The sequence below is a fragment of the Homo sapiens genome, chromosome 16 (assembly GCF_000001405.40).
Source record: "Homo sapiens chromosome 16, GRCh38.p14 Primary Assembly".
Taxonomy (NCBI): Eukaryota; Metazoa; Chordata; class Mammalia; order Primates; family Hominidae; genus Homo; species Homo sapiens.
Window position 1 is genome coordinate 86676205 of NC_000016.10, and position 141886 is coordinate 86818090.

A 141886-nucleotide genomic window follows, 5' to 3' on the forward strand; every position below is an offset into this window, starting at 1 on the left:
GCTTAGAAATAATTGATGAGTGAATAAATTGTGAGAGACCTATTTTCATCAGCTCCCTCTCTCTCAGAGGCCTGCCATGGCTAGAGAGGAGCTTGTGTTTCCAGGCTGCTGAGGGCTCTTCCTCCTGTGTCATGCACTGACATGTCTGTGTGAATCAGAGCCTGTTGGACAAGGAGAGAGAGAGGTGGTCAAAGGGCATGAATCAGCCCATTTCTTGGCTTTTCCCAGACAAGGTGGCTCAAAATGTGTTCTGTGCAGGTCGGGTCTGGTTTTTATAGACTTCTGTGGACTAAAGTGAGGTCTGCAAATTGAGGGCTTGTTGGTCACTGTCTTATAGGCATGAGTCACTGGCCAGCAGCCTTCTGCAAGAAGGAAACGCCATCCTCTCCTGGTGACATGTGCCCAAGGCCTGTATGCGGCCCCTCTCCTAGGACTGTGTGGGGCTGGGCTGCTCGTTGGAGGGGTGCACGGTGGTTTTCTGGGTGGGCCGTGCAATTCCTGCTGGCAAACACAGTCATGGTGGAAGCTCTGCCAGAAAAGCACAGAGTGGTAGGGCAGAGTGTTCCTGCATGGCCTCCTGGTCAGAAGCTCACCTCTTCCTGCCATAACCTGGCCAAGGAGAGGAGAGCTCAGTCTTTGGTAACTTCCCCAGAGGGGCCTGGACCAGCCATATTCTCAGGATATGGCTTCTTACTGGGAGCCTTTGCTCTTGTGGCCATGGGGTGAGTTGCTGGCTGGACTTTCTCTGCCAGCACACACCCTTATATCACTGAACCCAGAAGGTTTCCTCCAAACAGGACCTTTGGCCACTGCTTGGAGGGAACTGGGGTGAGGGCATGGGGCTCTTTCATTTTGGAGACAACTAATCCAACCTGACATATCACCTAAGGTTCCCAGATTTAGAGAGAAAAATCAGAAACAAACAAAACAAAACAAAAACCAGGATGCCCAGTTAAATTTAAATTTTAGGTAAACTACAAATATTTTTATTTGTATATGTAGGCCCCATGTAATATTTGGGCAGAAGCAATTGGATACCACACCCTTGTGCCCAAATAGCTAAAAGACTCTCTTTCCCAAAGGCAAAAGGAACCCTATTAGTTTGTTTTCACACTGCTGATGAAGACATACCCAAGGTTGGGAAATTTACAAAAAAAAAAAAAAAAAAAAAGAGGTTTATTGGACTTACAGTTCCACATGGCTGGGGAGGCCCCACAATCATGGCGGAAGGCAAGGAGGAGCAAGTCACATCTTAGGTGGGTGGCAGCAGGCAAAGAGAGAGGGTTGTGTAGGGAAACTCCCCTTTATAATCAGTCATCAGGTCTCATTAGACTTAATTGTTATCACGAGAACAGCAGGGGAAAGACCTGCCTCCATCATTCAGTTGCCTCCCACCGGGTCCCCCCCACGACACATGGGAATTCAAGATGGGATTTGACCATCTTGATATGGTCAGCCAAACCATATCAGGAATGGAGTGAGTACAGGGACAACTGTGATCACTGGCGCTCACCCCCTGCCCCCCTCCCCTCTCCCCGCCATCCCCACACCATGAGGAGGCCCTCTGCACAAAGCATGTCTGCCCAGACTGTGCTCAACAAGACTTTCCTCCTGTTCTGCCTCCTGTCTGGTCTCTTTTGTCTCTGCCTTTTGCCAAGTTTTGTTCCACAGCCTTCCCAGCAAGGTGGGAGCTCCCCAGTTTCCTCCTCCTTCAGCAGAGAGTCCCTGTCTGCTGAAATGCACCCAGCCTATTTCTGTCACTGCCAGCACTGTCTCCTGTTCTGCTGGCGAACTCTGCTTACCTGCCTATCAAGGCCAGATGCCCCTCTCTGGAGCCCTCTGGATTCCTTTCCCTGAGCTGCTCTAACAAAGAACCCCAGACGGGGTGGCTTAAACAGCAGAAATGGATCCTCTCACAGTTCTGGGTGCCAGAAGTTTGAGAGCAAGGTGTTGGCAGGGTGGGTTCCTTTGGAGGCTGTCAGGAATGCTCTGCTCCTGGCCCCTCCCTCACCTTCCGGTGGCTGTGGAGAGCCTTTGGCCCTGTCTCTGCCTGCATCAAGTCACTTTCCCTCTAGGCATGCCTATCTCGTGCCCACATTCCCTCTTTCTTTTTTTTTTTTTTTTTTGTTGTTGTTGTTTGGTTTTTTTTTTAATTATACTTTAAGTTTTAGGGTACATGTGCACATTGTGCAGGTTAGTTACATATGTATACATGTGCCATGCTGGTGCACTGCACCCACTAACTCGTCATCTAGCATTAGGTATATCTCCCAATGCTATCCCTCCCCCCTACCCCCACCCCACCACAGTCCCCAGAGTGTGATATTCCCCTTCCTGTGTCCATGTGATCTCATTGTTCAATTCCCACCTATGAGTGAGAATATGCGGTGTTTGGTTTTTTGTTCTTGCGATAGTTTACTGAGAATGATGATTTCCAATCTCATCCATGTCCCTACAAAGGACATGAACTCATCATTTTTTATGGCTGCATAGTATTCCATGGTGTATATGTGCCACATTTTCTTAATCCAGTCTATCATTGTTGGACATTTGGGTTGGTTCCAAGTCTTTGCTATTGTGAATAATGCCGCAATAAACATACGTGTGCATGTGTCTTTGTAGCAGCATGATTTATAGTTCTTTGGGTAATGGGATGGCTGGGTCAAATGGTATTTCTAGTTCTAGATCCCTGAGGAATCGCCACACTGACTTCCACAATGGTTGAACTAGTTTACAGTCCCACCAACAGTGTAAAAGTGTTCCTATTTCTCCACATCCTCTCCAGCACTTGTTGTTTCCTGACTTTTTAATGATTGCCATTCTAACTGGTGTGAGATGGTATCTCATAGTGGTTTTGATTTGCATTTCTCTGATGGCCAGTGATGATGAGCATTTTTTCATGTGTTTTTTGGCTGCATAAATGTCTTCTTTTGAGAAGTGTCTGTTCATGTCCTTCGCCCACTTTTTGATGGGGTTGTTTGTTTTTTTCTTGTAAATTTGTTTGAGTTCATTGTAGATTCTGGATATTAGCCCTTTCAGGACATAGGCATGGGCAAGGACTTCATGTCTAAAACACCAAAAGCAATGGCAACAAAAGACAAAATTGACAAATGGGATCTAATTAAACTAAAGAGCTTCTGCACAGCAAAAGAAACTACCATCAGAGTGAACAGGTAACCTACTCATCTCACATTCCCTCTTTCTGAGGACACCAGTCAGAATGGATTAGGGCTCTAAGGACTTCATCTTCACTCATAACACCCGCAGCGACCTTATTTCCAAATGTAGTCACATTCTGCTGCTCTGGGGGTAGGACTTGAACACATGAGTTCTCAGGGGTGCAGTTCAGCCTGTAGCACCCTCTCTCCCATCATGGCCACTTCCCCTGAGTTTTCTGAGCGTTTTGTGCATTTCTCTTTGCTATGGTTGGGGTGTGTCTTCTCCTAACCTCAGGTTGAAATTTGATTCCCAGTGTTAGAGGTGGGGCCCAATAGGAGGTGTTTGGGTTATGGGGAGGGGCCCTCATGGACAGATGAATGGCCTCCCTCAGGGGTGAGTGAGTTCTCACTCTATTAGTTCCCATGAGAGCTGGTTGTTAAAAAGGCCTGGCACCTTCCCCCCATTCACTCGCCTCATCTCTCCCATGAGGTTGCTGCACACACAGCTCCCCTTCACCTTCTGCTATGACTGGAAGCAGCCTGAGGTCCTCACCAGAAGCAGATGCCCAATCTTGAACTTTCCAGCCACCAGAATTGTGAGCCAAATAAACCTTTTTTTCTTTATAAGTTACCCAGCCTCAGATATGACTTTATAGCAACAGAAAATAGACTAAGACACTCTTTCTGCACATTTGCCATAGATGTAAGCTGCAGGAAGATGAGGAGTTTTGTCTCTATTGTAGACTGCTTTATTCCTAGCACCCCAAAATAGTGCCTGCCACAGAGTAGGAGCTCAATTTACGTTTGTTGAATGACTGAGAGAACTGACTCTCAGGGCATCTACTAGACTGAGTGTCCCCGCCAGGGCAGGAACAGGGCAGCTTTATCAGTCCGGAGCCAGGCTTGGGGAAAACACTCAGTAAATGCTTGGGAAATTGAATCACTTTTTGGTCCAGCAGTGAAATTTCCTGTGACTCAGTAAATCACTTTAACTAATGAAGGAATAACAATCCCAGAGGAGCAGAAGTTTCAACTATGCAGATTATTTCTGAGATTTAAAAAGTGACTCTTCAAAGAAATAAGTCCCTGGAGGCTGTTGGCTCTCTATAAAGGCTGACTTTCCACTCTCTTAAGTAGCTCATTTTGGCCCCGAGACAAGATTCAGTTGGTGGTTTTTAATAAATAACGTTTTTGTATTACAAAAGTAAAATTTAGAAAATTTACAGAAGAAGGAATTACGAAAAAACAACTCATTAGCCACAGACAACCAGATAATTCGTAATATGCCATTGTATTAATATTTCTTTCTGGTCATTTTTGATATGTCTGTTTTTATGTGATGCTAAACAAATTCAAATGCAATTGCATTGCTGCTTCAGTGAAACAAACATCCATTTCTAAAACGTTCTCCAGTTTCCATGTAGCTTAAATGCTCCAGAGGCGGCTAGTTGGTGGGGGCTGGGGAGTCTAGATGCGTCTAGAGGGAGAGGGGACAGGACGGGCTCAGAGTGGGGGCCTGGGGTGGGAGGGACACATCCACTGAGAGGGACAAGGGGACAGCTCGTTCCGGGCAAGGTCGTTCTTGACTCCCAGGACCCAAATGCCCATGTGGACAGTGCTTTAGAGACCGAGTGCAAAAGGAGGACAAAGCTGGCCACCATAAACCCATTTCCTGGCCTCGGCTCCCAGTTCATCTGCAACTTGCACTTTTCCAATTACAAGCCCCTCTGCAGCCTGGGTGGGAAAGCGCACCGCTCCCACTGAGGGAGCAGGCTCCGAGCCGGCGGGGCTGGGGACGATGCCGCAGTGGGTATTTTGAAGGGGAAATGATACATCCCGATGGCCTGAATGCAGTGAGGCCGATTCGGCTTTGTGGTGGCCGCTGATGTCATTTCAGAGAAAGAGCTAAAGGGTTGTTTTGTTTTTCAGGCTGTCTCTGAAATTGTCTCTCTCTCTCTCCTTTTTTTTTTTAATAAAAAAACTTCTGATTTTATCTGAAAACGGATGTTCCAAACCCCAAACCACCAACCCGGGCTTGCTCGAAGGCCCCTTCCCTGGTCGGTGCTGGCGCCGGGTGCTGGGTGCAGACTGGGAAAGGCCGGGTCGCTTGGTTCAGTCCACCACAGAGCTCCCAAACCTCGTTCGTGCCGGCCTGTTGTGGGGCCCAGGAGCTGGGCAGAGGGCGGGAAGACCGGCGAGGGGCTGGCAGGGAGACGTCTGTGGAGGGGGTTCAGCTCGTAGAAGGCAGCCATCGTTATCCAAGAATGCCACTGCGTGTGCTCCAAAATTCTGTCTTCCGAGGGCGCGTGGGAGGCTCACCCTTGGCTGACACGCTGGGAACTCAGCGGATGATGTCGTCTGGGCTGGCACCCACAGTCCCGATAAACAGGAGAGAGGGAGGGAGAGATGGGAGAAGGGCCCGCCTCCTGCCCGATGGGGCACGAGGGGTTAACCGCAGGCCATCTCCAGCCTGGAAGTCCCCTGGACTCTCCTCTGATCCACCCAGTCCTCCAACTGGGGGGTGCGTATTCAGAAAGGACCCTCATTGCCCCTTTAGCACATTTCCGTTGCCCTCCAAGTCCTCACGCGTTGCTGTCTGCTGGTTGGGTAGACTGTGGTCGGCCACTAATTGGTAGGGAAACGTAATTCTGCATTGCCGGTTATCGAGGCCTTACTACGTGGCCAAGTTCAACACTGCTGGCTTTCTATGTGCCATCTCCGTTAATTCACACATCCACGGTGTGGCATGATCCATTTTCCAGATGAAGAAACTAAGACTCAGAGCTTCAGGTCACCCAGCCGGGAAGCAAGTGAGCTGGGATTCCAGCTGCCTCTGCTGGGCTTCTTTTTTCCCATTGCCTTCAGGGAAGGGTGACTGTCGTGGGTTAAATGTTTCCCCCCAAAAAGACTTGCTCACATCTGAACCCCCGGTACCCACGAATGTAACCCTATTTGGAAAAAGGGCCTTTGCAGATGTCATGAAGTTAAGATGAGGTCATCCTGGATTGACAGTGGGCCCTAAGTTCAGTGCCAAGTATCCTTATGACAGTCAGAGAAGATGACGCAGACACGGGACAGAGCAGGCCGTGGGGAGACAGAGGCAGAGGCTGGAGTGACACAGCTACCAGCCAAAGAGCACCAAGGTTGGCTGGAGCCCCCAGCAGCGGGACAGAGGCGCAGAACATATGACCACAGGAGCACCTGGAAAGGACCAAACCCAGCAACAGTTGAATTTGGACTTTTAGCCTCCAGAACCATGAGAAAGTAAGACTCTGCTGGACTGTGGCACGCACCCGGAACACCCATCCAGCCGCCCTGAAGGATGCAGGCCTCTCCGCCTTTGGTTCTCCTGTGCCTCTTCAGGTATGAGGGGTTCCAGCACCAGGCTGGCCCTGGCAGCCGGGAGCCAGGTCAGTGCCTTCCAAACATCCCTGCCCTCCACCACATGCAGGGGCCTTCCCAAAGGGAGAGGCTGCATTGCTCAAGTCTCCAGCAGGTCCTGGGCACGTGTATGTCCCTTCCTCCTACCCATGCTCATCCCAGGAGAGCCATGGCTCAACTATTTGACAAAAACGTATAGCACATCCGTGGGGTGCCAGGCCCCACTGCAGGGCAGAGGACAGTGAACACGACCAAGTTCCTTTCCTTGAGTGTGTTATGTGGGAGGGTGAGAGAGAGGGAACAATCAATGAATGAAGCAAAGAGAGGGAGGAGGAGGGAAGGAAGAAAAGAAGGAAGGAGGGGAGAAGGAAAAGAAGGAAGGAGGGAAACAAGGGAGGGAGAGAAGAAAGGAAGGAAGGGAGGGAGGGAGGGAAGGGAGGAAGGAAGGAAGGAGAGAGGGAGGAAAGAGGGAAGGAAGGAGGGAGGGAGAGAGGAAGGAGGGAGGGAGGGAGGAAGACCGTTCCATGCAGTGATAAGCAAAAGGAAGTGAAACCAAGTCTGTGGAAAGGTGGAGTGTGCTGGGAGGCTGTGGAGGAAGACTGTCGGGTGGGGCCGTGCACTGTGCCCACGTGGAGGCGGGCACCCCAGGGGACCCTGCGCTTGCTATTTGACTGGATTCTCACGGCAGCTCTCAGAAATCTGCACCATGACTCCGATTTGACTGATGGAGACCCAGATACCCAGAGAGATTAAGCAGCTCCGGCCAGGCCATGGCTTACATTCCAGCTCCCTCTCACTGGGTGACAACTGGCTCCCTCTGTCCCCCACGTGGTAAGAAAATCCACAGCCTTCTTTGATTTTGTTCATAAGTCTTGGGGTTGACTGGACTCAGCCAGCACTTCTCCCTCAGGGTCCTCAGGCCAGGGCAGTGAGACGTGCCAGGCTGGGGCATCTCTCGGGTTCTTCCCTCACAAGGCTGGAGCCCAGCTGGGAAGACCCAAAATGGCCGGTGTTGCAGCTGCTGGAGGTTCTCTCTCCATCTTCCTCTCCCCACCTGTCTCCACCTCTCCCTCTTCCTCCCTCTCTCCACCTCTCCATCTGCCTCTCCCTACCTGTCTCTTCCTCCCTCCACATCTCTCTTTGCCTCTCTCTTCGTCTTTCTGTGTCTCCCTCCATTTCTCTCTTGTCCCTCTCTCTATGTCTCTCTCTCCATCTCTCTGTCTCTCTCTTCATCTCTCCCTGCCTCGTTCTCTCTCTGTGTGTTTCTGTCTCTCCCTCCACATCTCTCTGTTTCTCTCTCCATCTTTCTGTGTCTCCCTCCATTTCTCTCTTGTCCCTCTCTCTATCTTTCTTTGTCTCTCTCTCCATCTCTGTCTGCCTCTTTCTCTCTCTGTGTTTGTCTCTCTCTCTACATCTCTCTGTGTGTCTCTCTCCATTTCTCTTTCTCTCTCTCCATCTTTTTTTCTCTCTCCGTCCATCTTTCTTGTCCCTTTCTCTATCTCTTTTTGTCTCTCTCTCCATTTCTGTTTCTCTCTCTGTGTCTCTGTTTCTCTCTCTCTCTTTCTCTCTCTCTCTCTATATGTATATATATGTGTGTATATATATATGTGTGTATATATATGTGTATATATATGTGTGTGTGTATGTGTGTGTGTGTGTGTATATATGTGTGTGTGTGTGTGTGTGTGTGTGTGTGTGTATATATATATATATGCCATAGGGTGATTGGATGTCTATTGTGGCAGTGGGAGGCTCCCAGAGTGAGTGTCCCAAGAAACTTGGGCAGAGGTGGCCTGGCCTCTCCTAGCCCACCTGGGAGGTCACACAGCAGCATGTCTGTCATGCCCCACTCAGGATGCAGCTGCAGAGCCTCGCCCTGTACAGTGGGGTAGGGGTGGGGCTGCCCCTCTCCATGGCAGGAAGGTCACAGAAGGTGCTATGGGTTTTACATTCTCCCCAGCTCGGCCCCACCCCATATCATGCTCATCAGCCCTCCCCTTCCCACAGCTTCTCACACCCCCCACTCTCCCCGTCTCCAGCAGGGCTTCACGTCCACCTGCTTCCCTGAGAGGCAGTGAGATGCTCTTTCATGGAGCGGGCCAGCTGGCATGGCCTCAGAGGCCTCCTCACCACAACTGGGCCTGCTGGACCCCCGCCCCCTGGGCCGGTCCTCCCCAGCTATGAGAATACAACTGCACACCCAGGAAGGCCAGTTTGGGCAAATTCCCGGGATCCATATTCTTCCTGAGACATGGCTGCAGAGTTGTCAAACTTCCTGAAGAAATATTTGTTATAACTAAAGTGTATTTTGGGTGTTGGAAATATAAACTTTGGTGCTTGACCAGGTGTGACCATAGACTAGTCCATAATGGGATGAAATGCACAGTCCGTGGATTTCCACCACAGGTTTATATTTTTAACATTTACAACCAATAAATGTTGGCTCCAACATCAACAGAAGAAAAGGAAGACCATAAATCCTTCCTTTCCAGTAGTAAAGGGAGTGGAATCCCAGACCATAACCCTTGCTATCATATTTTAATAGCCACTGCTAATGGAATGCTTACCACATCCAGATTCTGCACTGAGGTTTTGCATTCATCATCAAAGTGGGTCTTTCAACAACCCCATTATTATTCCCATTTTGGAGAGAAGAAAACTGAGGCTTAGAGATTGTTAGTCACTTGCTCCAGGTCACATGTTAGCAAAAACCAGAGCCGGCTCAAGAATATCCCTGTCACTAAATGGACATCCCATATTATCACATCTCTGTCACTGAAGCTTTTCTGTAAGGGGCAGAATATTTCAAAAGCTACACATCCGTTTTCTCTGCAGAATGTGATCAGAATGCTGCACCTTCGAAAAAATTATTTGTGACATGAAACTGTGGTACTTGGCTGAGAGTTTTGAGAAAAACAAGAGTTGGTAGGTGGATTTATTTTGAAGGTTAGCCTTCGACAAGGTTCAAGTGAGCTAGTTCTCTTAGAGAATTCCTTAGACAAGAGGAAAGGAGGAAGAGCGAGTGTCCTTTGTTTCCAGGGAGATTCTGACCAAGAACACACTAGACAAAACCAATGGGCCAGGTGTAGTGGCTCACTCCTGTAATCCCAGCACTTTGGGAGGCTGAGGCAGGCGGATCGCTTGAGGTCAGGAGTTTGAGACCAGCCTGGCCAACGTGGTGAAAGCCTGTCTCTACTAAAAATACAAAAACAAACAAACAAACAAAATAGCCGGGCGTGGTGGCAGGCACCTGTAATTCCAGCTACTTGGGAGGCTGGGGAAGGAGAATCGCTTGAACCGGGGAAGCAGAGATTGCAGTGAGCTAAGGTCGCACCATTGCACTCCAGCCTAGGCAACAGAGTGAGACTCCCTCTCAAAAAACAAAACAAAAACAAACAAACAAACAAAAAAACAATGAACCCAAAAGTTGCTTCTTTGAGAAGATCAATACAATGGATAAACATCTAACCAGGTTGATCAGGAAAGGGGAGAAAAGGCACAAATTACCAATTATTAGGGAAGAGTTTTTTTTTCTTTTCTTTTCTTTTTTTTTTTAACGGAGTCTCGCTCCATCGCCAGGGTGGAGTGCAGTGGCGTGATCTCGACTCACTGCAACCTCCGCCTCCCAGGTTCAAGCGATTCTCTGACCTCAGCCTCCCAAGTAGCTGGGACTAAAGGCACATGCCACCATGCCCAGCTAATTTTTTGTATTTTTAGTAGACACAGGGTTTCACCATGTTGGCCAGGATGGTCTCGATCTCCTGACCTTGTGATCCGCCCGCCTCGGCCTCCCTAAGTGCTGGGATTACAGGCATGAGCCACCAAGCCTGGCCAGGGATGAGATTCTTTTTTTTTTTTTTTTTTTTTTTTTGAGACGGAGTCTCGCTCTGTCGCCCAGGCTGGAGTGCAGTGGCGGGATCTCGGCTCACTGCAAGCTCCGCCTCCCGGGTTCATGCCATTCTCCTGCCTCAGCCTCCCAAGTAGCTGGGACTACAGGCGCCCGCCACTACGCCCGGCTAATTTTTTGTATTTTTAGTAGAGACGGGGTTTCACCGTTTTAGCCGGGATGGTCTCGATCTCCTGACCTCGTGATCCGCCCGCCTCGGCCTCCCAAAGTGCTGGGATTACAGGCGTGAGCCACCGCGCCCGGCCCGAGATTCTTGACATCACTGCAGATCTTACAGACAACTTGGGGAAAGTGGACAAATTGCTTGAAAGGCACAAACTACTAAGTTAACTCATGAAAAAATGGATAACCTGAACAGTCCTATCTATGAAAGTAACTATATTTGTAGTTAGAAACCTTCTCACCAAGAACACTCCAGGTCCATATGGCTTCACTGATGAATTCTACCCAGGCTTTAAGGAGACTAACGATTCCAAGTTTACATAAACTTTTCCAGAAAACCAAAAAGGGGAGAGCACTTTCTCATTCATTTAATGAGGTCAGCATTATCCTAATACCAAAGTCAGACAAAGCAATTACAAGACAAGAAAACCACAGGGCCATATTCCTCATGAACAAAGAAGCAACAATTCTAAATAAAATTTTAGGAAATCAAACCCAACAAAGGATAATGCATCACATGTAAGTGAGTCCCAAGAATGCAAGATTAGTTTATTTGAAAATCAATCAATGTAATTCATCATCGTGACAAACTAAACAAGAAAATCATGGCTGGGTGCGGTGGCTCATGCCTGAATCCCAGCACTTTGGGAGGCCGAGGCAGGCGGATCACTTGAGGTCAGGAGTTTGAGACCAGCCTGGCCAACATGGTGAAACCCTGTCTCTACTAAAAATACAAAAATTAGCTGGGCGTGGTGGCACATGCCTGTAATCCCAGCTACTTGGGAGGCTGAGCAGAAGAATCACTTGAACTAGGGAGGCGGAGGTTGCAGTGAACCGAGATTGTTCCACTGCACTCCAGCCTGGGCGACAGAGTGACACTCCATGAAAGAAAAAAGAAAGAAAGAAAAGAAAAGAAAAGAAAAGAAAAAAGAAAAGAGAGAAAAAAGAAAATCATGATAATCTAATAGTGGCAGGAAAAGCATCTGACAAAACCCAACATTCATTCCTAATTTAAAAAAGTCTGAGAAAACAAGGAATAGAAGGACATCCCCCTCATTTTGAAAAACACAGTCACAACTCACCCAGTATGAAATAGATAATTTCAATAGTCCTATAAGTACTTTAAAAATTAAATTAATAATTTTTAAATTACCACAAAAGAAATCTTGTTCATATGGCTTTACTGGAGAATTCTACCAAATGTTTAAACAAGAATTAACACCAATTTTATACAGTCTCTTCTGAGAAATACATGAGATGGGGATACTTTGCAGTTCATTCTGTGAAGCTAGTATTACACTAATACAGAAACCAGACAAAGGCAATAAAATTTTAGTCTAATATTCCCCGTGAATGTAGAGGCAAACATTCTTGAGTATATATCGGCAAACAGAATTCAGTAATATATAAGAAGAATTATACACCATAACCAAGTAGGATTAATTCCAAGGATGCAGGCATGTTTCAATACTCAAAAATTATGAGTATTGAACATAATCCACCCTACTGACAAGTTAAAGAAGAAAAATCACATATTCACATTAATCAATGCAAAAAACAGCATTGATAAAATTCAACATCCGTTTGTGATTTTAAAAAAAGCTCAGAAAAATAGAAATAGGGGAGAAACTTCCTGACTTGACAAAATGCAACTACAAAAAGCTACAGATAACATTATACTTAGTTGTGGAAGACTAAATGTTTTCCCCCTAAGATTGAGAACACAGCAAGAATGTCCACTCTCCCTACTCTTATTCAGTGTAGTGCTATAGGTTCTAGCCAGAATAATAAACACCAAAATTAAAAATACAATTCCACTTATAATTGCTCAAACGATGTAGTAAACGTAACAAAACACATACCTTGTATGCTGAAAAATATACAATGTTGATGAAGGAAATCAAAGAAGGTCTTAATAAATGGAGTGATATACTGCATTCAGGGATTGAAAGACTCAACATAGTAAAGAGGTCAATTCTCTTCAAATTGATATACAAGTTTAATGCAATTAATATCAAAATAACGGCAGAATTTTTTAACAGATGGACAGGGTTATTCTAAAATTTATTTGAAAATGGAAAGAAACTAGGTAAGTTCAAATAATTTTGAAAAAAAGAAGAATAAAGTGAGAAGAATCAGTCTCCCCAATGTCAAGGGTGACTACATAGCTACAGTAATCAAGAAGGCAGTGATAATGGTGGAAGGATAGACATATGTCAGTGGAACAGAATAGAGACTCAGAAATAGAACCACACCAATATGCCCAACTGATTTTTAACAAAGATGCAATTCAATGGAGAAAAAAAGAGACTTTTCAACAAACAGTGCCAGAGAATAGCACATAGGCAATAAAATCAACATCTATGTAAGGTTCACATCTTATACAAAAATCAATTCAAAATGTATAATGAACTTAAATGTAAAATACAAAACTATGAAACTTTCGGGAAAAATGTCTTAGGAATATAGGCCTAGGCAAAAAGGTCTTAAGACTTAACACCAATAGCACAATCCACAAAAGAAAAAGATTGATAAATTCAACTGCATCAGAATTAAAAACTTTTGCTCTTGAAAGATACTTTTCTAAGGATAAAAAGAAGATCCACAGAGTGAGAGAAAATATTTGCAAACAACATATCTGAAAAAGGACTAGTATCCAGAATATATAAAGAACTGTCAAGACTCAGTTAAACCAAACGATCCAATTAGGCAAAAGACATGACGAAACATTTCACTGAAGAGATTACACCGATGGTAAATAAGCACATGAAAAAACACTGAACGTCACCAGCCTTCACAGAATTGAAGAGAGTTAGGGCCTTGCTCCAGATTAGGCTTTGGCTCAAGGCAATGTTGTAGTTAGTTTGATCTTTTATTCAGACCGTAAACCTTTCACCATATCAGCAGTAAGGCTATTTCACTTTTTTATCATTCATGTGTTCACTGGAGTAGCACTTTTAATTTCCTTCAAAAGCTTTTACTTTGCATGCACAACTTGACCAACTGTTTGGTGCAAGAGGCCTAGTTTCAGCGTACCTTGGCTTCTGACATGGCTTCCTCACTAAGCTTAATCGTTTCAGCTCTCGGTGTAAAGTGAGACCTGTGACTCTTCCTTTCACTCAAACACTTACAGGCCACTGTAGGATGATTCCTTGACCTAATTTCAATATTATTATGTTGCAGTGAATAGAGAGGCCCAAGGATAGGGAGAGAGATGGGGGAAGAGCCAGTGATACAGTTAGAACACACAAGCCATTTATTGATTAAGTTCACTGTCTTATAGGGGCATGGTTCATGGTGCCCCAGAACAATTACAATAGTGACGAAGCTCACCGATCGCAGATCACCATAACAGAAGTAATCATAATGAAACGGTTTGAAATACTGTGAGAATTACTCAAATGTGACAGAGCCATGACATAAGCACGTACTGTTGGGAAAATGGCGCTGATAGACTTGCTCCATGCAAGGTCTCCACAAACCCTCAGTTTGTAAGAAACACAGACAGTAAAGCACTTAAATGCATAATAAAACAAGGGAGGCCTGCACACTCCAGTAAAGCTCTTTATTTTTATTTATTTATTTATTTAATTAATTTATTTATTTATTATTTATTTATTTATTTATTTATTTTAAGATGGAGTCTCGCTCTCTTGCCCAGGCTGGAGTGCAGTGACGCGATCTCGACTCACTGCAAGCTCCACCTCCTGGATTCATGCCATTCTCCTGCCTCAGCCTCCCTAGTAGCTGGGACTACAGGCGCCCGCCACTGCGCCAGGCTAATTTTTTGTATTTTTAGTAGACACAGGGTTTCACTGTGTTAGCCAGGATGGTCTCAATCTCCTGACCTCGTGATCCGCCCACCTCGGCCTCCCAAAGGAGTAAAGCTCTTTAAAAAAGAAAGAGTCTGGACAAGTAAATGTTGCCCTTTTAGAGTTTTTTGCTTTTCTAACAGAAAGAGACGTTAGAGACCGTCTAACCTCGTTGTTTTCCAACTGTGTTTCTTGGAACCTGAGGTGGACTATGATTTGCAAAGATGTCCGCAATCATACCCTGATGCCTGTAGGCTCTCCCACAACATGGTCTTGCCTCACCTGTTACTGAGAGGGAGATCTGTGTTCCCTGTGGTTGAATTTGGTGGCCCTTTGACCATCGATAGAATGTGGTGAAAGTAAGGCTGTGTGACTCCTGTGACTAGGTCACATGGGCCACATGTCTTCCACCTGGTTCTCTGGAAACTCTTGCTCTGGAGGAAGCCAGCCACCAAGTAAGAAATCTGACAACCCTGAGACCGCCATGCTGGAGAGGCCACATGTGGATGCATTGGCTGACAGCCCCTGCATCAACACCAGCCACGTGAGCAAGACACCTTGGACACACATGCGGCCTGTCAAGCCTCCAGCTGCCTGCAGTCCAAGCCAACACCTGGCTGCACTCTCTTGAGAGACTCCAAGTGATGATTGCCCAGTCAATCCCTCTCTAAATCCCAGCCCACCAAATCGTAAACAAAGTAAAAGGGCAATCGTTTGATAGCACTGATTTCTGGGGTAATTGGTTACGTAGCAATAGTAACCAAACTAGACCATGCCAGGGATCCCTGGAAGGCAGGGAGAGGGCAGGGTGAGAATCTTCATGGTGGGGGTTCTGGTAGCCTCCCTCCCTCCCTCCCTACTTGCTCAGGTGAGAGGAATTCGATTTGTTGGAGGAAAGTTCCCCTGGTCTCACCTAGCCCCTTCATTTTGGAGATCAGGATACAGAGGCAAAGCAGGGAAGTAATGAGCTGAGGTTTACAAGGCTAGGACGTGAACATGCCATTTCTCACCCTAGAATCTGGCAACTCCAAGTCCAGGGCTCCAATCTGAACATATCAGCTGGCCATTGGGAAGTTCCCAAGTCAATTCTGGGCTTTCTTAGTGCTCCCACTGTAATCTCAATAACACAGATGTTTTTTCCAATTCAAGTTGTGAATCTTAAAGCAAATCTGTCAATTAGAAGAGAGTCATCAGGTTCTGTAGTTAAGGTCTTCCAGTGCTAATTCAAGCAATCTGCTTTCCATCTAGCAGAAGCTACACCCCACATGTGTGTCCTGTGTGATTGTAACTTTGTTTTTAAAGCACTACCTGGGGAAGCATTTCTTATAAAAATTGTCGAAACAACGTAACACTCTCACCCACATGTATTTCCTTTCAGTTTCAACCCATCCAGTCCTGGCAACTCCTATAAGCATCTGCTGTGTTACTTTTTTCCTTCTTCTCCTTTAATGCCAGGGACCTCGTGCTGGGGACCTCGGTAGACCAGGAAGCCACAGTTGGGAATGCATTCAGAGACCATTAGTTCAGGAAGCACAGTGAAATCCAAAGAAACCATGAACCAGTGAGTTGGGAAACACTCTATGAAAGGCCTTTTCAGGCAGTTTCTTTCAGGAGGAGTTTGTTTTTGGATTAAAGGAGTTTATTCAGGTATTCACAAATACCCAGGCTCTCGGCAGCAGCTGGAACGTGGAAAGCCCTCAGTCATAATCAATGGCTGTAGAGCAGACTGGCATGTTCTGCTTGAGCAACACAAGGATGAAAGGGGCATAATTAGGGGACACGCCTTCAGAGGAGATGAAAGGCCCAAGACATCCTCAAAAACGGAGGCAAAATATACCCTGAAGTCACTAGTTTCTTTATTTTGGAAGTAGCAGTTCCAATAAAAGCCTAGGTGTCAAAGGCATTGGGATGCAGCCAAGCCTTGGACGCGGTTGCTTTCTTTCTTTCTCGCCCCTGCCGCTCTTTTCTCGCTTGGGGAAGAAAACTGATGGAAATGTCACTCCTGTATTTCCTGCACTCCTAGCAAATGGTGTAAATGCCTCGCTCCTTAACCGGGGACTCCAGGCTGAGCTGACACTTTGATGGGCTTCCAGGCGGGGTGCATGAGAGGACCACAGGGGTTAATGGAGTAGGTCGGATTTGAAATCTTCCCCCACATCAGATTCTTCAGGGTTTTCTCAGTGGCTCATTTGTATTTTGGAGTCAGCTGGTTACAAAACAGCGCCCTTCCTCTGCTTAGAGACCTGAGAAAGCTTAGGACACTTCACAGTCCTCTTGCAAGCTCCCTTGCCTTGGAAAATTCTTATTTCCTCATTCAATTCAATACAGAAGATGAGCTGGTTTTCATGAACAAGGGGTTTTGTGCTGAGGGCATTGAACAATCTATCCCACCCACCGTTCATTTTCAGATGGGAAGGGGAAGCCCGGCTGAGACTGGGTGACTTGCTCTGAGTGGTAGAACTAGAGCCAAAGAGAAATTTGGGAGAAGTTTTGACCCCCAGAAGAGTGCTTTTTCTCCTGTTTGAGCTGTTCCTTTTCCACTTCCCTTTATTTTTAATCCTTTAATGGACATACTCTGACTGTGTTCTGAGCACTCATTAACACATATTTAAATAATTATGGAAAAATCCGCATTTTATGCATCCTTAAGCACTTTGACCTCTGGGTTTCTGCAGCTGGGGTTTACGGAGCTTCACATATTTGGCACCTTTTAATCCCCGCTCTCACTGCTTCTTTTGCTTCTGTGGTCTTGAAGGAACCAACACAACACACCTGCCTTGTTGAGCTCAGTCTCCAAAACACTCGGCTTTTTCTTTTTCTTCTCCCCGCTTCCCCCCACCCTTTCCTGGCTGAAGTGGAGAGTGGAGAATGAATGTGCTATTGAAAAGCCACGTTGACAACACCACTAAATAAGGATTCCTCTTGGTTGGCAGAATTTTTCCAGTTTAGACCAGGGCTGCATGGAAGGAGATGGGAGGGTGTTCCTCGGCCGGCACAGTGATTGTAGCTTGAGGCAGAAGTTTCCACAAAAATGAAATCACGTTGTCCTACAGAATGCTTTTGGGGCCATCTATGTCATGCTCCTTTTTCCTTGGTTAGAGCTAATGGCATCATATTTCATGGTACAGATGGACGGTTGACTTCAAAACCAAGTGTCTACTGATGGGACAAATGGACATCTGGGTTGTCATCTATTTGTTTAATTTACTTAATTTTGCTATTATTGACAGCATCTGATAAACATCTTTGCATACAGGACTTTTCGGTCTAGTCTGAATATATTTACTCGCGACATATTCCTACAGGTGCTGTTCTAGAAAGGGTCTGTTCTCCTTACATTTGGACCTGTATTTCCAAGCTGGTCTTGAGAAAGGCGGGGGTGATTTTTTTTTTTTTTTTTTTGAGATGGAGTCTCGCACCCTGGCCCAGGCTGGAGTGCAGTGGCACAATCTCGGCTCACTGTCAGCTCCGTCTCCTGGGTTCACGCCATTCTCCTGCCTCAGCCTCCCAAGTTGCTGGGATTACAGGCACCCGCCACCAAGCCTGGCTAATTTTTTTTGTATTTTCAGTAGAGAGGAGGTTTCACTGTGTTAGCCAGGATGCTCGTGATCTCCTGAACTCGTGATCCACCCTCCTTGGCGTCTCAAAGTGCTGGGATTACAGGCGTGAGCCACCACTCCCGGCCGCGATTTTGAATTCTGCCATCAGCTTTAGAGAATGCTCGCCATGCCCTCTGCCTTCACCAGCACTGTGGTTCCTCAGGAAAAACAGCCTTCATCCATACAGGGTTGCAACGCCCCATCTGCTGGGGATGTGTTGCTTGACGTGAGACTCAAAGGCTGAAGAGGAGCGGTCCAGGCTGGGGAAGAGGGTTTCAGGTGGGGAAAAGAGTTGGACCTTGGCAGGGGAGCAGCAGGCAGGAGGAGTATTTACCCTTGTATTTACCTCCCCATGGTGCTCCCTTGGGCTGGCAGCATCCGTTGACTGAAGGGACACGTTGGCTGGCCCTCTCCCGCAGGTGCAGCTCACGCTCTGTGCCCCATGACAGTCACTCCCACTGCTGCTAGCCTGGGCTGCTTCTCCCTTGTTACGGATTCCTTTAGTCCCGGCCAAGCCTGTGTAAGTAGCTTGTTTATTAAACTCTCTCGATGGCCCTGTTTGAGAGCATCAGCTGTTTCTTCCTGCAACCCTGCCTGGCACAAAGGGATGATCACCATGATCCTTAATCATTTTACAAGATGAACAAATGTACAGTTCAACACAGCAAGACGACAAACAGGCAAACAAGAAAGATAACAAACATCACCATGCTTGAGAGGAAAAGAAGAGAGTGGAACTAACTGTGGGGGAGGACCTCATACACCCAAACAAGGCCTGTCAATAACTTCTGCTCCTCGGATCCCAGATCTGCCCCTCTCTGTATTCTTTATTGCTCATGATTGTTGAAGACATGACCAGCCAAACAACTGGCCAGGCAGGAAGCATGGTGGTCATCGAATGGACTCTGTTCACAGTTGGCGTTTGCATGACGAAATAGCGCTGTACTGGCCGAGCACAGTGGCTCACCCCTGTAATCCCAGCACTTTGGGAGGCCAAGGCAGATGGATCACGAGGTCAGGAGATCGAGACCATCCTGGCTAACACGGTGAAACCCCGTCTCTACTAAAAATACAAAAAAATTAGCCGGGCGTGGTGGTGGGCGCCTGTAGTCCCAGCTACTCTGGAGGCTGAGGCAGGAGAATGGCGTGAACCTGGGAGGCGGAGCTTGCAGTGAGCCGAGATCGAGTCACTGAACTCCAGCCTGGGTGACAGAGCAAGACTCCTTCTCAAAAAAAAAAAAAAAAAAAAAAAAAAGACACAGTGCTGTCTTCTACGGGCTCTGCATGGCATGTCTCTGGTGCTTCTGCTGTGGGAAATCTGTCCTGCTATCATATGTGCCCAAACCCACCAAGGATTATAAATGCTGAAGCGTAAGGGGTGAGCACAAGTTACTAGAGTTTTGTTGAAATATGCAATTACATGTTGTTATTTACTTAGTACTTGTCTTCAAATCCGCTCACTTTTTATAAGAATGCAGTTATCTTCAAGCCAAGAAATACTACTGCAAAATTAAGAGTTTTATGCCCTTAATGTGTATCTTAAAATCTTAACTTAACTTTAAATATGCAACTATCTTAAAAAGTCGGTGTATGACCTAAAACATCTTGTGTGTCAGCAGTTGGAACACTTACTGCATTGTAAAAAAACATCGCCTTGACCCAAGACAGGGGGAGGAGCCATTCGTATACCTGCGTATGACCTCAGGCAAGGCTCTTGATGTTTCTGGGACTCTTGTAAAATGATGGCAATAGTATCCACCTTGCAGCATTGTTATAATCATTAACAATTCATTGGACCATCTCTCCATGCATCCATCCATGCATCTACCCATCCATCCATCCAAACTCAATCTTGTTCCAAAGGGAACTGAAGTCTACTCACCGGCCCTGTATGCAGTAAGTCCGCCATGCATTGAAGCTACTAACCAGTGTCATCAATCTTATTCCAGCCTTCTTCAGCTTGCTGCCTTTGCTGGGGAAGTGCCCACTCAGGACAGCTGAGGAGACGGAGCCACGGAGGTTGACATAGGAGGTGATGGAACAGCCAGTTTTCCTGCTGAGCCCATCCGTATAGACAGCCGGCATGCATTGATGTGTCTCTCTCCCAGCTTCAACCCCTGTCTGCAGAGCTGGAGTCTCCGACTGTTCCCGCATGTCCCTTCTCTGTTGTTACCTGCAGTCCAGACAAAAATGGCATAGTAAAATAAAAGTTGAGAGAATGCACAAACTGATCTTTATTTTCTCCAACATCAAAGCGTGATTGATTTATTTATATTTATTTATTTATTTATTTTATTTTTGAGACAGAATTTCACTCTGTTGACCAGGCTGGACTGCAATGGCTCACTGCAACCTCTGCCTCCCTGGTTCAAGCAATTCTCCTGCCTCAGCCTCCTACATAGCTGGGATTACAGACGCCCACCACCACACCTGGCTAATTTTTTGTATTTAGTAGAGTCAGAGTTTCACCATGTTAGTCAGGCTGGTCTCGAACTGCTGACCTCAGGTGATCCACCCACCTTGGCCTCCCAAAGTGCTGAGATTACAGGTGTGCACCACCGCACCCAGCCGCATGATTTTTTTTCTTTCTGTTCTAGACAATTTGAAAACACGAATGAGAAGAAGAAACAGAATCCCCCTAATCCTAACTGCATCAAACACAGCAAGCACTTCAACATTCATCTCTGTGGACCCTTTCTTGCTAGGAAAGCTGGAGATTTTCCCTACATAATTATGCTTAAAAAAAAAAACCTTTCAAGTTTAGAATAGTTTTATATTTGCAGAGAAATTGTGACAATAGTACAGAGAAATACACCCCACACCCAGTTCCCCCTATTATTAACATCTTATATTAGTATGGTGGAACATTTGTTACAATTAATGCAGAATGAGACATTTTTATTAACTGAAGTCCATACTTGATGTTCTTTTTCTGTCCCAGAATCCCACATTGCATTTAGTCATTGTGTGTCCCCAGGCTCCTCTTGGCTGTGACACTTTCTGACTCTCCTTGTCTTTGATGATCCTGAGAGTTTTAACGAGGACTGGTCAGGCGTTTTGTAGAACGTCCCTCAATTTGATCGCCTGATTTTTTTTTTCTTTTTTTTTTTTTTTTGAGATGGAGTCTTGCTCTGTCATCAAGGCTGGAGTGCTGTGGCTCGATCTCGGCTCCCTGCAACCTCGCCTCCCAGGTTCAAGCAATTCTGCTGCCTCAACCTCCCATATAGCTGGGACTACAGGCACGTGTCACCACGCCTGGCTAATTTTTGTATTTTTAGCAGAGACATGGTTTCACTGTGTTGGCCAGGCTGATCTCAAACTCCTGACCTCAAGTGATCTGCCCGTCTCAGCCTCCCAAAGTGCTGGGATTACAGGCATGAGCCACCACTCCCACCCTGGTGTTTTTCATGATTAAACTAATCCGGTTTTTGGGAGTGACACTTTTTAAACCCCTTGTTTAAGTTTCTATTATGAAGGATAGGAGAGAAGAGCTGATAACTTTTGGGGATAGCTAAGAAGAAAGCATGTTGCTACATTTTTGCCTCCACTCAATTAGTGAGTGTAGTTTGAGGCCACCTGACTACAGGGCTGCCTTCTCTCCCCTTTCCCATCTCTAGGCTCCAGTCTCCACTGCCTGAAGGAAAGAAGCTTTTGAAACTTGAATCCCATCTCATCACTTCCTGGCTGAAAGCGCCGGCGCTGCTGTGGCTGTGGTCCTTGGGCAGGATTCCAAATCCTTCTTCTGAGCTTTCAAAGCCCTCATCTGGCTCCAGAAGTTCCTTACCCCTGGTCTTAGTTAGAGACAAAAATTTGGATGCAAGTAGTTGATTTGGGGTGGGATTGGTGATCCAGGAAGCAGGGGAGAAGGGGTGGGGTGGAAGGAAACTGTGAAAGGGCATGGGCAATGTCAGCAAGGGGGTCTCGTTTCTGCTGGAGACCCCCAAGGAGTGTGCAGAACCTCCTCTGAGTCTGCCAGCTCCTGTTCTTTGTGATTTGGGGATGCTCCTGGGTCATTACTGTCTGGATGTCCAGCCTGCTTCCTGTTAAGCAGGGTGGTGTTGGGGACCTGCCCCCTCCAGCTGTGGGGGCATCCAGGTGGGCCATGGGAGGCGGTGGGCCCCACAGCCTCCTTCTCTGATGGGCTTTCCTGGACACATTGGACACTGTCTTCCCACCACCCCACCTCCCGGTTAGCCTGGCCACCTTCTCACTCAAAATGCGTGGTCTCCAAAGTGGGTGCTTGTGGGTCAGACCACCTCAGAAGTGACCTCCAGGAGAGGGAGGTAAATAACAGAACTTCTACTTACATCTTTTTTTCATCTCAAAGTAAAAGAGACCAAGTCTTAGGAAGGCATTGACACCATGGCATGTATTCTGTGAGGTTTTCCTCCATTTGGAGGTGCTCTATTAAAAATGTAAGAGATTTTTTCCCTTTCTGAGGAGCACTCAAGAGGGATAGTGAAATAAACTAAACTCAGAACCAGATTCTTACATCTCTGTGTTAAAAAGTGTGAAAGATTTTCAAAACAACATTGTATCTGTAATCACAGTGCTTCTGAAAAAAAATGAGAGCAAAAGTTTTTTTACTGTTTATAACATAAAATGATACTTAATTATTGCTTTTTTGTATTTAGCATATTCTTTTAATTTTTTCTATTTTTGTTTTACAAAGTAGATGATGCACATGGAGGGCCTGTATAGAATTTATAATAAATGAGCATGGGTTGTGTGGCGTCAACATTTTTTACCTGATGGGAAGCAGATCAGGAGGGTTTGGACCAGGTTTAGGTGTAGCTGACACGCTGCTTCTTCCAGCTGTGCCCTGATTGTCCAAGTACTGGTTTGATAACTCGATGACGAGGTCCTACACTCCCTCCACCTCCCTCCTCTCCCATTCATGTTCCTAATCTCGACTGTGTTCCCGATGCCTTTGTTCTGTGTGATGTCATGGTCCCATAGCTTAGTGCTGATGAACAAATATCTTTTTATTTGGAGGCCCCTGAAAATGTGTTTTTTGTTTTGTTTTGTTTTGTTTCTCTTTTGAGACGGAGTCTTGCTCTGTCGCCCAGGCTGGAGTGCAGTGGCGTGATCTTGGCTCACTGCAAGCTCTGCCTCCCGGGTTCACGCCATTCTCCTGCCTCAGCCTCCCCAGTAGCTGGGACGACAGGCACCTGCCACCACGCCCGGCTAACTTTTGTATTTTTAGTAGAGATGGGGTTTTACCGTGTTAGCCTGGATGGTCTCTATCTCCTGACCTTGTGATCCATCTGCCTTGGCCTCCCAAAGTGCTGGGATTACAGGCGTGAGCCACCGTGCCCAGCCGAAAATGTCTTACTCCTTGGCCAGCTTGTAATCTCCACAACAAAAAGATGTAACTGTAGGAGATGACAGAAACTCCAGGACTCAGAGCAGGGTGCAAAGGTTACCAGGGGATATTCAGGGGATGATCGTAACCCACGGGGCCCGCCAACACCCTGACAGGTGGCCTCTGTGGGTTTGCGCATTGTAGGCAGACCTGTGGACAGGTGAAGAGGGCCAGGTTACTTCTCCTGCTCAGCGAGACTTCTCAGGGGTGCTCTTCGAGGGCCTCCGCTGTTTCTGGCTATAATGTTCTAGAGTTTGCACGTGTGCGGTATCACACGCACACATACACACACCATGCTCACATGCAGCACACCCCAACACACACCCTCTTTGTACAGTGAGCTCATTGTGAGTTGGTTGCCTTTCTGAATACTGAGCTCAACAGGGTTTTTACGAGGTCAGGTTTAGGGGATTTTATGTAACAAAATAAACTGAACATTGATAGAGTGAAATATCTTTCTTTAAAAGGCTGGGCTTAAAATGGCAAACGAAAACAAGACCGCACATCCTCAAAGTGGCAGAAGGAGACAGAAAATCAGCTTCCTGCATTTCTTGATGAATTCAGCTGCAGGACCTCAAACAGAGAGGATGAGCTTTTCTTTTCTTCTACATTTTTGTCTTCTCTTTTTAAAAATAAGAATGAATCATGCTGAGAGAGATTTCTCTACCAAGAGCTCTTCTACTGGATGGATTCCAAAGGAATGTCAACTCGAAATCTGGGCTCACTGGTGAGAAGGGGGCTGGTTGGGTGACAGCCTCCCATCCCATCCTTTTTCTTCCATTCCACCCGCCTGGGCAATTGCATGTGGTTCCAGCCCTTGGTCCTGGAGAAGAGCCCAGGGCGGTGTCAGGGGAGCTGCCATCAAACCTGCAGCCTCGTTCGCCGGTCTTCACCAGCCGTGCTGCCCGCCCCACCTGTGAAAGCAGGGGAGTGAGGCTGCCGGGAGGATGAAATGCGACGGCTCACAGAGGTCGCAGCCCACGCCCAGCTGCGGGAGGGCCTGTCGAGTCCCCGATCAGGAAGGCCCACGTCCAGATGCCTTGGAGATGCCCCGGGTTTTCATCTTGGAGGCATCTCAGATGTAAAATGGCCAAACGGGCCCTCTGGGCTCTGCCCAGGCCTGCTCTTCCTCTCCTCCTCCATGGCTCTGAAAAGGGCACCCCACCCTCCACCTCCCAGAGTTGTCTTTGTTGAACTCCCCCGTCCAGCCCTCCTTGAGTGTGGACCGTGCAGCCTTCCATGGGCACCCAAGAAGCTCCACAGCCTCCACACCTGAGCTAAGCTCCATCCTCTCCTTCCGGAGGACAGAGCCAGCTGCTTCCCTCGTCCCCCGCCACCTGCAGTCCCCGTCCCACCGTGGCCTGGGTCATGGCTTTCCATCACCCTTGGAATCGAATCCAGAGGGCTTCTCTGGGCTCCCACAGACGTGCACGATCCAGGACCTGCTCCCTTGCTCCGCTTTTCCCCTTCCCCTTCCCGCCCCCCATGGCCACCCTGGCCCTCTCTGTCCTCCTGACCTTCCGCAGGGGTTCCTGCACCCATGGTGTTCCCCCCTGTCTGGCAAGCTCTTCCCTGGTAGCTTCTTCTGTCCTCAGAGGGGTCTTTCCTGAGCAGCCAATCGAAGCCTCACCCCATAGTCTCCCTGAGTTGATTTCCCGTGGTTCTCAGCGCCCTCCGAGGCCATCGCACTAATTTCCTCATTACCCACCCCCACCCTCACAAGCTGGGAGGGCACGGACCCGCCCCATTCTGTTCCCTGATGTACCCTCTGTGCACGCACCCTGCGGGCATGCAGCAGGTGCTCGGAAACGCCGATGGAATGAACCAGCGCGCATCACAGAAAGAGCTAAGGGACCTCCACACCTGCTCCTGTCGGAAGACGGTTGGGCGGCAGACACAAAAGGAGGCAGAGACCCCACCGCAGCCTCGGGTCCTGTTCCTCAGGCCAGGACGCCCCACTCCGGGAGACCATATGGAAGACCGGTGGCCAGCACTTTGGATGCGGTTGAAGACAGATGTGCTTTTCGCGTAAGTGCTTTGAGCGCAGAGTTTCCCTTCAAGCCCTGACTCCCTCTTTGGTACAATGGGGAATCGTGACCGCCTTCTGGGGTGAGGCTCAGGTGATCCTCAAGTCTTGGATACCTACAGATTCAGGGATCTGCAGGCCGGCCACAGCCAGCAGGCCGGGGTTGTTCCCAGCACGGCCGCCCGCATTCTGCCTCCTCCAGAGTGAGTATCCGGGCAGTTTCCTGGGGAGACCTGGGTTCCCATTTGTATCACAATGACAACAGCTAGTTTCTGGCACCTAAAGCAGGACCACAGCTTCATAAAACTACCTCTTCGATAATAGAGAGGAGAGAGGGATAAATACTTCAAAATGGTGTTCCAGGACAAGATGACCAACAGGTTTTGAGAACGGAGGTTTCAGAAACTATCTGAGCCAGGCACGGTGGCTTACACTTACAATCTCAGCACTTCGGGGAGCTGAGGTGGGAGGATCACTCGAGCCCAGGTGTTCAAGATCACCCGGGGCAATAACAAGACCTCAGCTTTACTAAAAATTGTAAAAATATTACCCAGGCATGGTGGCACATGCCTGTCATCCCAGCTTCTCAGGAGGCTGAGGTGGCAGGATCACTTGAACCCAGAAGGTTGAGGTTGTAGTGAGCTGAGATTGCACCACTGCATTCCAGCCTGGGCAACAGAGTGAGACCTTGTCTCGAAAAAAAATAAAAAAAAAAAAACAAGCAAAGATTCCATGTCACACCGATTAGGACGGCTGTTCTGAAAGAGGCAGGGAATAACACATGTTGGCAAGGACGCAGAGAGGACAGAATCCTTGTGCACAGTTGGCGGGAAAGGAAAATAGTGCAGCCACAGTGAAAAACACTCTGAGGTTCCTCAAAAAATTAGACAGTTGCCATATGACCCAGCAATTCCACTCTTAGGTATATACCTACAGGAGCTAAAAGCAGAGTCTTGGGATTTTTTTTTTCTTTTTCTTTTTCTTTTTTTTTTTTTTTTGCAATGGAGTCTCACTCTGTTGACCAGGCTGGAGTGCAGCAGCATGATCTCAGCTCACTGCAACCTCTGCCACCTGAGTTCAACTGATCCTCCTGCCTCAGCCTCCTGAGTAGCTGGGACTGCAGGTGTGTACCACCAGGCCTGGCTGATTTTTTGTATTTTTAGTAGAGACGGGGTTTCACCATGTTGGCCAGGATGGTCTCGAACGCCTGACCTCAAATGATCCACCTGCCTCACCCTCCCAAAGTGCTGGGATTACAAGTGTGAACCACTGCACCTGGACTTGGAGAGATTTTTGCATACCCACATTCAGAGCAGCACAATTCACAATAGCTAAAAGGTGGAAGCAATCCAAGTATCCGTTGACAGATAAATGAGTCAACAAAATGTGGTCCATCCATAGAGTGGAATATTACGCGGCCTTAAAAAAGACGGAAATCCTGACCCATGCTCCAACATAGATGAGCCCTGAGGGCATTATGCTCAGTGAAATAAGCCAGGCACACACACCCACACACACACACTCCCACACCCCCACACCCACACACACACACCCCCACACACACCCCCACACCCACACACCCACACACCACACACACACACCCCCACACCCACCCCACACACCCACACACCCACACACCACACACACACCCACACACACCCATACCCACACCCACACACACCCACACACCCACACCCACACCCCACACACACTCACACCCCCCACACACCCACACACCCACACACACACCCACACACCCCCACACACATAACCACACACCCAGACACACCTCCCCACACACACACACCCACACACACACACCCACACACACACACACAATACTGTACAACTGCACATATACGAGGTGCCTAGAGTAGTCAGATTCATGGAGACAGAAAGAATGGTGGGTGCCAGGGCTGGGAGAGGATGCATGGGAAGTGTTGACTTAGCGTTTAATGGGACAGAATTTCAGTTTGGGAAGATAGAAAAATTCTGGAGATGGATGGTAGTGATGGATACAAAACAATATGAATAAAAATGGTTTAAACGGTGATAACAAGTATATTTTGCTGCAATTATATAAAAGTCTGGCAGCCACTAGCACCTGTGTAGGGTGTCACCCTTGCCACCTTCCACGCGTGTGGAGCCCGCCTTGCAGAGGAGGAGTTATGAAAGGAGACAGGTAGATGGGGCAGGTGCTGGGTGCAGGGCCAGGCTGGGCCGGGCCCTGCCTCTGTTCCATCTGTCTGCAGCCCAGGTGCCATCTTCAGAAAGCCCAAGGTCACCCCGGGGACAGGCTCCTCCACACAGAGTCTTGCAGCTGCCAAGGCCTCACCCCCAGAGACACTGGGAAGATAAGAAGAGGTGTAACTTCACCTGAAAGCTGCCAGGGCTCAGACGCACTTCAAAGGCAAGACTCTGGGAGGAGGCCCCGGAGCAGGAAGAGGCGTGAAGGGGATGATCGTGTTCCACCAGAGTGAAAAGGGCATTGCAGGGAGAAGCTGATGGGTTCATGGGGATGGTAACTGTCTCCCTGGAAGCCCCAAGAGGGTGAGGTGAGCTCTCAGAGCTCAGGGGAGGTGAGTGAGAAGGGCCCCTCAAACCCCAAAATCCAACAGCGGAAGCAGCAGGGCGGCAATGCAAGGGCCCCAGGTGGAAAGTGTGCAGCCTGCCTCCTGGAAAGGGCATGCAGTGCCCCGGGAATTCCACGCACATTCCAGGAAAAAAGAATGAGGATGAGAATCAAAATCCCCCAGCGGTAACTCTTCCTGCAAAGAAGTAAACCCCCAAATTTCCTGAAGGTGCCCCTCGCCGCCAAACTCAATGCCTTCTCACTAAATGGCAAAGGAAAGTAGGATTTCTTCTCTTGGATTGGATCTTAGTTTTTTAAAAATGCACCTTTGGAAACAAACTCTAAAAGCATCTCAGGAGGGCCCACTCCTCCCGGGAAGCAATCCTGATTTTACCAGGGATGCTCGCAAGACTGCAGGGCCCTATTGCTCCTGCTGCCCCGACCCCTGACCAGCGGGGACAGGAGCTGGTGGGCACCTTCAGGAAGTCCAGGTGGGGGAGCCCAAGGTGCTGGGATGTGAGGGACAGACAATCACTGCCCTCATGGAGCTGTTCACACAGCGGATGAGGTTGACACAATCCAGAGGGAGCACCCAGTAATGGGGGTCCCGAGTTCAGAGAGCAGAGGGCTTCCTGGTGGAGGTGACACTGAAGCCTAGAGCGGAAGGGTGGTAATGACCAGATGAGGAGCTCACTCTCTGTTTCGGGGGTGAGTGTTGAGAGAGGGAGAACAGCAGAGGTAGAGGTGAGATGGGGTTGGGGTGTAGTAGGGCCCACTGATGGCTTCAAACTGCATGGGTCTTGAGGACCCAGGGAAGACTTGAATGGTTTAAACAAAGAAGAGAATTGGTGTTGGATCATTCAAAGCCATGCTTAACTCTGTGAAACACTAAGTGGTTTAACCTTTCTTTAAACCCTGCTGTGGCCAGGCGCGGTGGCTCACACCTGTAATCCCAGCACTGTGGGAGGCCGATGCGAGTGGATCACCTGAGGTCACAAGTTTGATTCCAGCCTGACCAACGTGGTGAAACCCAGTCTCTACTACAAATACAAAAATTAGTCAGGCATGGTGGTATGCGCCTGTAATCCCAGCTACTTGGGAGGCTGAGACATGAGAATCACTTGAACCTGGGAGGCTGAGGTTGCAGTGAGCTGAGATTGTGCCACTGCACTCCAGCCTGGGCGATAGAGCGAGACTCCATCTCAAAATAAATAAATAAATCAACCTTTGCTGAGCTGCAGGACGTGGACTGGGTGGGGGTGGGAGTCAGGGAGCCCCGTCCAAACTGTGGGATGGTCCTGGACAAGGCGATGCAGCATGGCCCAGGGTCCTGGCAGTGAGATACAGAGGTGGACCAGACTGAGAGAGGCTTGGGGGAGGGGCTTCATGAGTCTTCCCTAAAGTGCCTGATAGGGTTTGGCTGTGTCCCCACCCAAATCTCATCTTACATTGTAGCTCCCGTAATCCTCATGTGTCATGGGAGGGACCCAGTGGGAGGTAATTAAATCATGGGGGTGGGTTTTTCCCTTGCTGTTCTCATGACAGTGAATAAGTCTCACGAGATCTGATGGTTTTATAAAGCACAGCTCCTCTGCACATGCTCTCTTGCCTGCCGCCATGTAAGACATGCTTTTGCTCCTCCTTTGCCTTTTGCCATGATTGTGAGGCCTCCCCAGCCATGTGGAACTGTGAGTCCGTTAAACCTCTTTTTCTTTATAAATTACCCAGTCTTGGGTATTTCTTCATAGCAGTATGAAAATGGACTAATATATGCCTTATCGGAATTTTAAATTTTTTTTGGCCAATGTCTGCATTCTTTCTTAGAAAATGGGCCAATTTTCTAAAATATCATGTCTTAAAAAATGAGTCATGAATTCTGGAAGAAAAGGGAGGCGATGTGGGCAAAAAGAACACGCTAAGACCTAGGTTCGAGTCCCATCTCTTCTGCCAGAGCTTTTGTAAGGATGGTGCTTGGGAATGTCGAATTAATCACATCACCTCTCCTCTAGGATAGAAAACCACAGAGCACAGATTCGAGGAACCACGAGGATCAACGTCCAGAACCCTCTTTGTTGCTGGGGAACCTAGATCTTGATCTGTAATGGCCCTGACCTCACCAGCCAGCGGCAGGCACACACGCCCCTGCATCCTCCGACCGTGGATGCCCCTGGCTGTGTGTTAAGGTGGAACTCCTGGCCCAGGGAGCACCAGGCTGACCTGCCAGATAAGCCACCCCTCCTTCCCCATGGGAAGAAGCCTGTGAAGCCTGAGGGTGGCTGGAGGCCAGTGCTGCAATTCCTAGCGTGTGTGCTCAAGAGAGGAAAGTGGACATCCCTGCATGGGAGAACAGACGGAGTGGTAGGGTCCCCAAATAGTTGTGCCTTACCTCGGCGATTCTGATTTGGCATCTGTGTGTAGCAGGCTCCAGGGGGCATTTTGGGGGTACAGCCATGTAGGTATGAATGGGGTGGTTCAGAGAGCCGTGGCTGCAGCAGGAGCTTGGCCCTGTGACCGGGGAAGCTCCTCACCTTTCTCATCCTGTGTCCTTAGGAAGACAAGGTGAGTGAAGTTTGACCTTCCCATTGTGAAGGCCAAGGTCAGTTTGTAACCCACTGAGTCTGAGGCAGCACTGGGGGCTGAACAGACCTGTGGGAGGCAGTGGGAGAAGTAGGGGCTGCGCTCCAGAGCCAAGTGGCAGCTCGGGAGGACTCTGGCTCATCGGTGTCAGCTGATGGCTCCCCAGATGGAGAGACAGTCTGGGCCTGGAGTTGGGCAGCCTGGATTCACATCCCACCTCCGCCCCATACAGGAACCACTGTAGGAGCTGGGGGCGGGTGATTTCACCCTGCTGGCCTCAGTTTCCCCAACTGTAAGTGAGGAATAAGAGCAACATCCACTTCCTGGAGTTGTGAGGAGCACATGAGCTGCACGCGGAGTGGGCCTCGACAGCTATCAACCCCGTAGTTCCCCTTATTGATCAGCACTGTGCGGAATATTCTGGAATCGAGAGATATTAGAGTGTAGGAGGAAGTGTGCAGCCCGGCGTGGCCTCGTCAATTTTGAGTGGGTGCCACAAGCACCTCTGATTTAACTCTGCGAAACACTAAGGGGTACAACCTTTCTTTAAATAAACTCCCTACTCCACTGCGGCATGCTCCTGAATCCGTCCTGGCTTCGAGCAGAACCAAGTGAGCGCCGTCCATTCATGCCCTTCGTGGAGTGCGTGACTGCAGTGATACCTCGAAGTGTCAGATGTGAGCGTAGGGCTTCGAGAGACAGCTGCTGACATCCTGGCTCGATAAAGACGCTGCCTTTTGGGTTACTCAGTTACTGGAATTTTCCACCTTCTGCCAAAGCCTGTCAAGTCAGGACACATCTCATTTGAAGAAAGCAAGGGTTTTACAGGAAAACGCCAACGCAGCCTTTCATGGGCATAAACAAGGGCCACTGTGCTCTGGCATACCTGTGGACCGGCGACGTGGCCTGAGAGCCATGCGTGTTCACAGTGCTCCCTCTTTTCACGCACAGAAACTTACTGGAAATCCAGATATGAAACAGTGCAATCCCAAGGAGAGGCTCGTGGATTGCAGGCCGTCTACACCAAATGCGCTCTGCACGGCCCCGTGACGGAAACCCAGGCTGCTGAGTCAGACGTGACCGGAGAAGACAGCCAGCGTTCAGGGACCCGATATTCAGGGAGTTGTGGGCTCTAAGACTCGTTCTCCTGGGTCGGAGGATTCTGGCAAATGACTTCCACCAACGCCATTTGAATTTCCCATGTCTTTTATCACATCTCATACTCTACTTTCTGTCATTAGATTCTTATTCCACGGCTGAATGAGACACTTCTACACTGAAGTGTATGGACTCTGATTTCGGAAGGCCAAGTACAAAGCAGACAGGCTTTATGTGAGCAACATAAACACTGATGTTCCTTAGGGTCCCATTTTCACTGAAGCTCACCCTTCTCCTCCCAGCCATCCCTGCTTTCTGGACATTTTGAAGGCCATGATTGAAAGCTGCAGCCACTACCAAAGAGAAATGTTTCACTTAACGATGTCCCAGCGAAAAGTGGTGGGAAATCTAGGTACAGTGTTAACACGACTTTTAACGCTCTCTCGTGAGAGGCACAGACACAGTGAGCCCAGGTGAGTTCAGGGCCCTAATGATGTCACCAAGGCCCAGGTGTGTCCAGACTCGGTGTGACGGCACTTCGTCCTCAGGCTATAGGAAGGGGCCGCAGACTCGAGCATCTCAACCTCTCAAGACAACATCCAAAGCCAGCGTGGGGCAGGGGGCCTGTCTTTGCATTTTCCGGAAGGAGACTTCCCCTTATGTCGACTTGGGCCAAAAGACCCTTCCTCAGTGGACCCCTGGACCCCACCATAGGTGCCGTGGTAGCTCCCCTGCCGTGCCTCTGGACCCCTGTGACTGGATGCGTTACCTGGCCTCCTGCCATGGGTGCTGTGGTAGCTCCTGGAAGAGGAGCATGTTGCATTTGCAGCCTGTGTCACGGGAGGCCGACTGTCTGTGTGCAAGAACGGAAGGGCTGGCTCTGGGGAGACGACTCATGCCATCTGCTGTGGGAAGCCCCTGGTGGGGATTCTGATTGGAAAGCTGTGGCTAGACCCCAGGGCCATCTGAGGACAGGGACAATAGAGCTGGGCTGAGATAGGCTGTCTGTATTTCTCACAGTGTTCTAACAAGTCAGGACCAGACCTGGAATCCGGGTCTCCCATTTGCTGACTTCTTGTCAGCAATTCCCATATTTTCCCCAATTCGGTTGACTGCAATTCCCATAAAACCTACAATATAATCATAGTGGAGCATTGTGAAAAGCAATTCAGGGAATTGCTTCCTCTCTTCCTTCCTTCCTTCCTTTCTTCCTTCCTTCTTTCCTTCCTCCTTTCTTCCCTCCTCTCCTCTATCCATTCTTCTCACCTCTCTCCCTCCATCTAATTCTTTCAATGTTTAGAGTAGCCATTTGACCCAGTTCTGCCCAATGAGACATAAAAAGTCTGTTTCTGGGGAATATTTTTCCTCCTTATGTAAGGGAGAGACATTCAAAGAGAAGAAGTCTCAGAAGAGGACGTGATGCTTGGAGCTGCAGCAGCCATGTTGCAACAATGAGGCAAGATCCCTGGGGATGAAACGTTCTGAGCCTTGTGCTGGGGACACACAATGAAAAACAGGCACTTTCTGTTCTCCTAGACTCCAAATTCAGTGCAAGAGACAGAGATAAACAGCAATTACAATCTTGTGTGAGTCACTGTAGGGGAAGTACTGGGAGGGAAATCAGGGGCAGTTTTGGGGGCGGTGAGGTCCATGCAGAAGCTCGGGGAGGAGGAGATGGTAGCAAGAGAAGAGCGGGCAGAGGGCACAGCCTGAACAGAAGTGGCATCAAGCAAGCTGACTTCATGTTGGGGGAGTGGCAATGCCTTCAGGGTGGACGCAAGGGAGACCCTTCGGGGAGAAGCAGTGAGCAGTGAAGCTGGAGAGAAGCAGGGACTGGATGCGGAGGACGGTGGTTCCCCACTCCTTCAGGATCAAGCCCCACTCTGCTCTTTTCTTCCACCCATGCACTGGATATGTGCATCCCAGCCCCAGGCCCAAATCTTTAAGGTGCAACAACATAAACTTGTCTGAATGTTAAGGTCTGTTTTCATTTAACCGATCCTTCTGAAAAGTGTAAAGTTAGAGATCTGATGCAATGATATTCCGTTTGAAAAATCCCGAAAGGCTAATGATAGGGTTTGGCTCCGAGTCCCCACCCAAATCTCGCCTTGAATTGTAATAATCCCCACGTGTCAAGGGCAGAGCCAGGTGGGGATCACTGAATCATGGGGGTGGTTTCAGCCATGCGGTTCTCGTGATAGTGAGTGAGTTCTCACGAGATCTGATGGTTTTAAAAGCATTGTCTGGCATTTTCTCTGCTGGCGCTTCTTCTCTTGCCTGCTGCCGTGCAAGACACGCCTTTCACCTTCCGCCGTGATCATGAGGCCTCCCTAGCTACGTGGAACTGTGAGTCCATTAAACCTCTTTTTCTTTATAAATTACCCAATCTCGGGTATGTGTTTATCCGCAGCGTGAAAACGGACTAATACAGCTTCTTACAAATGCACTCACAGAGCAGAGTGCCTGCCCCCCGAGACGGCCTGGTAGCGGCTCCTACGGAGTCCGAGGTGGCCTTTCTGCCTGTGCCTCCCCACCAGGGCCCTCCGTAAGCACTGACTGGGGTTGGGCAGAGGGCGCTGCAGCCTCGCTCGTCACCCAAGGCGGGCAGAGCCTCCTGGCCTCTGATAGCGGCTCTGCACTCCTGCGTCCTGTTCTCCATGGTCTGGGGATGACCAGAGGAGGACGACCAGCTCCTCCCTGGCCACCCCTCCTGGCCTCTCCCTTGCTAAGGAAGGTCAGGCCGTCCAAGGCGGGTAGGGAGATGCATCAGAACTCATGGGCCCCTTGCTGGAGCTGACAGAGCCATCGCTCTTGGAGGCAGCTGATGATCCAGGCAGCCCTGTGCCACCACCACGCCACGCTCAGCACTCCTGCAGCCACCAGCAAGCAGGGCTCATGGCAGAAAAACTCCCAGAACACACCGTTGACAATTGGAGAAGAAAACGCCTGAAAGAGCACCGGTCATGGACAGGGCCAGGGACCAGTCTCCAAACACTTTTCCTGTGCCAAGGTGGGGCAGAGGAGGCTGGAGGGGTGCTCAGAGCTGTCCAAAGGAACAAAGGGATGGGGACAGGTTGGCAGAGCCCCCTCCCGCATGGCGTCATCTGCTGCCCCTTCCTTCAGATGGAGCAGGAAGGGGGCAGTGAAGGAAGTGGAAACTGCACACCGCACACCAACTCAGCTTTTTGCTGCTTGGAGCTCAATTCTTTGCTAACTTTGGATATCCCAGAAGAGAGGGGTTTTTTGTCAAGACATTAAAGACATTATTTTTGAAGGGAAACAAGACAGGCTATTCATGAACAGCAGGGAAGCAGCCTGTTTCGGGGCCCGGCACTCCTGCTGTGCCCGTTAATTTGATTTAATGAGATGATGAGGCTGACTTGGGGCATCCATTCTCGGCCACTGGGCCCCCACCTTGGTGCTCCGGAGAGGGCATTAACGCGAGGAACAGCCAAACTTTGAAGCTTTATTTTGTTTCCTCTCTCCCCTCTCCCACCTTCTGCCAATTAACACGGGGGAGAAATTACATCCAGGTGCAGCCTGTCGCTGGCAACTGCCAGCTACAGCCATCTTCCTCCCTAAGGGTGAGGGGAAGCAGTGAGGCTGGAGATGGTGGCTTCAGGGCCCAGAAAGGTGCCAGGTGTGCCACTAACCTGAGTGCCTGATGTCTGAGCCATGTGCCCTGGACATCTGGCGTGCTCTCGGGCCACGGGGTTGCTCCACTCAAGGGCCTTTGTATCTGCTGGTCCTGCAGTGGGAATGCTCTCCCTCCAGAACTCTGTGTGGCTGCCTACTTCTTGTCATCCAGATCTGAGCTCAGACGGTACCATCTTCCAGAGGCCTCCCCTGAACACCCACATCTAAACAGAGTCTCCCCAAAATGAATCACCTTCCATCCCTCACCTGGGATTTATTTGTGTGTTCTTTTTTCTCCATGGCACTTGTCATTACTGAACACACAGTATTTGCTTGGCTGTTTCCTCACTTGTTTCCTGACTCCCACATTAGACTGTTGACTACACACGAGCCGAGACTGTGCATATTCGTTCGCTTCCGTATCCCCAGTACCTGGAGCACCACCAAGCACACAGTAGGAGCTTAATAAGCACGCACTGGGAAAATACATGAACGAGCAACACTGATTGCACCTGTGCATGCCACACGCCAGGCTCTGTGTTAGATTCCGCACACACACGCACATGTGCATACAACCACAGGCACACACACGTGTCTGTCATGGACTTACCTAGCTATTTGCTGAACTAACCCTCACAGCAGCTCTTTGAAGAAAAGATCATAAATCCCCTTTTACAGATGGCAGAGCTGAGGCTCAGAGAGAGGCTATATGACTTCTCAGTCACAGCTGGGGGTTCAGGTCTGGGGCCAGGGCTTCCTGATGCCAACATTCCCCTCCTCCCTCCCGAGCACCCTGCTTCCCCTCCCGTGGGTGCTGTGGCAGCTCACCTGCCCTGCCCCTGGACCCCCGCAGCTGGGTGCATTACCTGGGGCTACGTCCGTGTTGCCCTGGGCAGGAGTTTCCTTGGCGGGGGCAGGTCTCCTCACAGGGCGACCACGAGGGCACCTGGCAGCTGGTCTCCTGCTGTAAGAGTCATCTCATTGGTCACTCATCCCATGTGTGAGTGCCCATGGTGGCCTCTGTACCACATGGCTCTGGGCACTGGTCCATGAGGAAAACCCTGGACAAGACCTGCTGCACGGCAAGAGTAGACGTACATCACGTGCGTCATGTCGCCTTGTGTCTTGGTGACAACCCACTGACCCACTTTACACACATGTACCGGCACATACATATATACACTTGCACAGATGTACACACAAACCGTGTACACACACATGCACATATGTTCACACATAGAATGCACATCACATATTTGCCCACACAACACACATATACACACATGCACAGATATACACATATACATATACGCATGTCTGCACACCACACACACATATACCACATACCACACACACCACATAACACACACATACATGCACAAAATGCACACACGTACACACACATATACACATATACACCCACATGCACCTCACGGCTCACTAAAAGACAAGTGGATCCCCTGTTCCACACTCCTGAGCAGGGAGCTGAAACCCCAGGGTCTGGCTCTGATGCCCTCTAGGCTGGGGAACCTTGGTCCGTCCACTGTGACCACGAGCTTTCGGTGCTGGTTGCTGGACCCGCGGTCATGACCCTGAAGGGAAGAGTGAGGTGTGAGGATGCTGGTGCCTCCCAGAGAGCCTGGCTGCGGTGCTGGCGTGGCTGGACGTGGTCGGCTGCTGACGAGATCTCCCGCCTCGGAGGCAGGTCCTGACTACAGGGTTTCCCACGAGAGCCACATGCAGAGGCCCAGGGGGGTCTGGGGCTTCCCTCCTTATAAGCTGTAGGGAACAAGGCCAGGCAGCCCAGCGCTGGCATCACGAGAGGTGAGTGACAGCAGGACCTGCTTGCGAGGTGCTGGGAGGATTTGCCAAGACGGCTCCTAAGGGGCCTGCTCGCAGCAACTGCTCTGTTGGCGCTGGCCATTATTCCCGCGGCTTCCTTCAGGGGAACCTCTGAGCGGCCAAGCCAGCCCCATCCTGCTGGCCTCAGCCCCAAGAGTACTCTACAGACAGGTCATGCCCAAAAGCCCAGGAGGCTCTGAGGCATCCCTACTTGCCACGGGGGGTGCCGAGCCACAATGAGCCCAAGGACCCAGTGGGCTTGGGAACACCCGGCTTTGAGGGGCAGAGGCCAGGGCAGCCCTGTTTGCTCCCCTTTCCATGGTGCACATCCCAAATGGACGCAGGATTTAGACAGGACCCTTTTCTGTGTGCTTAGCAGCTCACAAGCTCAAAGTACCCCCTCAGCCCACCCTTTGGGTCCCCATCCTGTCTTGGTCTGTTGAGAAAGCACCTCAGGTCCTGGCATCTTCAGAGAGGCATGACTGACAGTTCCAGGCCTTCCAGCTACTGATGGGACCCAACACTTCATTGTAAGAGAACGAGTCATGCTTCCAGTGGCTCTGCTTCTCTAATTTCTGTCTCTTGGAGCTGTAGAGCTGCTCAGAATTTAAATCACAAAAGTGTTATTGTCTCCCTGGCTTTAGAAAATCATCTGTTGGATTATTGCATTCTTTTCCGTCTTTTGTGTGTGTGTATGGAGAATAGGGTCTTGCTATGTTGTGTAGGCTGGATTTGAACTCCTTGGCTCAAGCGATCCTCTTGCGTTTGCCTCCCTAAGTGCTGGGATTACAGGCGTGAGCCACCATGCCTTGCTGTGCTTTCTTTTTTGGTCAATATTTGAGCAGGACAAGCCCTCCTGGTTCCACTGGCCAGCCTTGCCAGACACCCCGAAGATGCTGGCAGGGCTGTGGGCACCTCCCCTTTCACTGCTGTGCTCAGGACCCAGCTTTGTGTCTGGGGCCTTTGGGCCACTGCCTTCCCTCTGCTTTTGGGGAATGAATGAATTTCCAGTGGACAGCGACAGGTCCTGAAACTGAGTCTAGCCTCTGTGTCATGTCCCGTGGGATAACTGGGTGATGGTTAGAATGGTGCTGATGGAGAGTATTGAAATGCCCATGCCTGGGTCTTCAGACGGGGGCTGGGGGTTGAGTGATGAGTCAAGGGGGCCATGGAGAGCCAGCCCAGGGCAGGGAGGATCATGGACTCAGTGTGGATGCACTGTGGGGCCCTGGGCACATTACTCAGCCTCTTTGGGTCTGTAAAGTGGGAGTAATCCCAGGGTTGCCATGAGAACACGTTGTCTTAAATACCATAGGGGGATGGGGCCAACGTGCACAGGCCCTGCTGAAGGCACTGCTTTCATAGCACTTTAACTGGCCCACCACATGTGTCCAGCCTGCACTTGCTGTTCCTCCTGAAGACCAACACGTGGGCTTCCGTGTCTGACTTCTTTCACTCGGCGCAATGTTTTTGAGGCTCATGGTGTGTGGTGGGGGTACCCGCGCTTCCTTCCTTCCGTGGCTGAGGAACATTCCCTTGTATAAAAAGACCATATTTTGTTCATCATTGATGGATATTTAGGCTGTTCTCACTTTTGGCTATTGTGAACAAGCTGCCGTGGACATTTGTTTACAAGTTTGCAAAACGTTATTTGTTTTATTTTTATTTTTGCATGGAAGTTCATTTTTATTTCTCCTGAGTAGATAGGTGGGAGTGACTCACTGGGTCCCAGGGTTGCTCCAGGTTGTGGAGGACCTGCCATACTCTTTTCCAAAGTGGCTGCACCAAATCATATGCCCAAGTGGTTATCTTCCGATGAGCATTCTTCCCTCTTTTCTCCTTACTTGTATCTTCTAAAATTTCTGCAGTGCTTATCTCCTACTTAGGTTTTTTTTTTCTCTGAAGGTCAGGTTTCCTCACAGAGCAGTGGCACCGGAGATAAGGCACAGCTGGTCACACCACCTGGGATGTTCTGGGACTTCAGAAGTGGCCTCATGCTTAGAGGTGATGGGGACACTTCTAAGGGGGGACACTGTAAAGGAGGGGGGCTCTGGGTAGGTGGAGAGTGAAGGCACATGTGGGGATTCACGGGCTCAATGGGAATTAGTGTCAACCACAGGCTCCGGATCCAGTAGAGACTTTCCACAGTTCAGCTTGAATGGCTGCTATAAAGTGAGGCTCACTCCATTTTAAAATTTGTTTTATACTATTTTAATGGTTTCAGCTTTTATTTTAGATTCAGGGGTACATGTGCAGTTTAGCTACATAGGAATATTGCATGATGCTGAGGTTTGGGGTATAGATGGTCCCATTACCCAGGTAGCGAACACAGCACCCAGTAGATCGTTTTTCAGCCCTGTCTCCCTCCTCCCCTCCCATGTCTATTAGTCCCAGTGTTTATCATTCCCATCTTTATGTCCATGTGTGCTCAGTGCTCGGCTCCCACTTAGAAGTGAGAACATGGAGTATTTGGTATCCCGTTCCTGTGTCAATTTGCTCAGTATAATGGCCTCCAGCTGCATCCGTGATGTGCAAATGACATGATTTCATTATTTTTCATGGCTATGTAGTATTCCATGGCATGTATGGACCACTTTTCCTCATCCAGTCCGCCACTGATGGGCACCTAGGTTGACTCCATGCCTCTGCTATTGGCTCACTCCATTTAAAAGTGAAGAAAGGGGTTCCTGTCACCCTTGCCACATCTGGAGTCCTGTCTCCAGCCACTGGGAATCTTGAATGGTCACATGGGACACCACTGCTAGTCACATCAATGTCTTTAACATTAATAATGTGAGTTCACAGCTAAGGGCCTGTACCAGAGACCAAAGGCTGATGGCAGCTTCTGGGCCTCATGCTTGCAGGTGGGGGACAGTAAACCTCAGAACAGGTGAAAACCCAGGTAGGCACCCATAGCTGGGGCCAGACTCACCAAGGCTGACCTGGGGACAGGCTCCCAGAGGTTGAGAGCCCTCATGTCATCCACACATAGCAGACATTCCTGACTTACATTAAAAATAGGCTCTCTCCACACCCCCCACATGCACATCTCCCTTCTTTTTGGGGTTAAAAGGATCCAGCGCTTTTATTCAAAGGGCGTCCTATGATTCAGATTTTGTAGAATTCAGAATTCTCAGATTTGAGAGCTTTGAAGACTTCAGAAGGCCATCCAGTTCAGACTGATCCCTCCTTCTATCCAAACAGATCATTAGACTGATGGGAAGATCAGGGAAGACCCTCCAGGCAGTTACTAGAGCTCTTCCTTTAAGCTTCCTTAGCAGTAAACTCAGGCAAACTAATAAGATCCACCTCCGAAGGTCGTCGTGAGGATTAAACCAGATATGCATGTAATGTTCTTAGCAGTATGCCAGACACTCTGCAAATATTCAATAAATGGCAGCATTGTGATTGTCTTGACCATCTTCAACATACAGTGTTTTCTTTGTTTCCACACCACCCTTTTGAGTCCGTCAAGCCTGCAGTTGGCTCACAAGTGGAAGCTTCCTTCCCGGGCTCTGTTACAACATAGGAGGCAGAGCTTAAAGCTCCTTCTAGACTGGCAGGAACCAGCTCTCACCTCCGACAGGGGTGAGGCCAGAGGCGTGGGAAAGCCAGATGGGGTGGCGGATGCCACGGTGCCATGGCCTCCTTCAACCCTCAGGTGTGCAAGGAGGCAGGTGACCTGGGATGTTCTGCAAAACAGGTAGGTTTTCATGCCATTGATTTGATTCTCCTGAAACTTAGCCAGTGAATTTTTAAAAAGGGATAAGCCTCAAAGACAATGTAAACAAAAAATATGTCCTGGGCTTTACATCGGTAAAATGGTCTTTTCCTGCCTCGTGTTTTAAATACAGGCTCAAAACAGCAGGATGAGGAAGGGTGACTGTTAACAGGTACACAGATTCTTTCTGAATTGATAAAAATGTTCCAAAATGGACTGTGTTGAGGGTTGTCCAGTTCTGTGAATATACTAAAACCCACTGAATTGTCCACTTTAAATGGGTGAATTGTGTGGTACTTGAGTTATATCTCGATAAAGCTTCTTTTAAAAGTAGATTTTAAAAAGTATTTCATTATTTTTAGACACTTTCCCCAAACACGTATTACCAACACTGGGAGAGACGTAGAGAAACAGACTGTTTTCAAACCATTTTTGAGTTATTTGAGTTTCAGGTGTGTTTTGTGGTTTTCCTCATTGGCAAAAGTTTACTGTGAGTGAATCGAAGCTTCTTGTCGTGTCGAGGGGACCATACTGAGCCTTGGAGGCAACTAAGCAAAAAGAAGGAAGATGGCTCAAAATAAGGGCCTAAGTTATTCCCTGAGTGCATTCAAAGGAGAAAGATACTAAGGGAGGTCGAGCTAAGCCAGGAGGGCTTCATGGAGGAGGGAACTGAGCTGGAACCTCCAGATTTAATAAAAGTAACAAAAAGTTCTAAGAAATAATAGCAGCGGCCCTCCTTCACCAGGCACTGGCCCTTCCCCAGGCCCCCTGCCTCCTGCACTTCACAGTTCTCCGGGAGACACAAGTGCCATTTGAGGAGGGGGATGTCGCCGCCTGCCTTGCCTGGGCGATCCCCTGCCAGAAGCCAGAGAGCAGGGGCCACTGAGAGCCCACGTGGGCAGCTCCCAGGGTACTGAGGAAGAAGAGAGGCAGTGATGAGGAGATCCAAGCCTGAGACATCCAGCACCTCATGGGGGACTTAGGGTGGGCTGGAGAATAACAGGCGCAAAGGCGTGGGAGGGACAGAGGGGTTTCATCAAAGACAGCAGGCCCTGGCCTGAGAGGTGGGGCTGACTGAGGATGGCCACGAGGTACCCAGCTGTCCTAAGCTCGTGAATGATAGAGGGGTAGGTGGTGTCACCTTTCTCATTAGAATGTGCTGGGCTGTTGTGTAAGTTCTCTTCATTCACTCACTCTAGGTCCTCACTACCCAAGGCGTGGTCCTCAGACATCACCCGGGAGCTGGTTATAAATGGAGAGTCTCAGGCCCCGCCCTGGAGGCCCTGGTTCAGAACCTGCGTTTCAGCAAGAGCTCGAGTGATTCAGGCAGGTCACTGCACTGCTGTAAGTCACCCCCCTGGTTTGGGGATGTGGGAGTGGCTGCTGGCCAGGAACAATCAGTTTCAGGTTTAAACGTGGGATTTTCCACCCTTGCGGCAGGGTAACATTGTATCAAGAACAGGAAATACTGGCTGCTTCTCGCCTTCCTTCGTCCCAGGACGAATGCCCCTCATCAATTGCTGCCTGCTTCCCTGCAGACCCCGGGGATGGCCCCATTATGCCTCTCAACACAAGATGCCTGTGCCTACATTGTGTCCATTTGAGCTGGCAGATGTATATATAAGATTGCTCACTTATAACTTTTGGCAGAAATATAAAACTCAGGGATTATCAGAAAACAAATCCTATAACTGTCTTACATACAATCACTTATACCCATGCAATGCCACGGCCAGTAAGGAAAGAGGGAACTCAGCGTGGAGGTCAGGGCACAGGGAAATGACACGACACCTTTGAAGGGTAAGCCCCGAAAGGTCAGTCTGTGTGCTGGGGGTCCCGTGGACACATCTGTCCCTGGGCATCCCTCCAAAGATGAAGGCTGAATATGTCCCTTGAGTTTGGCGTCGAAGGATGGGCCCAAGAGGCCAGAGGACACGCAGCACAGGGAGACAGAAAGTCCTTCCAGACAGAGAACAAAGCCACCAGCTCTTGTGCAGAAAGGTGAACTGCGACCTCAGTAGGCGGTGCTCATCTGTCACAGGTGTTTGTTTGAGTTTGACAATGTGGGGAAAACAGTAGTTCTGTTCTTTCTTTGGTTCCCAAGCATATCTGAACAATTATTCTTATTTTTTAAGCATGTAAGAGCTAAGTTTCACACAGAAATGACAATACCGATAAAGCCATGTGACTTTGACGATTGTGGAAATGGGTCAGTGGGTGAATTTAAGTTCTTCTTCCTTATTTAAAACACTACACTTGAGTTGGATGCTTCAGTCCCCTAGTGTACTTTGTTGAGAGAGGCAAAGATCCAGTTCTGAATCTGTGCTCGGATGGCTCTGGGCAAATTGGAGGACGCGATTGAAAGATGCAGTTGTTCCAATTCATGGTGGCTCGATTGAACAATGACGGACCTGGACCTGGACCGTGCAGGTACCTACAGGCCCTGTGAGTGGGCCTTGGGAAAATGGAACAAAGCAATCGCATGCTGCCTCTGATCGGATTGCTCTCAGTGCCAAGTGCAGTATAGACAGAAGCTAGCAGTGGGTGCAGGGCAGCGTGGCGTGCTGGGAAGGAGCTACCATGCCGTCTTGAGATGTTGCTGGCAGATCCTCAGTAGCTTCAGACCCTGCTGGCTTGAGATGATGCCTGCAAAGCCTCAGTACCTTCAGACCCTGGCACTGACACACCGGAGAGTCACTGGGTGGGGGGCGGGCTCTGCGGCTCCCCATGGTTCGGGTTTTCCTGGCTCAAATGGAGATCACGGTTGTGTTTCAGGTAGGGCCTGGCACTGAAAATGCTTGGTATGGGTGGAGGTTGTTCTTTTTACCCACACATGATCTTTAAGATTGTGCTAGCGCATCTCACAAGACATTTGCTAAAACTGAATTGTATAACTTGCTTTGTGTTCAATGAGGAGGGAGCAGCCACACTGGAGAAAGATTTCAGCCATGACTACTGTGTATCACACATGAAATCCTGGCTTAAGGCTGTAGGACTCCATTACGCTGTTCCATGCACACACTACGTCTTTGCAGGTATCATGTCATTAGGTGTGATAACAGCTCAGCATTTTTACATTCTCCAAGCTATCATCATGTGCAAGGCATATTAGCTCCTCCTAGCCCAAAGCCAATAGAAATGTCAGTATGGCCCAAGGGGTGCCTGAGAATTTAAACCATGACACTTGAAGCAGGTCTAGGAGAACCACCCTGGAGGAATGGGCTGCAGGTGCAGCCTCTCCTGGATTTACAGGCTCATTCCCCAGTGGGCATCATCGTGGCTCCCACCTGGGTTCATCTCTTGAATCAGTTCTCTCTTCTGCATGGGTATCTGGGTATCCCTTGCAGAGTGCACACCTTTTTTATTTTTTGACATGATTTCAGATGTGCAGAAGAGGAGCACAAAAATCTCAAGATACCCTTCACCCAGAGTCCCCAAAATTAATATTTACCATATTTGTTGCATCTCTCTCTCTCTCTCTCTCTCACACACACACACACACACACACAGAGAGGAAGTTGCAGACAAGATGTGCCTTTACTATTAAATACTGCTGTGTGCATTTCCTGAAAACAAAGGGATTCTCTTCTGTAACCACAATGCAATTAACAAAACCAAGGATGTGGCATTGACACAATTCTATTAGCTACAGACCTCATTCACGTTTTTTCAATTGTCCTAAGACTGTTTGAGCCAAAAGAATATCCAAGATCATGCCTGGCATTCTGTTGTCGCATCTCTTTAGTCTCCATTAAGCAGAAAATCTTGAGTCTTTGTCTTTCATGACATTGATGTTTATTTTGTAGAATGCGTCACCATTTCAGGTTGTCCGAATTGTCCTTGTGGTCAGATTCACGTCAAGACTTGGGGCAACAACACCAGGATGTAATGTCCTCATCACATATATTGATCACGGGGCCTGTGGTGTTGATTTAGCCCGCTGCTGGTGGTAATACTTGGGTTATAGTTTTTGTACTGTAAAGTCACTATTTCACCTTATGTAGTAAGTTACAAGCATCTTACTAGGAGATCTTTAGTTAATTTTCCAAAGATTTAACGTGGAGCGAGGAACTCAATCAATGTTGAGCTCCTCTGAGAATCTAGCCCAGCAAATCCCAGTAGAGTGCAGACCCGGGCTGTGGGGAAGGCACAGGAGAAAACCTTTGAGGGGCCTTCAGGCCGGAAGGAACTTTAGCTACTCACCAGGTCTGCCCCCTTTTTGGCAGAAAGAGAAACTGGGATCTACAGGAGGGGCGTGCCTAGGGTACAAGGCAGAGAAGGGCACAGATGGCCAACTTCACCCTCTTGTGCCCTGGGATGATATAGGTTCCTCACATCACAGTAAGAGAGGACTTGCACCCTTCTGCTCACCAAGGGAACAAATGCAAACTAGAGAACTTGTGGGCATCTTAGACAGGGCTTTCATCTTTTTCTTTTCCTCACCCTCCTGATCATCCTCTGGTTCCTATTATTAAGAAAAAAAAAAAACCTGTCTGTCTATCCAACTGTCTTGCTATCTCTATCTGTGTATCCTTCTCCATAGCCAACCCTTTTTTATTTCTACTATGTATATATTTCTATACATCTGCGTCTATATCCACATTGCAATCTCTCTCTTTCTCTTGGTTTTCTTACCTTTCAATGTTAATTGCTAAATGGGAGTAGAGTGAACAACAATAAGAGCAAAAATATAATTTCCTTTACCTTTGCAATAACATTCATAAGGTATTACTGGGAAAACATTAAAAATGGGACCCTTGTTTGAAAGTAGCAGGCAGGAAACACCAAGAAGCTAGAGAAATTCTCTTCAGAAGCCCCCTCTGGCCCACTGAGGGTCACCTTGCTAGAGGTCATCCCTGTCCCTACAGTGGCATCTTGTATAGTGTAGGGCACTGGCTGGGTGCCAATCCCGAGTTGAGTGTTGTCCGATGCAGACACCCTTGGCTGATGACCTCAGACTTGCCTCGGAACCCTGGCTTTATGACCCAACTGTGTGCTATGGTCCAAATGTGTGTGTCTCCCTCAAATTTGAATATTGAAATTCTCACCTACAATGTGATGCTATCAAAAGGTGAGGTCTTCGGGAGGTGAGTGGTTTGTGAGGTAGAACCCTCATGCATGGGAATAGTGCCCTTATGAAAGAGCCCCAAGCCCGGGCACGGTGGCTCACACCTGTAATCCCAGCACTTTGGGAAGCCAATGTGGGCGGATCACCTGAGGTCAGGAGTTTTAGACCAGTCTGACCAACATGATGAAACCCCATCTCTACTAAAAATCCAGAAATGAGCCGGGCATGGTGGCGGGCGCCTGTAATCCCAGCTACTTGGGAGGCGGAGGCAGGAAAATCGCTTGAACCCGGGAGGCAGAGATTGCAGTGAGTGGAGACCATGCCATTGCACTCCAACCAGGGCAATAAGACTGAAACCCCATCTCAAAAAATTAAATAAATAAAAATAAAATAATAAAAAACGCCCCAGAGAGGCCCCTTGCCCCTTCCAGCATATATGGACTCTCGAGAAGGTGCCATCTATGAGTCAGGAAGTGACCTTCACCAGACACTGAAGTGGCCAGGGCCTTGATCTTGGACACCCCAGCCTCCAGAACCGTCAGAGATAAATCTCTGTTGTGCATGGGCTGCCCAGTGGATGATATTTTGTTACAGCAGCCCAGGTAGACAAAGACACCAAGTTTTCTTGTCATGAGATCTGAATGAATAATTCGCTGTGTGTGGTTTGACACTGCAGTGGCTTTTCTGACCCTCCACCTGCCACAATCTCCTTCCTGGATTAAACTCCTTCTCCTGTACATGCCGAGATGTTTCTGTTCCCCGGTTGTGTCTTGACCAACAGTCTTCACGAAGTCTTTCTTTTCAAGCTTACTCTGTCATGATTTTGGTGTCTGGTCATGCCCGGAAATGGAATAGAAAGACCTAGGATTCTCCCTTCACCCTAAGGGAAATCCTTGCTTCGCTGAAAATGGGTGAAGCTGTGGGCTGAAAAAATATGTGTTCCTTCTTTATCTGGCTTCTCTTCACTCAGCTTCTCTGTTCAGTCCCTGCATTATTCATTTTTGGTGCACTTCCAATGATGTCTTATTTCACAATCAGCCGTAATACTGATCATAGAAACTTTTGTATGTGCTGCTTTTTGTGCAATAAATCTCTATTTCAAGCAGTACTCCAGTGACTAGCTAACAGGCTATCTGTTTCACAGCTATGTAGGATAATTGAGGCCTACTATTACTTTGAGGTTTAATTTCTGAACCTAATTGTGTGTGTGCATGCGTGCAGGTGCGTGTGTGTGTGTGTGTGTGTGTGTGTGTGTTCGGGGGAGTCTGTGCACCCATGTGTGTGAACCCAGAATCATACAGGAGACAGGTGAATTGGTTGGCGTCTTTGAGTGGTGGGCTTGAAGGCACACAGCCTTCCTGGTTGACCTTAGACCGGTAAATTCAGGCCTGTTAAATTTCAGGTAAGGTCACTGCCATTTAAGGAGATCTGTTTTGCTTGAATATTCTGACTGTCAGTCCGCAGACATAGGGAGTGTGTGAGTGTGAGTGTGTACCAAGATGAGGAGGATAATCAGGCTCCGGCTCCGTTTTTCTGACACTTTTATGGCTGCCTTTCTTCTGTGCCTGGGCTTCGTTCTCATGCTCTTTCCCTCGTTGTTGCGGGATGGTGGCAGCATCAGCAGCTGCAGAAACTCTTGTTCATTTCCTAGCTCCGAGGAGCGTCATTTCTCCAACTTGGAATAAAAGCCCATCCTCTACCTGATTGGGCCACTCAGATCAAGGGCTTAACACTAGCAACAGTTGCTAAGGCACTGCTAGAAACCGATTAGCTGAAGCCTGGGTGTCTGAACCAATCATTGCCAAGGGGGCGGGACTTGCCCCATCCCTGGAACTATGAATGTCTCAGCCCCTTGAGATCACCTGGGCGTGGAAGAAAGTTGAAAAAAGAAATCAGAATTCGCTTAGGATGTAGGAGGTAGTGTGGATGCTGGGACAGCGACCAGTGCTGTCTACTGTAATTCCCAGTTTGGTGATGAGCAGCGTGAGGCTCAGGAGGATTAAATTTGCCTAAAGTTGCAGCTGGCCAGTCAAACATTGGAAACCAGATGTATTTTGGCTCTAAAGTCTTGTGGGTTTTCTTTGAACCCACAACTACTCTCTATAGATTGGGGACGCTGTGCCAAGCAGCTTTGTAGACTACCAATTACTCAGCCAGCCTGGGAATCGCTGCAGCATTATTGACAATAGCCAAAAGGTGGAAGCAACCCACGTGTCCATCAGTGAATGAATGAAGAAAGAAAATGGTGCATCCAAGTAATGGAGGATTATTCAGCTTTAACAAGGAATGAAGGGTGGGCACCTGCTACAACATGGATGAAGCTTGGGGACATTCTGCAAAAGAGACAGTCACCAAAGACAAACACTGTGTGATTCCACTTTGATAAAGCACCTAGAGTAGGCAGAATCATAGAGACGGAAAGTAGAAGGCACCGGACGCAGCGGCTCACGCCTGTAATCCCAGCCCTTTGGGAGGCCGAGGCAGGTGGATCTCCTGTGGTCAGAAGTTTGAGACCAGCCAGGCCAACATGATGAAACCTCGTCTCTATTAAAAATACAAAAATTAGCTGGGCGTGGTGGCATGCGCCAGTCATCCCAGTTACTCAGGAGGCTGAGACAGGAGAACTGTTTGAACCCAGGAGGCAGAGGTTGCAGTGAGCCAAGATCGTGCCATTGCACTCCAGCCTGGGCAACAAGAGTAAAACTTCATCTCAAAAAAAAAAAAAAAAAAAAAAGAAAAACAAAAAGAAAAAGATAGTAGAAGGGTGATTGCCAGGGACTTATGGGGTGGAGATGGGGAGTTATAATTTAGTGGGGACAGCGTTTCAGCTTAGGAAGATGAAAAAGTTCTGGAGGTGGATGGTGGTGATGGTTGTACAATAGTATGAATACAGTCAACACCACAGAACTACACGCTTGAAAGTGGTTATTGTGGTAAATTTTGTTACGTATATTTTACTACAATATAAAAAAAAAACAATTTTTTAAAAAGTTGTGCTCCAGAGAAAGTGGGCATTTTAACTTCTGCGTGGAGGGGTTTGGCTACAAGGTTCAAAACATCTGTCATGACTCTGGAGCCTCCGAAGCCTCCTAACTTCACTGGCCAGTGATGTCCGCTGCCTCTTCCTCTCTTGAATGTCATCTGGAAAAGTGAGCGGTGATATGTGGAAACGCTTCTCAATGCTCTTCCTGACAGCAATAGTTGGCCTGACACTAGAATTCTTCTCCACTGTACACTGACCCCCGTTGTGTGTCTGTTACCACCACGTTACTCGCCTACATTTTTAGCAATGTGTGACCTTGCACGTTTCCTGCCACCCTGCGCTCCTGACATGAGTAGTCTTGCATCTCTCTCCCCAGCCAGACAGCATGCATGGGCCAGAGTCATGTGCTTGGGGAAAAGGTGGGTTGTATCGACTCCACAACCAGTCAGAGTGCAGTGGGCCCATGTTTTGTAAAACATATGTTTGGCAAATGACTCCCTGTGGGTTGCAGAAATCCAGATGGGGGAAGTTTTCTAAGTGTGATGTCAGAATGTTACATCTGCTGATCCCACGGGTGCATGGGACCAATAAGAAGACGTGAGTTGGTTTGTCCGAGAAATTGCACGGCGTGGAGATCTGGGGGGCACATTCGAATCTGGAAAACAAAGGCCATAATGTGCACAGCCCTCTTTGGGCTTGCGTATTGTTAGAGCTAGGAGAAGTCTTAACATTGCCTAAAAGAGCTCCCAATTTTATGCACGAGGAAACTGAGGCATGGGGTGGTGGGTAAGGTGAGTTGCTCAAGGCTGTCTAAGGCTGGAACTTGAACCTGGGGCTCTGTAGTCTCAGCACAGCACCCTCAGCCCCATCACGCTGGACTAAGGCAGAGATTAAGGTTCTGGGTGTAACGTCAGACTGCCTGGAGGGCTAAGGCTCTGTTCCATCTGCTGAAAAGCTGTGCCACCCTGAGCCTCAGTTTCCTCATCTGAAAGCAGGGATTACAACAGGGCTTGTAGGTAGGGGTGTGTGTGCTGGGGGTGCTAAGTGATAGTGAAGATGATGAGTGTGAACAGGTGATGGACAGCAGCATGTGCCCAACACCGTGCTCAGCATTTCATGTCCAAATTCTCACTATGCTCACTCAGCCTCCATGCAGCCCCACAACATGGGTACCACTATCTTATCCTCTCCCATTTAATAATGAGGTGGCCAAGGCTACTTATGAAAAGAAACGAGGCGGTGCCTGTTGCATACAAAGATCCCAAACCCTAAACCTCTTTTACACATAGCTGGGAAGAAATGCATTTACTTTCCCTGGCCTTGGGCCAGTGGGTTGTTTAGAAACCTTCAGGGGAGCAGGAAGATGCAGCCCACAGCACGGAGATGGCCTTCCCGGGTCCTTGAGAAACAGGTATTTCATGCTGTGTTGGCACACAAGAGCCGGCCAACAATCCCTGTGCTTGTCTGCCTGGACTGTTGGGTAATTTTACAAATTGGCTTTTACTGGCAGGGGAGGTGGGCAGATGTAGGTAGTGGAATATTCCAGTAGGTCACAGGTTCAGATCCAGCCTGGTGGTTGGTGACTTCTGGGGTCATCTGCCCTCTGAGAAGCTGTTTGTCTATACTGATTGGGAACCTGGATCAATGCATTCAGCGAAGCCTGTTAACCTACTTGATTCCAGGCCTGTGCTACCTGCTGAAGACACAGTGGTGAACAAGACTGATAGAAATCATGTATTGATGAAAGTTTGAATCTAGTAAAAAAGAGAGATAATCATCCAAGCTTTAACGAAGACTGAGGGTGCCCAAGTTACCCCTCCTCCTGTTTAGTTTCTCATGGTTGACAAGTTAATAAATAAGCAAATTTAAAAAATACATATGTATATCTCAAGATGAGGATGGAAGCCTCATTCATGAGTGGGGTTATTGACGCATCCAACTTAAAGCCTCTGGGAAAGACAGTGTTCTGGGATAGCCCATGCTTCCCTTGTCTTCTCCCTGTCTCTGCCAGAATTGAAGGTGGCTGGACCCTCATCAGGAAGGATAGACATAGCTTACCTGTGCAGGTGCAGGCTGAGGTGCTGAACATCCAGGAGTGAAAATGGGAGCTGCTCCAAGAAGAGGCAGAGAACAGAACTCGCCTCTAGGATGCTGAGTCAAGTTATCATGCACTTGTGTCAGATGTCACTGCTCAAAATAGCTGCATGAGAGGCTGCAGTGAGCCGAGGTCGCGCCACTGCACTCCAGCCTGGGTGACAGAGCAAGACTCCATGTCGAAAAATAAAAAAAAAATTAATAAAAAACTAAAATAGCTGTATGACTCCTCCCCCTTTTTATTTGGGGGAGAGAGAGTTTGAGGTGGAGAGAGGAGAGATGGGCAGGAAGGACGGGTTCTCACCACGCTTTCTCACTGGGGAGAGAACAGGTATGTGTCCTCCCCTTGGGGAAAATACAGGGGCAAATACAGGGCACCAAGACAGCGAATTTCGGGGACTCCTCCTTGTCTTCAAGGAAGAGACCATGGATTCCAGATCCAGAGGACAGGTAGATGTTGGCCTGGCAGAGGTGGGGCTGGGGAGGAGGTTTTAGCCGGCGATTACTGCAGATCAAAGTCCCCAAGGAGAAAGAAAATATGGTCGGCCTAGGAACTGAAAGAAGTTTGGAGTGTTCAGCCTAAAATGAGGCATTTTATGTAAATTAGTGGGCATGATTCCTGCTACATCATATGTGCCTGATGGCTTATGGTTATTTTGCAGAAGTTTACTTCTTACTGGGTGGAGACACTTGGCATTTGTAAATGAGAATACCAATTTGAAGGAAGATAAGAAAAAGAACAAAACCTCCTAGCATAAACAGGTATCCTTGTATTAAACATCTCTGAGTGGATTCCTAAGGGCTGAGAGTCCGTGGGGAGGGGGTGTGGGAGAGGAAGGCTGGAGAGGAAAGCAGGTGCCAGTCTTGGGGATGTTTGCACCTTCTCTTGAGGGCAATGGAGAGTCATTTAAGAAGGAGCTGGTTGTGATCAGGTGTGGGTTGGAGGACATCATAGCTTGCAGGGGGACCAGCTGGGAGCAGCTACCAGCATCCAGGCAGGGAATGCGGGAGCAGGGTGGTGGTGATAAGGTGCTGCCGGGATCCAAGAGACATTTGGGGAGTGTGATTGGCAGGTCCCTGTGCTGATTGGATGGAAGGTAGAAAGAAGGATGAGTTGGAAATGATTCCTGGGGACTGCCAGGCAGGAGAGGGGTGAGAAGGAGGGATGAGATGGTGCTGGGAGTCCAGGCAGGGACATCAAGCTGGTTAGGACTCAGGAGAGAGCAGCAGGCTGGGGAGAGAGGCGGTGATGAGTGTGGTGGTTTAGGACAAGATTCCCAGGGAAGGAGGAACATGAGAAGACCTGGAGTAGAACCTTAAGAAACCAGTGTATGAAGAGCGAACAGGGGATGGGAGAAGGCTGTTTCTTGGACAGAAGGCACCATCGATCAGAACCCTTAGCTGAAGGGGACAGAGGGCTCAGCTTGGATGCTCATGTGACCTCAGTCAGCAGATACTCTATTAAAGTGCCAACTGTATGCAGAACCCAGAACTAGGAGCTTTGTGAGCCCTGAGGAGGTGTAAGACACAGAACCTGGAGGCTTTGTTATTTAATGCTTCTATTTCTCACATACGCCACTTGAGATATTCCTTCCAGAACTTTCTGTGCCCCTCAAAAATGGGGATGTGAGCAGCCTGGGTCTGTGGTCCCTGAGTTTGGCTGATCTCAGGACCAGATTAAGAAGTGAAAAGAGGTGGATGCTGGGACCCTTCCCTAAGCAGAGACTAATTCTATATGGGCATCACCCGAAAATCTCTGTTGAAAGAGTGTACCCGTTTCCTGTTGCCGCTGTAACAAATTGTCACAAAGTCAGGCCCTTAAATCAATACAAATATATTTTCTCATAGTGATGGAAGTTAGAAGTCCAAACTGAGACTTATGGGGCTCAAGTCAAGGTGTCTGCAGTGCTTGTTCCTTCTGCAGGCTCTGGGGGAGGACCCACCTTTGTCCCTTCAGCGTCCAGAGGCTGCCCACGCCCCTTGGCTTGTGGCTACACCACTCCAATCTCTGCTTGTGTCACCCCGTCACCTTCTCCTGTCTGATCTTCCTGCATCCCTCTCATAGGGGACCCCTTGTGAGTATAATCTAGGATAAGCTTCACATCACAAGGTCCTTAATCCTGTCTGCAAAGTCCCTTCGCCAGGTAAGGTCACATTCACAGCTTCCAGGGATTAGGATGTGGACATCGTTTGGTGGCCGTTACTTTGTTTATGTCACGGGGGAAAGACATGCATCTCTAGGCTGTCCTGCATCATGGTTATTGGCACTAACCAGCCAGGTTCCCCCACGCCCCGGCCACTGCTGAGCCCACCCTGCACCCTGGCTGCCCGCCATACCACCGGAGAGCACCTCTGCTCCACTGGGGCCGCTCAGATCTTCCTTCCTAGATCTTCTCTTCGTGCCTAGTGCAATGCTCCTTAAACCTTATGGCCCACTCAAAAGGCCTAGGGGATATTGTTAAAATCTAGCTCCAGCTCTGCAGCCTGGGGAGGCGCCTGATACTGCATTTCTAGAGACTTCTGGGGATGCAGATGGTGCTAGTCATGGATCACATTTTGAAAGGCGAGGCTCGAAGGGGCATATTTCATTGAGTTTCCATTCACTGCGGACCCCTTTGCCTAGAAGAGAGCTTAGCACACAGTAAGTGCTTGACGCATGCTCATGAATGAATGGTGTCTCCACGGTAACACCCTGTTTCTCAGGACCAGGATCTCAGCATCTTTTTCCAAGTCTTGTCACCAGGCCTTTGGCTAACTTTGGAGCTGTGAACAGAGATGGACAAGCCACAGAAGGCACCACACTGGCTTGATGAATAACAGACCAGACAGGCAGGCAGACACACACTGGCCCCCTTTTCCCCTGTAACACGCTACGTCTGTTATTTATATGCTATTTGACTCGCTTATGTGTAACTCAAAACCTTAGGTTACCTCACCAACCCCACTGCACCCCTGTTAAATTAGGGCCAGTTGGGCTGAAGCAGCCCCTCTGAGCCCTCCCCCATTGTCTGTGTGCGTTCCTGACTACTGTTAGGTCTCCCAAAGCTTACTGGGAATGGCCCCCAGCCCCACCCGGGCTTGGGAGCCTGCCACAGACTCACTGCAGGTTCTGTTTATTATTGTAGAGAAGCAGTTTTCCAGGGGGTTGAAATACTTGTTAAAATTAAGGTGAAAAATGTAAACCACAGCCAGGTCCTGTCACCTGACGCTTCCAAAGCCTCTTGTTTCTCCAGGCACCCCCTTCTGCAGGTCTCAGCTCCGGTGAAGAAGAAGGCCAGCTGCCCAGCAGACAGGGACAAGGAGTGTGCCCACATCTCTGGGGCAGGTACAGCTGTCCTAGGAAGTGGAGGCACCTGCTGAGCTTGTACAAAAAAGGCCGCTTGGGAAGGTTGAAGAAATCCAGTTGCGTGAGCTTGACAAATGATTAGAGGAGAAAGAAAAAGAGCCCGCAAAACCCACGGGCATTTGAGGGACCGACCATCCGCTTGGAGTCAACTCTATCTCATAAAGAACGAAGTAAATATTCCACCCCAGCCTGAGGACTCTCGGCATCTTGGCATCTTGGGGTCTGCGATACATCAAAGGGAAAGGATGAAGCATTGTGACAACTTTAAATACCAACGGCAGCGCCTATTCAAGGAAAACCACAGAGGGGCTGCCTTCCTTACCCAGAACGCCAATTCTGTTTCCTAGGAATTACTACTAAGCAGCTTTTTATTTCCTGCAGGAACCCTCCCTCACTTTTTTTTAAAGATGGGAAAGGAGGGCGATTTAGGGAGACTTAGCCTTAAAAGCTCGTTAAAATGGCACTGGCTGCAGCGGGAGGATGGAGCTGGAAGTGCCCTGTGCTGTGGGGCGGGGACTGTCACCTCAGGGCCCTGCAGGAAGCCGCATTCTCCCAACTAGGTCCAAAGAGGACTCAGGCACCTTCGGAGAGGCCCTTCCCAACTTCCTCCAGAGATTAGATTAGCAAATGGGGAAAATAGTAGATTTTTATTAAACATTAATGAATCTGAACTTTTCTTCCAAAGCAGGTTCAAGTTCAGGACACATCTTTGACAGCTTTTAGCAGCCAGCTCAGTGCTGGAAGGTGCCCTCCATATAAATATTTTTAGGTGATGTATCATTTCTGATATAGAAGATGATGGAATGTGGATTTTAGGATCTGGGTTCAAAGCCCAGCTCTTCAGCTGTTTGAGGCTGAGTGATGTCAGGAAAACCCTAGTCTGGGACTCTCTCCATCTGCGAAGGTGCCTTCCTTTTCACAGAGACGTTAGGAGGCTAAAACCAAGAGGGGACCCTACCAGTTCTCACAGGTGACATGTGAGAAGGCGGTGATGGGATGCTTGGAGTTTTGATGGAGGAGGGGCCGTTGGAGCCAGGCAGGTGAGGCTGTGATGAACCTCCCTCTGTCTCAGACTCTGCTGTTGTGCAGGGCGAGGGGCACCTGCGAGACATCCAGTCCTAGGGAGCTGTTTATGTTCATGGCACTGAGATCGTTAAAGACCCATTTATCCCAGATTAGAAACAGGGTGATACCTCTAAGAAGCAAAGACTTATGACTGCAAATGGTACCTCTCCACCTGGCGTTGTCCACCTATCAGATCATCAGGAGATGACCTGTGGGAACTGCCAGTGGGGGCACCACCGTCAAGGATGCTGAAAGGACTCAGAGACCTGGTTGAGGTCCCAAGATGAAATACCATGGTGGGGACATCCCCTCTGCCCCTTGAGCAAAGGAAGAAGGAATTAGCCCAAGTCTCAGAGTTTATGGGACCCCTGATTCAAGACATACCTAGTTATTCTGATGTCCACTGAAAAAGGAGTTATAGTGGGGATTTCTGCTGTTCAATGAGCTTTGGAAAAAAGTGTTGATGGACATCAGTCAGTTTTAAAAATCTTCAGATGAAACTTCTACCTTGTAACTAATTTAAAATAGTATAGACAAAGGTACTTCTGGAGCGGGGGTCTCCAGGGCAGCTCACTAGATCCAGGTGCTGAGCTGAGCACTGTCCGTTCCGTCTCTCTCAGTTCTCAGAGCCAACCTGTAGGGAAGACACTGCCGCTGCACCCATTTCACAGATGTGAAAGCATGCACAGAATAATTTTTAAAAACCCCACGCCAAAAAGTGAGGAGAAATAGTGAGTTAGGGAGGAGGACCTTGAACCCAGACAGGCAGACATCAGAGCCAGCATGGTTCTACCTGGCTGTCAAGTCAGGGTGTGTGTGTGTGTGTGTGCACGCGTGCGTGCATGTGTGCTAAACACATATTCAGTTCTGCCATTTTTTCATTTACAGAAACGTTTTGGAGTTTATTAATCTGCTGCTCATTTTCGAAAATGCCATCAGCATCTTTCCTGTAACATGTAGAGGGCCCCCTCCTTTGGAAACTGCGGTGTATGGCTGGCAGGTGCAATTGTTTGACCATTTCTGAGTAGCGCTCATTTCTGCAGGCTTCTGCCAGTTTGGAGCTGTCACAAGCAAGGCTGCCGGGGGCCTCTTTGCTCCTTTATGTTTGGACACCAATGGTTGCTTTGCTGTAGGAAAGACGGTGAGATTTCGGGGTAGGATGCAGGCGCTGTTGGTGCTGGGTGGGGGGTGGCAGTAGCTCTGCTGGCTTGGTGCGAACTGTGCGTGGTTGGGGGGTGAACTGGGTGAGTAACTGTGCAGCCTGCCAGGCCCTTGTGTGAGTCTAGGACAGATGAGGAACGCAGGAATTTAATTCCAGATGATTACCTTCCTCCTTTTGAACGCTGAATCTTGCAGGAGAGCTGCCAGGGCTCTTCACAAATCGAAGGCAATTCAGATGGTGGGTGGTCTCCTAATCACCAGGCAATTAGATGTGAGGAAGCATTTCCCCGCAGACGTGCGCATTTATTCAGCTGCTTGGTGAGCTCAGCGCCGGCCTCCTCCTGCATCCCGACAGCGCAGGAAGCCGGGCCTCCGCGTCAGTGCCTGGGAACCGCCTGAGGATTTCTGGGCGACCAGGAGCCAGGGCCGCCACCGTTCCCGGGACGGGGAAGAGGAGGTTCACATTTCACTCCTGGAAGGAGAAAATGGAAAATGTTCTACCGGGAGGCACGAATCACTCTGGCACATGCGGTGGTAGCTGCAGCAGGAACGAATTCAGCCCATGACATTTGAGTGTACGAGAAATTCTCTTTATTATCAGTTTCTTCTCAATCCCAATTGCAACTCTCGCCTGCCCAGCCCCATGCATCAGGGTTTTTGAGAGATTTAACTTTGGTCCTTTTACCCTTTTAGGGGGTTGGGCTGAGACCCTTAACATCCTCCAGAGTATGTTAAGGGTCTCAGGGGGTCTCAAGCCATCAGAAATATTTGGGGGAGGGGGTCTGGTGCTCCTTCCACCAGGGTCACTGTGGAGACACCTGCGGTGCACGGTCACAGCTCCTGTGGGCAGGAGCTGTTGACGACACAGGTGCGTGGCGGGGGCGACCAGAGCCTTCTAAGAGCTGCAGGAATGCCCGACCCACACTCTAGGGCAGGAAGAGCAGCGGGAAGCCCTGGGAGGCCAGCCAGCCGTTTAGCTCCTCCCTGGGAGCCATTCTCCAGCACAGGTGCCAGATTCATAAATAAAAGTACAGGATGCCCGATTCAATGTGCGTTTTACATAAGCAATTCTAGTCATGGTCCTGTGGCTGCTGTAACAAATCACCTCAAACTGGGGCGCTTAAAACAGCAGAAATGTATTATCAGTCTAGAGGCCGGAAGGCCAACGTCAAGGTGTCAGGGCGGGGCTCCCCCAGGAGGATCCAGGACCCTTCCGGCCTCTTCCTGCTCCTGGGGGCTCCAGGCGTCCCTTGGTTCGTGGCTGCATCGCTCCAGTCTCTGCCTCCGCCCTCACGCGGGCTCCTCCCTGCGCGTCTCTCCTCCTCTGTCTTCACCTCATTGGTATGAGGACACCAGTCACTGGACTTAGGGCCCGTCCTGCTCCAATATGACTTCGTCTTAACTATTTACCACTGCAAAGAACCTATTTCCATATGGAGTCACCTTCTAAAGTTCCGGGTGGGCATGAACTTCTTGGTGGACGCTATTCAACCCATAATAACAATGAAAAAGTTTTTTTTACTTCTACAGGACCTATTCTATGCTAAAATAGTTCTTTTTTAAATCTGAAATTCAAATATTACAAGACATACTAAAAACTATTCATTTTTACCTGAAGTTCAAATATTGCATGAGATGTAGATATTAAAATTATTTATCTGAAATTCAAATATTGCATGGGATATACTTATACTAAAAAGGCATCCCTATTTTATCTGGTAACTCTCTTCCTGCGTCCCCCCGCGTCCGTGTGTGTCCTGCCCCTGTGCGGTTCTGCCGTCTTTCAGGCCTCCGTGTTTCCGTGGGAGAGAGAGAGAGCGCACAGGTCACCCACCCCCGGGGCACTGCAAGTGTTAACCGCCCTCCCCCACCCCCACTGGCTGCAGGCCCCAGTCCTGCGGGTGTGAGGAGAGCTCAGACTTTGGAAACTGAATAATGCTGCTCTCGCCTTCCTGCATGGGGGTAGGGAAAGGAAATGCTTTAGTGAGATTGCAAAGCAGGAAAAAAAAAAAAGGTCAATCAGTAACTCTTTTCTCTGTATCCATTAGAGATTGCTGGTGAGACAGCAGCCACTGCTCCCAGGCCCGACAACAGGGGCAGCACCAAAGCTGGTCAGTGTTTCCTCCTTACAGGTAAGGGACGTGGGGAAGAGGAGAGAACTTGACGGCCTTGCTTATTAATTCAGAAAATGTATTAAGGTTGGGTGTGTGGGGGAGTGTGCAGTGAGCAGATAGGGAATCCACAGGCTGTGACCCAGATCCTTGTTTGGGGCAGAGAGACCCGGGCACAGGCACGTAGCACACGGCGTCGGACGGCTCCTGTGCCCGGTTCTGTGCAGAGCCCTGAACAGGACAGTTCTCACAACAGCCCAGCAGCCTCAGTGAATGTCCTGTGGACACCTGAGGGACGCTGAGAGGTAGACCATGGTCCTCAAGGTCACGCAGTTGCTAAGTGAGGGAGTGGAAGTGACTGACTCCCCTGGCCTGACTCAGAACCCACAAACGCGGAAATCCAAACTTCTGAGGCTGTTCCTTCTCTTGGATGTGCATGTATTTCTTCGTTCCTTGAGTAATGATTGCATTTTACTATGGGCTGGAGGCTGAGAGAGGCTCAAGGCCACATGTGGTAACATCACACATGGCTCCAGACTCAACAGATAATATGACAGTCCTATTGCACTTCTAGAAATTCAGGATAAAAAAATAATAATGTGCGTACCCAGGGAGAAAAAATGACAAAGCACCCATCACAAATATTTATGCCCCAAATAACATACCCAAATAACATGCTTTACCATTTTTGTAAGAAGCAAAAATTGGTTAAAAGTACAAAAAGGAATAGCGAGAAACACCACGAAAAGGGATTCTCTAAACTTTTAAACGATCAGGTAAAATGAAATTTGTTTATTAAGTTGATGTCTTGGTCTGTTTTCTGTTGCTATAACAGAACACCTGAGACAGGGTAATTTACAATGGAAAGGAATTTATTTCTTATAGTTCTGGAGACTGGGAGGTCTCCAGAAGGGGCAGCATCTGGTGAGGGCCTTCCTGCTGGTGGGGACTCTCTGCAAGGTCCCATGGGGGTGCAGGAACTTACTTCTTACAGTTCTGGAAGCTGGGAAGTCTCCAGAAGGGGCGGCATCTGGTGAGAGCCTTCCTGTTGGTGGGGACTCTGCAAGGTCTCATGGGGGTGCAGGCATCTCAGAGTGAGGAGGCTGAGCCTGCAAGTCAAGCCCTCCCTTTCTCCCCTTGGAAAGCTGCTCCTTCCCACCCTCACGACCTCATCTAATCCTAATCACATCCCAAAGCTTCCAACTCTCCAATAGCAGAGGCAGATTTCCTATCCTCTTACTGTCACCATGGGGATTAAGTTTCAACAGGAGTTTGGGAGAGGACAAACATTCAAACCTTGGCAGTTGACTTAATGGATACAAACAAAAGTTATATTACAAATGGAAATTCAAGGGTGGTGTCAACACAGATGCCACCTTCTCCCCCTTGTTTTCAGGGACTAGGCTTTATTTCCAACCTTGGCCTTCTCAAGGAGACTAGTTGAAGGCCTGCCATCCTGGAGGGACCTGGCCAGCCCCAGCCCCAGCCCACCCTGACAGCTCTAGAGCTGTCCTTCCGTTAGATGGCCCCCTATACCCTGAAGCCTTAAACGACACCCAACACCATGATCCTACTGGATAGTGCCCTAAAATGCTCCTGGGTCATTTCATGCCTGGAAGGCAGGAGGAAGCTAAAATCCCACCGTTTTCTCCACTTGTTGGACTGTCTGCCCCATGAGGGAACAAAAGCTCCATCGACGAGCGTGGATCCAGAAGCCCAGGCAATCAGGCTGGAGCCTTCCTTACTTCTGCTGTCTGCAGTGACCACTCTGGATTTGGGATCCAGCCTCCCTGAGACTGTAAACATCTGGGTGAGAGCCAGCCGTGGCTGAGCCCATAATTACTGGCTGCAGCCTCCCTACGGCGGCACAGAGGAGGTGGGTGGAGAATGGTTACCAGGGCCTGTGTGATATGAGTCCCTAAAAACACTCTCAATCAATGGGCAGATTGAGCCTTCTCAAACCATGTCACATACCAGCATCTGTGACATGTGGTCCAAATCAAGTTGGCTTAGCCTTCCATCTGGAAGGATATCATTAGAGGTAGTTGAAACCAGGAAACTTCACACCAAAGACATGAGTCCACAGTTTGAGACAATGTGGTATTCACTTCCAGCTCCATACAGTCCTTGGGTAAATGGTGGCTTAATGTTTGGCCTCAGAAGACTTTGCTCTTTTACTAGAGGCTAAATTTGTCCCCGAGTGCCCATGGCCCTGTGGAAAACTTGGGCTAAGACTTCAGATATGACTTAACTTTTGGTCAAGATACAGACATGCATTCATGCAAGTAAACAGACGCATGCCTGTGTGTCTGCCGCATGCAGGGGGTGGTGGGGAGAGGAGAAGGAAACCCACAGTTTCTCTGTTGTTTCAGGGACCTGTTTCAGGCCTAAAGTTTCCTAAAACAGTCATGCACGTGTTTGTTCTCCATTCTCACTTCACTCTGAGCACTGTGAGTCCAGCTTCACGGCAAAGCCCTGTGTGCGGTGAGCAGTGGTTCACTCCTGGCTTTTGTACATGCAGGTCTGAAGGTGCTGCAGAGGAGGGTGCTTCCCAGAGATCACCCCTGTGACAGACAGATCGATTGAAGGACCCCTGAATGGCTGAATTGAGAAGAACAAGCATATTAGGAGGCCATACAATGGGAGCCTCTCAGGCAGACAGACAAAGCCGTGGAAACTGCAGACTTATTTGTATGTTCTGGTAAACACCTTTGCTTCATTTTCCCCGTCTCCGCCTGGACTGAGGGTCACCTCACCTCTCCTGGTGTCCAGAGCCTCCTTCAGGACAGATGTTGCAAACCTGAGTTCTCACAAACAGCGGGGTCCAGCCCTTCTCAACACTGGAAAGCCCTTGAGCCATCTTTGATTTGTGTGTTTTGATCTAATTGCACTACTGCTTGCAATGCTTGTTTTTAGCGGTGAGTGCTGGTTTAATTTGTTTCTTTCTGGTCTCCCAGCCCCACTCCAGAATTTTGGCTCCTGGAGAGGAGGGGCCCTGAACTGGCATTTTCAGTGAAGCATCCCAGTGCCTTGAATCCAGTAAGCAGCCAGGTGTCTGTTGGCTTCATGGTTTAACAACCTACCATTTGAAGAATCGCAGAGATGAATTAAAAAGAGCCCCGGAGAGGCTCCCCGATCCAGTTGCACTTCCTGCTTAAGCAAAGTAAAGAAAAACAGGAATGAAAACATAACCCAATGGGTTAGTTCCATGCTGGCCATTGATGAGGTTGCAGCCACCATCAGAAGAAGGCCAAACGGTTAGAAAGACACGGCGGTGAGGAAGATGAGCCTCATTATCGACTGTCACCTGCAGCCCTGCACAGGTGCTCAGAATCTAACACTTGATGGCTGGTTGAGATTCCCGGAGTCCTAATTAGGAATGAGGAGTCAGGCTGGCAGGACCCAGGGAAAGCAAAAAGAGAAGGCAGAGAAGCTCCAAGTCTGCCTGTCTTCGTGATCCAGAACACGTAGTCCTGCTGCACAAGTAACTCACAATCTTCCTGTGTCCAGCTGTCATTAGACCCTTGGCTGATAGAAAAATGCAAGTTAGCACACTGCAGCCTCGGTGTCGTCAGTACTGCACGTCACTCTCTCCAGCACACCGCGGCCTCGGCGTCATCAGCACTGCACGTCGCTCTCTCCAGCACACCGCGGCCTCGGCGTCGTCAGCACTGCACGTCGCTCTCTCCAGCACACCGCGGCCTCAGCGTCATCAGCACTGCACGTCGCTCTCTCCAGCACACCGCGGCCTCGGCGTCGTCAGCACTGCACGTCGCTCTCTCCAGCACACCGCGGCCTCGGTGTTGTCAGTACTGCACGTCGCTCTCTCCAGCACACAGCACAAGCACCATCCTATCAAGTCCCCAGCAAGCCTTTGTCTCCTTGCAGTCAGCTCCTCTCTTGCTGGCCTGCCTGTTGCCTCCTTGCTGTGTATTTTCCTACTTTCTCTAATTTGCCTTTTTTTTTTATTTTTGAGATGAAATTTTGCCTCAGCCTCCCAAGTAGCTGGGACTACAGGTGCGTTTCACCACGTCCATCTAATTTTTGTATTTTTCGTAGAGACGGGTTTTCACCATGTTGGCCAGGATGGCCTTACCTCAAGGACCTCCTGATCCGCCTGCCTCGGCCTCCCAAAGTGTTGGGATTACAGGCATGAGCCACTGCACCTGGCCTAAATCTGCCTTTCTTAACCTACAATTGTCTTTACCCTGAGCCGCTGGCCCCAGATAGTCGCTGCTCACCCATGACAATATTTCACCACTGAGATCATTTATCCTCAAAAAAATGAGTAGAATGGCCACGGAATTGTGTGCAAAGAATGAAGGAGCAAAACAGTCTTGGAGTCTTAGGAGCAAAACATCTGCATTACTAATATCCTCCCAAGTCCACCAAGCCTCAGCTAGGAACGGTTCCCCACTTGTGAAGTGTCTGATAAGTTCTAGTTTCCTTCCTTCCTTTCTTCCTTCCTTCCTTCCTCTCTCTCTTCTTTCTTTCTCTTTCTCTCTTTCTTTTCTTTCTCTTTACCTTTCTTTCTTTCCTTTCTTTCTATCTTTCTTCTCTCAATCTTTCTTTCTCTCTCTCTCTTTTTGACAGTCTCACTCTGTTGTTCAGGCTGGAGTACAGTGGCACAATCTCAGCTCACTGCAACCTCTGCGTCCCAGGTTCAAGCAATTCTCCTGCCTCAGCCTCCTGAGTAGCTGGGATTACAGGCTCTCGCCACTACATCCAGCTGATTTTTGTATTTTTAGTAGAGGTGGGGGTTTCCCCAAGTTGGCCAGGCTGGTCTCGAACTCCTGACCTCAGGTAATCCGCCCACCTCAGCCTCCCAAAGTGCTTGGATTACAAGCGTGGACCACCACACCTGGCTCATTGATTCATTTATTCATCTGATAGGTATTTATTGAACATAAAGTGCCACAGACCGGGTGGCTTAAATGACAGAGATTTATTTTCTAACAGTTCTGGAAGCCGGAAGTCTGAGATCAAGGTGCCGGCAGGACTGCTTCCTCCAAGCCCTCTCTTTTTGGCTTGTAAGAGCTGTCTTCTCTCTGTGTCCTCACAAGGTCGCCCTCCGTGCGTGTCTGTGTCCTCATCTCCTCTTATTACGGAGACACCAGTCCTACTGGATTAGCTCCCATGCTGGTGACCTCATTCTACCTTAATTACCTCCATAAATGCCCTATCTCCAAACACAGTCACATTATGACATCCTGGGGGTTGGACTTCGACGTGTGAGTTTGGGGGGATGCAACCCAGCCCACAATAAACAGCAAATACGATTAGAGCTTCTCACAGATACAAAGCCATTGTCGTGCAGCTCATGCCCTCCTCGGGGGAAGAAGCCAGTAAGTCACAGAGATCAGTAACGCAGGTGGGGACGAAGGTGTAGAGGAGAGCCAGGCACGGAGGCCTGTTGGAGTGCGGGTGCTTTGCAATTTTAGAAGCCGAGGTCTAGGGGAGGCCGGACTTGAAAGACGACGTCTGGGCCAAGTGCAGAGAAAGGTGGCGGATGAGCTGGAAGGAAGCCTGGGAGAAGGCACTTTGGGCGTAGGGTTTTGAGACACAGCTGTGTTTTGCCCGTGGCACGGGAGCTCTGGGGCCGGCATGGCCCGTGTGGCCTAGGTGGAGGTGGGAGGGGAGGCGGGAGAAGGGGTGCCCTCGAGATCTCGGGAGGCACTGGCCACGGAGAGCCCTCGGGCTGTTACTTCTACTATTGCCTTTTACCAGTTAAAAGCATCCTCCCATGCAAAGGCTTGAGAAGGATACAGTGGACTCTGGGGACTCGGTGGGGAAGGGTGGGAAGAGGGTGAGGGATAAATGACTACGAATTAGGTGCAGTGGATACTGCTCGGGTGATGGGTGCGCCAAAATCTCACAAATCACCACCAAAGAACTTACGTAATCAAACCCCACCTGTTCCCCAAAAACCAATGGAAATGAATTTTAAAAACAAAAACAAAAAGCATCTCCTCAACATTGTGTTCGAAGAGAGGCAGCTGCCAGGACCTCGCTGTTCCTCACCCTCGGAAGCCGTGCCTCTTCTCTGGGCCCTTGGTCTGGCATCCCCGGCCAGTGCAGCCCCTTCAACCGTGGGGTAGGTGGCGGGCGGAGGGGCCAGCCTGGCTGCCTGGCATCCCCATGGTTCCTGTAATAAATAACAAGCCTAACTGACAAATTTGCTGTTTTCTTATACGACTGCCACGCACACTACAAAGTGTGAGGCAAACCGCAAGTCATCGGCATCACAGCAAAACAAAAACACACACACAACAGAAGAAACCACGCTGGTGAGGTCAGCAGGGTAAGTTCTGCCTTGTAGGGTTTGCTGGGAAAAAAAAAAAAAAAAAACGTGGAGAAGGAGACGTGGGGGCGGGGAGGGCTGAGGTCAGAGCCAATATTGAAAGAAATCTATTTGTGGCTGTGGGAGGGATGGGGACGGCGGCAGGAATTTAAAGAGGCAGAAGTTCATTTCCTGTGATTTATGGGACTTTGCTGACTTTCACGCTCCGGTTCTAGGGACAGGGAGACCCTCCCTGCGGGAGCCGCTGCTAGAGGGAAAGGCAGCGTTGGATCGGATGCCGGCCCCAGCCTGGGAGACGTGCTTCCTCTGCAGCCTGTGATCAGGAGCGAAGTGTAGAGACCAGAATCGTTCAGAGGCAGGGCTGGTCCCTGTTGATTTATGACTCAGGCAAACAGTCCATTCATCCGTCAGCGGCTCCACTTCTATCCTCAGCTTACTGGAGGCAGAAGAATGTCCCCTGGAAGTGGTCTGAGCTGCTTCCTGTGGTGGCCCCATTCCTCCGGGTGGGGGATCCTATTTTTAGAGGGCCACCATTGCCATGAAGGTCCAGCCGGCTCATCGGCACCGTGCGGCATGGTGGGACGCAGTACTGAAATTCGAGGGGGAGCTAGGCATTCATAGCTGTTTCTTACAAACAAGAAAGGCACTGATTCTGAGGCTCCATTTCCTCCTCTGTAGGTGGAAGATAGAGGAGGCTATACAGGGAGGCTCAGCTGTGCCTGACACACAACAGAGATTCTCCAGGAACAGGACATGAATGAATACAAAATCAAATAGGTGATTTCCCTCTTCCTCCAGCAGACAAACCCAGAATAGCAAAGATCACTTCCATGCGCGTCCGTGTGAGGAGACCACACAACAGGCTTTGTGTGAGCAATAAAGCTGTTTATTTCACCTGGGTGCAGGTGGGCTGAGTCCGAAAAGAGTCAGCGAAGGGAGATAAGGGTGGGGCCGTTTTATAGGATTTGGGTAGGTAAAGGAAAATTACAAAGGGGGTTTGTTCTCTGGCGGGCAGGAGTCGGGGTCGCAAGATGCTCAGTGGGGGTGCTTTTGGAGCAAGGATGAGCCAGGAAAAGGACTTTCCCAAGGTAATGTCATCAGTTAAGGCAAGGACCGGCCATTTACACTTCTTTTGTGGTGGAATGTCATCAGTTAAGGTGGGGCAGGGCATATTCACTTCTTTTGTGATTCTTTAGTTACTTCAGGCCATCTGGGCGTATATATACGTGCAGGTCACAGGGGATGCGATGGCTTGGCTTGGGCTCAGAGGCCTGACATTCCTGCCTTCTTAATAAGACAAATAAAACAAAATAGTGTTGAAGTGTTGGGGCGGTGAAAATTTTTGGGGGGTGGTATGGAGAGAGAACGGGCGATGTTTCTCAGGGCTGCTTCAAGCAGGATTAGGGGCGGCGTGGGAACCTAGAGTGGGAGAGATTAAGCTGAAGGGAGGTCTTGTGGTAAGGGGTGATACTGTGGGGATGTTAGAAGAAACATTTGTCGTATAGAATGATTGGTGATGGCCTGGATACGGTTTTGGATGAATTGAGAAACTAAATGGAATAAGAGAAGGAGAAAAACAGGTATAAAAGGTCTAAGAATTGGGATGTCTCAGGACATCTGATTAGAGAGCGCCTAAGGAGATTCAGCATAGTCCTGCCAGCAAAGATTATTTATTTACTTCAAGAGTTAAGAGTGGCAGTTTGGGGATAGCACCAGGAGATATCAGCTGTGATGGCTTGAAGAAACAGTGTAAACCGGCAGTGTAAACAAGAGCAGGGCATGTATGAGTAGTTGAGAACGGTGAATAGGAGTATGGCTAGACAGAAGATAGTAGGGATGACAAGTTTTTTTGGGGCACAGTCTAAGTTGGTCTGGTGTCTGGAATGAGACTGGGGCCTAATAAAAAGGAGCGTCTATACAGGAGCTTAAATGGGCGGTACCCTGTAGCATTCCGAGGACAGGCCTGAATTCTGAGAAGGGAAAGTGGTAAAAGTATTGTCCAGTCCTTTTTAAGTTGGTGGCTGAGCTTGGTGAGGTGTGTTTTTAAAAGACCTTTAGTCCATTCTACTTTTCTTGAAGACGGAGGACCGTAAGGGATATAAAGGTTTCACTGAATACTAAGAGCCTGAAAAACTGCTTGGCTGATTTGACTAATAAAGGCTCATCTGTTGTCAGACTGTATTGAGGTGGGAAGGCTAAACTGAGGAATTATGTCTGACAGAATGGAAGAAATGACTGCGATGGCCTTCTCAGACCCTGTAGGAAAGGCCTCTACCTATCCAGTGAAAGCATCTCCCTAGACTAAGAGGTATTTTAGTTATCTGACTCAGGGCATGTTGAGTAAAGCTAATTTGCCAGTCCTGGGTGGGGCAAATCCTCGAGCTTGATGTGTAGGGAAGGGAGGGGGCCTGAATAATCCCTGAGGAGTAATAGAATAGCAGATGGAACACTGAGAAGTTATTTTCTTGAGGATAGATTTCCACGATGGAAAAGAAATGAGAGGTTCTAAGAGGCTGGCTAGTGGCTTGTACTATAGCATAACCTGCCTTTGCTGGTGTGTGGCGATTAGGCCTGGTGGAACCGCCATCAGTAAATCAAGCGTGATCAGGGTGAGGAACAGGAAGGAAGGAAATTTGGGGAAATGGGGTGAATGTCAGGTGGATCAGAGAGATACAGTCATGGGGGTCAGGTGTGGTATCAGGAATAATGTGGGAGGCCGGATTGAAGTCTGGGCCAGGAACAACGGTAATTGTGGGAGACTCAACAAAGAGTGAGTACAGCTGAAGGAGCCGGGGAGCAGAAAGTATACGTGTCAGGTATGAGGAAAAGAATAGATTTTGGAAGTTATGAGAACTGTAGAGAGTGAGTTGAGCATAGTTTGTGATTTTGAGGGCCTCTAAAAGTATTAAAGCAGCGGCAGCCGCTGCACGCAGACATGAGGGCTAGGCTAAAACAGTAAGGTCAAGTTGTTCGGACAGAAAGGCTACAGGGTGTGGTCCTGGCTCTTGTGTAAGAATTCTGACTGTGCTAACCATGCCTAGGAAGGAAAGGAGTTTGTTGTTTTGTAGAAGGTGCTTGGGTTTGAGAGATCAGTCGGACACGATTGGCAGGGAGAGCACGTGTGTTTTTATGAGAATTATGCCGAGATAGGTAACAGTTGAGGAAGACATTTGGGCTCGATTGAAGTAATGGGGGCTGTCCGTGAAGCTTTGCGGCAGTACAGCCTAGGTAATTTGCTGAGCTTGATGGGTGTCAGGGTCAGTCCAAGTGAAAGCGAAGAGAGGCTGGGATGAAGGGTGCAAAGGAATAGTAAAGAAAGCATGTTTGAGATCCAGAACAGAATAATGGGTTGTAGAGGCAGGTATTGAGGATAGGAGAGTATATGGGTTTGGCCCCACGGGGTGGAGAGGCAAAACAATTTGGTTGATAAGGCGCAGATCCTGAACTAATCTGTAAGACTTGTCCGGTTTTTGGACAGGTAAAATGGGGGAATTGTATGGAGCGTTTATAGGTTTTAGAAGGCCATGCTGTAGCAGGCGAGTGAGAACAGGCTTTAATCCTTTCAAAGCATGCTGTGGGATGGGATATTGGCATTGAGCGGGGTAAAGGTGATTAGGTTTTAATGAGATGGTAAGGGGTGCATGATTGGTCACCAAGGAGGGAGTAGAGGTATCTTATACTTGTGGGTTAAGGTGGGGGGATACAAGAGGACACAAAGGAGGCTTTGGGTTGGGGAGAAGGGCAGCAGTGAGATGCAGCTGTAGTCCAGGAATAGACAGGTAAGCAGATAATTTAGTTAAAGTGTCTCAGCCTAATAAGGGAACTGGGCAGGTGGGGATAACTAAAAAGGAGTGCTTAAAAGAGTATTGTCTAAGTTGGCACCAGAGTGGGGGAGTTTTAAGAGGTTTAGAAGCCTGGCCGTCAATACCCACAACAGTTATGGAGGCAAGGGAAACAGGCCCTTGAAAAGAAGGTAATGTGGAGTGGGTAGCCTCCACATCGATTAAGAAGGGGACGGACTTACCTTCCCCTGTGAGAGTTACCTAAAGCTCGGCGTCCGTGATGGTCTACGGGGCTTCCGAGGCGATCGGGCAGCGTCAGTCTTCAGCCGCTAAGCCGAGAAGGAGTCAGTCAGAGAGCCTTGGGCCAGCGTTCCAGGGGCTCTGCGAGTGGCTGCCAGGTGAGTTGAACAGTCCAATTTCCAGTGGGGTCCCGCACAGATGGGACACGGCTTAGGAGGAATCCTGGGCTGCAGGCAGTCCTTGGCCTCGTGGTCAGATTTCTGGCACTTGTAGCAAGGTCCTTGGGGAGGAGGTTCTGGAGGAACGTCTGGCCACTGCGGTTCAGGCGTTTGGAAGTTCTTGTGTGCTGGAGATGTGGCTGGGGTTTGTCTCACAGTGGAGGCAAGGAATTGCAACTTTTTTCTATTATTGTAAACCTTGAAGGCGAGGTTAATTAAATCCTGTTGTGGGGTTTGAGGGCCGGAATTTAATTTTTGGACTTTTATTTAATGTCGGGAGCAGATTGGGTAATAAAATGTATATTGAGGATAAGACGGCCTCTTGACCTTTTAGGGTCTAGGGCTGTAAAGTGTCTCAGGGTTGCTGCCGAACGAGCCATGAACTGGGCTGGGTTTTTATATTTGATGAAAAAGAGCCTGAACGCTATCTGATTTGGGATAAAGAAAAAGGAGCATTAACCTCGACTATGCCTTTGGCTCCAGCCACCTTTTTAAGAGTAAATTGCTGGGCAGGTGGGGAAGAGATGGTCGCGGAACTAAACCGTAAGCCGGACCGGGTGTGAGGAGGGGAGGTGATAGAAGGATTATAGGGTGGAGGAGTGGAGGCTGAGGAAGAATTGGGACTTAGCTCGGCCTGGTGACGAGCAGCCTGGGGAGGAGGGGAAAGGTCAGATGGGTCTGTAGAAAAGGAAGACTGGGAAGACTCAGCAATGCTTGGGGTTGGGACTGAGGGGACAGGCGGGAGGGAAAGGAGGAGGATCTGGGACGAGTTGCGCTGGGCACACAGTCTAGGAAGGGACTGATGTGTAAAAGAATGCCTGGATGTCAGGCACCTCAGACCATTTGCCCATTTTACAACAAGAATTATTTAGATCTCGTAGGATGGAAAAATGGAAAATGCCATTTTCCGGCTATTTGGAACTACTGTCGAGTTTGTATTGGGGTCAAGTGGCATTGCAGAAGAAAATAAGGCATTTAGGTTTTAGGTCAGGTGTGGGTTGAAGAGGTTTTAAGTTTTTGAGAACACAGGCTAAGGGAGAAGAAGGAGGAATGGAAGGTGGAAGCTTACCCATAGTGAAGGAGGCAAGCCCAGAGAAAAGAGAAGAGACACGGAGAAGGGGTAGGGGTTTCTTGCCTTCCAGAAAAGCAGAGAAAGGGTTGGGGCATGGAAATAAGGAATTGGGGCACAGAGATAAGAGGTTGGGGTGCGGAAATAAGCCATTGGGGGGTTCTTGCCCCTTAGGAAAGTGGGACTTGCCGCTAAGGGTGAAGGAGAAGGGGTTGAGGGGTACTTGCCCCTGCCCCAGGAAAGCGGGACTTGTCGCTGAGGGTGAAGGACCAAGGCAGGTGTCCCTGCATGGTCTGACACCCTTGAAATGTGTGTGTATAATCAGAGAGGCGTCCCTGCAGTGATTAAACACCAAGGGAAGGCTGCCTTCCCAGTCCGTGACCTGCGCCGGAGTTTGGGTCCATGGCTAAAACGTGTCCCTTTTGTCTCTACCAGAAAATGAAAGGAATTGAAATTAAGAGAAGGGAGAGATTGAAGTGTGGCGCCAAAATTGAAAGGAGAAAGAGGTTGAGGGATAGTGAGGGAAGTTGGAGAAGAGAGTAAAAAGAGGCCGCTTACCGGATTTGAAATTGGTGAGATGTTTCTTGGGCTGGTCGGTCTGAGGACCCGATGTCGTAGGTGGATCTTTCTCACGGAGCAAAGAGCAGGAGGACGAGGGATTGATCTCCCAAGGGAGGTCCCCCGATCCGAGTCACGGCACCAAATTTCATGCGCGTCCGTGTGAAGAGACCACCAAACAGGCTTTGTGTGAGCAATAAAGCTGTTTATTTCACCTGGGAGCAGGTGGGCTGAGTCTGAAAAGAGAGTCAGAGAAGGGAGATAAGGGTGGGGCCGTTTTATAGGATTTGGGTAGGTAAAGGAAAATTACAGTCAAAGGGGGTTTGTTCTCTGGCGGGCAGGAGTGGGGGTCGCAAGGTGCTCAGTGGGGGAGCTTTTTGAGCCAGGATGAGCCAGGAAAAGGACTTTCACAAGGTAATGTCATCAGTTAAGGCAAGGACCGACCATTTATACTTCTTTTGTGGTGGAATGTCATCAGTTAAGGTGGGGCAGGGCCTATTCACTTCTTTTGTGATTCTTCAGTTACTTCAGGCCATCTGGGCGTATATGTGCAAGTCACAGGGGATGCGATGGCTTGGCTTGGGCTCAGAGGCCTGACAATCACCCCATGAACTAATGCAACCATATCAGGCAGATTGCACCCCCCTTTCTGTCTTTTGTTCTCCCCCAGGCGCACTTGCCAGCTTCCTCTTTCTACGTCCTCCTGGGCATACCCAGCCTTCATCATGAAGTTGTGTCTATTTTCCACTCACACGCTTCCCAGGAAGAGTCCTGGACAGCGTATCAGGATCTCTCATTTTCTTGCTTGAACTCACTGCAGGCTCATCTTGTGGCGAGGCTCACCACCCACCATGCCAGGTCTTGTCAGTGCCCTGGGGCAGCGTGGATGGGCTGCCCATGCTTTCAGCTAACAGACAGCAGCAAAGGCCATCGCCTCCTTCTGACGGAATCAGAAGGTGGAACCAGGCCAGTGTAGGGTGGGACCAGAACTGATGTCTGGACACACGACCCGTAGACTGTCCCTGCCATTGGAGAGCTGGGGACCGCGCCACAGGAGGCTGCGTGGTTATCGCCTGTGAGCCACGAAGACCTTCATTTCCTCATCTGTGTTTACTTTGTGTCTCCTCTGAATGTGATCCTATGTTCTGGGTGGTGGTTGTTTCCCGAAATGGCTGCATTTCAAATATGCTGTTCTTTTCCCATCAATAGTTTCTTGCCAGCTGGGTGCAGTGGCTCACGCCTGTAATCCCAGCACTTTGGGAGGCCGAGGCAGGTGGATCATGAGGTCAAGAGCTCGAGACCAGCCTGGCCAACATGGTGAAACCCCGTTTCTACTAAAAATACAAAAATCAGCCAGGCGTGGTGGCCCGTGCCTGTAGTCCCAGCTACTCGGGAGGCTGAGGCACGAGACTCACTTGAACCCAGGAGGCGGAGGTTGCAGTGAGCCAAGATTGTGCCACTGCACTCCAGCCTGGGTGACAGAATGAGAATCTGTCTGAAAGAAAGAAAGAAAGAGAAAAAGAAAGAAAAAAAATTTCTTGCCTTGGTTTGAGTTGCCAGGAGCAAATTCTAGATCAAGGATTCACATATTTGGGAGGTGATCCCTGGCCACACCTGTAGAAGGGTGGGAGGGGAGGCAGGGAAGGGAAGGGCCCATTGAGGGCGTGTGATCCCACCCAGCATCACTCAGGGCATTTGGACCTGAATCCCGCTGGGGGGCCCTGGATTACAGTGTATACCCCTGCCCCAGTTACCCCAGCTCCCTTCAGTCAGTGGCCGAGAGATGTTCAGGGACAGCTGTGGCTGGGACCTGATGATCCACCAGCCCTGGGGCAAGGCACAGTCAGGCACATTGATTCCAGGCTTTGGTAACTGGGGGATGTTGGTGCTAGAAGCAGAAGAACATAGGCAAGCAGGCATTCCTGCATAGGAATATCACTGGGCTAGAGCAGACCTTTCTCATCTGTAAGAAAAAAGCTATTAATGCCTACCTCCCCACCCCCAGCTAATGTCAATGCTCTACAAGCTTCTAGCCTGTCGTATAACTTACAACTCTTGCTTTATGGTTATGCAAAGACCATAAACTATTTAAACCTCGCTAACACCATTGTGTCATCCCAGTCATGGATAGGCTGGCTATGCCTAGGAGGATGTAGAAAGAGAGGGGCTGGAGGGGCAGGGGAGCTGCTGAGGGGCCTTGCTAGCCACGGTAAGTGCCACCGTGTGATGTTGGCTCCTGGACTCTGAAAGCCAGGGGGAAACACTTGCCTGCACTTTATCCTATAGGTGGGAGGTAGCCTCCAAGGGCTTTGTTCAAGGCATGGAGTGCTAAGAACTGGGCTTTGGGCCAGCAGAAGGCCGTGAATGAGGTTCCCATCACCTGTGCCCTACCTGGCCTTGGCTGTCCACTGGTCCATCGCCTCCTGGGGCTGTCCCCACAGAACCCTGCCAGCATCCCTGGCAAGCGTGTGTTTGGCGTGGACTCGTGGCCAGGTGTGCTCGTGTACACATGCGTGAGCAGTGATGCGTATCAGAGCCCCCTGAGATGCATATTTTCTTAGAGGTCAGATACAGAGATGTGGACTCACAGAGCTCAACGGGGAGCAGGGAAGGGACTGAACATGAGTTATATTAGCCAAGCCCAACCCCCACTTTATTTTTCCATGCCTGAAAATAATCATACCTTTTTAGTCGTGTGAAGCCTAGTACTCCAGGAAAAAGGCACGGAGATTTAAGAAGCCCTGAATACGGTTTTGGCCAAGCACTACCTCCTAGATTCCCCTGCAACATTCTGAGACTTGGAGAGAAGAGGGGGAGAAGACCCCAGCTGTCATTCTCTGTATTGTCCATTTCTTCTCCCTTGTTCCACATTCATTCCCTAACATCCCTCTGCAAGTTGCTTTTCGTTTAAACACCGCACGTAAAAGCACAGTGTCTGGTTTTGGTGGCACAGGTCATCTATTGCAAAAGGATGTCTAAGAGGTATAACTACAGTGTGCTTTCGGGGACTTCCCAAGGAGGGATAACTAGGGTGTGCTTTGGGGGACTTCCCAAGGGGGCCTGAAACAAAGGAACAGATACAAAGCCTGTGGGACCTGTGCAGCCCTAAGCTGGAAGATTTCCAGCCAAGTAACAGCAGTTAGGGGAGAAAGATCTTTAATATATTCCAATCAGACCAAGTCAAAGTGAGCTCAAAGTCACTTCTTGATAAACGTCTGAAAAGACAAAAGTCTGTCTTTAGTCCTGTATCTTCCTCTGTTTAAACTTTTCTTTTTATTTATTTATTTATTTATTTATTTATTTATTTATTTATTTATTTTTTAGATGGAGTCTTGCTTTGTCACCCAGGCATAAGATACGCAGTGGCATAATCTCAGCTCACAGCAACCTCTACCTCCCGGGTTCAAGCAATTCTCCTGCCTCAGCCTCCTGAGTAGCTGGGACTACAGGTGTGCACCACCACACCCAGCTAATTTTTGTTTTGTTTTGTTTTGTTTTGTTTTGTTGTATTTTTAGTAGAGACAGGGTTTCGCCATGTTGGCCAGGCTGGTTTCAAACTGCTGACCTCAAGTGATCTGCCCACCTCAGCCTCCCAAAGTGCTGAGATTACAGGCGTGAGCCACTGTGCTGTGCCTGGCCTTCTCCTTTATTTTAAAGCAACTCCTTTCCCCTACATCCTTGGCCCTCCCCACCATCCACCCATCTGTGATCTTGTGGACCCTCAGCTCCTCTGCCCTACCAAAACTTATTCAAAGGAAAAAGCAGGAAAAAGAAAAAAAGATGTCAGTCATTTACATGTTAGTATAAATAAGCTGTGGAAGGATTCCTTTTCTGGGCTGAGCTTGGCCTTTTGGTGCCAGTTGCTTCAGGGCTTGACCCAGCAGGTGAGCTGTAGCTGAGCCCGTCTATAGCTGTGGTGGCTCCTGCCTGGGGTAGATGTAGACACTTTTCCAGTTGCAAACTCATCAAAGATGTTTGTGCACACATGTGTGCATGCACATTGGGTCCGCGCATGTGTGCCTGAAACACTGCCCGGGTTGCCCTCCAGAAAGGAAACAAGTGTGCATTCACACATTGGAACAAGCCAGCCATGTCTCTCCGTAGCAAGAGAGGAAGCGGGGACTCCAGCATTTTTTTTAAATGGTAGTGGGCACTGACTCAAAGACGCCTGTTAAGAAAAACTCCATGTTCCTCTCTCTGCTGACTCATTTGGTAAGAATTACAAACCCAGATGCCAACATGTGGCCAACCACATGAGCCTGCACTGAGGAATAAAAGACAGGATCATTTGAGTTCTATGTGAACAAACAACAGAGATTCAGTTACATTTTCTCTCCATCTTTTTTTTTTTTCAATGTCAGGAATTTCAGCAGTTCCACATTAGGCATTCTGTGGGACCCCCTTGTGTCAGCAGCTCCAGATTGGAGGGAAGAGGCCACACACTGGCACCTCTTGTGTTATTTCTTAAGGAAGGGAGAGAGTCTTGCTATGTAATGGGGACAGGAAATCTAAAACCCTCAATTATCTGATTTTCCAGCTGAGTCCTCGAAGTAACAACATGGCCAAGGTTGGGAGGAGACTGGCCTGGGAGTCAGAAACCCTGGCTCTCGCCTCACCCTCCACTGCTGCCTTGCACCCTCATTTTCTTATCAGCAAGTGGGAGAGTTGGTGTGGCTCAGGGGAGGCAGTTCCAGGGCACACACCCCCAGCAGAGCCCTCCCCCGGCACCCTCTGTTGGCGGCCACGCATTCCCCCACTGACCTCAGCATCTTCCTCAACCCAGCTCTCTCTGAGCGATTAAGGATTCAGCAGAAACCTCTCTATTCTGTGTGGTGGTCACTGGTGCTGTTTGCCAACCATTTCCTGCCACGCCCATCCATCAGTCCCCATTGGGGCTGGGTGGGCACCTGACTAATTCAGCCAATGAAGGATGAGCCAGTGAAGAATGGGCTAGGGCGTTTAATTGCTGAATGGCGGCCTCCAAACCCCCTTTTGGGGGTCAGGGGAGCAACTGAAGTGGCCAAGACGGCCACCACTGCATGGGCCATGTCCTTGGGGGCTTCTGTGAATAGCAGCCCCTGCCTTCTGTGACGGGCCTGCAGCGTGAACAGGGAATGGCCTTTTCTCTCTTTAAACATAAACCTGGAGGTCAAGGTTGTTTGTGACCTGGGCGAGGCGCAACCTCTCCTCGATGATCCATCCCCTACAGCCCCATGCTCTGCAGCGTTTCAGGTCTGGGTCTGGTCACTGGACCATTCTGCCCGACTCCAAGCATCCCTCGGAGTTCATCACATCCTCACACCCAACCGGAGAGTTCATTGAAGGGACTCCCACGGAGTCAGCTCTCAGATCTGTGAACTGATCCTTTAGGCTCAAGTTTTTCAAGCATCGAGAGGCACCAAAGCCAGTGTTGGAAGCCGGAGCCCACAACTTCCAGGGCAGAACGCAGCGTGTTCAGGGGCCTCAAGTCACTCACGGATCTTAGCAAATAGCAGCTCTGTGTCCAGCTCTGTCTGCATAACACTTTCCATTTTGAAAAGCCATTTCTCCTCCCATTTTTCCTTAAGGCTCCTAACCCTGGGGTGTCCAGGGCTGTCCGAGCCTGTGTCTTTATTCCTAAACCTTTCCTCTAGACCAGCAGGAACCACGAAGCCTCTTCTGGCACTAAGCGATGTCTAAGGAGAGGGAAGCAGCGCTGCGTGGGCTGCCGGCTGATGCAATCCGACTCACCCAGAGGCTCCTCTCCTGCAGGACCCGAGCATCACTCAGCACCAACAGCGTGCACAGAGACAGGCGCTCCTTCCCTCGAGGGCCTCACAGACCGGGGATGGCAGAGTGGGCAGCAGAGAGGAGCCACCTGAGTGAGGCTTGGAGAGGAATCTGTCAGCCTCGAGGGCCCCAGCGAGAAGGCTGGCTTCCCGCAGCGAAGCTTTGGAAGAGAACCGGCGTCCCATGACGGTTCGTCCCTTTGGGGTCTGGCGGCCGGCCTCCGCAGCTGGGCTTTCTGTGTGCGCACTGGACACCTTGAAAAACCATCTGTAAGACGGGCAGCATAATCCACTCCTCATCACCTTGTGGAGGAGGGATGGAGACCCAGCTTGCTGAGGGCCTGAGCCTGGGGCCTGATGCCTTCTGAAAAACCCATCACACGGTAGCTGGTGTTCCCGTATCTCCAACAGGAAAGGGGCAGCTCGAAAATCTAATGCACCCCCCACACACATTTTATCCCTGCCACGCCTGGCCATAAGCCAACATGAGGACTTACTTTGGACATAGGAGGAGGCTTTTAGAAGCCTGACAAGTCTTTTTCTTCCCCCGCTTCAACTTTTATTTTAAGTTCCAGGCTACATGTGCAGGATGTGCAGGTTTGTTACATAGGTAAACGTGCGCCATGGTGGTTTGCTGCTCCTGTCAACCCATCACCTAGGTATTAAGCCCCTCATGCATTAGCTATTTATCCTGATGCTCTCGCTCCCCTCACACTCCTGAAACAGGCCGCGGTGTGTGTTGTTTCCCATCATGTGTCCACGTGTTCTCGTCGTTCAGCTCCCACTTATCAGTGACAACAGGCGATGTTTGGGTTTTCTGTTCCTGCGTTAGTCTGCTGAGGATAACGCCTTCCAGCACCATCCATGTCCCTGCAAAGAGGCTGACAAGTCTTAAAGGTGCGGCAGCTCCATCTAGCAAGCTTCCCGGCCCACGAGATGTTTGCCACGTGCACAGAGCCCTTCTGTTGAACATGCTCAGAGATGTTGAGGAGAAGAAACATTGAGGATGCTCTACTCTTGTTTATGGCCATTTACAACATTTCCATTTAAAAATTAGTTTTCCAAATTTTGTTCTGTAATGATGAAATCGTTCGCTGTACAGCGGGGACCTGGCACTGCACCCTGTTCCCTGGAGCTTTAGTGCGCACCCACGGGCACACATGTATCAGAACGCGCGCTGTGCAGAGTGAAGTCAGCTTGATTAGGTGGCACGGCCAACACCTCTCTACCCGCCTCATGGAGTTCGCAAGCCATTTTAACAGTGGAACGGGATTCCTGGCCATTTTTGTTCCCTCCTTTGCAATGTGCTGTTTTAGTTTTTTCTAAATTCTGTATGTGGGACACACATTACCTTTGTAATCCCATTTTGTGGTTAAAACAATAATGCTTCTTCAACTCTGTTTTCTTTTTTCCGAGACGGAGTCTCGCTCTGTTGCCCAGGCTGGGGTGCGGTGGTGCGATCTCTGCTCACTGCAACCTCTGCCTCCTGGGTTCACGCCATTCTCCTGCCTCAGCCTCCCAAGTAGCTGGGACTACAGGCGCCCGCCACGCCACCATGCCCGACTAATTTTTTATATCGTTTTTCTAGTAGAGATGGGGTTTCACCGTGTTAGCCAGGATGGTGTCGATCTCCTGACCTCATGATCCGCCTGCCTCGGCCTCCCATTGTGCTGGGATTACAGGCGTGAGCCACCACACCCGTCCTACATCTTCAACTCTTTTTAGGAACTTTTACATGCATTATCTCATTGCATTTCCACCACTCCCGTGAGGCACTTGGAGTTAGTGCCATCTTACAGATGGGGACATGGGCTCAGAGAGGTGCCGTGACTTGCCCAGGGGTGCACAGCTCACAAGAGGCTGAGCTAGAATTTGGAATTGTTTTTCATCCAGGACAGCTCTTTCTGTGGAACCGCAGCTGCCTCCTTTGACAGATTAAAGGTTCTTGGGGAAATATCACTGTTAGGATGACAGGTTTTCAGCCTTAGTTGGAAGAACCATTTTCTTGAGCAGGCAAGAGGTAGAATTCACTCTCCTTGAGAGAGGACCCTGAAAACAACTGAACCCTTTCTCCCTCTCCTTTCATGCTCAGCTTCAAAACAAATATATTTTGACTGTGTTTAGATTAAAAGAAAGTAGAGAGAGAGACATTTACTAGTGGTCGGTATTGTGTACACTCTGTAACTACAAAATCATTTCTATTTATTTGGAAAGGTCTAACCTCGTATTCTCTCAAACAACCCGTGTGATGGCCACAAAAAGGAAAACTCAGCAACAGTAGTGATCGTTGAAAATGGAGAACTTAGAGGACATGGAACTGAGTGTGGGGTTTGTTTTGTTTTTTTGACACGTGAGGGACTCAGATCATGGAAACTGCTGCTTTTCTAACTTCATGGTGCGAAAACACTTCTGTTCCAAGAACACCTGATACATAAAAAATACTGAGGATCCTCAAACTGTCCCTTCTGCGGGTCATAGCCATCAATATGTATCGTATTAGAAAATGAAACAAAGTAATTTTTAACGTATTCCACGTCTTGATTCACTTTAAAGTAATCATAAGCCCATTTCACATTAACACGAAAAATATATTTTTATAAGAAATAAGTATCTTACAAAACCAAAAAATGTGGTGAGGAGAGTGGCCCTGGTCCACATTTCTGCCTCTGTCTTTATTTGGTATCTGGCTTAGCAGAGTGTGGCTGGGTCCTTGCCCTCCACCGCTCTTTATCACAGCCAGTTTCCCGGAACTCACTGCCGCTCACCAACAGAGGAAGAAACCGAGGCCCAGAGGGTGGAAACCCGGGCCTGAAGTCACGCAGCTGTGAGCAGCCGAGGCCGGGCCTGGATCCAGCTCCATCTGACTCCAAACCCAGTGTTCTTCACCACTGCGCAGGGTCCTCCCCCAGGTGGATGGAGGCAGCAGTAAGGAATTGGATTGCAGCCTCTTTTTAAAAAATCTCCACCTGGCTTGGTGCCATGGCTCACGCCTGTAATCTCAGCACTTCGGAGGCCGAGGCTGGTGGATCGCCTGAGGTCAGGAGTTTGAGGCCAGCCTGGCCAACATGGTGAAACCCCGTCTCTACCAAAAATACAAAAACTTAGCCGGATGTGATGTAATCCCACCAGTGCATGCCTGTAATCCCAGCTACTCCAGAGGCTGAGACAGGGGAATTCCTTGAATCTGGGAGGCGGAGGTTGCAGTGAGCCAAGATCGCACCACTGCACTCCAGCCTGGGCAACAAGAGCGAAAAAAAAAAATCTCCACCTGAATGCTACTTTGAAGCTGCTCGAAGACCCCAGAGTATCCATCCCATGCCTATTGGCTGGGCTGAACCATGTATGTGCCCTGTCTCACTGTCAAGTTTTAGTTACCAATTCTTTTGTTTGTTTTTTATTATATTAAATCTACTACTGTTATTATTATTTTGAGACAGAGTCTCACTCTGTTGCCCAGGCTGGAGTGCAGTGGCGCAATCTCGGCTCACTGCAACCTCCACCTCCTGGGTTCAAGCGATTCTCATGCCTCAGTCTCTTGAGTAGCTGGGATTACAGGTACATGCCACCACGCCCAGCTAATTTTTTGTGTGTTTTTTGGCAGAGATGGAGTTTCACCGTATTGGCCAGGCTGGTCTTGAACTCCTGACCTCAACTGATCTACCCTCCTCGGCCTCTATTATTATTTTTTTTTTTTTGAGTCTCATTCGGTCACCCAGGCTAGAGTGTGGTGGTGTAATCACAGCTCACTGCAACCTCAACCTCCTGGGCTCAAGCAATCCTCCCGCCTCAGTCTCCAGGGTAGCTGGGACCACAGGCACATGGCACCGTGCCCAGCTAATTTCAAAATGTTTTTGTAGAGACAGGTTCCTTACTATGTTGCCCATGCTGGTCTCAAACTCCTGGGCTCAAGCAATCCTTCCACCTCAGCCTCCCAAGGTGCTGGGATTACAGGTGTGAACCGCCACACCCAGCCTCATTTTTATTTGATTCCATGAGCTTTCAGCAATTGTGGAGTACTTTCTGTGGCTGGGCACTCCTCTGAGCTTCTCATAAACTTGCACTCTGTTCACCCTCATGGTAACCCTATAGTGGAGGTACAGTTTTCATTCCCATTTTATATATGAGGAAACAGACTCAAGGTGCTGAGACAAAGCCGAGATTTGGAGCCGGGCACTCCAGCTCCAGCTAAAGGATTTCTTGTTCTGGTCTAGGAGGTCACCTGGAGGCAGCGAAGGGCCAGCCTCTGCCCGGAATGCTTGGAACAACTTCCCATTTCAGCATCAGCTTACTAGAGAGTGTGTGAGTTGTTGAGATAATGAGAGCTGAGAAAGTGCCTGCAAAGCACCTAACACAGGAAAATGAGCTCTCATTAACATCTGCTTTAGGATCCACGATGCTCCCCCTTCTCTCTCCTTCCTGTCTCTGTGGAGCCCCCGCCGCTCACTGTCCTTCCCTCTCACCCTGAGGACGGTCTGGCCAGCAGCATGAAATCCCCACACAGCCTCCATGGGCCAGGGATGTGGAAAGTGGCAAAAAGGCCTTGCCTTGGTGAATGGGGGTTTTCAACCTTATCTCAGATTCTCTTGAATTTGGCTGGTGGGTTTGCGTCTGCGGGTGTTTCTGAAAGGGTTTTTTGTGGTCAGAGTGTGGAAGAAAAATGAGAACCAGGAAGGAAACAGGCTTGACTTTGTGAAGCAGCATTCCAGGTTTCAAAGGAAATTGAGGGTGAGTCTGGGGTAAGGGCCTGGCTATGGATTTGAAGCAGGTTCCAGGACTGTGGGCAGAGCTTGGAAGGAACCTGCCGCCACCGCACCCTCCTGACCCTGCTGTGCTGTGTCTGCTTTCCTGCACTGACCTGACACACAGACTTCTGTTATTATTGCCCCAGGAAAGCAACTCTGGTTAACCCTTGTCTTAATATCTCCAAAAAGTAGCAGGATAGGATCCACTGTTAGGTAGCAACTTGCTCAAGCTGTGTGACCCTGGGCAAGTTACTTACCCTCTCTGGGCCTCAGTTCCCATATCTGTAATATTAGGTTGGGCAAAAGTAATTGTGGTTTTCACCATTAAAAGTGATGTCAGCCGGACACAGTGGCTCACGCCTGTAATCCCAACACTTTGACAGGCCGAGGCAGGTGGATCACCTGAGGACTGGAGTTCAATACCAGCCTGGCCAACATGGGAAACCCCATCTCTACTAAAAACACAAAAATTAACCAGGCGTGGTGGCATGCACCTGTAATCCCAGCTACTTGGGAGGCTGAGACAGGCTAATCGTTTGAACCCGGGAGACAGAGATTGCAGTAAGCCGAGATTGTGCCACTACACTCCAGCCTGGGCAACAAGAGAGAAACTGTTTCTCAAAAAAAAAAAAAAAAGTAATGGCAAAACCATAATGACTTTTGCACCAACCTATGGTATTGTCAACCTAATGTAAGGATAACACTAATACATTTTTTTTTTTTTTTTTTGAGATGGAATCTTGCTCTGCCGCCCAGGCTGGAGTGCAGTGGCTCTCGGCTCACTGCAAGCTTCGCCTCCTGGGTTCACACCATTCTCCTGCCTCAGCCTCCCTAGTAGATGGGACTACAGGCGCCCTGCACCATGCCCGGCTAATATTTTTTGTATTTTTAGTACAGACGGGGTTTCACCATGTTAGCTAGGATGGTCTCGATTTCCTGACCTCGTGATGTGCCTGCCTCGGCGTCCCACACTAATACATATCTCTGGAGATATGTTGTGAGAATAAAGGAAGGCTGAGGTTGTACATGCTTCCATGCCCCTTACTTGGGTGTGGAGGCAGCTATTAGGACTATCGTCCTCAGTTTTCTGGTTCCCATATTCATAGATCTAGATCTCTTCCACGTCTCTCCTTAACTCTTACTCACAGTGGCCGCCGGCAAACTGCAATGTCCTCCGTTTATTGACATTTCTCATCTGGAATTAAGATGTAATAAGTGATCTGTGTGGACCAACAGAGAAAAATCTTTTCCTTCCAAGAAGTGGGAACTTACTCTGCAGTACCAGGCAGTATAATTTGGATTAATAGAATGATTGAATGGATGGAGCAAAGGAAAAACCAAGCCGGATATCAAGAAGTTTTGCCCCGGTAACAGCTATTAGGGGATTTGGTGACAGGTCCATGTGTTGAATCAGATGAAACTAGGCTGGAAAAAATACTGGCAATTTGTAATTTCACAGGGGAGTGCCGGGCAGCGGGAGGCATCACGCTCCTATCCCGACAGAGAAGGGAGCCGGGAAGTAGGCGTGAAGGAAGGCAGCCTGCACATGTGCTTGTTGTTACAACTGCTATTGATTATTGCAACTAAGCTGGGTCACTTTATCCTGGTAAATCTCAGGATAATGCAATTATAGAAGATAATCTGGAATCGGGCACTGTAAAAAAAAAATTCATTCATTTAAAAGAGAAGCTTAAAAATAACCTGAAAGGCACAAGATCTTATTTTCACATCAGCTAAGGTTTCATTTTCCAGCATATGGCCCTCCCCACCCCCAACTCTCTTTTCCCAGACAAATTAAGTGCTTCATGTAGGTGCAAAATGCAAAGTGTGCTAAATCGTGCCTCCGTTTAAGTCTTGCACATGGGCCCACTTTAGTCTTCAATTAATTTTTTATTTTTCATGAATCGTTGTTTTCGAGTGTTCCAGAAATTTTGTGTTTCTGGAATTTTCTTTTACCCTTCCATTTTAGAGCTTTCCAATAAGATAAGAAAGTTAGAGTCTGTTTGGGGAATATCAAGGGATGATGTCAATTAAAAAGAAAAAACAGAAAAGCAGAGAATAAAAACCCTGTGTTACCACATCCCCAGGGTCCTAATCCATGTAAATGGCCTCCTCATTCCTTTCTTGTTTTGGACACTGTTTGAGAAAATCCCTTAACAGTGCATTCTGCTGCTTGCAGTACTTTTTTGTGGCTCAGGATTAACTGTTTTAGTGCAAAAGGACGGGAGATGGGCCACCTCCTTGGGGCTCTGCTACACACCCAGCTATCGCAGTGGCTGAAACCCAGCCCCACGGGTCAGAAGAGCTACGGAAAAACAGCATAGAACTCAAAGACTTAGGCTGATGGGCTCATTACAACAAATGGAGATTCTTGTTCACCAGGTTAAGTGCCGTGTAGCCAAAGGGAAACTGAGTCAAGGAATGTTAATTACTTCTGGTACTGTCGCGTTTAGCCATGGATTAACCCTTATCAGCAAGTGGCTTCTTAAGTCTAATTCTCCCCCGAGAGGAGGCTCAGCATGTGCCCCTTCGCTGAAGTCACCCCTCTCTTCTCAGGATTGCCCGAGTAGGAAAAATCCCCTCGTAATCCTCCCATCTCATTTTAGTTAATTTCCACCTCCTGCACAAACCCGTTTCGTCAAAGCTACCAATACGAGACTTAAAAAGCCGGGCTTCGCTTCATCCTCCTGCCCTTGCCCAGATTTTTGCAGAGATAAGAAAGACCACCAAAGGGCCACCCTGCAGTCTACACAGTTGTGGGGAAGGGGACAGAGCTTTCCTAGTAAAATGGATATTTTCTCACTTTTTCTTCCAGGCTACATAGAAATACCATTCTATCCCCATCACGGTGCCTTTGACACATGCATTGTGTATTGGCAATAAATGCCAACGGCATTTTGTTTTTGTTTTTGTTTTTTTTTTTTTGAGACGGAGTCTCGCTCTGTCACCCCGGCTGGAGTGCAGTGGCGTGCTCTCGGCTCCCTGCAAGCTCCGCCTCCCGGATTCACGCCATTCTCCTGCCTCAGCCTCCCGAGAAGCTGGGACTACTGGCACCTGCCACCACGCCCGGCCAATTTTTTTTTTTTTTTTTTTTTTTTCAGTAGAGACGGGGTTTCACCGTGTTAGCCAGGGTGGTCTTGATCTCCTGACCTCGTGATCTGCCCGCCTAGGCCTCCCAAAGCGCTGGGATTACAGGCGTGAGCCACCGCGCCCGGCCAATGGCTTCCTGTTGTAATAGCTGAGGTGGCCAAACGACAGAGGGAAAGGGGGTCACCACATTGCGTGCGGGCCCTTATGGTCGCCCTGGGGAAGCTGCCTATGCTCCCTGGACCTCAGCGTATGAGCGGGGGAGCAAGACCCCTTTCACGGGGCTAATTCAGGCTCGAGGCCTCCCTTGGCATCCTCCACTGAACAATACTCTAGGTGTTCAGTAGCTGGCGCTGAGATTGCAAGGCGCCCGAAGGAGACCCTGGAGCACGGAGGATTGCTGCGGGATCTGGCAGTCCCCTTGACGCTACAGCTCTTTTTCTCTCTCTGCTTTCTTTCCCAGACTGACAGGGAGAGTGGATTCTGCAGAAATAACCAGGAAGGGCCTGTGAGTCTGGGGAGCGGCCACACCAAGCCTGCTTTCGGTGGGGATTAACAGGGAGGGAGAAGGAGGCGTGTGGCTGCTTGAAGTCACGGAGGACTCAGAGGAGGACTGGGAAGGAGCTGCGCAGATAACGCTCCCGAGATCAACTCCTGGTGGTCGGGGCTGGAACTGCAGCCAGAACCCAGAACTAGGGGGAGCCTGTCAGGGAGGGCAGGGAGCCCCCCACCCGGGAGAGAAGGGGCACTCTCCTTCCACTGGGCTTTTACTAATGCATTGGTCTCCATTTGAATTTCCTCATGTAAGCAAGTGAACAAGATAAAAATTCAAAACACCTGGTGGTTTCAAACTTACTCATTTTTTTAAAACAATGCTACTAATAAAGATGATGGCAGGAACGATGGAGTCCAGATGAACCGCAGCAGCCAGTTCAAGTGACACATTCGCATCCCTTTCTTCTCTTTGGGGAAAAGGAAAGGCATCAGCAGTTTCAAGTCATTTAATACAGATTTCCATCATTGTTATCCTAAGCAGAATCACTGTTATCGCTGTAATAACATTTGCCCGGCATCCCCGCAAGCTGGGTGCCGTGCATCTGGTGGCCACATTGTCTGCACCAGAAGCCTGCAGAGTCGCCGGCTTTGACAAGGAGGGGGTGCTCTGTGGGGCGAGTGGGTGCGGTCAGGGAAGACCGGCGGCTTCTGTCCCGAGGGATGGATTCCATTAGGCGGCGTTTCTCAGGGTGTCTCCGAGGCTGGTTGCATCACAATCGTGAATACCTGCTAATTACATCAGAACGAAAAGAGACTTGCATTTTTTAAGGCAAATTTTGCAGATTCTTCTTATCCACGTGGAAGCCTGAGTGTCCTTGCTTTGAGCCAACACAGTATCTGCTGCACTAACATGGAAAATCAGAATGAGGAAGGCAACCAGGACAAGGTGCTCACGGGGCTGCCCGGAGGCTTTTTTTGTTTTGTTTTGTTTTTTTCCTTTTTCTGCTCTTCTATGGGGAACAGAACAAAAAGTAGGTCATGAAGAAGCAGGAGAACAGGGAGAAGCACAAGATGAGAGGTGTGAGGGAGGAGGGGAGACGCCTGCACAAGGCTCATCTAGATAGAACCAGAGGAGGGTGTTGCTGGCCGTGCTCATGACCCGGAGGGGGCCCTGCGGTGTGTGTGGGGAGGGGGTGCTGAGAGTGGACGCCCAGAGGATATGGCGGGAATGGGACAGCTGCTTGTATTCACCATGTGCCCATGGATCACAGCGTTTCTGTCTTGGAGATGAAAGTTTTCTATGCTGGGAGGTGAGGGGGCTCTCAGGTCCTCAATGTGGTGGTTCCGGATTCATGGTCTTTTTGGAGGGGTTAGGAACCCCTCTGAGAATCTAGCACAATCTACGAGCATGCAGAAATGCCTGTGTATATTCACATTCCAGTCCATTTCAGAGGCTCACTGGATCCCTGAAACCCACTGCCTAGTTACTCCAGGTTGAGAACCCCAGCTCCAGCTCAAACCCCTATTTCACAAGGGAGGCAGGATAGCTTTGTGGTGAATAACACGGGTCTGGAGTTGAATTACCTGGTTCCGATCCCAGCTTTGTCACCCACTTGGGCCAGTTACTTCACATCCCTGTGCCTCAGTTTCTTCATCTGTAAAAATGGATTAATGCTCATGTCTACTTCACGAAGTTATGATGGGCACAGTTCTGTATGACATAGCCAAAGGAGGGGTTTTGTGCAGACAGGGAGGAAGGACTATTCATATTCAGCAATTATGATTGCTGCTGTCATTGTTATTACTATTGACAAGCAAACCTAAGCCAGGGAGGAAAGATAATTGGTCCAGGTCACAGAGTGTCCAGAGTGTCCCATGGTGGCCCCCACTTTGGGGCTTTTCTCAGGCTCCCCCCACCTTGTTCTCTGCCATCTCTTTTTTTTTTTTTTTTGAGATGGAGTCTCACTCTTGTCCCCCAGGCTGGAGTGCAGTGGCGTGATCTCGGCTCACTACAAGCTCCACCTCACAGGTTCATGCCATTCTCCTGCCTCAGCCTCCTGAGTAGCTGGGACTACAGGCACCCGCCACCACGCCCGGCTAATTATTATTATTATTGTATTTTTAGTAGAGACGGGGTTTTACTGTGTTAGCCAGGATGGTCTCGATCTCCTGACCTCGTGATCCACCCGCCTCAGCCTCCCAAAGTGCTGGGATTACAGGCATAAGCCATCAGGCCCGGCCCATCTCCTCTTCATCATGGGGCACCCCTAGAGGGCAGGACTCCTTCCAGGCTGAGAGGAGGGATTGGAATACTTTGCTTTCACATCTGGGCTCCCTACACACCCTTCTCCAGAAGAGGTGTCCACGGCTCCCAGCAAGAAGAGGACATTTCAGTGTTCTTTCCGCTCCAACTCCCACGGAAGCTGGAGCTCCAAATGCAGCCAGCACAAACTATCTCAAATCACAAGGGTCCATTGGAATAAGCTTGTGGCCGTTAGCTCAGGAAAATGGAAACCAGTGAAGCCTTGCTTCTTCTGATCCCCACAGACCCCCTCCAGTTGAATGGGAGGTCACTGAGCTTGCATCATTTTCTCAGCATCCAAAGTTTTCCTCTGTTCACCCCAGCACCCCATTCAGTATTCTCAGTCAGTGTTTGTGGGGGTTGTAGCTAAAAGTTCCAGTGTGGAGCCGCAGTCACAGCCTGCAAGCACATCTCCATGACAGGCAATTTTGATTTCAGTTGAACAGAAGCAAGCTTCAAGTTCCAAAGAAAGCCAAGTTGCGTGAGCAAAATGCTTACAAGATTCCCGAGTTCACACATCGCCTTGAGATTGTCCCAGAAGCCTTCCTGAGAGGTAGTGGCCGCCTGGGCAGTCTGCTTGGTGATTGGGAATGATGATGAAAGCCTGGCCAGTGTGTTGGGCGGGCTTCAAGTGAACACATATTATTGGCTGATTACAGGATCGGACGGTTTAAAAATGTACCACGTCGTGTTCTTCATGTTCTTCACCGGCCGTGGGTGGAAAGATGTGGATGAAATGAGAAGCAGCTTGAATGCATCTCTAAAAGATGCCAGGTGGGCTTTGTGATGTTAATTCCCACCCCCGTTTCTGGGCAGGTAAATTTTAGCAGACATAAGGGGCAAAGCTTATTACCTTCCATATTCATAAGTTTTTCTATCTGGAATAAACCAGGAAGTAGTGGAAAATGTGCAAGAAATCTCTCCAGATGTGTTTCTAGAGCAAAGAGGTTGGAACCAAGAGATCTTGAACCACTGACTAACCTCGGATAACTTCTGAGGTTAACCCACCCATCCAGTGAAGATGCAGGTTGGTACCTGGTCTTTGGCTAGCTGTATCTGAGGGTGCATCTAGGAAGGGCTAGTTAAAAATGGACTCCCTCGGTTTGTGTTTTATTCTAGATCAGTTATGGCTTGCATGGGCTCCAGAGTGTGAGATCTGGAGCCAGGCTGCGTGGGTATGAGTTCTGTTTCCCGCTTCCTTGCTGTGTGTCCCTGGGGAAGTCAGCTAACCTCTCTGTGTTTTGTTTCATCATATGTAAAGCAGGGATGGTAAAGCTACTGTATCACGTGACATTGAAGATGGGGTCAGTGCATGTAAAGTGCTTTGTACAGTGCCAGGCACAGGGTATAAGTGCCCTTTAGGGACATGTTATTATCATTACTGCTACGATAATGCTTCAGACAGTACCCATTAGTCAGCAATGTCAGAGGGCTATATTGGGTGATTCCAGCTTCTTCTTTGGGAAATAGAAAGAGCTTGAAAGGAAGCTGGCAAAACCAGGAAGAGAAATGGGTGTCCCTATTTTTGAGAAAATGTCACTAGTCTTTCTGAGCCCATTTGCTCCATCTGTGAAACTGAAGGCATCTAATTAAATTAGGTCTTTAACATTTAAAAATTTTCTTTCTTTCTCTTTCTTTCCTTCTTTCTTTCTTTCCTTCTTTTTTGACATTTAAAACATTTCTTTCTTTTTATCTCTTTCTCTCATTTTTTTTCTCTTTCTCTATCTTTCTTTATTTTTAGAGACAAGGTCTCACTCTGTCACCCAGCACCCAGGCTGGAGTGCACAGTGGTGCAATTATAGCTCACTGCAGCCCCAGACTCCCGGGCTCAAGCAATCCTCCCACCTCAGCTTCCTAAGTAGCTAGGACTACAGCCGCATACCTTCATGCCCAGCTATTTTTTAAATTTTTTGTAGAGATGGGGTCTCAGTATGTTGCCCAGGCTGGTCCTGAACTCCTGACTTCGAACAATCCTCCCACCTCAGCTTCGAAAAGTACAGGGTCATTGAGTTTTTGAAAGGGCCAGGAATTAACCAAGGACTCTGTCTACCTGAAATGTGTTCTTCAAGCAAATCTCTGGGGCCTTTCCTAGACCTGGTAGTCCATCGCTGCCGTCCTCTTATGACTTTGGAGTTGAGCTCTGCCAGTCCTTTGGAGTGCTGGTGCTTGTCTTGTTCGGGGCCCTCAGAAGCAACCTTGATACAAGGATTCTGGCACAAATCATTAATTTAGGAGGTGATCCCAGGAAACACCAACAGGGGAGTGGACAAGTAAGGACATGACCCAGGGAAGGGGAGGACCCTCTGTGAGGGGGACGTCATTAGGTCAGTGTTAAGCAATAGGAAACCATACAGCACAGACCTTGGAATTATCCCACCCAAGGAGAGGGAGCTGGGGTATTTATACACCAGCTGTCACCTGACATTGGTTCAAAACTACCCTGAGGGTAGGGATGCCCTGGCACTCCAGGGGCTTTAGATAGCCCTCAGCCAGTGGGTTTCAGGTGCTGGGTCTGGATGTGGTTAGGGTGAAGGCAGTACCTGACAGCAACTGCATTTGCTGTAAGACCTTTCAGGAAAATAGTTCTGCCTTTCCAGGGTGTCTTGACTTCCTCCTTCGTTTTGATTTCTTTGGTGTTTACATTCCCAGTGTGTAATGATTCTGCCTTTGTGTTTTCTACTTGTTTTACTAGGTGTGTCTTGTGCCCTGTCTGCATATGAAGTTCTTTGAAGGCAGAAACATGGTTTTTGCTGTGCTCAGATAACAGAGCACAAACTATAAACATAGATGTGTTCAGGTGTTTCCTCTACCCCCTAGGGCCACTACAGAATATTCTGGAATGGCCAACCTCTTCTCTGCCTCCTTCCTCTTCCTCAAGGAATGTCTTTTCAGCTAATAAGGAAGCAGATGTATGGCATAACAAAGGAATGAGGGGGCTGGAGATAGAGAAAGGTGACCCAGAGTGGAGTTTCGGAAGCAATTGTAGCCCTCATGCAGTACCCAGGTGTGAAGGCAGAATGGATGCGGAAAGGTCTTCTGTTGGGGATGGTGTGCCCAGATCCTTTTGTGGTTTTGGAGAAATGTAAGGAAAGGATATGAGAAATTCTAAAATTTCTTTTGATTTTTTTTTTTTTTCATTCAGGGAGCACATGGGCAGGTTTATTGCATGAGTATATTGTGTGATGATGAGGTTTAGAGTACAGATGGTCCTGTCACCCAGATAAGTGAGCATAGCACCCAGTAGTTAGTTTTTCAGCTCATGACCCCTCCCTCCTCTCTCTAGCAGTCCTGGATCCTATTGTTGCCATCTTTATGTTCATGCATATTCAATATTTAGCTCCCACTTATAAGTGAGAAAATGCTGTATTTGATTTTCTGTTCCCTCATTAATTCACTTAGGATAATGGCCTCCAGCTGCATCCATGTTGCTGCAAAGGACATGATTACGTTCTTTTTTATGGCTGCATAGTATTCCATGGTGTATAGGTACCACATTTTTTCAATCCAATCCACCACTGATGGGCACCTATGTTGATTCCACATCTTTGTTACTGTGAATAGAACTGCAGTGAACATGTGAATGCATGCGTCTTTTTGGTAGAATGATTTTTTTGCCTTTGGGTAGTATATACCCAATGATAGGATTGCTGGGTCAAATGGTGGTTCAGTGTTAAGTTCTTTGAGAAATCTCCAAACTGCTTTCCAGAGTGGCTGGACTAATTTGCATTCCCACCAACAATGTGTAAGTGTTCCCTTTTCTCCACACCCTCACCAGCATCTGTTATTTCTTGGCTTTTTGGTAATTGCCATTCTGACTGGTGTGAGATGGTATCTCATTGTGGTTTTGATTTGCATTTCTCTAATGATTAGTGATGTGGAGTATTTTTTCATATATTTGTTGGCTGCTTGTATGTCTTCTTTTCAGAAGTGTCTGTTTATATCTTTTGCCCATTTTTAATTGGATTATTTGTTCTTTACGCTGTGTATCTTTGAATTGTAACAGTTTTTGGAAATTGAAACACATAGACTCTGGGCTTATCAGGGTTCCAACTGTATTTCCCAGAAAGCAAAAATATATATGCCACAGGCACCCAGTAAGATTACTGAATGAGTTGATGGCTATACACTTTTAGAGCTGAAATATACCTCACAAACCCTCTAGTCTAGGAGTCTCAAACTCAAATGCTTCTGTGAAATGCCCAGATAAAACACAGGATGCCCAGTTACGTTTTAATTTCAGATTAAAAATTAATACTTTTAAAATATAAGCATGTTCCAAATACTACACAACACATACTTATACTAAATTTACTAAATCTGGCAGCCCAGCTTTCGGACATGTGCCAAACATAGAACTTAAAAGAATGAAATGCAGGGCCAGGCACAGGGGCTCACGCCTGTAATCCCAACACTTTGGGAGGCCAAGGCGGGCAGATCACCTGAGGTTAGGAGTTCAAGACCAGCCTGGCCAACCATGGCCAATATGGCGAAACCCCATCTCTATTAAAAATAAAAAAATTAGCTGGACGTGGTAGCAGGCGCCTGCATTCCCACTACGTGGGAGGCTGAGGCAGGAGAACCGCTTGAACCCAGGAGGTGGAAGTTGCAGTGAGCCACGATTGTGCCACTGTACTCCAGCCTGGGTGACAGAGGGAGACTCCATCTCAGTCAATCAATCAATCAATGAAATGAAATGCATCATTAGACAACAGAGAGTGGTAGGGAGTGGAGAAGTTTTTAAATCAGTGAGCACATGCCCTAAGTGGGCAAAAACCCATCTTCTGAACCACAGCCATATTTTAAGTAAAGAATGTGCAGTGCAGATGCAGTGCAGAGAGGAGAAGCAATGAACCAAAGAACGCCTGTGTAGCCAAGGCAGAGGGGAAGCCGCGTTCGGGATTCCTCACCCCGGCCACCGTCCCTCCCACTGTGTCACTGTGGGAAGCTGTGTGTGCGTCAAAATGTGCAGCCTCAGATGCTGTCCCTCCCACCTTCAAAAGGGCAGTTGATGAACGACTCTTCAGGGTAATTGCAATTTCATGGATCAGGAGGTGTAGCCAGTTCACATTTTTTTCCCCCGCAAGATAATTAAGCCATTACCAGACTCTGAGCCACAGAGGGATTGTCTTGGTCTCCCGTGGCCTCCGGGGCACCCTTCCTTTTCTCCCTGACGCAGCCAGCTGTATGATTTTTCTCCCATTGTTGCCATGTGAGGTACTCTTGATAAAGGTATTACAATAGTAACGTTGTGTGATGTGGTCCAGCTTCCTGGGCAAGTCATCCCCCATTTTTGTGTCTCAGTTTCCTCATCTGCAAGAGAGAATTGAACAGATAATCCCTAAGGTCTCTCTGATCTGTAATGAGGGTGATTAGATGCCTGGTCTCTAATGAAAGTGACCAGATGCCTGGTCTGTAATGAGAGTGACCGGTTTGCCTGGGGAGCTCCTGATTTATGCCCGTTGCTCAGTAGGGACCTCAACAATGTCCCCCATTACCCTCCAAAGTGTCCCCATTTGCATGAAAAGTCATGCCCCCCCTCCAGCCAGTGGTGCGTGGAGTCTACTCAGACCTGCTTTTCAGGGTTGATTGTGCCTGGGTTCCGCACTCGAAACTGGCCATGGTGAGAGTGTTTACACCACAGCCAACAGCAGGCCCCACAGATCAGAACTTCCCCTGTAGAGCTATTGCTCAGCATCCATCAGCACCGCACCCACTCTGGCTCTAATGATTGACTGCTTTGCATACATGTCTGGGCCAGCTGCCAGGTTGTCAATGAGCAAACTTTTGACAACAAAGTCCACTAAAAAGAAATACTTTGGTGACGATCCAGTTGGCACAATAAGTATTTTGGTTATTCCAATGACTGAACCATGAAAATTCCACTCACTCCAGTGTCGGTCCTGGTGCTCAGTGGTTACAATGAGAACGAAAGCAAGACCCACTGGTTTTGAGTGTGTTTTTCTGTTTCACCATTTGGTATCCTTGAATTGACACAGATACTGGGAAACACAAAGTGTTGGCCATAGCAGAGGCTCCCAGCACTCTGGGGGAAAGAAGAGCCTGGAGTTGCTTATTCCTACATCTCCCACTGACCCACTGACTAGCAGGGTGACTGTCTTTCTTGATCTCAGATGCCCACTTGAAAAAAGAACAGTAAAAATACAGCCCGTACCCATGTGTGAACAGGCTGCTGATGAGGTCTTCCCTCCTCATGTCTAGGCCTTCGGACTGCAGGCCTTCTCTCCTAGGGGTCTTTTCCCACCCCCACACTCAGGAGCGTGTACAGATGTTCCCTCTTCCTCCAAGAAAGTGTACCTGAAATATGCCATACGTGTGCCCAGGAGCCACAGCCACAAGCAGGGACATCTCAACCTCAGGACCTCTGCATGGCATCATCAAGGAGCCAGAGACCCAGAAAGCCTGGATGCCAAAGGTCACGTGGAGGTGAGTGACCACCAGGAGCAGAAATGAGCGCTCCCGTCTCCCAGGAAGAATGAAATCCGGGTGGCCTTGTCGCTTGGAATAGTAGAGGCCCTTAGAGGTGATAAAGTCAACTCAACTCATTTTACAGATGGGTAAACTGAGGCTGAGAGTGGGGCAGGGCCCCCAGGGAAGCAGTTCTGCATGGTGGTGAAGAGTAAGGAGCCCTCAGTAGGACTCGGTTCCCCATGAAACCTGCCACTGGTGAGACACCTAGATTTAAACAAGTACTTAAGCTCTTGGCTCTCAGTTTGCTCATGTGAGGAGAACACCAGTTTCCACATCTTGGGGGTGGTTGAGAATTAAATGAGACACATTGCCTGTAAATGGACAGCATGAGATGGTAATGCAGGCTGGGGCGGGACCCCGGGCAATTTGCTCATGGAGAGTTTGACGTTATTAATATATATATATATTTTGCTGTGGCTGTAGTTAGTTGCCTTCTCAAGATCTATTATCCCCCTAGATTCCTAATAGGAATCTGAGCCTTTTAGTCACATGGTTTGTGTGGGCTCAGGGGCAGTTTGGGACAATCACATGCTCTGTCTTCTTTGACGCTGTTATGGATTTAAGAATGAGGTTGCTACATAAATTAGTGAAATCGGAGCGGATCTCAGGACTTTCACTAGATGTGATGGGAAGACCCCCTCTCTTCTGCTGTAGGTAAACAGGAAGCATAGAACCCCAGGTGCTGTCAGGAGCTACCTGACAACCACATGGGAAATCATTCCGAAGGTGAAACTGCCACAGAGAGCGAGAGACACAGCCCCGGTGACTTTATCAACCTCTGGAACAAACTAGCCTGAAGCCCTTCCTATCTCTTGACTTTACAGGTACGTGGACAGGTAAATCCCCTTTATTGTTTAAACCAGTTTGTATATCTGCTACTTGCACCCTAACTGTTGATGTGATTTCCCAAGGTCACATAGCACCAGAGCTCAGCATCTTCAGCTTCTCAATAAATAAGAGAGTGCATGAAAAGCAGCAATATACAGGTAATCCTTAAAAAGGAAAGCTTCTCCCTTCTTCCCTTTCCTGTTGCAGTCAAAGCAATTTCACCTACACCATCAAAAGATGGATTTCTAGATTGCTCATGGAGAAATATACTTGTTAGCCTGGACTGTTTGGGGCTTTTTCAAATAGTTGCATGCCTTGGGAGATACGATTGATAGAAGATGTGGCACACGAACCATTTGGAGTACAGAGAGGCACTGGAACACTAGCTACTGGGTTGAGTTGAAAACTGAGAACCGGTTTAGTTAAGATTTTATTAATTACTTTTCCATGATTCCACTTGCTGCTTGGGACTCGCATAAGCAAGGATAGAGAATCCAATGGAAAGGCATTTTCATGGGTTGGAAAGCAAATCTCTCCTCCACAGTGTGATTCAGGGACCCAGGTGCCTCCCGCTTGGTGGCTCTCCTCAACCCCAGCTGGAGTCCCTGTGGGACACAGGGAGCTCAGGAGCTTCCATAAACAGGGATGGGAAAGACAGACACCTTCATTTTCACTCGCCTCTAACTGACATATAGCTTTGGTTCTATTATGAATGCCGGAAACAGACGGCAGTAGTATTAGCAGCCCCCGTGAACTTTCTGGCTGTGGAAATCAGATACTTTCTCATCACATTTCTGCTGTGGATATCATGAAACTTTGTCTACTTTCATTTGAAATTGCAGTAGCTACTACATCCTGTTACTGAATGCACTGGTAAAGTGCACGCATGTTTATATGTTGCTCCATATGTTTGTATATATTTCAGTGTCATCAATTTCCTTTCTGCTCCTACATAGTTCTCAGATTTAAAAGCATTGTTCTGATAAAGTTCCAGAGACTTCACCAGATGTTGAAGGGTCCAGGGCCTAATAAAATTAATACGCCATACCCTGGGGGCTTGTTCTGCACATCTGCCAGTGAGAAGGAAAGGAGGGGGAGATGTCACCTCCATAACACAAGCCTTGGCTGAGATGTGACATGCACCACCCTCACTCAAACCTCCTCCAAGTGCCTGTCACCAGGGGGACACGGGGGCCAGGACATGGAGTGGTCGAGTGGGCAGCACCTGGCTGTGTGCTGTGGGAGCACTCTGCTTTCAACGGCAGGAAGGGAATGGGTTGGGGTGGGGGCGGGGTAGTGGGAGGCCCCTGTTACCAGTGCTAAGAGCCAGGACTGTTACAAGATTCAAAAGAGACCACCCATGCAATGCCTTTCCCTGGGCCTAAACACACTTATTATTATTACTGTGTAATTGTTATGCCCTAGTATGTCTGTTTCCCTGTGGGTTTCCCCCAGAGACTGTGAACTACTTGAAGCAAAGGGCTGTGTCTGATTCATCTCATTATTTCCAGCTTTGACCACAGGGTCATCGTTGTTCATTTGTCCCAATATTTGTGGGATTCCACTGGGAACAAAGTGAATTGGGACAAGTGAATAATGATGACATACAGTTGTTTTTCTGACACTTCTGCCCCCAGGAAAACAAGGCAAAAGGCCTGTGACTCTGTCTTCAGGCAGTGGGACATGTTCTTAAACGACGGAGCCACATCCATGCCTCTACCTTCCAGTAAGGTTTGCCTGCTTAAGCATACTTGTTGAAAATCAATTGCACATGAACCCTCACATGTACACGTGTGCACACACAGATGCATGCACACACATACACACATGCACACACCAGCCAGACACTGCCTCTTTCCTTCTCCGACTCCCACCCTGCCTCCAAGAGGAATATTTATGATTTTTAATAAACTGTGACCACAGCTAATTAGGCTCCTCACCCATGCCCCCAAGGCCACTAAGGGGCTGTGACGGTTGGCATTTCCTATCTCCAAGTGCAACGAGGCCGCACATGCCACACTGATGAACTCACGGTGTAGCAGACTCCATCCCTGCCGTCTGGGAGAATGCTCGTCTTTCAAACCAGATTAAAAGAAAACAAGAGCTGGGCCCATCCCAGCATCATGAGCCCAGAATTATGCACTTCACTGAAGTAGGAATGTGGCCCATTCATTACTGTGTGTCATCAATTAATGACTATGTGAAATACGGCCCCCAGGGTGTGCTGATCCCCCCAGAGGGTGGCGGGAGGGACTGCTGTGTGCTGCTGAGCTGGTTTAACTCCCCCGGCACGGAGAAGGATCTCCTGCCTGTGTGCCTTAGAGCTGCGTTTTGGGAGAGGAGCAGGGAGGTCCCCAAAGGGCGTGGGCATCTGGGGAGAGAAAAGCTGCTGTGGTTCATTTCCTGAACTCAGTGGGCAGCAACATGGAGTGGCCTGCCTCACCCAGGGGACCAGGCCAATGTGTTACATGCAATTTAGTGACAGGTATTAGTCGCTCCCGGGCAGCGACTGAACCATCCTGGCTCATTAACTCCAAGGACTGACGTGGCCAGCAGGGAGGAGAGGACTGGAGGGTCAGCAGTCAGCCTAGTCCCTTGCAGTGGCTGAAGGGATCCCATCTTCAAGAGACATTCGCAGGCCTGATGCTTCTCTGTGTGAGAGGGAGGGGAACTGAGGGTGAGGGCGAATCCTTGATCTCATTCCTGCTATGGTGCTGGTGTACATGGAGCCAGGCTGCTGGGCTGAGTGCCATGGCCGCATGCACCAGCCAAGGGACCAGGGCAGTGGCTTTGTAGCCTGTGTGTGTCTCCACTTCCTCCCCATGGAATAGAGATGACCAAGGTGGATCCCTGGCTCTAGGGTTGCTGGAAGCATCAGATGCACTCATTGGTGCACATGCTTAGAGCCAGCACAGGCACTAGAAGGAATGTAAGGGCCCGTTTTTATCAGGGATATGCTTGCAAAACCATCTGTGCCACAGAGACTATAGGTGAAAAACAGGTGTGAAAATCCTGATGACCCAGCTTCCTTTAAACTTTTTCTAAAGTTATACTGATTCTTCACAAGGGATGTATTGGTCAAGGTTCTCCAGAGAAACAGCTCCAACAGGATAGACAGGCATGTATACTGGAGGACATTCGTTATGGGAATTGGCTACTAATTTTTCATAATGGATGTATTGGGCAAGGTTCTCCAGAGAAACAGCTCCAACAGGATAGACAGGCATGTATATCGGAGGACATTCATTATGGGAATTGGCTCAGGCGATGGTGAAGGCCAAGGAGTCCTACAATCTGCTATAAGCAAGCTGGAGAATGGGAAAGTGAGTGGCGCAATTCAGTTCAAGTCTGAAGGCCTGAGAGCCAGGAGGGCCAATGGTGCAGCTCCCAGCCCAGGGCCGAGGTCTGAAACCAGGGATGGGATACTGGAGTAAGTCCAGGGATCCAAAGGCCCACAAACCAGGAGCACTGATGTCTGAGGGCAGCACAAGACAGATGTCCCAGGCCTGAAGAGAGAAGGAACTCGCCCTTTCTCTGCCTTTTTGTTTTATCCAGGCCCTCAGGGGATCGGATGGGGACCACCTACTTTGGGGAAGAGTGTTCTTTTTACTCAGGCTACTGATTGTGATGCCCATCTCTTCCAGAAACACCCTCACAGACACACCCAGAAATCGTGTAATCCCAGCTACATGGGCATCCTTTAGCCCAGTCAAATTGACATACGAAATTCACCATCACGAGCCCACCCTTCATCAACCTGGCACCCATGTGCATCTCCTTAGATCACACTCCATCATCTCCAAATAAAGACAAAATAAGGTGTGAATCCACCTAACATCAAACAGCTCTCCTGCATACAACCGGAAACACACCAGCCTCTTCCCCAGAGAGGAGATTAAGACCCTGAGTGTTCACTCCCGACATCTTATAACTTAACACGATGATGTCAAATTAACAATACTGCAATACTGATAGAAAGCCAATTCATCTTATGTTACATGATAAAGAAATATGAGAGGAAAGAAAACAAAGACATTTGCTGAATGTGTACATTTACACACATGTATTCATAGGAAGAAGAAGGAAATGCTCTTGTCAGGTGGCAAATGCTGTGTATGATATTCTGATTTCCAAAGGGTAAATTTGAACATTTTGTTTTTTAACCTGTTGAGAGTATGTTTTGTGCTGTCTTTACAATGTATTGAAGTATCTGTTTTCCTGGCAACTTCCTTTCATGATCACAATGGTTATTTATAAAGCTCCACATTTGCCCTACGGTGGGGCGCACCTTGGGGTGGAGGGTCTGCAGTACTGAAGCCGGCAGGCCAGGCGGCGGGTGGGTGGTGGGAGAGGGGGCTCAGATACTTCAGCCTTCTATGTGATCGATGTGTAGTGGCTGGGTCGCCACCCCAGCGTTTGGCCATTACCACATCAGAAAGCAATGAAATCACCCGGCGGGACTGTGAGGCAGATCGGACTTTTGAATATAAGCCCCTGTGAATCCTATCCATGGAACTTTCTCCATCACACCCTCTACGTAGTTGTCACACAGGGTGGACACTTGCAGAATTTAATGACGATCGTTTGAATGCATGACTTGCAACACAGGTGGGAACAGGTGGGAACGCCATTGGTGCTGACCTCAGGGCCAAGCAGGAGCTCCGCCGCTTTCTGCGGGAGTGGAAGGCTTCCCTCCCATTCCTGACCAGCACTTAATGGGCCTCTGTGGCCATCCTTTTGGTTTCCCCCAAGCCTTCTCCCCTTGACATTTTTTCCAGGATATGAACAGTGGTGGGTACTTGGGCCACCTCTCCACTCGGGCAGGAGTTGGCAGTCTGCACACACATCTGTTCTCCTTCCCTGAGACAGGCGCTGCCATCCGAGGGCGGGACCCGGGAGACAGAATGACATTTCCATGCAGGCTGCCATGGTGCTTAGGCAGGAAGGGGACGAGAAGGGGCCTCCCGGTGGCGGCATCTCCTGATGTAATTAGTCCTTGTGGACCTCACCTCCTGTGGCTTGCCGGCTCAGGGGCTGAGCATTTGTCAGGGCTGTGACGGGGACCCCCCACCTTGCAAGGGCGACATATGGCTGAGGAATTCGCAGTCCCAGGAGTCGGGTCTTGGGCACGCTCTGTTCCCAGATTCATCACTGCAGTGGGCTGAGCCGAGAGATGACTTCTTCGGGAAGCAGCTTTTCCCTGCTGCTGAAGTCCTTGGAAGAGAGGGCTAGGGTGACTCTAATAACCATCACGGGAACCTCCCTTCTTTTCAAAGGATGGGACTCAGTGAAAGCTTTTCAATTATTTCAGCAGGGCCTATTGAAGAATAATATTAGACAAGGCGCAAAGACTTCAGGATAATAGAAGAGCAGGGTCCTTACCCAGGCTGGAGTGCAGTAGCACCATCATAGCCCACTGTAGCCTCAAGCACCTGGGCTCAAGCAATTCTCCCACCTCAGCACCCTGAGTAGCTGGAGCTACAGGCATGCGCCGCCACTCTCTGTTTTTTGTTTGTTTGTTTTGTTTTGTTTGTAGAGGTGGGAATCTCACTATGTTGCCCAGGCTGTTCTCAAACTCCTGGGCTCAAGCGATCCTCCTGCCTCTGCCTCCCAAAGTGCTGGGACTACAGGTATGAGTCAACACACTTGCCTAATTCTTTCTTAAAAAAAAAATCGGTAGAGATGGGGTCTTGCCTCGTTGCCTAGGCTGGTCTCCAACTCCTGGCTTCAAGTAACCCTCCCATCTCGGCCTCTCAAAGTGCTGAGATTACAGGTGGGAGCCACCATGCCTGGCTAAAATGCAAGGTCTTATATGTAAGAAAAATTCTTGTTGTTTGTTAGCTTCTCTCAAACAAAATAAACTTTTAAAAAGCTATTATTTATATTTATTGAGCACTCTCCAAGTGCTAGGCATTCTGCTAAGCTCTTTAAATGTAGTTTAACTCCACAAAATTTCCAGCTTTATAAATTAAATAGGCTGAAAGTGAGTGATCTCATACGGTTCAAACTAAGACATTCCATTTCTTAAAAGTCTAGGTGATAATTGATAATATCCCTATTTTACAGATGAATAAATTGAGGGTCAGAGAGGTTAAGTAATTTGGCCTCGATCATGCAATTCATAAGAGTGGCAGAACCAGGATTTAAATACAAACATTAATTTATGTAATAGGAGCACTACATGATGCTAATCTCAAGTGTGGAATTTTTTAAAAATTTACTAAATTTGGAGTCTTTTTGACTCCAAAATTTCACACTTGAGATTACCGTCATATAGTGCTCCTATTCCATAAATTAATTTTTGTAAAGTGCTCAGAATGGTTCCCGACAAGGGAACTGCTATATAAACAAGGTTAAATAGGAATAAATTAAGAAAGTATTTTGTGTTCATTCCAGTAATTGTTACACGTTAAATCCTAGTCAGTTACTTAACATAAAATCCTCTATATTTTGCTGTGTTTGGCCATAAAAGCCTCCCAGTCCTCCTCATGCTCCATAAACCGTCAACACAGCCCCAGCGCCCCCTGCTCCGTCCTCCGAAGTGCACGTCCAGAGGTTTCTTGCATACGAACTTGTCACAGACCCCGGGTCAGATAAGTCTCTATTTTTCTCTTGGAAAATGTGGAAGCCATCACAAGGACCATTTTTCCTTTTTCACCACGGGATTATAGAAACATAGAGATGGAAAGTTCCAGGCAGAACATCTAGTCCAAACTCTCCCACATCAGAGCCTCTCCTGAGAGCAGGAGGCAGGTGGCAGAAGACCTGGGGGTTAATCCCATTATATGCCGAAATCCAATGTGTGGCCTCGGGCACGTCTCATAACATCTCTGGATCTGCAATTGCCTGTGGTGTGGGGATTGAGCCTGATCTTCTGTGTGTGTGTGTGTGTGTGTGTGTGTGAGACTCACTTCACTTTTATTATAAACAAACACAGTCTCAGATAAGTACAACTAGCTTCAGAGGTGATATTAATAGAAATTATTGCAAAATTATTCTTAGGTTACAAATAACTACTATCCCACATCAAGAAGGGGAAAATCCCACTCAGTCAAAGAAAGGGCATCCTACATATGTTTCCATGGCAATGAGTTTATGCATTCTCTAATTTTTTCTGGCTAGTTACCCACCACTTCTCCAATGGGTTCATTCAATTTCTTGGAAAATCATATTGACCAATGAGAGCATCCGGGACACATGGACATGCCAAGTTCCTGGTGGACATTGCTATTATGAAAATACTCAGGTCTTGAGAATTCCTCTGCTGAAAGATCCCAAAATGCTTTATGAAAAGCATTAGTCACGCCTCAAAACTGCCTGTTGAGGCAGGTCAGTATTATTACCCCCATTTTAACGGAAGGAAAACTGAGGCACATTATAGTTAGGTCCCTTGCCCAGGGTCACATAGCAAGTCAGTGGCACAGTGGTAGGAGAGGATTGGGCCTGATCTTTAATGTTTGCTTTCAGATTCAATATTCCGTACGTCAGATCATGTGATTTCACCACGAAACGATACGTCCTCCTGAAATGTCACATGCTCATAGAGCATGACCTCATGGGAGAGGGCCGTCGGCTTCCACATCACCTCTTTCTTTTCGCTTTGTATGGTTTGGATAGGTCGTTCATGCACTCAGGACAACATGTACAAGGTACAAAAGTGTTTACAGTGAAAAATAGCTTCACCCTGCTCACTCTTCCCTCAGCTGCCCCGGCCGCCTCCCAGGAGGCAGCAGCATCACTTTCTTCCTGTCCTTCTGGAGCCAGTCCATATGTGTGAAAGCAATCACATGCGGGTGCACCTCCAGCCCAGTGGGCACTGGCCACACACCTCCCTCACCCCTAACCTGTTTGGGGCTGACCCCCTTCCTCTGGGTTCTCCAGCTGTCCTCAAACTGTCCTTGCTCCTCTGGCCCCTTTTGTGCTCTTTATTTTGGAACCTGATGTCCAGCCTCTAGGACTAAGATGATGAGAAATTCAGACCCCAAAGGACCTCCCTGTATCCCAGAGAAGAAGCTGGTAGAGGAGGCCAAATTCGAGGAGGGGGTGGAGCTGGCTAAATGGAAGGAGGGGCATGTCTCTCCTCCTTTGGGCGCTAAGTTCGAATGATATCTAGAAAGGGAAGAGAAAGAATTCCATCCAGGAAGAGCAGGGAACATCTTTTCAGGAACATTTTTTATTACACGTTTGTCTAAAGCACTTCCCCGTGACCCCATTTGGACTGGGAAGACTGGAGGAAGAGTTAGCACAGCAGGTGTCCCCACGCAGCCACTGCTGGCAGATTTGTGTCACATCCCTTTGCACTTGAGCTACATTTGAACTTCCCCACCGTGGCCCATGTCCTGTGGGGTCTGGCCCTGTCCACCTCCACAGCCTGCGCCTCAGACCCCACCTCACCCTGGCTGCACAGCCTCTTTGTCTGTTCCTCCAACCCCAGCTCCTGTCCAGCATGGAAGGCTTCCAAACGTCCTGTATGGGCCATTCACTCCCTCCTATCAAGGTGACGCACAAAAGTGGCTCATCCTCCCGCTTGGCTATGACCTTAGAGAAGCCGCCTCGGCCCCCAAGTTTGCACTCACCCCTCCCCAGAGATTCATCATCGGGTTCTACATTTTTCCATAACATTTAACACAGTCTGAAATTATTACATTATTTATATTTTACCACATTTATCATGTTTACTTATATATTTTCTCTCTCTCTCACCACTGGGGTACGACGTCTATGAAAGTGAGGACTTTGGTTCACCTTGTTCCCTACTCTCTCCCCAGTGCCAAAAAAAGCATATGCCAGGTGCTCAGTACCTTAACTGAATTGTTCAATGAATAATAGAAAATTTCAAAGTGTATACTTTCCCCGTTTTCCCAAAGATTCGCTAAAAATGTGGTAGAATCGAGCTCTGTTTTGCCAGTGGCATGGTGTCCCTTTGTCAGTCCTTGCTTAGAAATAAAGCCGGAGAGGGAAGTCAGGAAGCAGAACCTCGGTACTCAAATGAGGGCATCAGTTCCCACCGGGGCAGCCCCGGGAAGACGGTATGGTTGGCCAACGTCTGCCCATTTCCAGGCAGCCCTGTCCACATACCCACAGTCCCCTGTCCTCGGCGCCAGGGTGCACACCCTGGCCAGTCCCCACACATGGCCGTGGATGGAAAGTTCTGTATCTGTGCCACTAGGCAGAGGTGGCTGCACAATTAAGAAGCTGAATTTTAGTTTGTTTAATTTACCTCAAATTATTATTTTAAAGTTTTACTTCAATTGTTCTTTTCTTTTTCTGAGACGGAGCCTATTGCCCAGGCTGGAGTGCACTGGCACGATCTCGGCTCACTGCCAAATTATTCTTTAAAATTATTTAGCTAATTGCTACCATATTGGACAGTGTGGCCCTGACCTGTTAAGCCAAGTCAGGAAGCTGCATTTCTCATTCATTCCTCGGGACAGCCCCACGAGAGGTGGCTACCGTTACTATCCCATTTCACAGATGAGAAAACTAAGGCCCAGGGAGGTAAATAACTTGCTCAGGGTCTTCAAGTAGGAAGCAGCAGAGCCGAGATTCCAGCCCCAAGCTGGCACTCTTCAGCACTGCACAGTCCGCCCTCTCTGCACTCTGGCCAGCGTCAGCATCACCTCCAGGGACAGTGCATGCACCAGGAAGGACACAGCTTTGGAACCATCTGCGTGAAAATGCGAATGTTTAGGTTTGCATTGCAAACCCCACTGCAAATCAGCTGTGACTTTGGACAAAGCCCATCATTTCTCTAAAGCCCCAACTTCTACGGATTGCATCCGCCTTCCCTTCTTCCCGACCCCCACCCCCAGTAATTCCTGCTCCACCTTCAAACCCCCAACATTCATCTCACTCAAACTCCCTTTCAAAGGCTGGGCTCACGTCTGTAATCCCAGCACTTTCAGAGGCCAAGGAGGGTGGATCACTTGAGGTCAGGAGTTCAAGACCAGCCTAGCCAATATGGGGACACCCCATCTCTACTAAAAATACAAAAATTAGCTGTATATGGTGACGTGTGCCTGTAATTCCAGTTACTCTGGAGGCTGAGGCAAGAGAATTTCTTGAACCCGGGAAGCGGAGGTTGCAGTGAGCTGAGATTGCTCCATTGCACTCCAGCCTAGGCATCACAGTGAGACTCCGTCTCTAAACAAATAAATAAATACAAACAACTCCCTTTCAAGATTAGCTCTCTGCATTTCTGGTCATCAGTTATTCCTACTCTAATAGGTGTTCTGGTTATCTCTTGGTGTATAACAAAACCACTTAAGGATTGAAAGAAACATGATTTTACGGGTTGGGAATTCAGGAAGGGTTCAGCTGGGCAGCTCTTGCTAGAGGTCTCTCATCTGGCTGTCGTCTGATGTTGACTGACGTGTCAGATGGGTATCCAGGACGGTGCATACGTATGTTGGTGGTTGGGGCTGGACGTCACCTGGAATCTCGGCAGGTGGCAGATTAGAGCCTTCACGTGACCCCTCCATGTGGCTTGGTCTTTCCTCTGCCTGGCATTTGGGTCCACCAGAGTGAGCATCCCAGGAGATCCAGGAGGAGGCGGTCAGCCTTCCTGTGATCCATTCTCATGAGTCCCAGAAGGCCACTTTTGCAGCCAGCTATTGATCGAGCAAGTCACTAAAGCCAGCCCAGGGCCCGGGAACAGGATTACAGCACAGCTCTTGATGGCAACATGGGAATGGCACTTCATAAGAGGACCATGAACAAGGGAGGTACTGTCGTGGCCACTTTTGTACAGTAAAATCTGTCAGAGAATGAAGGTGAAATAAGTCAGTGTGTTCCCTTTCTCAAGGGACTTTGCATTTAAATTTGATCTTTCCTTGACACGCTGCAAATGAGTTTCCCAGAAAATAATACTTGGTATCCTGCTGCCCGTCCGGGGTCTCCCAGCACTGCTTTCATTTCCGTGTATGTGTGTTGCGGGGGGCGCCGTCCGCACAGTCCTCTGTAGGGGCTCCATCGAATTTTCCCACAAAATTACTATAATTCATAATAATAACAATCGCAATACCTAATATTTGTGAAGAGATTTTTATGGAAATGGTCAAGTGCTAAGAACTTTCTGTATTTCTTCTCATTTAATCTCTCTGAAGGGGTAATGATTCCCATTTCAGGTGGCTGAATGATGGATCCAGGATCTCAACAATCTAACAAGTGGGGAGCCAGGCTTCTTAGCAAATCTCCCAGAGTGAACCTTGACCGATACATTTTACACACACACACACACACACACACACACACACACACACACACACATATGGGTTCATATTGGGAGTTAGTCTGAACGATTGTGGGGGCTGCCTGAGCAAGTCTGCCATTCGTAGGGCAGGAGGACAGGAAGGAAATGTCCTGAGCTGGAGCTGCATGGGCCCAGCCAAGCTGCACTATCCACGGGTGGGAGCTCTCCTTCCCTCCCTGTCTTATTGTGACATGTGTGTCATTTCCAGCTTGAGACAGCTAAAGACAGTGCTGCCATGAGCCCACACAGATATCTTGGTGCACCGAGACACAAGCTTTGCCAGGGGATATGCTTAGGAATGGAATTACAAATTAGAGGATGTCCTCAACTTCAACTTTCTAGACAATTCCAAACTATTTCTTCAAGAGGTGTCCCGGCCGGTGCAGCATTTTCCATCTGAGAAGCTGCAGTCAGCCTCCAGATAACCTCTGCTCACCGGTCCACATCCTGTCCTCTGAGACCCAGAGGCCCCTTCCAGGTCCAGTCCTCCTTGCCTATGAATGCCACAGCGCCAGGGCATAGTAGGTGCTGAATTAAATATCTGTTGACTGAATGAACAGGGGAGTTAACTTTGAAAACAGCATGTCTACCCTCCTGGTCTATGCTGTTCAAATTCTTTCCACTGATGACCTATGCCAGCCTATAAGGCGTCTTTATGCCAATTAGAGATAAAGAAACCCCTTTGGGTGGGCAAATTGCAAAAATTCTTCTGCTCTGCAGAGAAGCTGTTACAGTGGCTTATGGCATGAATGGTGGGACCCAAACTGCATTTCAGCCCCCGATTGCGTTGGTGAAAGACACACCCAGGGGCAATCCTAAGCAGAGGCCCTCATTCCTGGGTCTCACCTATGGGCTCTGACCACACTTCTGTGGATCAAAGTTCTTCAAAGGCAGCAATGGTCCCCAGACTTTTTGGCACCAGGGACTGGCTTCATGGAAGACAATTGTTCCAGGACCAGGGGTGGGGAGGATGGTTTCGAGATGATTCAAGGGCATTATATTTATCGTGTATTTCATTTCTATTATTATTACATTATAATATATAACGAAATAATTATACAACTCATGATAATGTAGAATTGGTGGGAGCCCTGAGCTTGTTTTCCTCCAGCTAGATGGTCCCGTTTGGGGGTGGTGGGAGGCAGTGACAGATCACCAGGCATTAGATTCTCATAAGGAGCACACAACCTAGATCCCCCACGTGTGCAGTTCACAATAGGGTTCACGCTCCTGTGAGAATCTAATGCCACTGCTGATCTGACGGGAGACGGAGCTCAGGCAGTAATTTGTGTGATGGGGAGTGGCTGTAAATACAGACGAAGTCTCGCTCGCTTGCCTGCTGCTCATCTACTGCTGTACGGCGTGGTTCCTAACAGGCTACAGATTGGTACCAGTCCATGGCCTGGGGATTTGGGACCCCCAAACAGCAGCATTCAGAACGCAACATGGTTACCAAGCCTTTCTAGTTCCCAAGAAAGCAGTTTTTCTAAACAGTGCACACAGAGAAGTGAATCCAAAAAGCATCACAAGATTCCTGTTGGTCCAGGAGCTTTCAGGAAATGAGAGCCACAGGTGAATCTAGCCAAGGAAGCCCCCAGTCCCATATTTAAGTTTGAGTCTAAATCTCAACCCGGGGATTGCTCTTCCAGCTTCTGTTCTGGAGTCTCAGTCTGGTTTCCCTGGCAGGATGCAAGGACACAGGGCTCCCAGATGGCATCGTCACACCACGGCCCCCATGGCAAGAGGATGCCAAAAATTCCAGGGCTCGACTTCCAGAAAGGGACTTGACTCAGACACTGCGGTTTGGAATTAACCTGCTCCATTCAACCAACTGGGGAACAAACAAGATTCCACATGTGAGGGCACTGACTGGGCTGAATGCCCTGTGGAAAGCGGGCAAACATGAGTGGAACTTCTTAGTAAACAAAGGACGGCCCTTGGCAGCCTGCACGGTACCAGTGTTTTCTAAAATGGCATTTTATTGCCTACATAATGCAATTTCATGACAAATTCTGGGCCGCCTTCCCACACCCCATATTAAGTTATTTCTTTTTATTATGCTCATTTTGTTGATGACGTCATGACACGGCCCATCAACCCTTAATTAAAACCACGGCTACAATGTTAGGCCCCCTTTAAACCATGAAAACCAGGGTTTTGGAGAAGTCCTTTAGGAGAGTTTGCTGCTGGGACGGACAAGGACCCTGCTTGCTCCAGGGCAGTCATTGTGGGTTTCCAGAAAAAAGGCAAGAGGTTCTCAGAGGTGCTGGGGTATGGGGGGATTCCAGGTTGTTAGGGGTTGAACTGTGTCCTCCGGAAAAAGGTGCATTGAAGTCCTAACCCCCCAGTGCCTCTGAAGGTGACCTTATCCGAGGGTGGTTGCAGATGTAATTAGTTACGATGAGGTCATACTGGAGTAGGGCGGGCCCCTAATTGAATATGACTGGTGTCCTTATAAAAAGACGGTCATGGAAACTCACAGAGACGCACGGGGGGAACACCACGTGAAGATGAAGAAATAACTCAGGGTGATTCTTCTGCAAACCGAGGGACACCACAGGTCTCCAGCGACCACTGGAAGCTGGGAGGAGCCTGGGGAAAACCCTCCCTTACCTTCCTCCGAAGGAACCAGCCCTATGGACACCTTGATTTTGGACTTTCGGCCTCCAACACTGTGAGACAACATGTTTCCATTGCTTTAAGACACCCAGTTGTGGTGTTTTGTTATGGAAGCCCCGGGACACTCACACACAGGGTTTGACTGCGTCTTCCTGAGTTTAATCACCCAGGCTTGAAATACCCCACATGCAGGCAAATTCTGTGTTTCTCATCGGAACCACAATCACATCTTCCTGGCCTGGACATCAAAGGCATTTTGGTGGGGACAGGATTTGCTCTGCGGCGGCCCCCAGCTTTGACCGTAGTTATAATCCGAACGTTCGGCATTTGGGGGGAAATAAATGCACCCACATAATTAATTACAGAAAGGCCACTAGGGAGGCTCTCAGAGTTTCTAGGGTTTGAGTTTGTCTTGGGTTCCAAAAAAGGGCTCTGAAAAACTGGATGTCCTTCCAACACAATAGATCCCTGTTCTTTCATGTAGCACAAAGTTTGAGAACCTGTCACTGAGATCATTGATTCTGGGAGAACATGTTTGTTACATCCTCAGGGAATTCTTGGTCCTCATTTCCAGGTAGGGAAACCAAGGTTGGTAGAGGCAGCTGTGGGCCCAGATCACAGCCAGTGTTGGAGCCTCAGTGGCCAGCTGGTTGTGGTGACTGGACGTGGGCTCGCTGGGCACTAGTGTGTGGATGTGGAAGAGATATGCGTGTGTCTATGTGTGTGTGTGAGAGAGAGAGAGAGGCTTTATCTCTCATGAGAAGAGTAAAAACCTATGTAGTTAAAAGTCACTCTTGAAAAAAACTGCAGTGAGGTCTGTTTTTATTGACTTATTAATTATAATATTATCAACATACATAGTGTAATTTAAGCAATGGCAAAAAAAAAAAAAGACAGTTGACACCTTTACAAGTAGATGCCTTCTAATAGATTCATTTGAGTAAACATCATCTCTTTCTAAGGAGTCTCCCCAGAAATCTCAAGTTAAGCCACCAACAAAATCAGTCTTAGTTACACTGGTTTTTAAAAATAACAAATTGTTGGCTGGGCACAGTGGCTCACGCCTGTAATCCCAGCACTTTGGGAGGCCAAGGTAGGCAGATCACGAGGTCAAGAGATCGAGACCATCCTGGCCAACACGGTGAAACCCTGTCTCTACTAAAAATACAAAAATTAGCTGGGCATGGTGGCACATGCCTGTAGTTCCAGCTACTTGGGAGGCTGAGGCAGGAGAATCACTTGAACCTGGGAGGTGGAGGTTGCAGTGAGCCGAGATTGCATCACTGTACTCCAGCCTGGCAACAGAGTGAGACTCCGTCTCAAAAGAAAAATAATAATAATAATAATAATAAAGAATTGTTTTTTCCCTAATTAAAAAATAACACCGTCGAAAAATTAGAAAACACAAAACAAATGTATAAAAGAAAATTTCGAAGTGACCATAATCTTATCAATCAAGTTTATACCAGGATGTGGGTATATTTGTTTCCAGCTTCTTTACATGTCTGTGTATGTGTGTGCAATTTTGAATTCCATTTTCATACATCTTGTAATACTTATATTATCATTAGACATGATATTATAGGAGTGTTAACTATTAATATCATTAATAACTCTTCATAATTATAATTGTTGGTGCATGTCTTTAAATCTTATTTGCCACTTGTGATCGTTGACAAAGACTCAAGAGTGGCAACGTTAAGAAAAAGCACTTCTCAGCCATTGGGGCACCATGGTTGGGGATGGGTTGGAAGGGGTGTTGATCACCAGGGCACTGCTTAACTGGTCATTCCACCAGGCTTCTGTTCTTGGTTTTTAAAGAGCTTGGTGCCTGTGCACTGTACCATGAACACAATAGTTACATCATAAAAATAACTTTCACAACGATGACGACCACAAACTACCAAATGCCAGACACTGTGCTGAGCACCTCCTGGGCATTGAACCATTCTCAACACCTAATCCCCACAGTGTTCCTATCAGGTGGCTCTGATTGTCATACACATTTGATGAGGCAACGCAGGCAGCAAAAGCCGAGGTGCTGCAACTCACAGGCACACTGTATACCCACCAACAGGGTATGGGAGACAGAAATCCAATCACTTCCCTTCCCATGTCCGAAGCATCTCCAGGGACCTGGAAGTTGGAATTGGTGCATTCTGCATAGACATCGCACTCTTTGTGGATGTCTGATTGCATGTGCCCAGGTGCATTGCAAAGGAGCTCTTCTCCTGGCACCTTCTGCTGGAGGAGGGACCTGGGAAGGTTTTATCTGGCAATTCAGCCTAACTAGTTACTTTTCGTAAATCACTTTGAATCCTACCTCAAAATCAACATGAAAAGGCCCATCTTTGAATGTTTTTGCCCAGAGTTTATGGTGCTGTACATATTTCTAAGCAACAGAAACCAAACTTTCCCCAATATTCAAACCTCTTCAAGGAATGTTTTTAAAAAACATGTGGTCAACTTTGAATTTTATGTGAGCATTTTTTTAAAGAATCTATTTACATGCACCATCAACATGTGGTTTTACTGGATGTAGAGTCAGTCTTCCTCCAGAGATACATTAACATGTTGTCAATCATGAAAGTCGGAAAAACAATTATTCTGCACTTCAGTAGATTATGTTGATGTATGATCATGCAACTATTTGGGTTAATAGGAAACTGCATCTAAGTTCTTACTTCACTTTGGATATTTTACTGATATTTTGGGGGATGAGGCACTGCTTGTTGCCCTGGGTGTGAGTAATGTGGCAGTGGAAACCCACTGCGTTAGTACAGCAGTTAACCTAGGGCAGGGGTTCCCAACCAGGGGTGATTTTGCTGCCCAGGGACAACTGGCAATGTCTGCAGAGGTTTTCGTTTGCCATTACTTGGAGGGGAGAGTGCTCCTGGTCTCTACTGGGAAGATGCTACCGTGGACTAAATAGTGCCCTACGACGAAGAGTTATACCACCCAAAGGTCAGCAACGCCAAGGGCAAGAAACTCTGATCTAAGATAATTTGTCTTTATAAAAATCATATACAGATAAATATAATATTTAAATGTATATAATGTACAATATAATTTATATTATAATAGAATATTTTTAAACATAATTGAAATTTTAATATTTAAATGTATTTATATAATTTATATATTTGAATATTTTAGAACATAATTTTAAACATTTAGATTTTATAATTTTATAAATATATAAAATTTTATAAATATATAAAACTTCTCGGTGTAGCTGCTGAGAAGTCTGGAGTTTTGTTCACTTCTGGGAAGATTTTCTTATCTTTCTCTTCCAACTTTTGCCTTGAACTTTTTCACTTATGCTATCGTGTTTTTCTCTGCTAAGAGCTTTTTGAGGAATACTGTTTTTGTTTCATGAATACAATATTTTCTTTTCTTTCTCTGAGGTTATTCATAGTAGCCTTTCTTATTTTAAATTTTTGCTTACTGAATAGTCTTTTTCCTTCCTGTTCCTTTTTGTTGTTGTTGTTACTGAGGTAAAATACGTATAAAGTTTGCCCTTTTCACCATTTAAACGTTTCAATCTAGTGGCATTTAGAACATTCACAGTGTGGTGCCATCGCCGCTTCTCTCTAGCCCCACAACACTCCCATCACCCCACAAGGAAACTTGTGCCCATTAGCAGCCATTCCCACCCCTCTCCCTGCAGCCCCTGATAATCATTCAAGCACTTCCTGTCTCTGTGGATTTGTCTGTTCTGAATGTTTTACGTGAACAGAATCAGACCTCTTGTGTCTGCGAGATGGGGGGTCCCAGGTTGCCATCTCCTATTTAAGAGCAGGACAATGAAGGCCAAGGGGTGCCCCCAAGGATCTTGGTAAGAATGTGATGAGTGTGGGGTCCCTGTGGGGTCTGTCGAGGCCATGTCATTAGGGACCCCCAATGTCAGCACGTTTGGGCATTTCTCCTTGGACTCTAGTTCCCCATGGTGGGCTCTTCTCCTCCCTGCCTGGAGATCTAGAGGCCCAGGGCTAACGTTCTGAGAGTCAGCGGGTGGTGAGGGCCTGGGTGGGGGGAAGGATCAGCCTCCACACTGAACAAGTCATACTCCTTCAATCTCCTGCTTCCTGCACAGACTCCCACCCTAGCTGGGCTCCAGAGACCCCTGTGCCAGCCTTTCAGAGAATGAACGAGCCTCCATCTGCTGCCAAAGTTGGGGCACCTGGCTGTCTGCAGCAGAGAAAAAAGCTGAGGCCCTGCTTCTCCCCACTCCTAGAAGCACCTGGTGCTACCCATTCCTGAGCCTTTAGGGGTTCTCTGCCCCACATCGAGGGATGGAGTTTTCCCCTTCTCTACCAAGGCTGCATTAGGATTCAACTTCCCGGGGGCAGGCGGGAGGCGAGGTCAGTTAACACTCCTCCAGGGGCCTGTAGCTTCCAAATTTCTCTGCAGTTTCCACCTCTCTTGTTGCATTCCCAGGTTTGTGCCTTAAACAAAGTCCCTTCAGTGTCATCTAGCGATGCTTCAGGAAGAACCCCCTGCTACCCCCAACAACAGCCTCAGCTCTGGAGACACCGCCCCTCTCCCCGTGCCCACCGGCACCCACTCCTAATGTAGAGAGGCAGAGCATGCGTCCAAGAATAAGGCCTGTCTGCTCCGACCTTGATGCCTCTCACAGCACCACCAGCTGGATGAGCCCAGGAGCCCTGGGGACATGGGGTGGACTGGAGGACAAAGACGGCCCCCTCCCCACTCCACTTCACTCTCTCAGTTTCACTGCGATTATCCTGCTGTGCTCTGCGGTGTTACCGCCAATGCTTTAATTGCTTGGAAAACAAGTCAGTGGTCACCTGTGTGTTCCTGCCACAGAAATGAGTAGGATTTTTAGGTGCCACAACCTACCCAAGCTACTTCAAGGGGCTTCATTTGTTTTTCAAGCGAGGTGCCTGGGGAAGAGGAACACCTACAGGAAAAGGTAAATCGCTGTTCCTTCCTGTTTTCTGCCATTGCTTATTGCTGAAGTGGCCAGTCTTCATCCGAGTCGAGCAGGAGCAGTTACACAGCAAGGAGGCAGAGGGTCCGTCGGCCCCTGCCTGGAGTCAGCTGCCCGGCACCTGCCCCCGACGTGGCCTTGTCCTCGGGAAGGGGTCACGCTTCAGATGCCTGATCCAGCTCAGATCTCAGGGCAGTCCTGGGGGAGGTGAACTCACCCTCCCCCATGATACCCTCACCATGTCAGAGGTCAGAGGGCATGGCATGGGATTTAAGCCAATCACCAGCTTACAATTCTACAGACAATTATCTCGGATTTGAGTTAAAAGGCCAGCCAGGACAGAACCCAGTCACCACACATTCCTCTGCTAATGTGTCGTTTCTTGGAAATGCACAAACAAATAAAGCAAAAAGCATGCCCCACCGCTGGTGAGTTCTCACGACTCTGCTTGCTGATGTGGATACACTGACAGTAGCTCTCAAGGGTTTTAACACTCCGGACAATTTAAAATAAAGGAGCTGGTTTAGGGAGGAAAGAATACAGGATGTTTTAAACACCAGAAAACTGAAAATTCTTGTCCCAGGAAATCAGTGACCCCTACGGATGAGCACTTGGAATGAAGGGTCACTGTAAATGGAAAAATGAGAACAACGTCCCTATTACAAAGAAAGCCCAGGGTAAGGGAATACCAATTGGTACCAATTAGAGACGGATCAGTTAGGTGGGGAAAGTTCAGATCCCCTCTGGAGTATATTTATATATCCTCTCTAGAGCCAAAGCCTAGTTAACCTGTGACTGGCTATCGGCTTCCCCCATCGGTGACCCAATCCACACTCTCTCTGCAAGATATTTCAACGGTGGCTGACTCTACTCAACGTTATTTGTAAATATGTTGCAGGGGACACGTTTTTTCCGACTGTCTGAAACACTGCAAACCGAATTGCCTTCCAGAATGAGGACAGTAATGTGGTCTGGCCAGGCAAGAGGGTGCCAGGCAATAGGGAGTGGTGGGGCCTGTGGCTGAGCCCCAGGCACACAGCGGGGAACACCTGTGGCCAGACCTTCTGGGTTTATCAAGAGCAGCAGGACAACTGGATTTATAAGGTAAGATGTCTCCACTTTGAAAACATTGTAGGCCAACACAAGATGCCTGAGGCAATTGAAGACTCCTAGACTAAAGTCACAGAAAATGACGGCGGCTTTTCTCTACGCATTGACCAAACCCTCTCACCTCCCATAAAGGGACAGCTGGTGGTACTGCGGTCTACCCGCAGGCTTCTGGCTGGGCCAGAGAGCTCCCCAGCCTACAATACTGTCTAGTTCTTGCCTCTGGCCAGGAGGCCTTTTTTGCTCTCCTCCAAATGCAATTTGAGTTGAGCATTAACCTCACAAAGTGGCATTCCCATTACGATCTGAGAAGCGGAGGCTGACGACTTTGTAGTCGCCCTATGAACGGGGCTCCAGCTTGACTGCAGGTTGAATCATTCAGTACAGACCTTGGAGTTCCTTTGCCTGGTCTCTTGCCCATCGTAGGTTTATTCACTTACTCTCTGGTATTTATTGAATGCCCTTCAGGGCCTAGACACTGTGGATATCGCTTGATGAGGTTGATGACTTCAATAAAAAATGTCGTTCTTAGCACTGGCTCCGGGGAGCTGGTGCAGGTATGATGTTTGGTGCTTCCCTTGAAGGGGGAGCTTCAAGAGACACTTGACACATCCTGGGCTGCCTGAGACAGCTCGTTGGTCCTTCCAGCCTAAGCACTTCTGTAAAACCCTCTTACCCAACCAGCATCTCTCCCTCAAAATGTCTCAAACTGATTTCTGCTCATTTGATACTTGGGACTGAAAACAAATGAGAAAATTAGAGATGATCCCTAAAGTTAGGGACCACACTTCCTGATGGGAAGTCTGAGCCCCCAGACCCAGTGCCATTCACCCAGTGTTCGCGATACTTCCTGCCCTTTCAGAACGCCCAGGTTTATCAGCGTACAGCTCTTGTTAGGAGAAAATAATCAATTGCCTGTTTTAATAAGCGAACGCAATCTTCTTCTAGGGAGGCTGGTAACCTGAAGGCCACGTGGGTTTAAAAGATGCATAATTAGGATGGGTCTGGTTGCCCTAGAATAAGAGGCAGAGCTCATGCGAGCGCTCACCTTCTGGCTGCGATGGAAACATTGCCCACTGCGTACAGCTCTAGTGACTCCTTGATGTGTAAGCATGTGTGATACAATTCACGTGAACAAACAGCCAACCCAAGTAACAGGACGAGGCTCGGCATTCAGATGTTAATCCGCATAAGCCCAAGCGCTGATAACCATGACGTTTTGGAAACCAGACACCATAGATCATTAGACAACAATGCCAAGCCGTAGGTTGTGCCTGAACGCTCCCTAGTCCCTGGGTTCAAATCCCAGAGGTTGACTTTTGTCCCTGATTACTTTTTTTTTCCTTTCGGTGGGACAAAAATCATGGAAACACAATTTAACCTCCACCTTTTCTTGTCCCCTTAGACCGGGATCACATTTCAGCAAAATAGTGGACACACTGCTAGTGGCTGGTGTTGATTTTACAGTTGTCATTTCCAGTTTACCTTGCAGAGCTTCATCTTTAAGTGAGTAACAAATAGCTACTAAAAATCTCTCCGGGGCGTTTTTGTTCTTTTTTTTTTTTCTTTCTTTCTGCATGCAGTAACTGCCCATAAACCAACTAGGGTAAAAAAGACAGGGATGTCTGCCACAGTGAAACAGGCTTTTAAAAGACAAACTACACTCATCCTGGGGCATGTAACATAAAAATTGTGTTGGTTAAGCAAGCAGATGAAAATAGAACAATAATGTCCCATGCTTTTGGCTGCAGGGACAGCGTATCCATGCTGGATGGAGCCTCTCACAGTTAGAGGTGCTTTGCATGAGGTACATCTTGCTTGCCTCCTTCATGTTGTCTTTTCTCTGTTAACTTCAAAAGTGTAAAGCAAGTCCTCTCCCAGAAGGGTAAAATTTCCACGGTGACAGATTCAAAGAGTAAAGCAAGTGAGGGTCTAAAGCAAAAAGAAAACAGTCTCTTATTTGATAAATGGTTTGAATTTAATGACTGGGGAAAAGCCCAAATCAGACAATTTGTGACTTGATCAAGCCCCAGGTCCCTTCTTGCAAAGCTGTGACAAGCAAAAGGCGCGGCTGGTCTAAGAAGACTGACATTTCTGGGACACCTGCTGTTTAGTCACTGCCCTTTAGCCCAAGTTAACTAGGAGCTGAAATACACAGGTTGGTGATGTTGCTAAGCCAACATGGAAAAGAGTGGTTTTTAGGGTTGTACATTTTAAGGTTTTTTACAAGTAAAAATAAAGTTTTGAAAGAGCAGCAGCACTTTCGCATCCTCTTGCCTTCATTTTCCAACTCTACGAACTTGTGAACTATGAGGGGTTTGGTTATAGGGTTTCTAAGAAGTCTGAGTTTAAAATTCTTATAGAGAATGAAAGCAGGTAGAAATATTGCCATTCCAGGATTGAGTGAAGTCATCTGAACTAACCCTCGAATTGGTTCATTCATTCATTTCTTTGTTGTTTATCCCACAAATATCTATGGATAATGGTCCAGGCAATAGGCTAGGTGCCGGGGATAAGTGGTTTTGACAAAGTTCTCCATCTCATATTCCCTCTCTTGAGAAGGAGAGGGGGCCCACGGACTGAAGTGACTTGTCTAGGATTACACAGCAAGCTCAGTTCTGTGCTTGGCCCCCCCCTGCTTTTTTTTGAAGACTTAAAAAAAAATCATATTTCTTATGAAAGGCATGTTTCACCATGTTTTCCTTCTTGTCAACGGGAAAAACAAACTCCCTCCAGCAGAGGTCCCAGGCTACAGTCATGACATACTGACTTCCACTTGCCTTCCCTAAAACTGTTTTCCTTCCCCCAAGAAAACCAAAAAGACCACTTGGCTTTCCTGCTTCCCTCTTGCAAATGTGGCTGCAGCAGTGGCCTGGCAGAATTGGAAAGGCGGATTCTGGGTTTTGGGAGGGTTATCTACATAGACGACCACATGTCCAAGTTTGCGTAGGGTGGTCTCAGTTTCTGCCTGCTGACCTGGCATCTCCGTTAGCATACTTTTCAACTCTCAAAGGTGCCTTGGTTTGGATGATGCATTACGGCCATTCTACATGTAGGACACTTTTAAATACTATTCTGCCCGTTACATGTGGGTCACACAGCCCAGGCTTCCCTGGCAGTGGAGATGTTCCCCCTGTTGGAGCTCATAGCGCAAGGGGAAATAGGCTGGTTCTCTTAGAACATGGAGGACAATGGCCCCTGAAAACCCATTGACTTGTTGACTGGCTACATCAATCTTAGTGGATTTGTCGCCAAAGCCAGACACGTCCATAACATGTGCAGGACCCAGGACAAGGGTCAATATGAAAACCCACATGTCTTATATTCAGATATTTTAACATTATAAATCAAAGAGCTAAATAGACTCTTTTCTCCTGACTTGTCAAATGGAGCTTCATGACTACCCGGAAGGTGGGGTTTGAATGCAGAACTGTCATACTCCTAGGAGCTCCATGCTGACAGGTGCACATGGGGAAAGCCAGTCTTCGACCCCAGACCATGGCCTGTCCCCCTTCTTGTCTCATCCTGGTCCCTTTCTGCAGGGCGAGGGGTCTCAGATTCATCGGTGCAGATGCCGTAGCCATGCATCAAGCTCTGCTCATATCCCTTGCAAACAGCCATCCCTCGACCACCTCTTCAGGCTCATCTGTAAAAGAAGTGCTGTGAACAAGACTAGCACAGGCCTTGGGAGTGAGCTTGGGGCCGTTTGGGCCAGGAGCTCTGGCCTGGGTACCCAGAGCATGACCTAGAGGTGAAGGTGCAGGTCCAGATGGGCGGTCTCCTCGTATTTGGCTCCTGGCTTCCCCGTGACCTGTAGCACCATGACATGGTGAACGGCTTCCATGTTGTCTGCCTGGCACACCCTTCATGCTCTCGTCATGGGTGGAATCCCGATCTGTCTCTCATCGCTGACCACAAGGGCATAGCAGTCTTTTCGGTCTGGGCTGCCTTTTCATTCTTGACTATTTCAGTCCTAGCACACTGACTTTCCCTGCCCCCCACCTAAGCCTTTAAGCCTGAGTCAGAATGACTTTTGCTATTCTTCTCAAATCGGTCTCATTCTTCTGTCTCCACTTGTCTAACTACCTCTTACTCTACCGAAAGGCCTCTTAGTTCCTCTGAGTTAGGGTTTCCATTTCCTAATGTTTTTAAGTTCAGGACTTATTCTATGTCATGAAATGGATGTTACAAAGACAAAACAGGCCAGGCGCGGTGGCTTACGCCTGTAATCCCAGCACTTTGGGAGGCCGAGGCGGGCAGATCACCTGAGGTCAGGAGTTCGAGACCAGCCTGGCCAACATGGCAAAACCCTGTCTCTACTAAAAATACAAAAATTAGCCAGGCATGGTGGCGGTAGCCTGTAATCCCAGCTACTTGGGAGGCTGAGGCAGGAGAATTGCTTGAACCCAGGGGAGGAGGTTGCAGTGAGCTGAGATCGCACCATTGCACTCCAGCCTTGGGGATACAGCGAGACTCTGTCTCCAGGGGGGAAAAAAAAGGGGGGGGGAGGCAGGGGAGCAAAACAAATCTACTGTGGAGATTCTATGTCTGATATATGAGAAACAGAATACGCATCCTTTATCTCTGAATTCTTCAAGTAGGGACCAACTCCCATGCACTCTAGAAGTGAGTCCACGAAGTTTATATTCTTAATCATATTTGCAAACAAAAAGGTGCAGTATATTTTTGCTCAAAAAGGGTCCTCAGCAAATATTTGGTGAGTGAATAAACGAATGAATGAGTGAATTGCCAAGAACCCAGATTTGGGAGGCTGATAGACCTGGTTTGAATCCTGGTTATGTCACTTATTGAATGGGACACCTAAGGCAGTTTTCTTAATAACTCAGCCCCAGATAAGGAAGTACAACCTTAGAGGGTTGCAATGAAGGTGAAATTAGGTAATATTTGTAACGACTTAGCAGAGTACACAGCATAAAGAAAGCATCTAATTATACAAGCTGAAAACAACAAGCATTTAATGCTGTAGAATCAAATGGAGGTTGAGACCCCCAAAGGCATTGTTTGTTCAACTGTGGCGTTAAACAAAACACTTTTTTAACATAAAAAGTTTGCAGAGGTGTCCAATCTTTTGGCTTCCCTGGGCCACATTGGAAGAATTGTCTTGGGCCACATATAAAATACACTAACCATATCTGATGAGCTAAAAAAAAAAAAAATTGCAAAAAACGTCTCATAATGTTTTAAGAAAGTTTACGAATTTGTGTTGGACCACATTCAAAGCCATTCTGGGCCACGGATTGGATGAGTTTGGTTTAAAGACCTCCCCCTGATTTTTTTGCAAAAAATTTTAAAGGCCTTGCTCCTAGAGAGTACATTGTCTTCCAAGAAGTGAGAATCATTTCAGACAGTTTGGTATCAACAAAGTTTGAATAAGAATAATAATATCGTTATTATGCCAAAAGAATTATAGTACATATACAATTCTTCCACTTCCTTTTTTCATTAACTGTGTATTTCATTCATAATACACTGTCCACATTGATTTACAAAGATATCTCATTTAAAATGTGTTTCATATCATTTCACTGCATGAATATTTCTTGATGTTTTTGCCCAGTCCCCTATGAATGGACTTGGGGCTGTTTCTATGCTTTTTTTTTTTTTTTTTTTTGAGACGGAGTCTTGCTCTGTTGCCCAGGCTGGAGTGCAGTGGTGCTATCTCAGCTCACTGCAAGCTCCACCTCCTGGGTTAATGCCATTCTTCTGCCTCAGCTTCCAGAGTAGCTGGGACTACAAGCACCTGCCACCACGCCCGGCTAATTTGTTGTATTTTTAGTAAAGACAGGGTTTCACTGTGTTAGCCAGCATGGTCTCAATCTCCTGATCTCATGATCTGCCTGCCTCGGCCTTCCAAAGTGCTAGGATTACAGGCATGAGCCACCGTGCCCAGCCCCCTAGCTTATTTTTTAGTGGGTTAATTTCTAGGAATGAAATTTCTAGGTAAATTTGGTAAATGGAGAAATTGCATTTTGATAAAAAGTTCCAACTTGGCTTCTCCAAAAGATAGACCAGCCATGTTTGAAGGGGGTTTACTTCCCAAAATTCCAACCAACATGGAACATTCTGGTTCTTTTTAATTTTGGACAACCTGGCAGACAAAAGTAAGATCTCCTGTTTTGAACATGTGCCTGTATTTGATGACTAACAGTGCTGAAGCACACTTCATGTGAACGTTGGCCATTGCTGCCATGTTTTCATGAGATGTCTGATCACATCCTGCCTTTGTCTGTTTTCCTCTTCCAGTTGTTTATATTTCTGTACTGATACGTAGGTGTTTTGTTTTGTTTTGTTTTGTTTTGTTTGAGACAGAGTCTCGCTCTGTCACCCAGGCTGGAGTGCAGTGGAACGATCTTGGCTCACGGCAACCTCCACCTCCTGGGTTCAAGCAATTCTCCTGCCTCACCCTCCAGAGAAGCTGGGATTACAGGTGCCTACCATCATGCCTGGCTAATGCTTTGTGTTTTAATAAACACAGGGTTTCCCATGTTGGCCAGGCTGTTCTCGAACTCCCGACCTCAGGTGATCCACCCACCTTGGCCTCCCAAAGTGCTGGGATTACAGGCGTGAGCCACCGTGCCTGGCCGGTGTTATTTTATAATATGAATATTCATCATATGTTTGCCATATGTGTTGCAAATTTCTAAGTTATTGATTATCTTTTAATGTTTTATTACAAATCTTTATAAGATATTGTGTGTATTATTCTGTCCTATTTAACCTAGATCCCTGAAGATAACTGAATCTCTTATCGATGACCCATAACCTGTTCCCTTCTTTGTGTGCTGCTAAAATTTGTACAACTATTTGCCCTTTCGTTAAATGGCCTCTGATTGCCATACTTCTGAATACTTTATCTATTTTGTTATCTTGGTCCTTCTACCTTAGTGATGTGCTATTCACATGTATTCCCTGTTATTAATGGGTTAAAAATGGTAATATTCTTCCTTGATTTTCTAAATGTGCTTTTCTCGGTTGTCTACAGCTGGGGGATCAGACAGTCAAGTCTGCTAGGATTGTGTCTGAAGTGGGACTCACTAGGTCATGAATGAGATCCTTAGGTGCCCTCATTAAATACATGAAAGATTTTCAGAGTCATTTTGTATTTTCTTGCCAATTCTTGGCTCTCGTTCAGCTGGTTAAGTGTGCGTGATATTTTAAGCCCTGTTAAGTGAGGTATTACTATGTACCAAAGACTTACATAGAAGCAAGTGACTGTAGGCTTTTCAAGTGAATTAGTTGACTCTCAGATCTTAGATTTAATTTAGTCCACTCTCTCTATCTCCAGAATTTGAAACCATTCAACAATGTCCCCAGCTGTGTTGTCATCTACACTCTTTTTGAACAATTGCAGTCGTGGACAGATCAGCTCTCTAATCCGAGTATTGTACTTTGGACAGCTCTCATTATGACAAAACTGTGTTACTCTATGGAACGTGATTCCCCAGAAAATTCTCCCCGTAGTACTGGATCTACCTTCTCCTTGGCTTAGTTCTGCCACATGTCCTTTTCCCAATAAGCCCCATGACTGCTCTGTGGTCAGCACAGATGTCTCCAGGTAAGCCTGAATTCCCCCACCAAAAAAACACAAAAAAACCCTCCTCCACCCTAAGGATAAACACTGGATTTTCCAAGTCCCATAGAGAGTGTGGGGCTGGCTTTGGAGTCATTTAAGCTGCTCTGGGCTTAATAACGGTAGCCAGATCCAAAGAGCACCACACACCCAATGAGGTCATCACCATTCCAGTCCCACTGAGCCTTCCGCAGATGCTACAAGAAATCTGCCCACCAGGCAAGTCACATGTTCAATGTTAACCTGAGAGCTTCTGAATCTGAACGGGCCAGGGACTGAAGCTTCCTCCATTTTGGCTGCTGCTCTGGACACTAGCAATGGGCTTTCATCTCCTGAGGGCTCTGACTTGGCAGCATGTACCTACACCAGTGTCTCCAATGTCAATTCTTCCTTAACCCTCCATCAGGAAAAAGCACACACACAAAGCAGGTGTTTGTTTTCTTCAGTGATTTGTTCACTCAGAAATGAGAACTCTTGCCTGTGGGCCAAGATTTTCCTCTTAAGGAAGTGGTGACTCCACCTGACCTCACCCCCCCCCCAACCCCGAGAACCTCCTCTGGCTTCTATGGGGGTTGCCACTGGGAGTGGGTCCTGGACAGCCTAGGAAGAAAAGTGTCTGGATGATGTAATCCTCTGGCAAAGGAAAGCCTAGCTCAGCTCCTTGTAGGTGAACTGAGCCCTTGTGCCTGCCTGGCAGAGCAAGTCTAAGGAGGATGAAGCACACAGCATTGGTGATCTCAACAGCCACCCTCCCCATAGATTAAAAAATTGCTACCCATAACATATGGATACCTATAGCCTTGAGCAAGATTAGAAAGACCTTGTCCAGAGCTTCCTTTGTCCAGACGTTCAGTATTTTTTCATCTGTAAAATCAGTGAATTGGACCACAAGGTTTTGAAAGTGCCCTTTAACTCTAATATTCATCGACTTACTGGGTCCAAGTGGGTTATTTGGGGGAAGGGGCACCAAACTATGTCTACTCACCCTTCCTTTCCAAGACAGTCAATGAAGCACCTTTGCACACAATTGGCATTGATCATGCCAGGATGCCCAGCAGACCCTAAGGTGACTGTCTCAATTGTCATCGCTGCCATCATCATTCTCATCATTACCATCAGCATGATAACATGATCACCATGATAAAACGATCACCATGAGCATCACCATCCTGATCACTGTCATCACCATCCTCATCACCATCATCCTCACCATCATTACCACCATCACCACCACCACCATCATCACCATCATCCTCATCATCATTACCACCATCACCATCTTCATCACCATCATCATTACCACCATCACCACCACCATTATCACCATTCCTACCATCATCCTCCTCCTCCTCATCGTCATCATCAAGGTCACGAGCATTTTGGGATGTTTAGATGGAGCTAAGATTCAAGGTGACTAGTGGTTGTTCTGAAGGTGATACACTGTCTCTCACTCAGTGAACATAGAAATTGTATTATATACTGCCTATTTTGGCTTTCATCTTGACAACACCCCTTTGCATCTAATTCCCCAACACTGCTCTTTTGACTACTTGCAGACGGTTTAGAAAATGATTATAGAGAGGAGGTATTGCTTTTATCATTTATTGGAGTGATTCTGTAACGAAGATGCAACATGTGGGTGGTAAAATACAGTGAAGGAAACAGACAAATAGACTCCTTGTTTTGACCACATCCTGTTGCCCCTTTGTGATGTGTCCCTGTTTGTTGAAATCAGGTGCTGAGTATCCAGTGAATTTCATGCACATGAGCAGAAAAGGCAGCAAACAGAGAGAGAGAGCAAACTTTCTCAGGGCACCGGGTTCTCACTTCCTCACACTGAAGTCTAGAATAAAAGCATTTTTAAGGAACACTAAAAATATCTCCATACAGTCATGGAGTAAAATCAAAGTCTTGAGCACTATCTACATTAGAGTTCCCCAAATTCTTATGATGACCATTAATTTATTGTCTAAATAGGGACCCATTTGAAAATGAAAGGACGCACTAGAACCAATTAGTAGACGTTAATTAATTCACAACTAGCCTCCATTAAACTGTCCTAGCACAACTAGGATGTATAGTCAGCCTACAAACACAGACCTTCAGTTCAGCAGATCTAGAACAAATTTGCACCAAACAATAAATGAGAAAAATGACAATGTAAATATGTACAAATGTGTTGTAAGACTGTTAACTGCCCTTTCCTGGGGCAATCTATTCTTTATCTATCATTGTGTTCTTTCCACTTTTTTGTGTTAAAATGTTCTTTTTAAAATAAATTAAGTGGTCATGGGGGTAGATGATAGGGTTTCATCATTTTTGTTAATCTGTTTGCTTGTTATTTTTTGATTACTTAATTGGCACATAAAATCTGATGAACCTATGTCAATCCACCCATATTCATTTTTAGTTTCCTGGTCTCTGTAATCCTCAAATCTGGGACTACTTATCTGGACCTTTCCAGCTCACTGGGAAAGGATCATTTGCTCCATGAGTGAGGACATCCCTACTTGAGTCTCAGCCTGTCTGCTGCCCCACATTCATGTCCATTCTCAGAACCACCTATTCTTCCAATTGTGCTAAATTATTTTTTCTCAAATATTTTTATTACTATTTTTTAACCTTGATCTTCCTCCCCATGAAAACATGAAAAGGCAGCTTCCTCTCTTCCATCAACCCATCCCCAGACATCCCCCACCGCAAGCAATGGCAGCTCCTCCATCATCACAGATACTGGAATTTGTCTCAGAACCATCTGGCATGCATCACTATGCAAACGACGTCCTCACCGGAGGGAGCCCAAAGGGAGATTGCTATCTCAAGCCCCCATGTAGGGTGGTTGTTATTTTTAAAGGCAGCTCATTCAGCCACTGCAGGGAACTAATTTCTTTTCAACACTGCCACAGCACCCATCCTGAAGTTAGGGAAGCTGGACAGAGATGGAGGAGGTGGGGGTGGGGGAACTATTATTAGCATGATTTCTAGGATCAAAGTCCTTTATGACCTAAAAGATCTAGGCTGTTAAATTATAAATCAGGGTTTAATTAGAGTCTTGTCCATCAACTTTTATCCCTGCTTCAGTTTGGGCAAATGGCTCTTGCTTTGGCAGGTCGTTTCTTAAGTGTTTCGGAGATTATAAGCTCCGGTATTCATGTCAAACAGAGGAGCAGATGTGCGGTGGTTTTCCACCCCTAAAGAGTGGAAAGTGGAGATGCGTTTCATTTGCTTTAGCAAAAATAACTGCAGATATGAAAGTTTAAAAGTCTCGAGGCATCTACACCTTGCTCATTCTGGGGCAAAGATGAAGCCACAACTGAAGCCTGCTAGGAAGCAGAGGTTAAAGAGCCTGAGATTTTTGCTCACCACTGAACTCGGAATTCTGACTCTGATAACCCTGGACAACTTATTTAGCTTCTCTAAGCTTCATTTCCCCTCAGTTCTGTGATAAAGATAGTGATAGTAGCTACTCATGGAGTTGTAAAGAATATTATTTTATAGAACTACTATTTATTGGGCACCTGGTATATGACAGGCACCGGGTTAAGCTTTGGGAGTCCTATTGTCAATAAAACAAAGAAAATCTTTTGTGGAGCTTAAATTCTGGACAGGAGAGAGAGGGAGAAACAACAGACCAATAAAGAAATAAACATGATATAATGAAGAAAAATGAGTAGTGTGTAGGGAGAAAAATAAGAAGGAGGTACTGAGATACTAAGTGAGCAAATGTATGTTGAGAAGTTAGCACAGTGCCTAGCAGATAAAAGGGGTCAAATAAAATTAGTGATGATGATGATGATGATGATGATGATAGAGATGGTGGTGAAGGTGATGATTGATGGTGATGGGGTAATGATGATGATGGTGGTGATAATGGTAGTGACAATGATGATGGTGATGGTGGTGATGATGATGATGATAGTGATGATGGTGATGGTGGCAATGGTGATGATGGTGATAATAGAGATAACGATGGAACGTGATGATGGTGATGGTGGTAATGGTGATGATGGTGATGATGATACTGGTGGTGATGATGATGCTGGTGGTGATGATGATGATGGTAGTGATGATGATGATGGTGGTGATATTGGTGATGATAATGATGATGAAGATGACAATGATGATAGGGAGGTCAGTGATGATAATGGTTATTCCTAAAACTTTCTGGCTACACCAGATCTCTTTTCTTTATTTTCATTCTTGGAAACAACTCTTCAATAACTGATTGGAGTGAAGGGATATCAAAGCTATGCCCACTTTTTCTGTTTTCAAGTTGAACTCTTTGCCTTAGATTCGGCCAAAGGTTTTGGAGTAAGTGTTCAACTAGACATTTATTAAAAAGCAACATACACACACAGCCTAAGAAAGCATTCAAGCTAGGAAAGAAAAGGGGTTCTTTGTGTTTTACTACTTGGCAATAAGTTTGTATTAAATCAGAACAAGACAGATTCTGTGTAGATAGGAGCTCTTGGAACCAGCTTTTCTAACTGCCCCGAGCTGCACATGGCTGAGTGCCTTTCAACCACACCTGTGCCTTTTATTAAATTCAGGAAGGAAAACTCTTGGACCACCTTGTTCCATTACTAATTTAGTACTGCAAAGCAAAACAGCAAAGAGGAATGAATTTATCTCGGGCCCTCAGCCCCTTTATAATTTTGGGGTCATCCATTAGCAAGAAAATGATGGTCATTTCCCTATGTCCCCACAACAGTGGAGGAATGTCTCCATTCCTAGGGTGCCTCTGGCTTCATCCCAAATATGAAGCCATCATGTTCATCTAGTTTGGGACAAAAATCCCTATGTATTCACCATTGAGGCAGGGGCCAAGCTAAGCCAGAGAATTAATCATTCTCACCCATTCCTCCCTCGCTGTGATGAGTGATGGGGAGGAGACAAAAGGAGATGAAAAGCACTAAGGGAGTCCCAAATCTTGCTGCTTATGTCCCTCCAGACACAGTAAGAGTGAAAGCATTTGGCTAAATTAAGGACCATACAAAGTATGTAGTTAATTAATATTACACTACCAGAAAGGATAAAAAAAAAAGTTTTATTATTTGAGGATTTTGGGTTGCAATGAAAACATTTCTAACTTAAGAAAAAAGGAATTCATGAATTGTTCTGGGATAGCTCATGGGCTTGGAAGCAGAATTCCAGAACCAGATCTCAGAAAGGATGGAAACTGGGACAGCTTGGGGGCCTCCAGAGACCACTGTCAGAATGAGTGAACACCAACTCTTTCTAGCTTTGGGGTCAATTAACACCAGATTCAAATTCCAGGGAGAGCAGAGTTTGTCAGGCTGGCCCCACTTGGGTGACATGCCCAGTCCTTGGCCTCGGGGGATGCCTCAGTTCGTCTGTGCTGCTTTAACAATGTACCAAGGTCTGAGGGGCTTAGAGAACAGATATTTATTTCTCACAGTTTTGGAGGCTGGCAATCCAAGATCAAGGTGCCGGCAGGGAGGGTTTCTTCTAAGGCCATCTGCTTGCTGTGTCCTCACAGTCTTTCCTTAGTGTGTGTCTATGTCCTAATCTCCACTTCTTTTAAGGACACCAGTCCTATTGGATTGGGGTCCCACCCCTGTGACCTCATTTAACCTTAATTGCATCCTTAGAGACATTATCTCCAAATACAGCCCATTAAGTTTAGAGTATCAGTATTTGAATTTAAATGCAGGGGCGGTACAATTCGGTTCATAACAGGGGAACTGGCACTTTGATTGATAAATCACTTAAGGCGTGGAGATCCAAAGAAGGGAGGATGAACCTGTAATCCCAGCACTTTGGGAAGCCAAGGCGGGTGGATCACCTGAGGTCAGGAGTTCGAGACCAGCCTGACCAATACGGTGAAACCCTGTCTCTACTAAAAATACAAAAATTAGCTGGGCATGGTGGCATGTGCCTCTAGTCCCAGCTACTCAGGAGACTGAGGCAGGAGAATTGCTTGATCCCAGGAGGTGGAGGTTACAGTGAGCTAAGATCGCACCACTGCACTCTAGCCTGGGTGACAGAGCGAGACTCCATTTAAAAAAAAAAAAGAAGAAGAAGAAGGGAGGATGAATGCTAGGTCCAAATATAGACACTCCAGAGACATCAGTGAGAATAGGCCAAGCACAGGAGTGCTGGAATGACCATGACCTGCTGCCATCCTCCCAGAAGCACACGTTCGGGGCAGGATGCAAAGGACCACAATATAGACAGAGGCCATGGAACTGAGGGGTGGCAACACAGAGAGGAGAGACTTTTAACTGTGCCTGGCAAGGCAGAGGCAAGGTGGGCTTCAGAGGAAGAGGGCAAGCCTGAGCTGGAGGATGAGCAGCCACCTCCAAGGAGGTCAGTGAGCGTGAACTCTGCCCAGTGCTTTGCAGATCCTGGGGAATGCTGTCTGCTTGTTGCTTGTGGGCTTGGGCCCCAAGTGGGTGTGATGGAGACAGTGGCCAGGGCTCGGCACCCCTGCTGGGGGAAAACTAACCGCCTTGTTTTCTGAAAAGCTGCCCAGGCAACCTCTCCCCCTGCAGCTGTGGAAGACCTTTCACCGTGCTGCCCATGGGCCTGGAATACTCGCTCCCCAACTGATCCAAATGTACCTGTTCTGTGCTTTGTCCTAGGTGCGATGTATGTTCATTCATTGGTTTATTATCATTTTCCTCTCGGGATCTTGGAAATTGGTCATTTGCTAAAATAACCTCATTCAACATGCTAATGGGTTTTCACCCATCAATGGGCTTCTTTTAAAGGTCACAAAACTCTATTTTCCAAGGCCCGCTAGCCACACCAGCTCAGAGGATTGATTTAATGAGTTGTCATTTTAACCATGTGACAAGTCAGTTGCAGGAGATATGAATTAAGTTTTTAACACTTGCTATCTTGTATTTAATTACAAAAGGAATGTGCTTTTGTATTTTAGGAAATTTGGAAGATACAGAAGATATATGTAGAAAAGGGGAATCACATATAACATCACTGCCAAGGGGTAACCAAGGTGAATATGTTGCTATGTGTTTGATTACTTTCAAGTCTCATTGTCTGCCTGCACACACAGAACACAGTTCATGGAGCAGTACGTTAAGTTCTGTGCAGGACCCCACTCTGCCCCTTCCACTGCAGAGGGAAGCGTGTCCGCAGGCTCCTTACGGGGAAAGTGCAGCTGGATCCGGGCTGCTTGGCATTCTCCCATGGGACGACTTTGTAATTTATTTATCAAGCCTCTATTCTTGGACATTGACATCACTCCCAAATTTATCCCCTTCTTAAAAATGTGGTGATAAACAGCAAACTTTCTAGCACATAAACTTCTGTGTGCATCTCAGGTTATGTCCCAGGGATCACAGCCTAGAAGCAGAATTATTAGACTGGAGGATGAAAAACTTCAGTTTCTTGCTACACATGGGCAGTTACAAGTCCTGGACATTTATGCTCTAGGGGAGACGATTTGCTTTCTTGCAAGTCTCACCATTTCGACTCTTCATTTCCCTGTCTCTGAATCTGGCTGCTGCAGAGGCCAGGGTTGGCAGGCGGTGTTTCAGGGGTCACTTGGATCACTAGCTCCGGGACAGTTTCTCCTGCAACATGCTGGTAACATCTCTCAACCCACCCTTAGGCTCCGCAAGAGGTGGTGCCCATCATTTCTGCCCATATCCCATCAGTCAACACCCGCTTGCCCAGCTCCACTTAGAGGCTGCAGGGTTGGCCTATGGTCTAGCGTTGCTAGGGCCAGAGGGAACCCCGATACGGGATGCTGGTGAACTAGCCACTCTTTGGCATCAAAAATGATGAAAGTCTCCATGAAGATTACACAGCCAGGAAGGGGCAGAGCTGGAATCCAAGCCCAGGTGGTTCAGCCCGGAGCCACAATCCACTTAACTCATTCACAGACCCTTGTAATGGGCCCAGCTGTATTTTGCCCTGGGGACCGAGCAGTGAGCAAAATGGATAAAAATATGAACCAAAGAAGAAAACGAATAATAAATAAATGCATAAGTAACATAGCCGTATGACTATGGAGAGGAGCTGACAGGCGAGGCGGGGACCCGGGTGGCTGCAGGGTCGCTGTAAGCCGGCCCCTGTGGTGCGGGTGGTGCAGAGGGGCATGAGCACAGAGCTACCATCTGACCGAAGGCTCGTGGCCCTCCAGCTGCTGGGCTGGAAGCAGTCTGCAGGGGGCCAGGGTGGGAGCTGACGGCAGTTGCCCAGGTGATAGGTGGGCTAGGATGGTCTAGCGCCACAGCAGAAGAGTTGGGAGGGGTGCAGGCTTAAGGCGAAGCCAGCAGGATTTGCTAATGGATTGGGTATGGGCGGTAGGGCAGAGTGATCCATTGACGCGCCCCTGGGGTTGACCTGAGCAGCTTGGCAAGAATGCAGGAAGAACAGGCATGGATGGTGGGTGGCGGGTGAGTTGGGAAGATGTCAAGAGTTTAGGTCTGAACATGAGAAATCTCCAAATTCAAGATCCTGAAGGAGTGAGTCCAACATGACAGAGTATTTTGCCTGGTGCCTGGCACCTGCAAAATCCTCAGAAACGCTGACTCCTGGGCCGACTCCCTACTACCCCAGGGTGGGCAGGGCCCCGGGCCACGTGACCCTGCTCGCTGCAGTCTTTCCGTGCCTGCGGCTCCTCGCATTCATCTCCCACACGAAAGCCCAGGAAATATGAGCTGCGGCTGAGTGCGGGCCATCCCGGGAGTCAGGGGAGATGGATGCTCTGTGTGGAGAGGGGCCCCTCCAGGCTCATGCTGGCGGGAGCGGCAACTCCTCTGCCCACGCCTCTGGAAACCCGATCGCTCCCTGTCTGTTAGGAAGAGGGACTCACTGGCAGGTGATTATTTTTGCTTTCCCACTTCATATCAAACATACCGAAGATTAGTCCCCTCAAAGGCCAGCTGTTGACAAGGAGGCTGGAAGGCAGCGGGAGGACGTTCCCGCTGCTCCTTCTGACCTCATTAGGTCGCTAAGCAGGGAGCCCCCCCACCCCAGACCCTGGAGGCGCACACAGCAGGAGCTGGGGGCCGGGCTCTGTGGAATGTCAGGAAAGCCCCTGAGGCTGATCTCTGGGCTTGATAAACTCAGGTCTCATTTCTTCCAACTCCATGCTCCGGGACACAGCTTCCCTGTTATGGGGCCTCCATAGCACCTGCCCCTCACCCTGGCTTCCTAACACCGCATCCTTGCAATCATTTTATTAATCATCCATTACGATTTGTGTAGCACCCATCTCTCCCGCACGACTGTGAGCCGCCTGGGGAGGAAGGTCCACATCTCTTTGGTCTTCTTAGACCCATTTCAGAGCCTAACATGTGACAGGGGATCAATCCATACTCATGGATTGGCTACTGACATTATCTGCGCAGAATGGAGTGGAAAAATCTGGGTTGATGAGCAAAAGGGTAAACACAAATACGAATCATCGCTGTCTTCCATCTTGAGCTACGAGATTTTTTAAAAACTTAAATGACAGGCATTTGCCAGTAATCTAAAACCACTGGTTCCAATCTGTGTCTACAGATGTCACTAGGGGAAGGGGACAACATTATTTTAAGGAAGTCTGATTTTGTGGGCCAGGTATTATATTTATTTAAAATTTTTATTATAAAAATTTCCAAACACTTAAAAGTAGGCAAATAGTCTAATGAGCTTTCATAAACCTACTAACTACATTCAAGTTTTCAATACTCTGCCATGCTTCCCTGATTTCACATCATTTCTTTCGTAAACAAATAATCATCATTTTTAAAAAACAGACATTTTCTTACCTAATAGCAAAAGCATCCCTAGAGAAAATACGGTCTTGTACATATGAATTGGACTATTATTTTTAACAGTATATGCTGTTCCCATTGCTGGTTTACTAAATTTAATTGAAGAGTGTTATGGAATTCACAGAAGGCGTTTTTGTCAGTGCATTTTCTCAATACACACATATTAAATCAGATCATCAGACCTTAAATCTTCAGGATTGCTATCTTGAAGAGTCCATGACATCTTTTTCTGATGTCATACTTGGAAAGGTTGGAAAACTGATTTAAAACTTCATTTCAGCCACAACTCGATTTCTCCCCCAGCCGATTCTTGATAGAAATTGCAAAGAGAACAAATTGGAGAGGCTGAGGATTCTTCTGCTTTGCCTGGTTTCTGTTGCTACCATCCCATCCAGGTGTTCCCAGGATCAACTGGCATCAGACAAGAGGTGGCTAGAGGGGGCTAGCCCACAGAGCATGGTTGGGGTGGGTGCAGCTTGGAAATGGCTTTAGTTTCTGAGTTGTCTGGAAGGATAGACTTAGAGGTTGAGTCCCTGGGACAGTTTGGGCCCCAGATAACTCAGCTTTCATCCTAATCTGCTATTTGCCAGCCACAGGCCATTGCTGGAATCAGTTAACCCCTCTGAACCTCAGAGTTGCCACCTGCAAAATGGGTATAAGAATCCCAACCTCACTACCTACTCTCCTACTCTCCTTAAAGACCCAGTTAAGACCATTTAGAACAGCGGTCCCCAACATTTCAGGTACCCAGTTTCGTGGAAGACAATTTTCCACAGGCCTGTTGGGAGGGATGGTTTTGGGATGACACTATTCCACCTCAGATCATCAGGCATTCGTTAGATTCTTGTAAGGAGCGTGCAGCCTGGATCCCTCACACGCACAGTTCACGGGACTGTTCCTCTCCTGTGAGAATCTAATGCCGCCACTGACCTGGCAGGAGGGAGAGCTCAGGCGGCCATGCTTGCTCACCCTCCGCTCACCTCCTGCTGCTCCGGTTACTAACAGGCCATGGACTGACACCAGTCTGCAGTCCAGGGGCCTGGGACCCCTGCTGTAGCAAGCCTTTTGCAAGCTGTTAAGTACTGTGCATGTTTTCCTGGGCACACAGGAGTTCTGCCTTTGCAGTGACCTCTGTGCAGGACCCCCATCCTCGGGGATCTTGGAGCTACAGCGAGTCCTGGCGCTCCTGCCACCCACTTGCACTTTGCTGCTCTCGTCAGTATCTTCATGGGAGCTGCCTCCTCACTGGGCCAGAGCACCTGGCTCTAAGGCAGAGGAATCCAATCCACCAGCAGCTTTTCCTAAAAGGCCAAACCACCTCGTGGGCCGATCGTTTTTCTCCGTAACATGGCCAAATGGCCACCAAATGGCCGGCCGGCTGGGGCCAAAAAGCCCCTTCCCAGCACACACCCCAAAGCTCCGCAGCTACAACCCTCACCTGGCAACAGCCTGCGGAAGGAGGTACAGGGCTGATCTGTGTCCTGTGGTCAAATGCATTGGTTCTCAGTCCTGACTTTGCTCTAGAATCCCTGGGGAGTTTCCCAGGCCTCATCCCAGAGAGGCTGGGTTGGAATCTCTGGCATGGGGGTCTGGGCAGTGGTATTTGCTGGAAGCTCCCCAGGGAATTCGGATGTGCAGCTGGGGCTGGGAACAAGCATCTTATCCATCGTTCAGGTCAGCCACAACTTGCTGGTTAAAGTCGGTGAGAAATGAATCAACCAAATTAGTCATTGGACAAACAAAATTTTAAAGAAGTTTATCTGGTGCCACACGGAGATTGAGCCACAGAGGGCAGACAAAACCTCTGTTGGCCTTCTCCCCTCCATGGAAAAGATCCTGGTGGAATAAGTCATGATGACAGCTCAGCCGGTTCTTGTACACGTGCAGCTTTACCTGGGGAAGCTGTTGCTGGCTAAAGACAGGGCAGGCTTTGTCCCTGGTCTATGCTAACTCTCAGGATGTGGACCATTTCTCTGATCATCCTGATGGGATGAACGTCATTCATTCATTCAGTCATGCCCTCAACTGTTTCTTGCATATCAGGAACTGTGCAAAGTCACAAGTATATATAGATTGCTAGGACCTGGTCATCATCTTCAAGTCGGAAATATTATGGGAACACAACAATAATTAGAGCTAGAATGTACTGTGTCTTCTTCTTTCTAAGCATTCTGTGAAGAACTTGCCAGAATTTACTGTGTCTCCTTCTTGCTAAGCATTCTGCGAAGAACTTGCTAGAATTTACTGTGTCTTCTTCTTGCTAAGCATTCTGCTAAGAACTTGACATGTATTCTCTCATTTGATCACTCCAGCAATTCTATTAAGTAGGATCATAGCATTGATTATGGTAATAATTCTTATAACCATTTCATGATTCTATGATCATTTTCTGTAGAAAAATCTGAGGCTCAAACATGTTAAGTAATTTGCACAGGGTCACATAGCAAATAGTGGCAGAGCTGGGATTCCCACCCAGCCCAACTCCAGCTGATGCTCCTCACCCAGCACATCACTGCCTCTCACAGTGGTATGACCCAAACACTGGTCCACTGGCATCAGGAAGCTGGGAATAAAAGAAGAGGCTTTACTCCTGGAAGCAGAAGACTTCCCTCCAAGGCTGCATGCTGCTATCGACTGGTTTTCAAGTTCTGTTTGTGCTGACTCCAGCAGAGATGGGAAGAAATAGTGGTGCACTGGGAAGTGTTTGATAGCCTGGCGCCCTGAAGAAAGCTCTGATTAGTTTAGTTTGCCGTTGTCCATTTGCCATATCATGATCATAGAATGTTTCATTATTCTATGACCATGAAATGGTTCTAATAACTATTATCATAATCAGCTCTATGATCCTACTTAATAGAATTACTGGAGTGACCAAATGTGTGAATACCCCCACCATGGTTGATTTCAAATGGCCAGTGTCACATCACTGAACTCAGAGATGGGGAGAGATGCACACGGTCTGCTCTCACAAGCTGGTGTGAGTAGGCTCCAGCACTCCAGGGCTCTTTCCATTCGCAGGTCTTTTGAGGACCATTAGAGATTATTGGCCCTTTTAAAATTGTGGCTCATCCAACAGTTTATTAGACTGAAATCCCCATAACAAAAGGGGCCGTGTCTATTCTTACCATTGCATCTGTCTACAGCTCCTGGCTTATGCCTGGTAAAAAGTTAGTCCTCAGTCAATATTTGTAGAGTTAATTCACTTCCAAGAGCAAGGGTCTTTTATTAGGGAAGCCCAAGATTTAGACACTTACACTATAATATTATTATCTCAATAGTTGTAGACAAATTAATGATGAAATTAAACAACCATCCATGATAAGAACAAACAAATGAGCAAACATAATATTTTTACAACTAGAAATGAAAGGGACAATTGTAAAACCGATAAAGAGTATCTTCCATAAACATCATATTTAATAGTGAAAATTTAGCAGGATTTCTGTTATATTCAGAAACAAACTCAGGGTGCCAACCATCTGCCGTTGCCCGCTTTTGATGTTTGACTAGCAATCTCCATCAATACACTACTGTGAGAACAAGGAAGAAAGGGGGAAGAACTAGAGAGAGAGAGACAAAGCTGTCATTATCAGTAGACAGCATAATTGTCTGCAATGAAAATCCAAGAGAATCTACAAACTAATAAAACAATAAGTAAATTCTGCAAAGCTTCTGAATCAAAAGTAAACATTAAAAATAAATTCATTTCCATCCACCAGTCATAACCACTTAAGAAGATGTAAGATCCCATTCACAGTACTAACAAAACTAAAGCTTAGTTATGAGTAATTTTCACAAAACTATGAAAGACAATTTTTGAGACAATTGTAAAACTGCATTGAAGGATGTGGAAGACCAAACTAGATGGAGATAGATGGGAAGACTCAATTTCACTGAGATGTCCTTTCTCTCTAAATCAATTTCTAAATTATATGCATTGGCAATAAAAATTCCAGCAAGATTTTTTTAATGGCACTTGACAAATCCATTCCAAAAAAAGGCAAAGATTTAAAACCAGAAAAAATATATTTCGATAAAATTAAACAATAAGATGAGAGGACTTGCTACCAAGTATTAAAACTTAGTATACACATTATAGTAATGAAGGCAGATAAATAATTTTTTAAAAAACAGTAAAACATGCCCATATATTTATTCTTCAAGAGCTATTTATTGAGCAGCTACTATGTGGGAAATACTCCTCTGAGTGCTGGGTATATGACGGGGGGCTGGCCACAGTCTTTGCCCACAGGGGGCTTCCATTCTCAAAGTGGGAGGTGGGTACTGATAATGAATGAATGGATATGCCAGTTAGGCCTCAGTATTGCTGAGAAAACTAAATCAGGATGGTGGAGAGGGAGGAGTATGTTTGTTTGGATGGAGGGTGTCTGGTAAGATGGCATTTGAGAAGAGTCCTGAATAAAGTGAAGGAGGAAGCCATGCAATGTGCCCTGGAATGAGGTGAGAACGCAAGTGCAAAGGCCCTGGGGCCATCTGGAGCTCAGTGTGTTCTAGGGACATGGTGGCCAGAGTGGCTGGAGCAGGATAAAGAGGAAGAACAGCAGGGCAGAGGGCAGAGATGAAGTGGGGGGTCGAGCTGGAGCCCCACACAGGCCATGGGAAGAGCATGGGAAGGCTGTCAGAGAGCAAAGGCACAGCCTGCTCTGGCTTTCATCACTTTGCTTGCTGAGAATGTGGAGAGGGAAGGGTGCTAGTGAGGCCTGCCATGAGGCTACTAAAATGGTCCAAGCTCAAGAAGGTGATGGCTTGGCCAGTGTGGTAGTGGTGAGAGGCAGAAGCAGTTAGACTGAGTTATGTTTCACAGATAGGGTGAGTGGAATTTGCTGGTTTGTTGTACCTGGGAAGTGAAAGCAGAAGTCAAGGTTGACTCTGGGTTTTTATCCTGAGGACTGGAGTTGGCTTTAGCTGTGATATGGGGCACTCGAATAAACAGGCCTGGGAGGATTGAAATGAAAAACTCTGGACCATCAGAGTTGCCTAGTAGTTCTCTAAGTAGATATCGAGTAGGCTGTTGTATATACCCATCTAAGGGACACTGGAGGAGCGGGAGGGAGAGTGGATTGAAAGACTCTGGAATCTATGAACAGTTGAAGGAAGGGAATGAGGTGGACGTGTCGGAGACTGTAGTTGGCTATGAGCTGTTTGGAACTGAAGGGGTTACAGTTATTGGTAACCTCGTGGTCTTGATTTGACCATGGAAGGAATAAATGAGGCAGTGTCAGGAGGAGAGCGTTGGAAGAGATGTCTAGGATCTCAGAGTCTGGGGTGAATCCCTAAGAATTATGACAGAATCGGGTTGGGAGAGAGTGGGAAACTTGGCCTGTGGAAGAGGTAGCTTTATAAACCAATGGGCTAAATGCTGGGCTTTTAAATAAATAGTCCTGGGGAAATTGGTTCTCTAACAGGATCAACAAATTAGATTCTTAGTTTAGATCATCTACAAAAATAAGTTCCAGATAATTAAAAATCTACAAATGCCTAAAGCAATGTTTTAAATCCTCTAGAGGAAAATGTAGGAGACTATCTTTATGATATTGGGGCAAAGAAGAATGTTATAAACAAGATTCAAAACTCATAAGCCACAAAGGACAATGTTGTCAGGGATGATGCTGTTGAAAATTTAACATTACTACATACTAAATAAAGTGAAGAGGTAATTCATGTGCTGGAAAATATTTGCAATGTATACACGTGGCAAAGAATTAGGATTCAAACTATATATGAAGAACTCCAACAGATCAATAAGAAATGAAAAACAACACATCAGAAAAAAAGGATAGAAGATATGAACACACTATTTACAAAAGAGAAAACCATACCATACCACCAGCAGGCAGGGAAATGCCAATCATAACCAAAATGAGGTACAATTTTCCACTCATTCAATAATTTGGCAGAAATGAAGCTGAGAAGAGGGTTGTGGATCACACTCTCTGTGAGATTTGGAAGTTGGCACAACCACTCTGGAAAACCAATGTCAGTCTTGCCTAAAGTCCGTCATGCACCGACCCTCCACCTGGGATGGCATTTACAGGACTTGCCCCAGAGGAACTTTCATCCATGCCCAGGAGTGCCCACTGCTCATGTGTTTGCAGCAGCAAAAAGTCTGAAACAATACAAAGGTCCATCGACAGGAGTGTGGATAATTAAATCAGGGTTTATTTGCCCAGTGGCACATTCTACAGTGGCCAATGGGAACAATAGAGCTACAATATCACCAAGAATAAATCTGGAAGCGTCGCGATATGCAAGCAAGGAAATTTGCAGAATGAAATGTGCAATTAGAAAGCATTTATAAAGAGTATAAAAGCATGCAAAACAAACACCATTCCACATTGTTTATGGATGAATACACTTGTGGCCTAGATGTACAGACATGCATGGGCACGGTGAACATTGAAATCAGGTTTGTGGTTAATGCTCAGAAAGGAAGAGAGGACCACGGGGCCAGGGAGAAGAACAGAAATGATTTCAAATACATCTGCAATGTTTCTTATGTCTTAAATCGTAAGGGAATAAACAATGGCAAAACGGTAACATTGGCTCAAGCTGTTTGATAAATACATGATTATTGGTCACTTTATTCTCTGTACTCATCTGTATGCTTGCAGTATTTCTTTTCTTTTCTTTTTCTTTTTTTTTTTTTTTTTTGAGTTGGAGTTTTGCTCTTGTTGCCCAGGCTGGAGTGTGCAGAGGTGCCATCTCGGCTCACTGCAGCCTCCGCTTCGCAGGTTCAAGCGATTCTCCTGCCTCAGCCTCTCAAGTAGCTGGGATTACAGGTGCCTGCCAGCACGCCCAGCTAATTTTTGTATTTTCAGTAGAAACAGGGTTTCACCATGTCGGCCAGGCTGGACTCGAACTCCTGACCTCAGGTGATCCGCCCACCTCCGCCTCCCAAAGTCCTGGGATTACACGCGTGAGCCACCGTGCCCGGCCACAATTTCAAAATTTTAAGGGAGGCAGCACTTCTTTCTTATTGAGCCCATTCTTCTCTGAAGCTTTGTATTCTAAGTTGCTATTCTCTTCTCCAGATGCACAAAAGGTAAGTCCACTCCCTTTGCATGAAACACTTCACGTATGTGAAGACGTTCTCTGTTCCCTTCACCACGGGCTTCCCAAGCTGAGATGTGCCCATGCTAGGGAAAAACATTCACTGAATGTTTTATTCAGTGGAATAAAAGGAATGAATGGATATTCCTTTTATCCCATTAGTGGCCATGGGATCAAGAGTAATGATCTCCTTTCTGATATTGGTAATTTGTGTCTTCTCTCTTTTTCTGTTAGCCCAGCTAGAAGTTGATCAATTGCATTGAGCTTTCCAAAAGATCTCTGCAGGTTTTATGGACTGTCTCTGTTGTTCTCCTGTTTTCAATTACCCTGATTTCTGCTCAACTTTTTATTATTTTTTTCTTCTGAAAAGTATTAATGCCTCAGTGCACAGGTGAGGTCTCTTTCCACATCACCTTTCTCTGTGGACATCCAGGAGACCATTCTTTTAAAGACACTGCCTGGAAAACAATACAACACCTGGGTATGTTCTGTAGCTGCCCAGGGCCCACTGGGGACACTAGACATCTAGGAAGCTGTGCTAGGATAGGAGTCATTCTCATAGCAGCCACAGCCCAGTCTTTGCTCAGAATAAACTTTTTGCTAGTTAAACACTCACAGTTGCTTTTTAAAAAATACTTGATTTAAACATAGGTCACCTGCATTCTGTGCTAGTGCAATCAGATTTTAGATGTAGATGAAGGTCTGTACGTTTGTCTCTGTGGAAGTCTGAGCCCTTCATTTAAACTTACCGAAATTCCTTATTTGATAAACATTTATGAAGCACCTCTTAAATGCCAGGTCCTAAGTTGTGGGCTTTTATAAATGCATTGAGCACAACTGGCTACCATCTCTTGAATCATTAGCGTTCTCACCCATTTCACGAGATTTTCTTCTGAGTTTTGTGAATCTTACAGTTTGATGCAATAGTCTGTCTTCAGCCAAGTTTTTTGTTTATTTGTTTGTTTTTGTTGTTGTTGTTTTGTTTTCCAAGATGAAGTCTTGCTCTGTCCCCCAGGCTGGAGTGCAGTGGCACGATGTCAGCTCACTGCAACTTCCACCTCCTGGGTTCAAGCAATTATCCTGCCTCAGCCTCCTGAGTAGCTGGTACTACAGACGCATGCCACCATGCCTGGCTGATTTTTTTTGTATTTTTAGTAGAGACGGGGTTTCACTGTGTTGGTCAGGCTGATCTCAAGCTCCTGACCTCGTGATCCGCCCGCCTCAGCCTCCCAAAGTGTTGGGATTATAGATGTGAGCCAGCACACCTGGCCTCAGCCAAGTTTTTATAAAAAGAGTGAGTAGCAAAGGCGAAGTGCAGAGCCCTGTGGCAAGCCATGAGGGACTTCTCTCCAGATGAACTCTCATATCCTAACAGACTCTGTGTGCATGTGTTTGCATCCGTACACACTGCATCTCTCATACAGAAATGTTTTAGATGGCCAGTTCTAAAGAAAACGTTATGAAGCATCTTGACATATTTTTAAATTGTTTGCTACTTTAGCAGACAGAAAAAATATACTTGCTGAACAAAGATTTTTCTGTGTCTATTATGAACTGTAAATGATACTATTAAGGAAGAAGCGCAACCCTCCAAGGGCCCTGTTTTGGGGGGAACATTTGCCCTTTTCACTTTTAACTCGGTTCAGAGGCTGAGGCTCCATCATAGCTTTTCATTTTTCATCGTCCTTCTCACTTGACAACAAAATCTCCCATTGTGATGGTCTTTCCGTCATTTACCTCCCCTCTCTCCTCCTCCTTCTGTATTTTTATTTTATTATGCTATTCATGTCTTCCTGTTGTTTTCCCACTAGGCTGCTTTATCAGTATTTAGTTTGTAAATATTGATTTTCTAAATTGCTGTGCTTGTAATGTTTAGCCAGGATACTCCATTTCAGCGAATCACTTGTAAATTCATTCATTCATTTGTTCTCAGCCCTGGCTGCACACAGAATTGCCTAGGAAGCTTCCGAAAGTCACCTTGGCCTCACCACAGACCAATGAGGTTAGAATCGCAGGAAGCAGGGTCCAGGTGTGGGTATTTGTCAAAAGTTCCCCGGACAATATTGTCATGCAGCCAAGGCTAAGAAATGCTGATTTCATAGATATTACTAAACGTTTCTATGACCAAGATAGGGGAGGGTCCTGGAGGAGTGATCAGGAGGGCCTCCTAGAAGAAGAGAAACGTAAGTGTGGTGGGTTGGATTTCCCAGAGAGGAACACAGCAATATGACCCACCCCATAAGCCCCTGTGCAGCAAGACCTTGCCCGTCTTCCCTTTTGAACCTGGCATGGGCAGGTCCTGTGACTGCTTTGACCAATAGAATGATGGAAATGACACTGTTTCCACTCTGGGCCCTTAATCGGGCTCTGCTGCCTCTCCTGGCAGTTCCTATCTTTCAAGGTACTCGGTCCATTTCACCTAAGTTGTCAAATCTGTGGGTAATGAGTTGCTTGCATTATTCCTTTTATCCCATCAGTGGCCACTGGAGCAAGAGTAATGACCTCATTTTCCTTTCTGATATTGGTAATTTGTGCCTTCTCTCTTTTTCTTTTTGTTTGCCTGGCTAGAAGTTGATCAGTTGCATTGAGCTTTCCAAAGGATCCCTGCAGGTTTTACGGATTGTCCCTGCGGTTCTCCTGTTTTCAATTGCCTTGATTTCTGCTCAATTTTTTATTATTTTTTTTCTTCTGCTGGCTTTAGGCTTGAATTTCTCTTCTTTCTCTGGTTTCTTAAAGTGGAAGCTTATGTTACTGATTTTTTAATCTTTTTCTTTTCTTCTTTTATTTTAGTTTTTGGAGACAGGGTCTTGCTCTGTTGCCCAGGCTAGAGTGCAGTGGTGCAATCCATAGCTCACAGCAGCCTTGAACTCCTAGGTTCAAATGATCCTCCTGCCTTAGCCTCTGCAAGTAACTGGGTCCCACAGTGCAAAAGCAGAAGCTTCTAGGACCTCTTAAAATAGAGACTTGGAATGGGCACA

General features: G+C 47.8%; 4 long non-coding RNA genes across 5 annotated transcripts, besides 10 other annotated features; 2 read left to right on the plus strand and 2 right to left on the minus strand.

Annotated features, from left to right (window-relative positions):
- Window positions 23478-23665: a silencer, noted in NCBI's record as "fragment chr16:86733288-86733475 (GRCh37/hg19 assembly coordinates)". NCBI's record gives its function as "represses an EF-1alpha promoter that drives an FKBP-Casp9 reporter gene in an ReSE screen in HepG2 liver carcinoma cells and K562 erythroleukemia cells {active_cell/tissue: HepG2 | K562}" and the evidence as "EXISTENCE:reporter gene assay evidence [ECO:0000049][PMID:32094911]".
- Window positions 23927-24834: an enhancer, noted in NCBI's record as "H3K4me1 hESC enhancer chr16:86733737-86734644 (GRCh37/hg19 assembly coordinates)". NCBI's record gives its function as "activates a minimal SCP1, AML or CMV promoter by ChIP-STARR-seq in naive H9 embryonic stem cells {active_cell/tissue: H9 hESC(naive)}" and the evidence as "EXISTENCE:reporter gene assay evidence [ECO:0000049][PMID:30033119]".
- LINC02189 (long intergenic non-protein coding RNA 2189) lies at window positions 44480-45755 on the minus strand. Its single transcript, NR_135181.1, has 2 exons — window positions 45561-45755; window positions 44480-44799 (listed from the first exon to the last, which is right to left on the minus strand). It is a non-coding gene; the product is annotated as a long intergenic non-protein coding RNA 2189 (long non-coding RNA).
- Window positions 45756-45886: 131 nt separating this feature from the next.
- On the plus strand, window positions 45887-61622 carry LINC02188 (long intergenic non-protein coding RNA 2188). Of its 2 annotated transcripts, NR_135182.1 has the most exons (4): window positions 45887-45943; window positions 51664-51763; window positions 58622-58705; window positions 61206-61622. It is a non-coding gene; the product is annotated as a long intergenic non-protein coding RNA 2188 (long non-coding RNA). The 2 variants fall into 2 exon arrangements; NR_135183.1 differs by lacking the exon at window positions 51664-51763 and having other exon boundaries at window positions 45887-45927.
- Window positions 56739-57033: a silencer, noted in NCBI's record as "tiled region #159; HepG2 Repressive non-DNase unmatched - State 20:ReprD, and K562 Repressive non-DNase unmatched - State 21:Repr". NCBI's record gives its function as "represses a minimal TATA promoter and a strong SV40 promoter by Sharpr-MPRA in HepG2 and K562 cells {active_cell/tissue: HepG2 | K562}" and the evidence as "EXISTENCE:reporter gene assay evidence [ECO:0000049][PMID:27701403]".
- Window positions 66083-66829: an enhancer, noted in NCBI's record as "NANOG-H3K27ac hESC enhancer chr16:86775893-86776639 (GRCh37/hg19 assembly coordinates)". NCBI's record gives its function as "activates a minimal SCP1, AML or CMV promoter by ChIP-STARR-seq in naive H9 embryonic stem cells {active_cell/tissue: H9 hESC(naive)}" and the evidence as "EXISTENCE:reporter gene assay evidence [ECO:0000049][PMID:30033119]".
- Window positions 71105-71648: an enhancer, noted in NCBI's record as "OCT4-NANOG-H3K27ac-H3K4me1 hESC enhancer chr16:86780915-86781458 (GRCh37/hg19 assembly coordinates)". NCBI's record gives its function as "activates a minimal SCP1, AML or CMV promoter by ChIP-STARR-seq in naive and primed H9 embryonic stem cells {active_cell/tissue: H9 hESC(naive and primed)}" and the evidence as "EXISTENCE:reporter gene assay evidence [ECO:0000049][PMID:30033119]".
- Window positions 72747-73248: an enhancer, noted in NCBI's record as "H3K4me1 hESC enhancer chr16:86782557-86783058 (GRCh37/hg19 assembly coordinates)". NCBI's record gives its function as "activates a minimal SCP1, AML or CMV promoter by ChIP-STARR-seq in primed H9 embryonic stem cells {active_cell/tissue: H9 hESC(primed)}" and the evidence as "EXISTENCE:reporter gene assay evidence [ECO:0000049][PMID:30033119]".
- Window positions 74899-75193: a silencer, noted in NCBI's record as "tiled region #6377; HepG2 Repressive non-DNase unmatched - State 22:ReprW, and K562 Repressive non-DNase unmatched - State 22:ReprW". NCBI's record gives its function as "represses a minimal TATA promoter and a strong SV40 promoter by Sharpr-MPRA in HepG2 and K562 cells {active_cell/tissue: HepG2 | K562}" and the evidence as "EXISTENCE:reporter gene assay evidence [ECO:0000049][PMID:27701403]".
- LOC105371392 (uncharacterized) lies at window positions 85294-87821 on the minus strand. Its single transcript, XR_933864.4, has 3 exons — window positions 87288-87821; window positions 86529-86599; window positions 85294-85733 (listed from the first exon to the last, which is right to left on the minus strand). It is a non-coding gene; the product is annotated as an uncharacterized LOC105371392 (long non-coding RNA).
- A 5346-nt stretch (window positions 87822-93167) lies between these two features.
- Window positions 93168-98786, plus strand: LOC107984819 (uncharacterized). Its single transcript, XR_001752396.2, has 3 exons — window positions 93168-93690; window positions 94390-94559; window positions 94647-98786. It is a non-coding gene; the product is annotated as an uncharacterized LOC107984819 (long non-coding RNA).
- Window positions 96432-96950: an enhancer, noted in NCBI's record as "H3K4me1 hESC enhancer chr16:86806242-86806760 (GRCh37/hg19 assembly coordinates)". NCBI's record gives its function as "activates a minimal SCP1, AML or CMV promoter by ChIP-STARR-seq in naive and primed H9 embryonic stem cells {active_cell/tissue: H9 hESC(naive and primed)}" and the evidence as "EXISTENCE:reporter gene assay evidence [ECO:0000049][PMID:30033119]".
- Window positions 96951-97467: an enhancer, noted in NCBI's record as "H3K4me1 hESC enhancer chr16:86806761-86807277 (GRCh37/hg19 assembly coordinates)". NCBI's record gives its function as "activates a minimal SCP1, AML or CMV promoter by ChIP-STARR-seq in naive H9 embryonic stem cells {active_cell/tissue: H9 hESC(naive)}" and the evidence as "EXISTENCE:reporter gene assay evidence [ECO:0000049][PMID:30033119]".
- Window positions 124517-125456: an enhancer, noted in NCBI's record as "OCT4-NANOG hESC enhancer chr16:86834327-86835266 (GRCh37/hg19 assembly coordinates)". NCBI's record gives its function as "activates a minimal SCP1, AML or CMV promoter by ChIP-STARR-seq in naive and primed H9 embryonic stem cells {active_cell/tissue: H9 hESC(naive and primed)}" and the evidence as "EXISTENCE:reporter gene assay evidence [ECO:0000049][PMID:30033119]".